Source organism: Triplophysa dalaica, chromosome 6 (genome assembly GCF_015846415.1).
Source record: "Triplophysa dalaica isolate WHDGS20190420 chromosome 6, ASM1584641v1, whole genome shotgun sequence".
In the NCBI taxonomy this organism is placed as follows: domain Eukaryota; kingdom Metazoa; phylum Chordata; class Actinopteri; order Cypriniformes; family Nemacheilidae; genus Triplophysa; species Triplophysa dalaica.
In genome coordinates, this window is record NC_079547.1 from 3887237 (window position 1) to 3990164 (window position 102928).

Consider the following 102928-nt stretch of genomic DNA (forward strand, 5'->3'; position numbering starts at 1 on the left):
GGCCCAGATGTTTTCTCATTATCAGAAATGAATCTGAATTCATAAAAAGGTAAAATAACTGTCAAGACCATCAGGTTATGCACACACATTTTGTTATGTAGAATAATAAATAGATCTCGCTTCATGCTTTGCGGACGGGTGAGTGACAGCTTAAACTCTTACAGTATTGGTGGTACATCCAAGTGCTTATCACAAAATTTCCGGAGCACGTCAGACTGAAGCCTTGAAATCCTAATAGACATTTATAAGTAATAGAAAGTTCAATTGGTATAACAGTAAAAAAAAGGTTTTGTATTATAATCAAATTTTATTCACTTGTTATGTAAGTAGTTTCTTTAAATTAGTAGTAATATTTCATGATTCTCTCTGTGACCCAAAAACCTAATGATGTTTCATTTTTATTCATATTATTCTTATTTCTACAGGTTCAAAAAACATTCTGAGCTGAAAAGTTGTGAACATTTTACCCTGAAATGACTTGGACCTTGTTGAAAGCAACTCATTCTCTTATTTATAACACTGGAATTCTCGGACAGCTCGAATTGTAGCACTCCTCTGGTGTTGAGGACAATGTGATTTGGGTCAAAATCAATCCCTGTCAGTCACAGTCATAAGCATGAGACCTCATTAGACACAGAGGAAAGAAAAAACTATTTATTTCTACTGATATACTCATAAACTCTGTTCAGTTCCATAGCTTTAACCTTTGATGGATGTGTGGGCATGAGCTTATGTACGGGTTATGAATCTGTCATCTGTTATAATAATTATTATACATAAGTGTCTCTGTATAGATATATTAACCTTTTTGCTCTTTAACTGTCTTTGATATTACATTTACATGCGGAACAGGTATGTTTTAAGCAGTTTTTTGAGTGTGGTGAAGGATCCTGTAGTTCGGGTGGAGGCTGGCAGTTCATTCCACCAAAGGGGAACTGAATGTGTAAAGGTTTTTTGCAAGCGATCTGGTGCATTTGGTGCCTTCGAGTGGTTGCTGCAGTGTGAGAGGTGAATTTCAGGTAGTCGTCGAACACCACCCCCAGGTTCCTCGCAGACTTGATGGGTGTTGTAGTTGAGGATCCAAGCTGAACGGTAAGTTGGTGTTCAATTGATGTGTTGGCCGGTATTACCTGGAGTTCTGTCTAGGACAGGTTGAGTTGTAGTGGATGCTCTTTCATCCAAGATGAGATGTCCAAAAGGCAGGCAGAGACATGGGCAGAAATGGTGGGGTCATCTGGCTGAAAGAGAAATAAAGCTGCGTATTATCTGCATAAAATCGTATGAGAATCCATGTGCCTTAAAATTGGACCCAGAAAAAGAAAGATATTTGACGCAGAGAAAGATATTTGGAAGAATGCTTGTATTCAGTTCTTGGCCACCATTGACTACCATAGTAGGAAAAGTTGCTTTATAAATTTCTTTGTTCTTAGTTGAACACAGATAAGATATTTTGAACAGTATTAGAAAGAAAACAGTTCTGGGGCACTATTGACTACTATTGTAATTTTCCTACCATGTTAGTCAATGGTGGCCAACTCCTGTTTGGTTACATGCATTTTTCCAAATATATATCTCTGTGTTCATCAAAACAAAGAGATTTACACCGATTTGGAACAACCTGAGGGTGAGTAAATGATGACAGAATTTTTATTTTAAGGTGAACTGCCCCTTAAGGTCAGAGGTTTGTTTACAAGTATGAGCAACAGTAACATTGCCTTAGAAAATACCACTAACAATCACCTTTCCTTAAACTGTTTACAAGGCAGGATATGTTTAAAAAAAGCAATTCACTCCAGTCTGACGACACTGTGAAATCCTCGTCATTGCCCATGGCGGAGTTTTTATCGCCTTCCAAAAGAGCCAGAAAATACAAACAACTGTCTTACGATGTGCAAGGCCGCGGGGAGCCATCAAGCCTTCTCAGACACAGCGTGCGGCAGCCGCGTGGATCCTGGAAGTGTGTGTGTGATAGAAATGACACTAACAGAATCATTTCACAGTTGGTTGCACTCGCTCCCAAACACAGATGCACACGCATTCACTCAGACTGGCTCTGTTCCAAAGCCTAGTGTGCAGCCTTCTAAGAAATCATGAAAAACATTTATCTCGCTTTGTCTCACATTTTGGATTTACTATTTTACTGAGCTCATCGCAATGTCCATGGCTTTTCTGGAAAGGACACATGCGTTGTTGAGTTTTGGCCGAAGGGAAGATTTACTAGGTTTTGGAACACATTGTCCCTTCTGTACACAAAAACATATTCCACTTCTGCAGTCTCATCTCAAGCACACACAAGGATTTATACTGATGCATACATTTTTTTAACCATTCCATGTCTTTCACTGTCTATCACGGACGAAAAAACAGAGAGCCATGAAAGCCGAGCAAAATTTCACACCCATCTCAAACAACTCCACAACCATAAGAGAGTTAGAAAGTCAAAAAAGTGTAAATATCCAAGACCATCTAACATAATCTATGTTTAATGACTTCTTGTTTTCCAATTATGGGCAACACAATAAAACACACACACACCAACAGTCTGCTAATGTGAAGACGTGAAAACTTCATGAATGGAGTTAATTGCTTGTGAAAATTACCATCAGGCACCATCTGTTATATGAACGCATGGAGATGGTTTTCCTCAGCGCATGCCAAACATTTATACCTCTAATGTCATGCTGAACGCATCACATGCATTTATAACCGAGAGGTCAGTTTCATTGAGATTTCATCATTTGCCATTAGTTTCTGCTTCAGTGAACGGACAGAGATAAGATTAGTATGCTTATTTCTAGTGTGCAGTGCATTTTCATTTCCCCACAATATGTACAATCTCAAAAATAAAGGTATGCCATAAAACCATTTTTGCCCCCCCCCCAAAATACATTTGAGTCATAAAGACTCACTTTTTCTTCTTGTTGATAATCCATTAAAGCACAATTTCAACTACAAGTAACCTTTTATACAACACAATGAGCTTTTGAAAGCCATTTAAACCCTAAAGAGAACTATTTTAGGAGCATAATGTCTTTACTTATGCAAAGAAAATATATTTTCTTATATATTATGTCAAAATATTAAATCATTTAATATATATTTAAAATATATTAAATTATACATTGTTAATATATTAAAATATATTGAATAATAAAGAATTGGCAATTTTCATAGTAAGATATGGACTTGGTCCCAATGTATAACAAATATTATTTAACATATTTATTATATTTTTCAATATAGGATTTGTCCATATATTTAGTTTCATAAGGTTTATTAATATACTGAATGGGAGAATATACTGAAATTTAACACAGTTTTAACCTTTTTTCAACTAAGCAGACCTACTGTGTTAAAATAGTAAGTCTATCATTTCATTTTATTAATTTTATTTCAAAGTCTATTCTTTCATACAGTATTAAGAATAAAGGTTCCCAAATGGGTATTTCTTAGAATATAACAGACTGAATGAACTAACAGACTGTGAATTTTACCACAGCACGTTTACTTTAATTTTATTACATCTATCAATTACGCTATTTTTCATACCCTGTTGTTAATTCAACACTGTTAAACAGCCAGTCTGCTTGTGCTTTGGTTCCCAACTGCACCCCTGTCGAATCCCTCTCATTATTTCTCTTTTATAAGCTAGACCCTGATGTATCCTATACGTTCCGTGTGTGAGCAGCACACGCCACCCTGTGGTCACTAACAGACACTTTGTAAAAACACTTGAAGCATGAGTACTGAAAGAGAGCTGTCAATCACAGCTGAGTCCCTAAATAACCCTTACATAACTCTCACCAGAGAAGATCCCAAACATCACCACAGGACTAGAAAACATCATTGGACGAGCTCTTCCAGGAGAATGTAATTAGAGGCATGAAACCCTAATGAGTGTGTGTTTATGTGTGTCTTATCTCTGACCACAGAACTGTTAAACAGAAGCATTCCCTCTTTTCTATTATTCTCCACGAGACAAAACAACCGGCTGCTGTCTCTTTAATTGCCTTACCGCGGGCTGTCTATTATCATATAAATGGATATCAGTTAGCGTAAGACATTTCCTTCCCCCAAGTCACATGTGGAAGTTCTTTGTTGCAGTGTTAAAGTAAATGCACGTGTGTGTGTGATGCATCATGTAGCTTGTAGCCAAAAGGCAAAAGGTCGGGTCGAACATGCATGTGAGAGTGGAACCATGTGTGAAGTGTTTGGCCGAAGAGCTTGTGTGAGTGCATGTATGAAGAGAGAGAAAGGCATAACGGACAGAGAATGTGTGCACAAAGACTGAGACGCCCACTTATTAACCTTGAGCTGACCTCTTCTTATGATTATGTGTAGAGAAGAATACTAAATGATCAGGAGGAAGTTTTATAATTCTTGGATAAGCAAATATAGGGTTATTGGTAAAACTTTCAATTGTCTTCAAAATTCAAACCCAGAGGAAATTTCAGACGTAATTTTTAAAGGTCAAGTGTATGAAATTTAGCAGCATCTAGCGGTGAGATTGTGAATTGCAATCAACGGCTCACTCCACCCCACCCTTTCTGAGCACTGGCTGACGCAGGACTAAGATGTCGTCACATTTGCACTTCTTTGCCAAAGGAGACAACATATTTACGAAATGCGCTCTTTACAGTAGTTTGGGATATTGTACAAAAAAACACGGCGAATTCTATTTAAGGGGATACAACAGAAGCTAAGATGAATCCGGTGTACGCTTTCAGGGTAAAGCATTGTGACATTTAGTTTGTTAAGCGGGGCTTCGATTTTCCCTGCGCGGTCTAAAATTTAAGCTTGCCCTGAGCCACTCGAAGCCATTTAGACAATCAACACTTTACTTATTATGCAAAAATGGCACAAAGAGGAAATCAGAGGAGGAGTGATGAATGAACTGGAACATGGATTTTCAAATCTTTTTTGACATGATGATTTGATCAGACATTTTTCCATAAAATTAGGTAAATACGCAAAATATACATTGTTATTTCGAAAATGAAAACTGAGCTCCATCGGATGAACATGAACAAAATGTAGCATACTGTTTAAAATCATTGCATACACATCACTCACATCTTTTAAACAGAATGCATTGTATATACTGTGTCGTTTGCATCAGTATTTCATTCTGAACGTAGCGTCTGAGTCACCACAGTGGGAGTTTATCACATGCAGACGCGGACACGCACATTTTGGCACAGAGCGGCTTTAATCAGCATGTGAGAGAGAATCCCAATGTGCATGAAGATGCCAGCTGGGAAAGCGAGAGAAGGTTAAAGATATACAGCCCTGGGGAAGAGAGAAATGGTATTCAGTCACTTCTCATTACCTTATTATTTTCCCAGCATGATTACAGCAATCACTATCTGTCCCCCTCCAACCTTGCACCGAAACACCCCTCGCTCTGACGCCCCTGCAACTGCAATTTTGTTGTCATGGAAACAAAACTATTTTACCCCCATCAGCCAGTGGCTTCCGCCTCTCAAGTATGCGACTCATGTGCTCTGAAACAAAACGTTTCGGCAGTCAGCTAGGGGCTCTTTGACGCCATTCACTTTTTGATTTGTGCAGCAGCTTAAGAACAGGACTACAGTTTTGTAGATCTTAGCAGCCTGATCTAATGGGAAATCTTAACTTTTTCATGAGGTGGCCATAATTTGTAGAAATGCATGCAATCCAACAAAAATTAATGATTTTAAGAACAACAATAAGGAAGCCCCACCCATAACCACACCCCTAAACCTAATTGTCAATTGCATGCAAAGCAGATCGTATTAAACTATGCAGATGACATATGAATTCATACGAATTAGCCACCACTTAAAATATTTACAAATGGCCATTTTGTTGTGTCGCTTGACATTATGGCACTTATTCGTTACCAAAATTACTTTTTAGTGACCCCAGGACACCACAGCACCATCGTGTAATGATCACATGCGCATTCACCCGCTGCTTTCCTCCTCTTTTCTATAGCTGTGCATTTTCTCCATCCTCACTTGCACATAGCTTGACACACAATGTGCTCTCTGAGTGTCACGATTTTACAACTGAAAGCTTCATACTGCTGACTCCACACAGTTCAAGAGTTTAAAACCTCAATCTGAAAGTATAACCAGAGAGAAACAAGCCATGCTATAGAAATGATCAGTTCTTCATGAAAGGGGGAGGTTAGAGATCTCAGAGCTGGAACATTTAACACAGATTTCTATCTCATTGATCGGCACTTGAAAAGGTGATTAAAGGCTGTGAATTGTCTCTTTGCTACTCAATACTATACAACTATTACACATACAACATCTATCTATTGGTAGTTGGGAAAGGGACATGGACGATAGTGATTTAATGATGGTGCTGCGTGCAATGTTTGGGGGATCTATAGAAATAAATGCAATATAATATACATAACCATGTCTTCAGAGGTGTATAAGACCTTATATAATGAAACGTTATGCTTTTATTACCTTAGAATGAGCTATTTCTGTCTACATACACCACGGGTCCCCTTGCATGGAATTCGCCATGTTGTTTCTACAGTAGCCTTAAAAGAACTAACTGCTCTATAGAATGCCTTTTGTAAAAACGATATCTCCTCGGCAGAGAAACAAAATCGTGACGAAATCTTAGTCCTGTGTCAGCCTCCGTAGTGCTTCGAAAGGGAGGGATGGAGTGAGCCATTGGTTGCAATTCGCAACCTAACTGCTAGATGCAGTTAAAATCCATACATGGATGTTAGGGTTAGTCAATAAGTTGATTTGCTAAAATTGTCTTGAATTCAGGAATGTGGACATAAATATATATTTTCCAATTATCATATTTTTATTGTGCATTTCAATTAATATCAATCATACTTCTTATAAAAAAATAATTAAAATTAATAACTAAAACAAATACAGCTAACCACCACAATAAACACAATAAAAACATGACAACACAAAAAACAGGAGTAATCTCTACATATGTAAAAGAGTTCTTTACAGTGATGACAGAAAAGCCATTTGTTCCTCTCCAATGGACCTTTCAAGTTCTTTTATATTCTGCGCAACTGGTTATTTTGAAGAACATTGCTGAGAGTTTGGACCCCATTGACTTTCAGAGCATGGCACAAAAAATCAGGATGAATAAATGCTGATAGAATCTCTTTAAGGCATTTAAAATTATTAAACTATTTTCAAGAACGCTTGCATGGACCCTACAAGTATTTTAACGGTTTAAAATTGTTTAACAGGTAATAAAATTGTGATAAAACCACAGGGCGTGTTATGCTGTGAACACACACATTTCGTTGTTGGTATAATTAAAAGCAGCATCTCCCCCAGGACAACCAGTTAATGATCTTTAATGCCGTTGAACCAGTGTGTGTGTGTGTGTGTGAGAGAGAGAGAGAGAGAGAGAGAGAGAGAAAGAGAGAGAGAGGGCAACAAATGCTACTCAAGACAGAAAAGGTCGATTAAGTTTTGTTTGAACACTTGACTCTAATGACACTATTGTTCACACTTAGGCTGGAGATTTCATTATAGCTTTAACTGTATTACACTTTGGTGAGAAACTCATCATGCAGCGCACATGTTATGATCATAAATGCTACCTCAAATCGCACAATTTATTACGAAGAGAGATAATAAGCAATTCTTGCTTAACTGGCAATAAAACAGACTAAGACAATCTTACATTAAAGCAGGGACATGGGACTTATCATGGAGACTTGTGTGTGGGCTCTTTTGTCATGATAATCAAACATCAAGCAACTAGGAATGTGCAGCAATGCACCATATATCCTTCAGATCTGCAAAGAAACTTCCTAGCAACGACCCACAACATCCCCAATATAAATTTGTTGTGTCTCCAGCTCTCCGTCTGAGTACAAAATTGCAAAACCTGCTGTATCCACAAACAGTTGTATTCCTTCTCACTCTCTGAGCCCCAGGTGCGATTGGACTATTTCATCATTCCTCAGGCTGAGCGAAGGGAGATTATTTGTCATCTTTGTGTTTTTCCTCGCATGAAGAACACATCCTTTATCTGGACACGAATGATTTAATGTTAAAATCTCAAAAGCACACAAATACAGAAGCTTTCTTCACTGTCCATCTTCACTTTAACACTCACATTTTTATATACCATACAGATACCACATGAAAGACAAAAACTCTCCTTATATTTCTAAACAGCGTAACAGAGATATCATATAAAAATATATCATATATCATTCTGACAAAGAGAGAATACATCATTACCTCTCCCCTGAGCTTTGTTATTTCAAACATACACATAACCTTTCCTCTTAAAAGTCATCCTTTATATAGCAACTTGACATACGTTGTTAAAAAAATGATATTTTAAAATATATAAATAAATAAAACTGTTACACATAAAGATTCATCTAACTTTATTAAAATAATATTACATTTACTTTAAATATGATAAAATAATATAAAAATGAATACATTTAAAACTTTTTAGATATTATGTCTCAGTTTTCATATGTATTTTGTCAAGGCATTCAACTATTTGTTGAATAAAAACTACAACACAGTTTATACTGTTTTTATCACTATATATATAAATTTAAATAACAATAGAAACAGATCAATTGTTGTAAAAACAACAGTTACCACTTTAAACAAAGCCTGAAGTTTTAAACAAGCTTTTTGTCACATGATATACATTTCAGTCAAACTATTCAGACAAACTTACTTCTGCCTATTTTATCCTTATTTCCTTTCTTTTGTTATTGCAGAAAAGCTCCAAAGACTCTGGCACTATGAATGTACAGATTATTTCATGTAGTGGTGGGCGTAAGGAAGACCCCAGATGAAAGCGCACTCAAGGGACTCTGATAGAAATGCGTTGAGTCATAGTGGTTATTGGTCCATTTGTTTCCCCCACACTCTCTTTTAACTCTTAGGGCGTAATGTTCTTTTAATAGAGTTCTGATAAACTAATCCGCTGCTCCCTTTTCATCCCTCATAGTAAATGCCATGGCAACCTAATGATGATGGATACCGGTGCAGACTCCGCTCGTTTAAACCCGCGCATAAATTCAGCTGGGACGGGGCTCTAATGGTTGCCTTTACACGTTGCTGTTGAAGATAAGAAGGTTAGTTACAGCAAGTTTGTTTAGAACACGGTCCGATTTAATGGAAAGCTATATGATGCTTTTACAAACCCTGAAAACATGGAGATTGTGTAGAACCCTAACTGATTTGCTTAAAACTCAGAAAGAGTTTTGTTCCGACTTTTACAGCCTTTAGGAAACAGTGGGAATAAAATAACCCCTCATTTCCACTGGAGGAAAGGAACACTGGGGTGAAGAAGTGAGAGAGAGACTGAGAGAGAGCGAGAGAGAGAGAGAGAGAGAGAGAGAGAAATGCACTCTGATCGTCACTCTCCTCCTCTTTAAATTCAGAAAGTCAGTGGGCAGCACACCATCCTAAATCTTTCACTTGCTTTGAGTAATTCATTTCTTGCTGACTTATCTCATTCATTTAAAACTGTGTGTGTGATGCTTATCTTGTTTAAACAAAGCATTTTTCTCTCTCCTGTCTCTCGAGAAGAGAAACCCTCAATCTTGTCTCTATCTTTAGGACAAAAAAATCTCTGATTAGAAACAGAGGAAGGTTTCAACTCTATCCAGCAGTCCCATCTCATCAAGCTGAAGCTTATTTAATCCCTCAAGCTTTAAAAACACAAGTGTGGACGGAGGATGGACATCAGTAGACAACAGTATATCAATGAATAGACCCCTGACCCAACATCTACAAAAACACACGCAAATGTACAAAATCTTCTATACTAGTCTTGTCTAGTCTAGTCTTGTCTTTATGTAACGTAAAATATGATTAAACAACACAAAATACCCGTCACCACATTCTATTCTAGTCTAGTCTAGTATAGTCTAGATGTAATGAAACACACACTACCCGTTACACATTCTATAAAACAAATGTACACATCACCACATTCTACTCAATTCCATTCTATACTATTCTCTAAAAATACTCTTGTTATTATGCATATACAAACCAGCATGTTCTATTCTTTTAGTACCATTGAAATGTATTTAATCAATACAGGCATCCAGCATATTCCTTTCTGCGTACGTCTCTATCATATCCTGTCTATATGTTGTCTGAAAATGTTCTTTAAAAGTAAATAAATTAAAATATTCTATATTATAAAATGGCACCCACAGCCAGATGCCAAAAAGAAATGCATGCTGACACACGTGCAGCTTGAAAAAACTTGACCTTTTCATTTTTACATTATCATTACAAGTCATATTCTGACAGTGCTGACATCAGGGCTTCAATGGATATTTTTGTCCTATTCCTGCATTTGAACAGAAAGTCACATGTCAGGTCTGTAGGACGGGAAGAGACGAGAAAACACGCTGAATTAACCGCTTTAAAGAGCCCTGCAATTTGCCAGGTGCAGCAATTACTTGTTTCTATGGCAACCAGGCAGGGCAGTTTTCTCTTTTTTGGAGCAGAATGACTAGAGCAGGGGAACCTGCTCGGAAGACCGCCTGCATCCTTTCTTTTCTTGTTTTTGTGACATCTGCGTAATCAAATACTTACCAGAACATCCAAACTCTCACCAGCCAAAACCCTATAAAAACAAATCTTTTCCAGAATAAACATCCTGTAACCGGTAAATGTAGTTGAGTTTAATTTGTTTTTAATCAAACCAGATTAGATTTTGTTTCCAGGGTCGGAACCCGATTCATAACCCATCTGTAAATCTGCCTGACCACAATTACCTATAAGTAATCAATTTAAGTTATACAAGAATGTACTGTAGCTTTCTGCCGAATGCAATGTACTCATTGTAAACATAATGTAATTTTGCGATCTACTTCTTGAAACTTTCAGCATTGCTCATACTACTAACAGTAATCAAATGCTGTTTAAATAAACATATAAAGGCCAAGAATAAACCAAATTTCAAACTGTAAGCCTCACAATTTTCATAAATGTTGTTCAATATCTCTGTATTTCTTTGATAAAAAAAATTGTCAAGCCTTTATAATCTAGTTGTAATGTTCTGAGCTGTGTTTAAATGGTGAAACACTGTGCAGACCATACAGTATACAAATATTTAAATGTATTTTAGAGATCTCGAGTTATTAGATATATAATTTGAAGACCATATAGACCCCAACACGCTACTCTTTCACACCTGCTGCCCAGCACTTTCTGTGCCACAAAAAAGCTAAACTCTACTGCCACCTACAGACAAAAGTGTTGACATTGCCTGTTACATGTTGTGTATCTGAAGTTTTGTGTGTGTGAGTGCGTGGGAGTGTGTTTTATAACAGGCTTTCCTAACCAGCTAGCGCTATGACACGTTTTAACGTCATCATCAATGATGCCATCCTCCTGTCTGAAACGTGCCTGACATGTTAGGCTACTCTTGAATATTTTGTGTGTGTCCAGAGTGTCTCCCTGTCTTCGGCGGGAGATGTGCAGACGAGGACCAGCACTTCTCTCAAAAATTAATGGATGTCTACGTCAACCAAAATGAAAGCAATAGATGAAGAGCTAAAGTGACAGATAAACACACACAAACGCAGGCGAACACACACACACACTAGCACAGCAGGAACAGGAGCATTTACAGCTAAAGTGACAGCTCTGCTGATAAAGACGGGGCTTTTCAATGAATCATGACAATCCCCGCTTATTTATAGGAGACAGGAGAAAATTGCATAAGCACTTCAAACCACTCGGTTTCTCACTCGTAAAACATGGTCAACTTTAAATCAAGAGATACGACTGTGTGACAAAAGGAGGTCATGTTTCTGTGTTTTTATCTTTCTACCAAGTCTGGCGTGAATCGTACAGGCAAATAGAGAAAATTTACAGGCCATCAATAGTCTATGTTCAGTAAAATTTATAACACTTATGGTATAAAACAAATCCACCAAGTGCCATATCAATTCCAAGCAGTTCTTACTCTGTTTGTGTATCACCACAGGTGGAATGCTGCATTGATCACCATTATCAACAATTGTTCTTTTTATAAATATCTTTTTTGTCCCGGATGATGTATTTGTATTTGTTAAATTGACTATACTAATATTCTTACATTTCAATGACACTACATCTTTTACAATTACATTACATTACATTAACTACATCATGCATAGACCTTATGTTGCAATTCCTCATGAAGTTCAACTCAACTTTTAAAGGGAAAGTTCACCCAAAACTTTTAAATTCTATCATCATTTACTCACCCTCATGTAATTTCATATATGTATAAATTGAGATATTTGCAAGAATGTTAGCAATTTTCAGTTCTGGGACATCACTGTCTACAATGGTAAGACAAATAAAATGATAGCCAAAGCTGAACTGTTTGTTTTCCTAAATTCATCAAAATATCCCTTTTTGGGTTCAACAGATCAAAAAACACATTGTATTTTTTTATACTAGGCTAGTGGATGATGTCCCAAAACTGATAATTGCTAACATTCTTCCAAATATCTTTTCAATGTATAGAGATTTGATACAACCTGGGGGTGAGTAAATGATGACAGAATTTTGGGGCGAACTGTCCATTTAACTCATCAGAACTAATTTTAACAAGCACTTGATGCTTGGAGGGTTGCTTTTTTATTCTTTGTTTCAAGCGTAAAAACGTGACCTTGCACATATATGCAAATTTGCCAGTAATCTTCTTTGGTCACTCTTCACGTCAAATCAGAGAGCTAAGGCCTTTCATTCTGTTTAGTACAGCGAGTTTTCACCGTTTCCAAAAATAAACGGAAAATGGGTCGGCGGTTATTCCAGAGGCTAATTTTGCTGAGCGAGGGAGGAGAAGATAATCCTGCGCTATCCTGCTGAGAGAAAAAGGCAATTTTACAGTGAAATGTGAGCGGCACAAGACTAGCGTCTGTGGAGAGCTGATAAGAGCAGCACACACTCACACAGGCAGGGATAAGAGACGATGAAGGGGGGTAAAGTTCAGAGGTCGCCGGTAATGGTGTGTTAACATTGAAGAGATTTTATTGCTCAGAGAAGAGACTTCACAGAATGATCAATTGTGTTATCAATTTTGTATCAAATTCCTATAAAATTACTGAAAAATAATAATAGACATAAATGTGACATTTGCAGACAAACAGTAAGAACACAAGAGTCTTGACGTGGACAGTAAATTCAAATCATCAATTTGGATAAAAAAAGTGTCCATGGAAATCTTTTATTGTTAAAGGAATATTTAGTAATCTAAGCAAATCTTGGCACAGTTTGAAAAAATAATCTCTCTTCTGAAACGCCAAAGACAATCTAATTCTCAGACAAATACTACATAAGTCAAAGTCGTATATGCAATTCAATACAGAAAGAACGCTTGTTTTTAATGTGGTGCATTTTTTTTAAAATAAATGCTACATCATTTGCAATCTATATAATGCGATGAAATTCACACATTTTATTTGTAATTTAAATCAAAATCATATAAGGATGAGAAAATGGGAGTATTTTATTTGGCTGGTTGTTGAATGAGCGGCTTACTACATTCTGATTCAGTTCATTTCCTTAAATAATAAATTCAGGAATCACAGAAGTGGAACATGTGGAACACTTCATCTCTTAAAGCACTCAAAATACTGTCAAGAGGCCCTTCATCACATTGATAACTAAAAAATGTTCCTCAAAAAAAGCAACTGAAAGGATTGAAAACTACAGGAATGTGACGTGTGACAAGAACCCGTGTGACGTCTAAAAGATACAAAGAAATGACAGATTGTGACTGGTTGGGTAAAAGTGGCATATCTAAGTTGTGTGCGTCACACGCTCACGGGCATAGCTTGCGCAAAAGGGTACGTCTATGACAGCACAAGCCTCAAAGACTTCCTCGCATTTTATTGGCTGAAACTTACGCAACCTTATGCCACACTTCTATTGGTTCAAAGGAGAACCATTCCACTGACTCACTGCCAAATGTACATTACATATTTATGCTAATTGCCCATACTTTTATCACACCAACAACACAGCTTGTATTTACATTTCATTTGCAATTCATGCATATGAAATCATTTTTTGAAGGAGGTGTCCAGATAGCGTTTCATTCAATATTTGGTCATTTATTAATAGCTGGTAAAATGACAACATTCTATGTACCAAAGGGACAGAAATGAAATTGGATTTATAGGCTACACATGGAATATATTTGATGTTTAAACCTACAAGCCAAATGTCTTTAAAATACAATAATTCAAATTCGTTTTCTTCTGTAACTATGAATAGCAATTATCAATCATGAGTGCAAACTGCAAAATCAGGGCTGTGACCATTCATGGTTGCCATGCCAACACTAATTGTGCATGCTAGAATGAAGCTCATTGTAAATAGCTAGAGAGGATGTTAGTGTGAGGAGCAGATAATCGCTGTGGACAGCTATCATGGCACATTAGAGCTACCTAAAGGGGACCACCGATCCCTGCATGTGTGCACAAATAAACTTAATTTACATTTTAGGTCAAGGACATATATTCTACAGAGGGCGACTATGAGACCTGATAGAAATGTGCAAATCTTTTATGCCTTCTTAAACATTCACCCTTTCTTTTAAAGGGGTCATATGACAAGGCTAAAATTAATATAATCGTTTGTCTTATGTGTAATGCAATGTGTATATGGTTAAAAGGTTAAGGTTGAAAAATGCTGTATGTTCAACATACCGTTCATACCGTGTATCTCCTATTTGCCCCGCCTCTCTGAAACGCATGGATTTTTTACTTAGCTCATCACTCTGAAAAGCAAGGTGTGCTATGATTGGCAAGTTAACCAGTGCGTAGTTATTGGTCGAATACTGAACACTTATGGTGGAAATGTAATGCTTCTTTCCATATTTGGAACATCAGGTTCCAAAGCAATTATATTGACAGGTATGCCCTCCTTACTTGTGTATACATTTGTACTGTCTTAGTCAAATTGTCAAACTGACATAGATTTGTGGGGGTTTGGTTACACAAGGCGTTTCAGGCAGGTCTGGATGAGCATTCGCTTTTAGATAGAATACATATTTTGTTACGACAATTACATTTTTGCTATTTTAAGTGTCTTACTTTTCAGAAATGTAGTGTATACTGTTTTTCACTCAGAGAATTTTAACATAAGTACAGTATTACATTTAATGGAACCGTTCACGAAAATTTTTTAATTTCGTCATCATTTACTCACCCTCCAGTTGTTCCAAACTTGTAGAAATTTCTTTGTTCTGCTGAACACAAAGGAAGATATTCGGAAGCATGTTGGCAATTTTCAGTTCTGGGACATCATTGACAACCATAGAAGGTACATTTTCAATCGTGTCAAAGGTGCCCCAGAACTGCTTGTTTCCCTAAATTCTTCAAAATATCTTATTTTGTGTTCAACAGAACAAAAAAATATGGTAGTCAATGATGTCCCAGAACTGAAAATGGCTAATATTCTTTCAAAAATCTTTCCTTGTGTTAAACAGAACAAATACATTTATACAGGTCTAGAACAACTTGAGGGTGAGTGAATGGTGACAGAATTTTCATTTTTGGGTGAACCGTCCCTTAGCTGTGTGATATCAATAGGCTTTTATGGTAAATGGAATGATAGACATATGGACACCACAAGCCCCAATTGAAACAAGACAACTTTCCTATGTTTATCATAAAAGGAGTCACAAAGGTTGCAGTGAAAAATCATGGAAATTAATTGTGAGTTGTTACACATGGTATATACTGACATTTCTGTCCTGCTACTTTAATGACCACAAAAGAAGTCTCAGACAGAAAACAGTGGCCCAAATCATACCGCTTGTTGTGCACCCGTCCTTAGACTTGCAGAGTCAAAAAACATGTTCCATGATTCTTGCTCTCACAAACAATACAAAGACAGAAATTATCTCTTTTTCTGCTCAGCGGGAGAACCCACTTATTCATTACCACGGCAACCGCAAGAATGGAATAAGATGCCCATGATGTCTGAAAGAGAAATGACCTGTCAAAAATCAGCCATTTTGTAACACCGTAAAAGGCTCAGAACTGCAGTGTTACTTTGTCTTGTCCAGACAGGTTAATCTTTGCCTACATGCGTGAACACAATACATTTGTGCATGTATCAGTGATTATACACACATGGCTTTGCCGACAATCCACAGTTTTCACAAAAGGCTGATTACAAATTTAAAGTTCCTTAATTTTATATTTCCAAATGAAACTGGATATTTAATGAGAAATTTAGAGTTTTATGCATTTGGCAGCAGAGTGTAAGATAAAATAGGCTGTAAAAAATTTACTTTTGGTTCATGGAGCCTGGGGCTTGAAGCTGGAATTGGTTATTATAAATTGATAAAAAACGTGGTTGTCCAACGGCTTCAAAGTATTATGTCCAAATGTGCATATACAAATTTGAGTTAATTGCTATAAAGACAGACCACTTTCCCACATGACAAAACAAATATTTTAATTTAAATAGATGTTTTGCATTATTTATTAATTCTCATGTCATTCAAAACCTGTATATGATTCTTATAATAAGAGAAATGTCTTATTATTAAAGTGGTTCCATACAATGGAAGTCAATGGGGGCCGATGTTGTTTTGTTACCAAGATTCTTCTTTTGTATTCAGCAGAAGAAAGAAAGCCATACAGGTTTTGTATGACAAGAGGTTGAGAAAATGAGGAAAGAATTTCCATTTTCAGGTGAGCTATCTCTATAACACAGTATTTGGAGATCTTACGGGGAAAAAAGACATCTAGCACACAATTCTGATTTCATGTAGACTTTAAACACGCCCTAGGACTGTGCCACATTACTCGAAGAAAACGTGGGCGACCCCTTGACGCACAACATTATGACAACTATCTCTCTCTCGCACCACCTCTCGCCGGATTAGTCTTTTTCTGTCAAAGTCTCCCACCTCTTTTTCTGGGTGGTGATGGGGCAGAACCGTATTGACAGCTCCTTCATGGTCCACCAGTCCAGACAGAGTGCTCTCCTCCCCTCATCTCCCACTTCCACAGGCCAGAGGAGGGTTGTCATAGAAACAACCCTTCTGAGGTGGTGGATCCAAACAGGCTATGTATGCGACTCTTCCTTTGTGTCACTCTGCCGGTTGCCCCACTGAAAAATGACCACCGATCAGCCCTTATTCTTACATGGACATTGGTCTTTAAAGGGAGACAGGGCACGAGGGGGAAACAGAGAAAGAGTGGCATGCAAGGATGTATACTGATCAACACAGGGCACACTAAATGATTTGGTTAAAAGATTTGGTCAGTAGTATTTGCCTGCCTAAAATATGTTGTTATGATGCTAGTGTTGTGATAAGTTGTTAGGGTGTTCCAGGTGGTTACCAAAACACCACTATGTATTTTCTAAAACGTTCCAAGGAGGATACCCTATTTCTGTATGGTTGCAAGAATGCTTTGGGTGATTGCCTGGGCATTGCCATGTATTGGCTACAATGTTCTAAGGCACTTGTTAGCCCATTTATGTGTGGTTGCTAGGGTATTCTGGGTGGTCACAAGGGCATTGCAATCTTCTCCATAATGTTCTAAGGAGGTTACTAGACCTATTTCTGTTTGGTTGCTAGGGTGTTCTGTGTGGTTGCTAGGGTGTTCTGTGTGGTTGCCGGGGCATCGCTGTGTATTTGGTATAATGTTCTAAGGCGCTTGTTAGCCCATTTATATGTCGTTGCTAGGGTGCTCTGGGTGGCTGCTGGGGCATTGTAATAATGCTCTAAGAAGACTGTCAGCCCATTTCTCCATGGTTGGTAGGGTGTTCTAGGTGGTTGCAAGGGCATTTCTTTGAATTTGTTATAATGTTCTAAGGAGGTTGTTACCCCATTTCTGCATGGCTGCTAGGGTGTTCTGGATGGTTGCTTACTTGCATAAGTCAACAACCCAACCCCTAAGCTTTCAATGGTATTCTTGTTCCTACAATGCATGAACATTTTGATTAAAATTCCACATATAATAATGAAAAAGGAGGGATGATTCAACATTAAATTAGAATTGAATGTACTTTTTGAATCCATTTCTTGCCCTCCCATAAAATCGCTGTCAAATGTTAGTCACGCAAAAACACACACAGTCTAAAACCACCACCTACACGATTGCAGCGTCTGGCGAGTCTCGCCATCCAGACGCTCTATTTCCAGATGATAAATGCCTTTCCTGTTAAACATCTCTCTATTGTCTTTATGATTATGGCTGCGCAGATAACAGCAATATTTCTGTTCATTGGCTTCCCTCTGCTTACTGTTAGTGTGGTCATTAATATTGTCGGGAAGGCTGATAGTGACCCCGGTGCCATTTATCAAAGCAAAAACACAGTAATCATATGCACATTCGACCGGAGCATTAATATCACTATAGCTATATTAACTGACAGCAGTGGAAAGGCGGCGCAGAGAGATCTTGAGCTGACCTTGAGACTGTTTATCTCTGTTAGACTGGAGAAGAGCGTGCATGAGAAAGACTAGAATGAGACCACACATCCTGCTTTATGTCTTGTTTATTGTACACAAAACAAATCCATAAAAGTCTGGCATTCAGTCTATTTACCAGAATTTTACGATCCATCAATCAATCCATCCGGTGTGACAGGTGAGAAAACAATGTTTGCATAATTTGTTAAAATTAATCATCTACTTAATTAATATCAGAACAGAGGACAAGCAACCAGATACTAATTAGCTGCATGCAGATACACAGTTATGTGGGTTGTAATTCAGAAAATAACAATCCGACTTGATCTGTGAAATGGTAGAAGTGTGAACAGAAAATTCCTCTTTTATTTATTGAGTAAACACTGTGTAAAATAAAGGTTGTTATAATTAATTTATTTGGCATATATTGGACATTACCCAGCCTAGTATTAGAATCAGTCCTGGTTATTGGAAAATATCAGTCAACAACTAAACATCATTTGGAGATAAGAATAAGGATTTTTTTAAAGATTTCTCTATAACCAAATGAACCCACTTACATCATAAAACTATGGTTTTAGTATGGTTTGAATATTATCCATTCCAATTATTATACTTAAGACTTGCAGCAAGGTTGTGTGTTTGTTGTGAAGGGGTTACACAATCTAATAAAATATGAAAAATGTAATCAAACTATCAGCTAAAAAAAAAACGATGGGTTACATAAGGTAACCTAGTTCTGTGAATGAAGTCAACACGCCACAGTATGGGTCAGCCTCACTAAAGATGAGCTGTCAGGAGATGGTATATCAAATTAGCCACGCCCCGCTTGCAATCACAGGCTATAAATACAGATGTGAAGCCCCCGGTCCTTTCTCTTTTGCCGACTAGTGAAAATGACTGTTGATGTTATTCACAGAACTAGGTAACCTAGTGTAACCTATAGTTCTATTTAATTTCAGTCAACATGCCACAGTATGGGTCAGCTGTGTACCAGATAAGGTCAGGAGGGGAGAAAACCCAAGCGGGTCTATAAACTGAAGGAAACATTTTCATGCTTAACAGAACAAAATTAGTTGTCCCAGTCATTTACCCAGTTAAATCAGAGGATGTTCAGTACCTTGATATTATTTAAGTTTACACAGTTAAATCAGAGGGTGTTCAGCACACCTTCATATTATTTACATAGATCACTCAGTTCTGCTGTTTGCAGGACAGTCGAAAAGACCGTTGTAGCAACATCAAGAAGATAGAATTTAGAAAATGTCATAGATGATGACCAGCCAGCTGCTGCACACACATCTTTCAGAGAAGCCCCTCTAAACAATGCCCATGAGGCAGCCACTCCTCTTGTAGAGGGGCCCACTCCTCCCTGTGGAGGAGGCATCCCTGTGCTGTAATAGGCTAGCTCTATCACCCTGACCACCCATTTCGACAGCCTCTGCTTGGACACTGCCTGGCCTTGTACAGAGTCTCTATAACACACAAATAGCTGATCGGTATGTATCTTCTCAGTGCCCTAACAGGACAGATTAGATGCAGTCCGGCTGATTCCGCTGAATTCTGAGGAGGTTGATGGAATGGTTCAGCACCAAAGGCCTGGAAACAAGGGAACGGGGCAGAACTTTTGGCAGAAATGAGGGGTTTGAAGAAGTGATATAGATCAGCCTTCTCCTCCTAATCTTAAACATGCAGGATGCACAGAGAAGGCATTAATTTTGCTAACCCTCTTAACTGAAGAGACAGACAAGAGAAATGCAGTCTTCAGAAATTCCATCCCTTTTCGTAAGAGCCTTGAAGACAATACCAAAATCCCATAAGGGAATTAGCCAAGCTTGAGATGGGCACAGTCTGCGAGCCCCCTTCAGATAACGCCTGATCAGAGGTTGAGATCAAACTGTGTAACCTCCATAACCCTCATGACGGTCAGATATAGCTGCCACATAGCATTTCAAAGTTGATTCCATTACTCCAGTCTCCAGCATAAACTAGAGAATTGACAGGATTGAATCCACTTCACATGAAAATGGGTCTGTCTCCATTGATTGACACCATCTAGAATGCCTTTCCCATCTAGGAGGCATAAAGCTGCCTTGTTGACGAGGCTTTGGCTGCGTGCAAGGTGGTCAGAACTGCTTTTCCAAGATTTCTGGCTGACTCCCGTCTAGTAGCCAGACATGTAATCTGAATTTCTCTGTATTCGGATGGGAGAACTGACCATGGGACTGAGACAGCATATACTTTCTGACTGGGAGACACCATGGTGACCCCCTCAGCAAAGTGATTAAATCCGGCATCCATGGCTGTTGAGGCCAATCTGGTGCCACCAGCAGCAGTTTGGCCTACAGAATTTGGCCTTTTCACCTTGGCAAGGACTGCAGGCAGTAGTGGGAAAGGAGGAAATGCATAGAGGAGCACTGGGGGCCAATCGTTTGCCAGAGCATCCACCCCTAAGGGCCATCTGCGGCCCACCATTGAATACCACAGGAGACAGTGTGTGTTTTCCTGTGTGGCAAAAAGGTCAACTTTGGCCTTTCCGAAACAAAGCCAAATGGCCTTTATCACCACTGTGTGAAGTCGCCATTCTCCTGGCTTGGGACCCCCTCTTGACAAGAGGTCGGCTGCTACGTTGTCCTCTTCCAGCAAGTGTACAGCCTTCAAGGACGCACCTCAAGCATGTGCCCATAACAGGAGATCCATGGCTTTCTTGTGTAGGGATATTGAACATACTCGACCCTGGTTGGTTTATGTACAACACCTGTCTCTCCTGAAGCTGAGGGAAAAAATGGATAAGAGGCCGAAATACTGCCTTTTAAGAGGTTTATGTGTACTCCTATCCACAAGGTATCCCATTTCTCTTGTACTGGATTGCCTCGCCCGACAGCACCCCAGCCAGCCTGTGAGGCATCTGTCGTCATGGTCTCCCTTGAACATAACGGGCCCAGCTTGACTCTCTCCCTCAGGCCTTGAGTCGAGAGCTACCATTTGACTGCTGGAAGACAATCCAGGTCTCCTCGAATCAGTCGCTGTCCATTCTCGTATGGACTCTCTTTGTACCTTGCTAACCATCGTTGTAATGGGTGCATATGGAGCAACCCCAACAGCAACACCTGACTGGCTGCTGCCATTAGGCCAAGCAGTCTCTGACCCTACCTCACTGCAAATTGTTCAATTTTTATGAATTCGGACAGGCGCTTCTTCAACACCAACTGTCTCTGTAGGGTCCGAGATGCTCTCATCATAATCAAATTCAAACTCAAGCCTAGGTATATCACTACCTTCTGGGACTGAGACAACTCTTTTTGGTGTTCAGAGCTCCTGGCCTGGAGTAGACGCTGCACTGCTGCGCATGACACATTTTCCATTGTGTAACTTTGTAGCCTAACTTGTGCAACTTTGTACATATTTGTAACTGAGGCCTACTTTGCAAAAAAATATATATAATAGGCTAATAAAGTAATAATGAAAAAAATACGCAAATGCTAGATCAAGGACCCGGCTCGACCCGAGGATAGTGGCAGGAAATATCAGCTCGACCCGGCCCGCGGGTCAAGTTCGGGCTCGGGCAGAGAATCGAAGCTCTATTTGGCGATAAATTGAAATGAGTGCCACGTCCATACATTTGGTGAAGGTGCGGGGAGCCAAAGACAGACCAAAGGGAAGAACATTGTACTCGTAAGAGTTGCCCTGAAAGTGAAACCTCATGTTTTCTTGTGGTCTTTGTGAATTGGGATATGGAAGTAGGCATCTTGGAGATCCACTGTTGTGAACCAGTCCCCTTCTTTGATGAAAGTTAAAAGGTTTGAAAGACGAAGCATACAGAAACGTAGTCACTTCAAATTATTGAACTTCTTGAGATTCAAGACTTGATAGCTGTCACTGACAGTTTCTTATTCCACACGTGTTGGAGGATTCTGCCTGTTGTGTCCTACGAAAGGACTTCCCGACTCCTTGGCCTGGTCTTAAGGGTGCGCTTAGGGCAGCAAACCGGCAGTGACATGTGAGGGCCTGGCTTAATGATTCTACCGGAGTCCAACTGCTGCTCCCAGCTGATGTACGTGGCCTACGAGTAGCTAATGCCCTGACCACTGATCGGGTAATTTCTCTTGTTCTACGAGACTTGTTCCAGAGCTACTTCTGCAGTGGGTCCAAAGACCTCCCCAGGCACTTGTGTGGCTGCAATGACTGCATATCAGGATCAGCATATCAACCACTCATAATGTTTCCAGGATGCTTTCCTCCTCTGTCAAAGTGGAGGACAAATCCTGCAGCAGACTTTCTAAATATACCAAGAGGAGAGAGTTTATGCATTCCAGTCTTGCTGACAAGGCAGAGGCCTGATAGGCTTTCCACAGCTGACAATAATTCTACCATGCTTGTTAGGGTGTGTAGCATCCCTTCCAGTCCTGGCCATAGCCCCAGTCAACATAGCAAATGTTGGTCCTATCTGAGGAGCTGTAGCAAGCCCCGGAGTTGCTGCCCCTGTCAGGTTGCCCAGCTCTGTCCTAGGGAGTGCCGTGGAACTAGGGGCCTTCCATGAAGACTGCAGCTCTGTTATAAAATCATGAAGTATTGGCAACTATCAAACACTGAGGTTGAAGTTGAAGCAGCCTGGGAAGGCAGCTTTGCCCGCTCGGCTGCTCTGGCAATCACTGCTTTGTCTGAAGGGTAGAGTGCAATAGCGTCTGAGGACTGAGAAGCACAATCCCCCATTTCTGACTCAGAGATGTACTACGTTTCTGAAGGCCCAGAATATCTGTCCCTTTCAAACACACACAGAGGCTACCACTGAAAGCTCATCAGGGTGACGGCATCGACTTTTTGACGAAGGTGCACCCAAGACTTGATGTTCTGCAGCCCCTTGCTAAACCTGACCAATGTCCACTTGTATATGCTTACGTTTACAAGCTTGTTTAAGTCTGACCCCTTCCTCCTGAGGGTCATGTTCCAACCGAAGTGGCAACATGTCTGGGGGCATTTCAGGGGGTAAATCCGACTTCTCTTGAATCATAACAAGGAAACTTGAATCAATCAGATGGCTTTCATTTCCAGAAACGAAGAGGCCTGTTTGGCTAATTTGCTGTATAAGAGTGTCACACTGTAATCCCTAACAGCTCTCCTCTACCCTTACAGGTGAAAAGGCCCTTCTTTGGCAGTTATTAATAAAATGACTATGAAAGCACAAACATAATATATATATATATATATACTGTATGTATAAATACAGTACACTCACCTTACATTCCAAATGTGAACACACACAAACTAGCGGTATCATTCACCATTGCAGGTGAAGAGGCTCCTTTAACCTCACCTGTTTACCAAACAAAAACGTGTCCAAGTGCGACCGTTTAAATCTTCCCATATCAAGAGATTCCGGTGTGTTGAAAACAACAAAAGAACATGCAGCAAACTCTTACCGCAAAACAGTTTTTATCAATACCTAGGAGGCAAAAAAGAGAAAGGGCCGGCAGCTTCACGCCTGTTTTTATTAGCTCTTTATTTTTTTAACTTTTTTCAGAGAACAAGATCCTTTTGCTTCCACAAAATCGTTGTGGGTTATAGTATCTAGATGTACATTTTTTGATTGAAAAGTACTGCAAAACAAGACCAAATCTTTTTTGCAGTGAAGCTTGAATGCACAGTGCTTCATATAAGCAGCTATACCAAATGCATAAGAGCCTTACAGCAAGAAAAAATGTGCAGAAGGCAGTCCATTTGCCTCTCAAGTCATTTGAGGTTTCATGATGTTTCTGGACAAGCCTTAAAATAGAAATTAATCATCTTGTCATTGTAGTGTCAAGACAACCTCAGGGAGAAGGTATCGCACTAATATGATTCGTTGCCCATGTCAAAGTATATCTCAGTCAAAATATATACATCCAGTGTTCAACAATTCCCTATCTGTCCAATGACCTTCGCTAGAGGACATACCATAAACACATAAGGATGAACATAGTTCTGTTATTCTAACCTCCACAACACTTCATCAATTAAAAATACTTCTACCAGCTGTTATCCCATAATGCACCGGGGCTGGAATTAAATCTATGTTATCAAAGTGATCTCGCCACCCACTGATTCTCTCCCAATACCCTGAACTGATTGCTCCGGTATTGACCATGCCTGACACAGCGTGAATCAGAGTGAGGTAGGTGCCCGTCACTTCTACACGTGCACTTCTCAAGGGCAAGCAACAATAGCTGTCCATCAGCGACCAGCAACCTGGGACATACTGACGAGACAGTTTCCATCAGTGTGAAGCAGGGCTGGTTACATGTAGTGGGTTAATTACAAAACCCAGACCCCCGAGACCCCGACACACAATACATGATATCCAGGCACTTAATGGCTTGAAGCAGATATCTGCCACACTTTAACAAGTGCAGTAAAATTCCAATTGATGTGTTGAACATATTGGAATGTGTACTGTGTGACAAACACCAACAAGCAATTTGTTGACAAACGGTTCTGTTGTATTCACGTCACGTTACCGGGCAAGATGGTATCTGCGTAGATCGTAAACTCATTCACATTCACAGATGTCACGTAATGTGTTTTGTACGTGCATTGAATAGCATGGGTTTTGATGACCCTGGCATTGCATTGGTTTGACTTTGATGTGAATGACATCAGGGATATGTGTCGATAAACGTGTGCGCAATGCAAAACATCATTGACAAGACGACACTCAACTGCACGCATTTGCGTGATGTCAGTCCGCATTAACTTTCATATTTAGGAAAAATGAGCAGCGTGTCCTTCTTAAAATGTCTTTCTTGTGTGTTCAGATGAAAAAATCCATTCAAATATGTCTAATGAGGGTGAATAAATAAGGCAGTGACTTAAAGAAAAAGTACTGCTAGAAAAATACCCATCACTTCATGACTTTGACAGCTTATGGAAAAAGGCAAAACTAGATAACTGGGCCTCAAAAACAATGTCAATTGAAATCTCAGTCCAGTGATGCAGTAACCCGAGGATCAACACCAATTTACTGGAAATATTGTTTGGCTCCACACGTTGACAACATTGTGCCAGAGAGACAGAAGTCAATGACAATAAGGCATAAAAAACAAACAAAGTTAAAAGACAAAGCCCTCTCTACTTTAATTATTGATAATCGTTTTGCAGATCAGAATTTAGAAATAAGCTGCATTGAAAATCATGAGGTTTGTGTCCAAAATGGAGTTATTACGCCCCCTGCTGTTCGTACCTCAGCTAAAAACTTACTTTTAAAAGTTCTTCAGGAATTATCCTATTTTCCAACACAGTTTAAGTCAAAACAATGAATATTAACTTTCCATGTCCTCTGTTCATTCCATTTTCACAACAAATAAAACCCCAGAAAAGATAAAAAACTCTCACCAAATGAAAAAAATAAGACGGTTTATAAAGATTTTAATAATTTGTTTAGTTACCTTCACTTTTCTACTGTGTTTTGTTCAAATTGGTACAAAGATATCTTAAAAACCTTTAATCTATTTAAAACAAAGTAGCTCGTTTTCTGATAAACATATTCAAAGTGGCCACCAGAATAGAATGATAAAATGTTGAATATTTAATAGACTTTCACACTAAAAACAAACTACTGAATAATAAAAAAACTGCCAGACATATATCAATTGATATGATCATATCGACACGTGAACAGCTGGCTAGTCATTATAGGTCAAGAAATTGTTGGATAACATAAAACAAACACGCAATAAGCATCATGATGCTCACAAATATATTTGTGTCGTTTTCATGTTAAGGCTTAACAAATACAGATTTGACCATGTTTTATTAAAATAATAAGTCAGTTACCATTTGTAATCAATTGACAGTCCTAACTAAATCATTATAGTGTGTTTAAAAGACAACAGCATTTGCTGACCTATTTTCTCATTGATGACAGAAAGACCGGAATACCATTCTAAAACTCTGAGATTCTCAGATGAACCATGTTTCTTCATATGTAAATCCATTTAAACTTACTTAAACTGCTTAAGGGCTTCAAGAAGTTAGATTTTTCTGCCAGTTTTGAAGTTTGTCCTCGCATCTTAACCTCTGAAAAACATCCATCTGCAAATATTTCTCCATCCAATTCAAAGACAGTTTGGCCAAAGCACATCGATTTGCCAACAGAGCTTGGTTTATCATCTGGGGAGAATGTGTCACAAAAGGAAAACATGCTGATGAATTCGTTAATGTGAAATTAAATAACTACATGTAAAATACAGTATACTACCATGGCTGTATTATCCAGTAGTCTGTGAACATCGTACGGCATCAAGTAACTGATTTTCTCCAGTTTTGTACTGTACTTTCTCAGTACTGCAGAAATCTAGACGAACAAAGATGTGATATAAATAAATTACCATTGTGCTAATACACTATAGGACTATATGCTTTAATCTTGGTTACCACATACTTTGATTTTTCTCTCAGATTCAAATCTGGCATAAATCTCATCTTGCTCTTTAATCCACTGTCTCATCAAGAAGGATGTGTGGCACGCTTTATTCCATATATCGCTGGTATCCTTATTAATTAAACAGATAAATCACACTTGACTTTTCAAATAAAGTACTGACATATTGTAAGTGTTGTATTTGTAAGGGCTGGGCTAAACTACGCTAATCCTTACCTGATAGCTGTGTGCTGTTAAATCAGAGACATTTTCAAAACTGTCTTTATTTTTTGACCATTTTTGCAAGAAATCCTTTGCCGTCTCCCTAAACAATGCTTCAAAATCCTAAATGCCCAAAAAGTGCAAGTTACAATATCGACAATATACAGACACTTTTGAGAAAGTGATAACATGACTATTACATATGACTGAGGGATTTCTGTACAGATGTAATAATTATTATCTAGTAATATATTGACCACTACATAAAGCATCTAAGAGGTGTGTGTACCACAGAAATGCTGGAGAGATCCATCTGCATCATGGAAACAGCTTCATTGTGGTCCTTTCGCCTTTTCTCAACAAGGTGGTGAATAATGTCTGAGTTTTTTTTCTCTGCTATTATGGACAAAACAGGGAACTATTAAAATTATGGCAACGGCTATTCGCACTTAATGTAAATAGCAATAAATGCTTTTTACACTAAGTGAAAATAGCGACAGATGTTATTTACACAAAGTTTAAATAGGTTCTGTTTAAGTGAAAACTAAGGGAACCGAAAATGGCTGTATTTTCTTTGGATTAAGTAGAAATAGTAGTAAGATGCTATTGGTAGGTATTTATGTGGCAGATAATGTTACTATTTGCACCTCAGTTTTGTTGTGCATTAAACATTTTGCGATTATAATAGAGTGTAAATCATTATATTTATAAAAAATATTAAAATGCTGACAATTTATTGAGATATTAAACCCCAACGCCTACCCCTCACCTTACCCTAAACCTAAACTTTATGAATAAAAATGAACAGGATGTGGAGCCTCAGAGTTTCATGCGTTTACTTTAAGTTTCAAGTAATAGAAACGGGTTGGGTTCCCGTGGTAAAACTAGTTGAATATCGCATGGCTTTCAGATTCGAGAACGAGAAAAACAGTGTATACTATCAAGTTTCCAATTGGCTTGTTACACAAGACGGCGCCGGTAAATTTTTGGGACGCCAATGTGGACAGACTTATTTCTGGTCGTTTTACACCGTATGGAAAAATGAGGATTTTTGGACTGCAAATAAGGAAGAAAGCGGTGTTAAGTTACATTGCTGAGTACCCCGTTAAGCATCACAACTCGAAATAATGGCAAATTATATCGTATTTTGGTTATACAAGCGGAAATAATTCTGCCCACATTGGCGTCCCAAAAGTTCATCTGCGCCATCTTGTGCATCCAAACCATTGTATACCATTTAGTAAGCCATTTAGTAACCATTAAGTAAACGCTTGGCTTTTAGCCTTTAGTTTCTATTTGTAAATCCTTAATTGTCAATAAACTTCGGTGTTCTTTGTACCTCTTCACATATCCGGCCTGTGGTTTTCATTTGAAAACACACCTTTCTCATTCTGTTTTGGCCTTCCGTCCACCCTGAGATGGCAGTTTTGTCAACGAAAACTGAGCTATCCGAAAACACTCCAAACTAGATTGAAAATACAATTTTCGTGCTGTAGGTGGTAAAATGAAAGTGATAACAGGTTTTCCGTCATGAGCCAATGACAGATCTCCATAAGTCAATGGCAAAAAATAGAAATATGTTAACAATTGCCTAAGTACTACCCACTGTAATAAGTACTGCTGGTATTCAATAAATAAGTGCTGGTCTTTAATCAATACGAATTAGATCTCACATATAAGTAGTATGTAATGAATCATCTTTTCAACTTAAAGTTTATAATAGAAAGTGTGCTAGAAACTGCCATTAAACAGGTTAAACTTCTAAATGGCAAAAAAACATTTAGAGGCAATCATCGTTTAGTTTTGCATCAAATATTAAAAGGCCCAAAATGGTGTTCAGCATTCCCACATTCAAGCTACATCTTACATCAGTTTCTCCACAACTGACAAATGACCTTTCTTACCAATAGTGTCTGGTAGACCCCAAATATCCGCTTCATCGCACTGATCCGTACTTCTCTTTGCATGTCTTATTTGTGAAAATAACCGGTTCCTATTGTACAGAGTAACGTTTGATTGAGGTAAAAACATTGTGAATTAAATCAATGTCTATATCGCGATCATCATACCGTGTGCTGAAATTGATGTTGCCACTCATTCGCTGTGTTCCATACCCCGCAGCATCTCCGCCCACATCTAACGTGCGCCTTCGCCGGGAGTCATAGTGCGCCATTGAAAATTGATCCTGAATGCACACATTGAAAATGTTTATGCTTAAAGACATAAGATATGCAACAATATGTTTAAAAGACAAAGTTGTCGTTCAGATGGCAACTGTATAACAATCTACCAAGGAAGCATACATTTGCTAGTACAAATTCTCACTGGGAACCACGCGCGTATTTGTCATTGTAGCTGTATGAAGTTGTATGCTTAAATAAAACACATATCAAACCTTTTCGTGTTGTCCGTCCATTGTAGCCTTTGTGTCTCCAACATTTGTTTATGAAACCGTCGTGCTGTGGCTATGACAACCAACCAGGACACACAACTTCAACTCTGTACCAGCCTCCACGTTTTGTTGTGCGCTTTATTTCAAACATTATACATACATATAACAACAGGGAAGGACGTGTTCACATATGTGAACAATAAAAATGAGTGACGTGCCGTTCGCGACCGAGCCCTTGTGTTGACTGTTTACCCAAAATTAAAGAAAACAATTTTAAGATTGGATATGATATTAACCCATCTGGAGAGTTTCTAAGGATTACATTTTATTTTGAAACGATACAATGTATATTTTTAATTTATTTCCATTTCTTAGAGCATATTTTTAAATATTCTATTGCCTTCTGGGAAAAATTGCAATTATGGATAATAGAGGAAAAGATGGTTGAATTGAGTCTGTCCTTTATAGATACTAAGTATGGAAACTATGAAGAAGGTTGTTAGAATATTTTTATAATTAATAATTTCCTTTTGATATCTAAAAATTTTATTCACAGATGTAGTTTTGTAGATGGCAACTATATGTCTGCTTTATTTTCAGGTGTGGGTTAGTGGTTTCATAAACCTATGTTTTAAAGAGGCATGGACATTCAACATGTTCAAAATGTTATTTGGCCTTGAATATTGTGGGGAAGCATCTGACCGGTGTCAATCATTACCAGTGTAAGTATGGTTGTGGTTAGGATTAGGTTTACGGGCATACTTTACAGATAGTAGTCAATCAGATCCAGTGTATACATTTGCAAATAAATTTGTCAAATGAAACTCCTACTTTTTAATTTCACAACCTTTATTGAAATTCCAAATGTAATATTCTTTCATCTCCACACACACACACACATGAGACAGTAAAAAAAATTGAGTGCTTGTTGAAACCCTGAAAGGGTTATTTATGAAGCACAGCCCCTAAAACAACACATGGATTAAGATACATTTTTGTGTTGCTTAACTGCTGCTTTGAAATTCAACAAAAAGTCATATTTCACTTAAAACAAAAAAGTCAAAGAAAGCACAGATCTACATGCATCTAACCAGTCGACACAGATTTTAAAGCAACATATAGAGAAACATGGTTACCAAAACTTACTATCTCATGTTTATGGAATTGTTTAGTAGCTCAACTACAAAGCAAATCAGAAAAACAAGTATTCATTAATGGAAAAAGCTGCATCTTTCAGGACTATTTAAAAGAATGACAATAGACATTGCCAAACCCCTAATGATCTCATGCAGACCTCGTGGCCTTAAACAATGACACAGGATTGCATTGAGCAAATGTGACCAACAAAAATCTCAGTCAGAACCAACAATCTGCTCACTTCCAGACTAAACAAAATAGACTTGAAATCCAGACCTTGAAAACCGTGTAAGTGTAAAGGCATCAGAGATCTTAAAGGTTTGACAACCATATACGTTATACGCGTGTAGAGCAAATAAATAAAACCTTATACACAAGAAAATAAAAATCTCCATGTGTGTACTTTATGAAGCTTAAACAGAGCTTTTTTTTCCAGAAATTTACGCATGTGGCACTTGCGCAGTGGTTACGCGTTGATGCAGGAGATAGTCTGAGAATCTTCATGACTTGATGTAAGGGCAAATCTACAGTAAAAAAGTAAGGCCATTGAGTCTTCGCCCTTAAGCACTGGTCTCACTTTTTGATTGTTTGGAGACCGGCTCGCCATTGTCTTGACCGTTAGACTCGAGCGGCCTCTTCTTTGGACTGGCTTCTTCTATTCAAGGAGAAAAACAATTTCCATTTTTCTGTCAATAAAGTTTTAAGATCACAGAAATTCTAGAGTGTAAAAATAGAATTAAACACTTGTATTTTTATAGGACTTAACCCTTGTATTTGAAACTGATCACAAAAAAATTCCCCCTTACCTTCATCTGCCTCCTCATCACTCTCAAACTTGGTCTTCTTTCCCTGGAACTTGGCTTGCTCTCTTCCTCCCCTGTCTCTGCGGCCTCCTCTCCCTCTCCCTCTCCCACTCCCACGACCTCTTTGACCTCCTTAAATCAAAGATTTTACTATGATGCGCAAACATTGTTTTAACAGATTAAAGGCTCTTTCATATCATGTTTGGATTCAGTCTGGTACCTCTGCCTCCTTTGCGTTTGTTCAGGGATTCCTGCTGATCTTCGATAATCTTCTTTAATGTCTCCATTTCTGTTTCTCCCTCAAGCACTTCCCAATGAACAACTTGGTCTTTAACCTTGAGATCCTCGCCTCCCTGAGCCTCAAGGGCTTTCTGCAATGCCTCCTGGGCTTTTGAGTGGAATAGGATGGTGCCCTGAGTGAAAATAGTCTCAAAAGATTAAAATGGTGTTCTACAAACTTACATCCATTGATCATGTTTGAGATCTTACCTCTTTAGCTCCTCGGATAAAATCAATCCATTTAATGCGGGCATGATCGGCGAAGACCTTGTGGAAATCTTCCCTTGATGTTTGACCCAATTCTCCAGAAAACTTCAGCAGACAGCCTCTCTGGTCATTCAGGGATTTCTGTGAAAATACGAGAATGATATTTTTGGGACACCATCACAACTGCCTGATTTCTAATAATGTTGTTTTTGCATGACAACTTACCAGCTCTTCCTCCTCAGCTTGCTTTTGCTTGTCCTCCTTATCACTGAAATGTACATTTTGATCAGTAATTTCAACTAATTTTAGACTCTTTTTATGGGTGTAATACAAATATTCTTGCAAAGTCTCACCATTTCGCTTTGGCCTTTGCTTCTGCACGGTTGTGTTTTCTTTCAGCTATCTTTTTAGAGAAGTATTCCTCTCTACAGATAGAGATACAAGGTTAACATCTCTTACACCGGTTTACTTACAACCATTCAGTTACAGAGTGAAGTCCTTGAACACATTTTCCTTAAAGGGATAGTTTAGCCCAAAACTCAAATTTGCCGTTTATTTACTCACCCTCAGGCCATCCGAGATGTAGGTGACTTTGTTCTTGAGTAGAACTATAAAGAAGATTGTTTGGTAAATTCGCACGCCTCTCTGCTTCATATAATGGGAGTCTATGGGGTCCACATGTCCAAGAGTTCCTAAAGCACATAATTCCAAAAAGCAGCTCCTGGCAACATGTTGATATCGCGTGAAGCAAATTGTTTGATATTTTCACAGAACTAAATGTCTTTTTTAACAATATTCGCCATAATGTGCAGCATCTGCACACAATCTTCTTCTTGTAGTATTTGGTGGCATACCAGAGTCTGGTACGTTTAGCGCCACCTGCAGAACGGGAGTGTTGAGGCTCTAGAGTATGGATAATATGATTAAAAATGATGTTCAAATTTATGAAAATATCAAGCGAGTCACTTCACAAAACATCAACATGTTGCCAGGAGCCGCTTTTTGGAATTATGTGCTTTAGGAACCGTGGACCCCATAGACTACCATTATATGAATTTACCAAACAATATTCTTTATAGTTCTACTCAAGAAAAAATGTCACCTACATCTCAGATGGCCTGAGGGCGAGTAAATAAACGGCAAATTTGAGTCTTTGGCTGAATTATACCTTAACAAGAACAAAATAAAAACTATAACAAATTTTTTTTCCTGGAGCTCAGTGGTTAGAGCATTGTGCGAGCAACGCCAAGGTCATGGATTCGATCCCAGGGACTGCACATACTCTGATACATATGTATAGTGTAATGCAAGTCGCTTTGAATAAAAGAGTCTGCCTAATGCGTAAATGTTAATGTTATAACAGAACAATTTTTTCAAAGACATCTATTAGTAAGAATCAATTGAAAAATTAAAACACCTTTACAGAAACATGCAATGTTCTTGACCTGCTATTTAATTTGAAAGAACCTTTTTTATTTGGTTAAGTACGTACTTCGTCATAACAATCATCTCATTTCCTTTGTACTCTTTCACATCATCACGCACAACAAATGCCTTGGCGGCTTCATCAGATTCTAGAACTGCAAAGATTGAGCCCTGGAGACAATAAAAAATGTAAGTATAATTTGATATAGTGATACATCACAAACATTGTGTATTCTATAGTCAATAAATTATTATCAAAGTGAAGAGTATGTCCCTTTCAAACAAATAAATTTAATTAGTGAAAATTCATATTTAGCTTTATATTGTTAAGGATCACTTAAAATTTTTATTTTGTTCTGCTTTTTTAGCATAATATTGTTGCGTTTAAAAAAGAAAACTTCCTCCAATTTTGGTCCAAAGAATAAGAGTTTTGTAACATCAGAAGCCAACAGTGTATTCACAAAATATTTCTGTAACCCTACATTAAACCATTGTATTAACAGAGGCAAAAACGCCTCAGTGGACACAGGCCCTAAAGCGTAAGTTATGAACGTGCGTAGGACCTAGTACACCGTCACCTCAAGCAGAGCGGCCTACCCTATGGGTACCCTACACCGTAGCCTGACACGCACCCTTCCAAATAAGGTAACAATGCGTCAACTAAACGGAATCCCTACGTGGACCGCAAGCACTGTGATTGGTCTGTTTGAACCCCTCCCTCAGGTCAAAAACTCTGCGATAGCATCATATTTACTCAAACGCATTTCTAAAAGAATTATCCAAGTAAATTATTTGTTCAGCTGTATTTAAGATCTCAAGGTGCTACAAAAGTGACCGTTTACTTGCCACTATCGCAGCTAATGATTCTCAAGCGAGCTCATTCTTCTTCGGCTCTTGTCTTGGTTGCACAAGTAACACACACATGGGCACTGACGCCTAGTGGTCATTGCCTGTCGATCCAGACAATGTTGCAGAAGTGTAAATTAAAACCTATGGCGTAGGTCCTTCGCACGACTACAACTTGCGCTTAAGAGCTCTTGCAGACACATAGTAAAATCTCTTACTTTGAAAGTCTTCAGGGGTCCTTTTCTCATGTAGATGTTCTCAATTGTTCCTTTATCAGACAGCCACTCTTTTACCTCATCCAGCGTAGTGTCGAGAGGAAAACCTTTCTGTTGTGTAAAAACATTATATGCTGCAGTCAACATACACAATAATATCATAGAAAAAGAGACAATAAATAGTAGAAATAATACTTTTAAGTTGTTTTTCATTCTCCTTGTTCCCATTCACTCACCATGTATATGGATTTGTGTTTGAGAATGTCTCTGTATTCCTCGTTGTCTTCTGGAAGAGGTTTGTTAGGATTTCGCCTTATTTTGGTTTTGTCCTCACTGACCTCAAGGAGACCAGTTTGAGACTTCAGTAGAGCCTCAACAATGATGGAAACGTCTGACGTGATATTTTTTAGTCTGTAAAGATGGACGTCATACAAAAGCAACAGCAGTAAGGAATTTGGCATGCAAAAAAAGTTGACAGTTTTTTGATTGAAAAATACAATTAATAAGGGTTAACCCAAAATTAAACATACTGTCAACACTTATAGAGGCCCTGCGATGATGTGTCATGCATTCTGATTTCTTAACAATGTTAAACGTGCTTTCTTTTCATACTTAACATGGTCAACTTGTAAAAAAAACGAGTTTATATGCTTGCGATGATGTGTCATGCATTCTGACTTCTTAACAATGTTAAACGTGCTTTCTTTTCATACTTAACATGGTCAACACGAGTTTAGCGTATTACGTATTATTTCTGTTCTCAATACACTACCCCAGCGATCGTACTTGTTTCGAAAAGTTTTTTTCGAACATATAAAACTTTTAATTAGTCCCTTTTTGGACAATTTTCACAGACAAGCATGCGGCACAGCCACGGTAGAGCAGGAGAAGGAGCATGCACAGACGTCACTTTCACTTATGCAAGAGAGAGAGAGAGAGCATACGATCGCGAAGTTCAGGTGTTTGTTTGTTCAATGCATTTGGGTGATGAATGTTATATAAACTGTGGATATAACACTGGATTTGGAGATCGTTCGAAACTGATATATGGACCCGTCCCAGCGCTAAAAGATGTCGGACATGAACCGAATGCGGTGAGTGAAACTGATGTCTGCGTTTTGTTGACAATGGGTGCGCACGTGCTTTGGTTCAGCCTACCACCTCCCCCCCATGCGGCACATGCTTTCGGAAACAATCGTAAAGCTGTATCTATCTTTTATAAATGTGATCAAACTAAAGATACGAAGTATGCAATACTACTCTATAGTTACTCAAGATTATTGAGATTGGCAGAAACCCTGTGTGTTACGCCCGCTTTAAATGTTGAACTACTTTATTTCTGTAATTACCTATTAAATTTAAGCATGGTCTCCAGTGTGACCCATCCATCATCTACCTGCAGCTGCTCCTTTAGAAACTTGTCTCGGGGTAGATTGTGGTCACCAAAATAGTACTGCCAACACAGACACACAGAAACATTGACATTTATGTCATTATTGTGAATTAAGGAAGTGAAGGAGGCGGATCACATTTATATCCTCACCTCAACCTGGTCTGACACCTTCTTCTCCAGAGAAGACATTTCCGGAGCGTCTGCCATTCTTAAAATCACCAACAACAAAATATTAGTAAAGTAGGCTTAATATTCAAGAATGCAACAGTTTCTATTCTGAATGTCAGGGACTGGTGTCAAGTCCATTTCAATAAACATGTTTTCTTTGGGCAGTTTTGGCAGGTTGGTTTGAAACACATCGACTTGATTATTAAATTAATATAGATTTATTTTGGTCAAGCTTTCATTTGCATTATACATTACATTTGGAAAATGTATGTTAGTCAGAAGCAGTCATAATAGTTTTATATGCTGAATGATTAAAGTCAGCAAATTAAATCTGACTGGTCAGGATCCAGCCATTACAACCCATCAGAAGTGACAACATGCCCCAATAGTACTACACTCAGAATTGAATGTACATGAACTTCTGATCTTCTACATATGCTTTTTTAATCTTATAACAGAAAATGCAATAAGACTTTGCCCCTTTGGAATAGAAAATCGGTGTTGTTCCTTATTTGTGCATAGCAACGTTTTGATCACACCACGTGCGTGTGCCACAGTGCTAATCCACGCTGATTTATTTAAACGTAATAGTTACTCCTGCAGTCATATCAGTGTTGAAGAAAACTAAACACTACTTAGTAAAATTGCATATGTCTGCCCTACAAAGAGTCTTTCTAAGGTAATGCTACAGTAACTTACACTAAACAAACATTAAACGGGATTAGCATGGTCATCTATGCTTTTCCCTCAGGTTTAAACGGAAACCATCGCAAAACTGTAAACCCCATAATAACTAGCAACACACAAAAATGCCATACTTACTTCTGCTATTCTCTGATCGGAATAAAATGAGTCTGATATCTCCAGTCCACACTGAACGCACCTTTCCCGTTGCGAAAATCAACGTGTGGCCGCGCGTTGCTATGACGTCACTTCGAGACCCGGCGCAGATAACTATGGGAGGTGTAGTTCTTAAATCATCAGTTTGCTCAGTTTGTGACTCAGCAAATTACTGTAGCTTCGTGTGCGCCAAGTTTAACTTCTCACCGACAGATAGAGCCCAGCTATTTTAGTAAATGAAGGACACGAAAAAACTTCGAACAGAATGGTAAAGCCTTATTTTAAAGTTTTGTTTGATTTAATCACATGGTCATGAAACATACAGAAAGACAGAACAGTAAAAGCTCCAATCCCACATCATTAAAACACTGTTTTCCTGTCACTTAAAATCCAAACACCTTTTGAGGGCCTTGGTGGTGTCCATGCGGTATAGAAAAAGAAGAGAAATTTTGGGTCTCTCTTGCATATAGTCAGGTCTTTCTGTACATGCATGTTATGTAGGCGAATGGAGAATATCATAAATATCTTTGTCTTTTATACACTGCAAGTCATCTAAATCACAACTGGCACCATGTGTCAGTTAAACACATAAGTTACAATCTTACTTTTTTTAAATTTGACAAGTTAGTGGTGCGGTGATGGTCTCTCTGTGTTTTGTGTTCTGCATGCAAACCACACAGGACAAGATTCGATTACAGGCAGGTTACATTACAACAATTTAGATTTATTAAGAGGTGCTCATCCACCTGCATATTTTGACAGACAAACATATAACCAACATGCGGAAACATTCACGTTATTATGTTTGTTTTAATGCTCTAGGACAAACCTGAATGGGTTACATATTAAATTACCTTTTTTTTAACATCACTCAAAATCAAAGTTACTTTAAATCCCTGAGACAACTTACCTGTGTAAACTTAAAAGTAAATCAATAGGTAAAATGTTACATATTGTTAAGCGACCAAGTCATGCCATTTTATTTGCTGCATGGAGGTGCTTTTATAATACATGGTTGAGTCAACCTGAAGTTTGTCACTGTATGGCTTATAATACTGTATTACTAAATCAAAGCTCTTAATTCTTCTAGGATTTCATTGCCATTGGACCAGGGTATAACTTTGGCTCTCGGTTTTGCTGAACCGGCCTTGCACAACATCTTTTCTAGTGTATATCCTTTCCTAGGCATTGCAATGTCCCCTTCATTTAAATCATTACTGGGACAAAGATCATTCCCTCCGTCTCCTATGTAGCAAATCCTCTCATAGTAAACACCAGCTTTAGCTTGATTTTCTTTGTAATCGTTGAGCACTTTCCTCTTGCACAGGTTTACAGGACACTGCTGGCAGTCGTGTGCGTGGAAGCACCGCACGCTCATATATCCCCGTGCGTCAATGCTTGCGGGGTTGGTGAAGACATCGTCTACAGCGGACTGCATCCCTGATGCATGCAAAATCCAGTCTATGAAGAGAGTGTTTGAATCAGAGACTATGATACAGTCTAAATCTTTCTTATTATCGGATATGAAGGTCAACAGCTCGATCATGCCCTCCGTGAACGGGATGCTCTCCATGACCGCGCGCATATGATCCGGATGGACCGACTGGTCTCCGATGTAGGTCAAGACCCGACACATATATTCGGTCCAGCGGCCTTTTTGATACGACTGTTTCAGCCAGTCGGGTAAACACTGGTCGGGAGTTGATCGGATCACCCATGTGTCGCTGTTGTCATCCACTATCGTGTGATCAAAGTCGAACGCGATCAAGGTCTTCATCCTGGTAAAAAAACATTGGAGAAATCCGATGAGATGCACGGTATGACTTCACAAAATGGAATGTCACAAAACCGGCAAACGAGCACCATTAAAACTCGCGTTACACTGTGTAGCATTTGAAATACTAGATATTAAGGAAACATACAAATACGTACTGACCTCAAAACGACAGCCCGGTTGAATAATTCGATTATATATTACCGATTCCGCAACAGACGCTTGCTGACTATACGAAGAACGATTAGTCACAACCCCAGAAGTGAAATCGTGTCTCCGATAGGCTCTGGCTCACGTCAGTCATAATCCTAATGTTATTTCGACGCTCTGATTGGCCACTCAAATACATATGCGTTTTCCTTTTTTTCATTGACACTCGTTCAAATTGAGCAAGACAGATGTTATCTAAATTCAAATTACGAAAAATATAGTTTTCAGAAAATATATTCTGTATATTTATAAATTAATGTTTATATTTCAAAGTACTTACTTTGATGCTTTAAGATCATGCTTGTTTTATAAATACAATCCTGTCATAATTGGTCTATTATCAACTATTTATTTTACCGTACACATTTTTAAACCACAGTCACAAAAAGTAACAACAATTTATGCAGTTAAGAAATTAGTATTTTAACTTCTAGCAATCTTTCATTTAAATTAGTTGTATGAACTGTGCATTCAAAGTACTGCATGAGGGCATGCCCATTTTCCTACTTAACCCAATTCATTTATTAAAGTTAATCTTACATTTATAAAGAAATTAATATGCATTCACAATACTTTTTTCAATCACTTAAGACTTCGGCTACATTTAGAAAGTCAACTTTTGACTTCTGTGCATATTTAACATACATACAGATCTAACTTAAATAATGTTAGCTAAGGACACAAGTTAGGTTCAGTGTCAATTTTATTTCTCAAATTGAACAGAACCTACATTTTCATGTTCTCTTTACAAACATAAAACCCTAACAAAACTCAAAGGTATGCGAACATATCCCCAACAAACCCCCTTAAAAAAACAGCCAAGACAGAAACTTAAGAGAAATAAAAATGTAAGCAACCATTTTAATTAATTAACCATTATCTTCAGTAATCATTTAAGTTGGAAACTGGGGGAAAATAAAAGTATGCAGTACAGATAAAAGCAGGACAAATGTGAAATGAGATTTTGACGATTGTGTCAAGTCAAGAAAAATATCCAAAGCATGTCCAGTTTACACGGTCAGTCAAATGTGTCAGCAGTCTCTTTGTATTGATTGTTCACACTGGAGATCAGAACACATGCAGACTCTTAATCGCTCTCGCTGGAACTAGAGTCCTTTTTCTTCACATCTTTTCTCGGGCTTTTAGATTTGTCCTTCGCTCTCTCTTTCGATTTTGGGCTCTCGCTCCGTTTTCGTCTCTTCCCTTTGTCTTCATCACTCTCAGAATCGCTGCTTCTACTGTGGCTCTTCTCCTTTCTCTTTCTGTTACTGCTCTGTCGATCGTCTCGGTCTCTGCTCCGTTGTTTCTGAGAGGAACGTTCTTTGGAGCTCCTGTCTCGGCTTCTGTTATCTTTGCTCTTCGATTCGCCAGTGCTCTTCCTCTGGTTTCTGTCTTCAGCATCCCTTCCTCGGTCCCGAGCCCTATCTCGATCCCTGCTCCGCGACCTACGTGATGACCTCCCATCCCGACTGCTGCTGTGATGTTGGTCACGGCCTCTGTCGCGAGACTGCCCTCTCTGACCTCGCCCCCTCGACCGAGATCTCCGAGACGCATTGCGAGCCTTTTCTTTGCTTCTCGATCTGTCACGATGCTGCTCGCCATTTTTCTTCTTTTCAACCTCTCTCGTTTTCTCCTTTTCACTACCTTCAGGGTGTTGTTTGGTTCTTTCCTTGCTTCGGTCTTCTCTTTCTCGGTCCCCCTCCTTCTCTCGTTCTTTGGTGTCCTTCTCTTTCCTGTCTCTGCTGCTAGAATGCCCTCGTTTGTCATCCTTTTCTCTCCTCTTGTCTTTACTTTTGCTTCGACTGCGAGCTTTCTTATCAGCGTCTGCCTTTTTCCGTGAGTCCTGGTCCCTGCTCTTTGAGCGATGTCTGTCCCTCTTCCTATCCTTTCCTCTTGAAGCACTGCGTGATTTATTGCGCTTTCCTTCCTTCTCTCTATCAGAATTCTTTTTAGCTTCTTCCTTTCCAGCAGCTTTGTTCTCATTAGATGGCTCAGTGGCTTCCTTCTTTTCCTCTGACATGTCTCCTCTGAAAAGTCAAACAATCAAAATTCAGTTTCTAAAACTAAAGTATAAAGCTGAAACCATAAAGAGGTGGGTAAACCTATTTTTTTAACATTTATAAATTCTGTATTGTATAAATCATGGACGCAATATTTGCAGGCCCCTTTAAATCTCCCATACTTGTCCCCTTTGATCCATCGTTCCTGGGAGGCGGCAGTGTTTGGTTTTGCTTTTTGTGTCCTTTGCATTTCCTGTCTCCAGTGTGGAGGGGTCTCACTGCGTCGAAACCGATCCCATGAGCGTGAACGAGACCGTGATGGTGTCCGATAACGCTACAGAAGAGATTGATTACAATGTTAAAAACACAAGAAACATGTATAAACAGAACTTTGTTTCAACCACAAAATATTGGGTAATTTCTCACCCTAGGTCCTCGTCCCTTAATTCTACGCCCTGACCTGGTCATCACCAGTCTTGTGCGGTTAGGGCGCGAATTCGCCGTAGGTCTGAAATATAGTTTACAAAGTTAAAAGCTGGAGAAACTCACATATATAGCATTTCATACAAGAGTGTTGATAAAACAATCACCACCTACCGGTCTCTCTCTCGCTCTCTCTCTCTTTGCCTCTCTCTACCAGAGTCCTCCTTGCGTGGTTCTTTTTCCTGCTCCTCCTCTTTGGTTTTCTGGGGGCTACGCCTCATCAGAAAGCGGTTTTCAGGAACGGGTGGGACCTCCTCTGGGCGAATGGTAGACATAGGTTGGGCATCAATCTCTTCCTCATCAGACCTGCACAAAAACAAATATTTAAAGCATTTACACAATTACATCTTTTACTATTGCATGCGTACAAAATCATTTAATTTTAGATTAACATATGATAAATGTGTAAAAGAAATGTGACATGTACCCCTTCTTTTCTTTCTTCTTGTGCTTCGGCTCTTTCTTTTTCTTGTGGTCCTTCTTATGTTTCTTCCGCTTTTTCTTTTCCTCCTTCTCAGAGTCCGCAGAGTCTGATGAGCTTTCTGAGGAATCTTCACTCTCACTGGAAGACTGATGCTTCTTTTCCTTCTTTGCTGGAAGAAAAAAGTTAAGGCATGATTCCACTTGTATGCTTGCAAAAAAAAAAAAAAACCACTGACTGGTTTTAGATCATAGATATTAACTGGTTATTACTTTGCTATTGGAGCATGCACAATGAAAAAATACACTTTAATTCAAATATCAAGGAAAAGCGAAATCAGTCTAAATAAGAGGCCATTTATACCTGGTATTAAGATGCATTTTGGTCGATCAGATCACAAGTGGACCACGATAAATACAGGTGTTAACAGGTGTGAAATATCTTGAGTTTGCCTAATTCTGACCTCATCCAGATAGGGTTGGGTACCGGACTCTGTATTTTTAAGGGCACCGATCGCACAACATCGGTACTACAAAACTCAGGCCATCAAGGTGCAGTTTGAAGCTGTGAAAAGCGCAGCAGGAGACTGATGCACATTTACATGTTGTATTGTTGTATGATCAACATTATATTTATATGTAATCCTTACCGTATCTCTGTTAAAAATTTATATAAACTTTTCAAGTTTCGTTTTTCTATATTTTCTAATGGCCTGTTAATGGTGGAGGCCTCATGGTTTCGGTAAACGATGATACCGCAAAAATAAATGATTATGTGTGTGATGAGGAATTAATTCAACTCCGTTTATCTACAACTTTCAAGAAAATTGGAAATAGAGTGACTATGAAGCATTCACATGACACAAAAATGACATATTACCTTTAGATTTAGGAATTAGTTCCCCACAATTGAGCACTTTGACCTCAGCGTAGGGTCGGCTGTTGGCATCAGTCTTCTCACCCTCGATCATTCGGATTATCTCCTGGCCGGAGATCACCTGACCAAACACCACATGAATTCTGGTGCAAAGAAAAAAAAATGCTTACAATTAAACCATCAGGGACAAACACAAAAATTAGCCTGTTAATTTTTATAACAAACATCTACATTCTACTGCACTTACCCATCCAAGTGAGGAGTTGGTTTTGTAGTTCTATGGTCAGGGACACAAAACAGTGAGGTAGAATGTCAATACAAATCTAACAAACACAAAAACAGTGATTAATGCCCACCACAAATTGATTTGGCCAGACCAACGACGAGGACATATACATCTAATCTAAATCATAGCTGCAAGACAAAAGAGCGCATTGCAGATCATCATCCGGATGCTTAACAGACGCTTAAGAAACCATTGTGCCGAACTCACATAAAGAACTGTGAGCCATTGGTGTCTTTCCCTCTGTTTGCCATTGAGAGCATATACTCCTTGGTGTGTTTCATTGCAAAACTTTCATCTAAAGAATGAAAAAAATCAAAAAAAAAATCAAGCATATTACTAACAAACTGCAGAATTTATTAACTTGGTGGACTGCAATTCAATGAAACTCGTAATTCCTTCAAACTTTCAAGGACCATAAGAAACCGTAGAAAAGAGGGAGGAAGACATTAAAAAAACTCACCTTCAAAGAAACCTCCATATATGGATTCACCACCTCTGCCATTACCTGTAACAGCAAACACATCATCAAACACACACACACACACAATAGTGAAAAGGAATGAAACTACAGACTGACATACATACCTTCAGTGAAATCTCCTCCTTGTATCATAAAGTCTTTTACTATCCTGTGGAACAGACATCCTTTGTAATGCAAGGGTTTCTGGGTAGTCTTGCCAATTCCCTTCTCACCTGGAGACACGGAGATCAGTTTATTGTAAAAAAAATATTACTTTATATTAACCTATTTTAAATTAACACTATATAATAGGGCATGTCTGAAACCCCCAGCTGTTATACACAGTCTTTTACCTGTGCACAAGCAGCGGAAATTCTCACATGTCTTGGGACATGCATCTGAAAAAAGCTCGATGACAACTCTCCCAGCTGCAGAAAAAAAATACAAGAAAGAGTCAAAGAAGGAATTAAATGTCACGTTTTGTTACATTTCAGATATGGAACATGTATATATAAAGTCTTACCCGGCACATTACTGATGCCAATGTCGAAGAAGCAGCGAGGACGCTGCGTCTTCACCCCCATTATACTGGAAATACAAAACACGTGACACATGAGTACAGCTCTGCGATTATAACAGAGCATCATAAAACTGAACATGTCGTTGAATAATTAAAAATATGAAGACGAAAACAATTTCACAAGCGCTAATAAATAGGCATTTGCTGCTTAAATGAATCGTGTAATGTAACGATAGTACAGGTACTTTCACTTTCCTCTGAATAAAACGTATTAGACCCACGCTAGGCCTTCAATCATAACTTAGATCATCCACAAAAGTCAATAAAGTAGGACGCTAAAACTTCTGTTTTTGCCATCTTGCTGCTAAAAAAAACATTTGTGTAACCTTCAAAATTGGTGAAGATTAACTTATGCGTGTTAAAACTAACGTTAGGTTCGACTGCATTCGGCTTAAACTGTAATTTACACGCGCGCGTAACACCCACCGTTCCAAATCTACAGATGCAGACTTAGCGTCCATCTCAGCGTGACAAAATAAAAATGACATAATATTAAAGAGTATTAATACTTTAGTTTTACTTGCTCGTAACAACAGCAAACCTACATTATTTAACCGCACAATGACTGAATGATTAGCATGCTAACGTGCTATATGTAATCAGAAGAGCGCCCTTCAATCCCTTAATAACGTCTTCCACTTATTCAATGCATATTTAAAGATCACCGGGTTATATATGTGACACAAAATAAAACTTACATGTTCGTTTTGAGTCAATCAAACGCAAGTGAAGTAATGGTAAAAGAAAATCAACATCAAAACGCCTTCTCGTGTCCTCAGCTCGCGGAGCAGCAAAGATGGCGCCGTGACAAGTAGCGGTGCATTGTGGGTAAAAAGAAAACCGCCTGAACTACAGACTACGGAAGCTTATGTAGTCAAATATCTTGTGGAATTTAAATGACATATAATTAACTTTAACTTGCTAGATTTTATTCTTGCATTGAATATAGGTTTTATACATGCCATAATACTTTTTTCTTATGTAACAAAATTACTGTTTTATTGAAGCAAGATAACATTGTTTCATTTTGGAACTTGTTTTAGTATGTTTTATCCCATGTTTTAACCAGTGTATTAATGCAAATTAAATAGCAAAAGTGGCTAAAGAAAGCAACACTGAATCTTTATTAATATAACAAAGAGGGTTGCCAAGTCTGCGGTTTTCGCATGGAACTGGGCGTCTTTTAAACTGCTACCAAAGGTTGTTTTTTATTCTGTGTGTTAAAGAAAGAAAGATTTTGTTAGTCATTGGTCATTTTAAAGGTAGGATTAGGGTATTTATGTAAATACACGCATGCGCCTGGCCAAAGTTAACTTCCGGTGTAATGTATTATGTTTTTTTTCCATGTAGCATTACTACAAGCATCTAATCACCGGTCAAAACTTGATTTAGGAAAAAAACTGATTGAACCTTTTGAAAATAAATGAAAATGAAAGTCTCTACTCCGTTTCTTCTGTAACATGCTTTTATAGTACACATCTTTTTTTTCAGTTTGGCAATATTAGGTGATCGTCTGCTCAAACAAAAACACAAGTAAGCCACAGGTTAGTATGTATGGTTTAAACATTTTTATTTTACAAAAAATAGCACATACATAACAGTGTTGTCTGAGCAGAGAACTAGAATTCTTACTACGATATATTAACAATGCAGAAATGTACCTGAACTTGTTTACACCTTGTCTTATTGGAGTTAAATGGAGAAATGAATTATGTTCACAAAGATACGTTAAATAACAACTGTGTTGGATCTAATACAAACATCAATTAACTAGAGGAACCCATAATCTTTATTTGCCCTTTTCTCACCCACCCTTTAGGAAAATAACCATGGTTTTATTATAATAAAAATGAAGTAACCATGCTTTGTTTTACAATTTGCCTACTATTTGTAATACTACGTTGAACTACAAATATCAAAGTTAAACTGGTGTTACTATAGTTAGAACATGTTAAATTTGTGGTTACTCTGGTTTTACTGTAAATAAAACCAAAAACCTATAATTTATCAAGTTAATCCATGGTTAATTTTAATAAGGGCGTAAAAAGTTTAAGTTTCCTTAGCTCTTTATGTTAGACTATACTAAACTGAAACAGACAGCTGTGTGTTGAGGTCAAATGGCCAAAGAGGGTCACACTTGGGGAAAGAGTAGTTTTCTTTAGAGTTTGGGCATCCTTGCAGCATTTAAACGCATGCCAACGCAGGAGGAACCAGAGGCGTAGCGCATTTCTCTCAACATTCCACTCCATGCCTTTTTGTCCTCTTCATACCTTGTAAAAAGGAAAAGCAAATGGAAACAAAGGGTTCGATTTACTGCGTAATGTAGTTTAAGGGTCAGACTATTACTGATTTCTGTATTACCAAATTACAATGTTTTTGTACATTGGTTGTATCACACAAATGCGTTCAAGATTAGGTGAAATTGTTGAATGCTAATGGTGTCATTTTTTAGAAGCCACACCAATGACTAACAACAATAGTGACGTCTGTGGAACTTACTGCCAGATGTCTGTGATCTCAGAGGGTCCAATGCTTTTGTCTTCCAGTTCCACAATCGCGAATCCTCCAACGGCATACAGGCTTCCCCCTGTGCTCAACAGATTCACAGAGCTGCGCTCCTGAGGGAATTCTGTAAACGTGTCCCACCTGAACACAAGAAACAGTAAAGAAAACATTAATAACTAAAACCTGTATTAATTCGGCCTGCTGGCTTATTATGCATTCATTAGGTAGCTTATAGAAAAACTTGATTCCTATTGGTTTAGCTAAAATGACTGTACTCTATAATACAATATGTAGCACACCACATGGATGAATAGAGGATAGACACAACTTAATATGCCTTTGTACAACATGCTGTATTCTTTTTTCCAGTGTTTAAGGAATTAATTGTACATAGTCTAGTGTAGTATCCTTATGGGTAGATCTTCAAGGCATTAATGTTTGATACATACTTGTTTGTTCCAAAATCGTAGGCTTCGGCCGAAGCTGTGAGACCTTCCTCATTCACTCCTCCAGATACGATAATCTTTCCCTTATGAACTACAGCTCCAAACATCGCTCTGGCTGTCTTCATAGCCGCTAGTTCCCTCCATTCTGACTGCTTGTGGTTGTACACAAACATTTTATTGATAGCTTTGCTGAGAGAGAGGGAAGAAAGATAACATTGTTTCATTTTGGAACTTGTTTTAGTATGTTTTATCCCATGTTTTAACCAGTGTATTAATGCAAATTAAATAGCAAAAGTGGCTAAAGAAAGCAACACTGAATCTTTATTAATATAACAAAGAGGGTTGCCAAGTCTGCGGTTTTCGCATGGAACTGGGCGTCTTTTAAACTGCTACCAAAGGTTGTTTTTTATTCTGTGTGTTAAAGAAAGAAAGATTTTGTCAGTCATTGGTCATTTTAAAGGTAGGATTAGGGTATTTATGTAAATACATGCATGCGCCTGGCCAAAGTTAACTTCCGGTCTGTGTTTGGTTGTAATATAATATATATTTTTTATATTAATTTACATATATTTGTTATTGTATTTAATTAAATTAAAACTACCCAACAGTTACTGATTCTTTTCAGAGGTCTACCTGAAGTCGTGGGCCATCTAACGTTTGTTTTTATGTTGTTGCCGCTGAAACGGTCAGTGTAACAGAAATTGTGTTTAATGCATAAAAAGGTCTGTTAAATATGCATTTTAGATATAACAGAGACATTTCAAAATTTTCGTATTTTGGGGTGGAGTCATTGGCCATTTGGTTAGTTTTGCCACACAGATCTGGCAACCTGGTAACACACAAAAGCATATGTGAAAAGTACCGCCCTGTAGAGATGATCATTAAAACACAACAGTACCTTTGACAAAGCAGACAGCTGCGAACTACACCATATGTTCTCCAACACCACTGATCACTCACACACATGCTGAGTTTACATGTTTTGTGGGGACTTTCCAGAGATGTAAGGATTTTTATAATTTACAAACTATATATTCTACCATCTAAACCTAGCCATTACACAAATCTTTCTGCTTTTCATGTTTTCAAGTAAACATAAAGTTTGATTTAAACTGTATTATGATTTACCAGAACTGCAAACTTACTTCTCATCTGTCTTTCCTCCAATGCAGTACACCAGTTTGTTGTGTGAGACAACGGCATGGCCGTGAATACGCAGAGGAAGTTTCTTGGTCTCGCTCCATTTCATCTTACTGCAATGACATGAAATATTAGCCACAAGTCGACCATATCCTGCTTATAAATACCCAACACATTGCTAGACAGCTGAACAGTTAAGAATAGTTCGACAGATATAGATCCAAAACGAACTGACTATTTAATGATCAGATAAATTGACATCATACTCAGTGTCGTAACACATAACCGAGTCCAGGGACTCGTTGGTCTGCAGGTCTTTGCCAGCGATGGCAAACAACAGGTTTTCATATTCGCCCAGATTGAATAAGCATCTGGGACTGGGCATGGGTGGCATGGCTCTCCATTCGGCACCAAGAGTGTCCAGCTACAATAAGAAACCAAATTGAATAAAGAAGATAAAAATAAGCTTAAAAAAAGGTAGAATTATCAAACGAATGAAACGTTGAATGAATTGGTATTAGAGGTAATTCAGTTGGTAAGCTGGTGGGGACATTGACTACTATTCAACTATTGAGTGAAGGTTAAGATGGTTTTTGAAAGTATTTTAAAATACATACCTGGAAGAAGTAGCACTGCAGTGGAGACTCCTTGTTCTCTTCATCAACAAACAGTCCTCCAACAATATAGAGATCATTCTTCTTGGTGCAGAGACTCACATGGTTCTTTGGAATCTGTTCCGCCATGGCAGCCAGGAAGCATTCGTTCTCACCCACGTCGTACGCCACAGCAGCTGTGTCATTGATCATGACGATCAGGTCTCTTCCATACATTCCCAATCGCCGATTATCATTTAGGTAACCCGGCAACAACTCCTCCTCTCCCTCCTCCTCTCCTTCCTTCTTCTCCTTCTTCTTCAACTCTGGGAGTTTCCCTCCAAATGCATCTTTGATGACCTGCAACTTCTTTGCGAGTTCTGGATCAGCCTTGATGATGTCATCGGTCTCTACCTTCTCCCGGAAGTACTTCTCTGGCAGCAGACGGAAGCGGATGCATTCGATTACCTCCCCGAGACTCTTGGCACGCTTCGCCTTGTCGCTGCGCACCCACTTCATCACTGACTCGTACACGATTTCCTCCTTTTCCACATTGAGCGTGTCTCCACCAATCAGGGCCAGGAGTTCGTGGGTAGCCAGTTGAAGGAACTCCTCCTCGGCAGCCACGGTTTCAAAGTGGTCTGCGATGTAATCACGTGCCGATACAGCAAGCCTGGGCACGCTGAGGACCAGGCCGAGCCGGAAGACGGCGAGACAGTTGGCCAATGATAGTTTCTTCTGGAGATAATTCACACATACTGTAAACACTGAGGGTATCTGGAAACGGTTGGCCACAGCAAATATCTCCTGAACGTTGTCATCCGTCAAGTCGATCTCGGCAGAGTACAAATACTGGAGGATCATATCCATGATGTTGGGATCTACATCGTCTACAACCACTTCCTTTCCGATGTCTTTCTCCTTGCCGTCTTCGGAAAAGAAGAGCTCTCTGAAGTAGGGGCTACAGGCGGCCATGATCAGACGGTGACAGGGAAAAGAGCGGTCACCGATTTTCAAAGTGCAGTCCACAAACTTGTTTTCATTCAGAAGTTCTTTCAGTCCATCTTGAAGCAAGGTACTCTGGAACAGCCGTAGTTCCTCCTTTAAGGCTTTGGGATCCATGCTGGTGTTGAGATGGAACTTGGGAAACAAGAAAAGAAAGAGGTGGAGAAGGTGGCTGCAGGTCTGCTTGCCACACGGTCCGGGCTTGAAAAGGACAGAGTGGTAGAAAGATTGCCAGACTGAAGGGGCTGTTATTTAATACTGCCATTCTAAATTTAACCACACCAGTCTTCTGCACCCCCACTGCCTCTGTCATCCCTCAATCCTGGTTGTGAACAAGGGGATCCGGGTGTGTAGATCAACCCAGATGAAAACTGTCATAGTGGGACAGTCACGGGACATACAATGATTTAAATCATATAATGTTTAATAAATTAAAACAAAATAGTAAAGGAAATAACCATGTTTGTATTTTTTTGTGCGAGTGTCCAAGTAAGTTCACCATATTAAGCACCAGCAGTTTGGAGACAGCTGTAACTACAACAGGTGAAAAGACAGTTTCAGCTGCCGAAAGAACCCACAGCCTTCAGAGTCAAAGTACTCCACCATTAAGAACAGATAAACTCAGTTTAAATCAAACTATGACTGAGCAAGCACAGAGTACATTCAATTCAAGTACACTTTTTTGACCAGTATTTCCCACAAAAATGTCAAAACAAACTTAAAATGTGCTTGACAAACAACAAGATACATTTACTTCCAAAGTAACCTTGTATAAGAGAAAAATTCTTTGAAAGTTTTATCATGTAAAGTTAAGTTTCTGATTATTATCTTTTTTTTCTTATTATTTATGTCTTTCTTTCCAGGAAAAATATAAAAATATATAATATAAATTAAGATACTTACTTTTGATTTGAGATATTATGATTTTTGAAGTGCGTACCATGGGATAAGAGAAGTCGAAACAAGTACTTAATAAAGAGGTGACCTAATTTGTATTAAATTTTTCCGTTGACAGATATTTTTACTTTTTTACATTTTTAACTCTGTTAATTTAGATTTTGGTTAATTTTCTTTCTCAAGGAATGTATACTGATTTTACGAATTTTCTTATATTTGTCCTGGAAGAAGACAACAACAAAAGACGTAAGAAATATAATTTTCTGAATCGCTCTGAATTCTGAATATTCTCAGTGAATGAGTGTGTAAAAGTTTGACACACTATGACATCACAACACCTTGAGCAATTGCACCTTCATTCTAGCCCAGGAGATGTCAGTGTGCAACCTCAAAGCTACCCCAAGAAATCTACTAAAAACCAACCCCATTGCAAATCGTCTTTCTGTCAAAACCAAAATAATCCCATTTTTTTGCTAAATCTTTGCAGACTATTATTAAAAAATCATGGAAAGATGTTCATACAGTAGGTAAACATCAGACATATTGACTGTTTACAAAACACTGTTCTTAATTCTGATCAGTTTACCATGGAAAAGCCAAGCTTTTAATCCACATAAACACATTTATTAAAAAGTACAAACTAGGTACAAAATGACAAACATTTGCCATTGATGTAAACCACATTAACAACCAAAATCCCAGACCACGTTTTATTCATTACATAAGTATAAAACTCAAATTAACTTTGACAATGTATAATATTAATTGCTCACAGCGTGGAATGATGCATAATTCATTCACAAATATGTAGAATATGTGTATGCGTTTACATACTCTGAATTACATGCTGTCTTTTCTTGCATGTGTTGTGAACGGCAACTAATTTCCTATCCAAAGATAACTTGGCTCAAGCAATCCCTGTGATATCAATAATGGTAAAGAGATATAGAGAATGTATGGTTGTTTTGTGACTGATCTTGGAGCAGATTGGTTTATTAAAGAATTGAATAATTAAGAATTATTAAAAAAATATAAAACGCATGAAAAATATGTTGCCCTCTGTTGTTTTGTGATGTCTGCTGTATTGCATCATTCATATACTGTACAGACATACATACATACATATACTTTGTGTATTTCAGTGCAGGTCCATCAGTTGCATTGGCAGGTGAAGATCAAAAGACATTAATGGACTAAAGATCTGCACTGGACTTCAGCCTCCTAAAATCCAAGAGTATGAGCACATGTCAGGATGCAGTTTGAATTTGATCAGAGATAATCTTCATCAGATGGATCATTTACCTGCTCTCACACACGTCCTCTTGCACTCTTCTTCTGTGTCAAAGCGATTGCTGTTCCCATCGCACCCACCATACCAGAACTGCGCACAGGCGTTGGCCTGCCGATCGTAGTACCAGCGGATGTTATAGTCTCGACAGGGACCCTGATCCAGGAGCAGCTCACAGCGTGGGTTCAGTGGCACAATCTCTGAACATCATGATATTAACATAAGCCTTATAAAAAATACATATTATCATTGTCGGATTGAAACCTTGTGTGTCCATTTTCCATGATTTTTTTTATAAATCATTACTATTGGTCACCCTTCATGTTTGTCTGTGGGTTTTGCTTATATTTAACCACTGAAAAGTATTAAAAAGAGCTTGTCAGCTTTTTTTAATTTCCTGTAAAGTGGCAGTTTTGGACATTCAAGGTTTCTGTCCGACTGGACAGTATATCTTTAGCACAAACTTCAACTGGTGCCTTTTCATACTTAGTTCATGATATTGTTCGTTTATGATGCCATTCATGGGAGTTTTGCATCCTGCTTTGTACTTCAATTCTAAAGAAATTCAGGTAAAGCTTTACATTAAGGTTCTATTTGTTAACAATCAGTTAATGCATTTGCTAACATGATCTAACAATGATCAAGTCTTCTACAGCATTTACTAATCTTAGTTCATGTTAATTTCAGCATTTACTAAAACATTATTAAAATCCAATATTGTGTCTGAGCTAACCTGGATAATTGTAATGATAGTAACTAACATTATCAAGGATTAATAAATGCTGAAAAACTAAATTGTTCATTTGTATCTAATGTTAGCTAATGCCTTTACTACTGTTAACAAAATAGCACCTTATTGTAAAGTGATCCCAAAATGTAACTAGCAAAGACGTTTAAAAAGCATTTTCAGCTCAGTTTTGAATTATGTGTTTGTACCCTTAGGTAAAGGTTGTCGAGGGGCTGGTATGTACTGCACAGAGGTTGATGATGTAATCACAGTCGATGATGATGATGAAGATTTTCCTGATGAATGCTTGCCGTGTGTGGACGCCCCAGTAAATGTTGGGGTATCTCCTCTACCGTTGCTCTGCTCTGAAGTCTGTACGTCTGGTTTCTTAGGCAAACTCTGAACCTCCTGAGGAAAGTTTACAAACTCAAAACAGCATTAAAAAAAACTGCTAAACAGCTTTATCTTAGCGTTAGTTCACTAACCTCGGTAATGTCTGAAATATCAGTGGGTGGGGCGAAGGTGTCACCCCTCCCACTTTCATGAGTGACAGGGTTTATTCCAGAATGTGTGCCTGTACCCTCTCTGTTGCCTTTATATGTGTTGGTTTCGTAATTGTACCTGCCGTTCCCATCAATATTGTCTCCGTTTTGGAAACCATTAATGAGATTGATCAGCGCTCCATTTTCATCCTCACAGAGCTGATTGACAAGTTTAGACTCGAGGGCTGGATGTTAAGAAAATATAAGACTGTAAGGATTCTTTACTAGCAAAAAGATAGAAAGCAGATGCTTGTGTGAACAGTAGATTACCTGGCAAGGTGTTGAAGTCATCGATGTAATACAGGTGTTCACTGTCAGGGTCCGAGGCAATCAGATTAAGCTCCTGGAGGAACTCGTTCTGTGTCGGATCGCTGGCGTTAACAATTCCCAGAGCGTACATCTCGATGTTGGTCGCACGCGCCTCCCTAACAGCGAAGTCCAGCTTCACGGGTTCCCTTTTATCCGTTTGCCCGTCTGTGATGACGATGGCGACCTTTCTGACCCCTGTCCTCGCACTGTAGAACGCTTCCTGAGTAGCTTTGCGGATGGCGGTGCCCGTGTACGTGCCTTCGCCGATGTAAAGAATTCTGTGTATGGCCTGTTTCACGTCCTGTTTAGTGTTGTAGCGAGCGAGGTTAAACACAAGCTGTATCTCAAGGCTGTACAAAATCAGACCGACCCGAGTGGCGTTTCGGCCCACGGTGAGTCTGTCGACTAGCGCAGCCACAAAGTCCTTTATGATCTCAAAGTTTTCAGGACCAACGCTCTCCGAGCTGTCAATCACAAACACGAGCTCCATAGGGCGTTCTTTACATTTGACCCCACAGCCTAAAAGACAATACATTGCAAAATGTCAATCTAACGGGAATAGACTGACCTCCAGCATCATATGTCGAAAAAAATGCATGCATAGGTCATACCACAAATCTCCCGGATTATCTTGATGATCTCAGACCTCTGAAAACACAACAGTGTCTTTATAAAATATGAATTTAATATTTAAGTATTTTTACTGTACTATTCTTGTAGTTTTTCAAGAATCTGTACTCTATCAGAACTTTTTACTAAAATATAAAGCATATGTGACCCAGTCATTAAAAACCTAGCTGATATCATTTTTTGTGATATACTGTTTCTTAGATAAAATCATCCTACATAACGTAAAGATCTGTAAAATACAACCTTAATATCTTTAATTTTGGCAGAGTAAGGCCATGTCAAAGCTTGAATTCATAGTGAAGATAATGGTGGAAATCAAACTTTGATTCCCATTATGTCATAATTAGATTTGAACTGAACTTGAAAAGATTTCACAGATTGTTTTATATACACTGGTTCATACTTTTTACTCAGTTACATTTCATGAACAAATTTTTACCCTTAACCCTAAAGTACAGTACTTTAATATAGTAAAAAAGAATTTCAAAAAAAAAATGAAGTTTGTTTGATGTATAATTAAATCAACTCAAAACAACCCAAGTGCTTTTTGATATTGATATTAATTGGAAAGCACAATTAAAAACATGATTTTTGAAAACAATTACAAATGGAGTGCAAATGAACTCTATTAATGTAGAAAAGTGTTTTCATTAAATGTAGTTAAGTACAATACACTACAAAAAAATACAAAAGTACTGTCCAACTGTGATTTAACGTTTTAATAGTTTTAATATGACATGAAATATAAAACAACATACCGTTAGTCCCGGCTCCCCTTTCATTCCTATTCTGCCCTGAAAAATGTGTATAAAGTCAAACATTAAAATATCTCCAACCTCTCTGGAAGTCCTTGTGGAAGGTCCAATTAGGTGAAAATATTTCATCTCTTTGTGAGTGACATGGAGAACATCGTTTTAATAATGAAAGGTTAACTGTGTCTGATATGAAATTATTCTAGTCATATTTCCATGAAATTATAAATGAGACACATTTTTGTGTGTGATTGAATGATGTGCATAGTGTAAGTAGGTTCAGGCAGGTTAGGGACTTTGTGGATTGTCACTTTACAGACTCTCCATAACAGTTTCACAGCTGACATCAAATTTGTTTGAAAACTGACGGTAATGTTTATTTTACTAACCGATTGTCCAGGAACACCAGGATCTCCCATGTCACCTTTGATCCCCTTCAGCCCTCTCTCACCCTGTGCTCCACGATCACCCTGAGAAACAGAGATGGGTCTTTCATTAACAGGGTATATATTTTCATAAACCACAGCATACATTACAAAATCACAGACCTTTGATCCAGGGATTCCTTCTCCGGAAAGTCCCCTCGGCCCTGCCACACCCTGTGACCCCTGATCACCCTGTTAAAATGATTAGGTCCGAAAACAGGAGGAAAAACTCACTGAAAGTCTATTCCACCTTCCAGCTTAATTTTGCAAACTGATGATATTCAGTAGAATTCCTACCAGAGATTCCCAAATGTAAAAGACTTTATTCTACACGTGTGTCAGGGTCTCACCTTTGGACCCTGTAAGCCTTGTCCTGGTGGCCCAGTAGGCCCAGAAAGGCCTGGCCTTCCCATTGTGCCCTGATTTGTTCAGAAACAGATTTTTAACCACAAATCAGGTAGGAAAACATATTGAGACTCTTGTACACGCACGTTGATATAAAAGCAGCTGGATATCTGAATTGATGTTTAGGGATTACTGGGTTACATTATGAGGATTTGTTAGACAGATGTAAGAGATTTGGAGCAGATGGGTGTATGGTGGTGAATTCTGTATTATATTCATGTGATATATGCTAATGAATACAGTAAAATGCTAAATATGAGGTAAAAACAATAACTTAATCATTTAAACATATAAGAAATGATAATTTCTCAAGGAATGTTCTGGGGTATAAAAACACTGCGAGTGTAAAATTAAGGTGGGCACAAAACCTTCACTTGCTCTACGCTGACATACACATCATGCGATCATATACAAAATCTGACTTTGTGTGTTTGTAACTCCGGACTGACGTACAGGTGGTCCCTGCAGTCCTTCCCCTGGAGGTCCTTGTGGACCGGGCAATCCTCTAAAGCCAATATCACCCTGAGAACACAGTTACAGAGAAACATCTGAGTTCACACCGCTTATCTTTATCTGATACATGTGATCTGCTGTAGGTGGGACATGAGAAAGCTCATACCTTTGGTCCTGGTAAACCTATCCCCTCTTGACCAAGCTCCCCCTGAAGGCCGGGAACGCCAGGAAGACCCTGGTGTCCGAAGAACGGATGTCAACGCACAAATGCAGTACATGACCACAATAAGAAAAACGGTGGTAAGGCTTGTGGGATTAAACTATCAAGCTTTACTACTTTAAGTCCAAGTCTTCAAACAGAACATGAACTAAACAAAGTATTCTCAAGCGGAATTTTGAATTACTCAAAAATATCTGTTTAATAGAAACAGATTTTATAAAGAGCATGTGGATGTACTCACTGCAGGACCAGGATAGCCGTCTCCTTTTGTACCAGGCGGACCAGAAGGACCTGGGTCACCACGCTCACCCTTGGAAACCAAAAAATTACATTGATCGTTTTAACGTTAAAGTTTTACTTTGATACTCAAGCATATTGGAGAGCAATGGATAACCTTTGGCCCAGGAAGTCCATATCCTGTCTCTCCAACTGTACCAGCTGGACCTGATGGACCTACGTCACCCTGTCAATAACATGACGCATGTTTTTAAAAAGTGAATGATTGTAGATACTACTCAACGCTTTCTAAAAATTCTGACAAATAAAATATAATTCCCCTCATGTTTTAATAAATTAAGTTGTTGGAGGTTTCTTACCTTTGTTCCTGGTATTGCACGTCCCTGGAGTCCAGGTAAACCCTGTCTGCCAGGGATGCCCGGCTCACCCTAGAAAGAAAAGAAAATAGAAGGGAAGAAAGATGAGCTATTTCTTCCTGGTTATCTGTTTCAAACTGATTTTGAGAAAATCTAATGAGAACTATGGACCCACTTTTGATCCAGAGGGTCCAGCTATTCCCGGTGGTCCTGCTAACCCACGGATTCCCCGCTGACCCTGGTCACCCTGAAAAACAGACATTACATAGTTTGGCTCCATATTAGGTTAAAGGCTAATGAAACGGCTTCATGAGAGCAAGTTTTCTTTTCCAAAGAGCTTTTTAAAACAGGGTTTCTAATATTACAGTTGAGAAAAAACATGATTTCTATCGCTAGTCAGAGGCAAACGGTGTTAGGGGAATTCAAAACGTTCAAAACCTATATATTACTCTTTTTCTGTGGAACAAAAGCAAAACATTTTGAGAAATGTCTCTGTGGTTTTGTGTCCAAACAATGGAAATCAATGGGGTCAATGCTGTTCAGTTACCAACATTCTTCAAAATATCTTTTGTATTTTGCTGAAGAAAGAAAGTCAAATTTGGATTGACATGAGGGGGAACAAAATATTCTTATTATGGGTGAACTGTAAAACACTATATTTTAATGTGGTCGTGACAAATTTTAAACGCTAATAATTGTACAATAAAGTGAGGGAGATACTTTTTCACCCTGGATGCCCACTCCTGCCGCTCCTTCAGGACCTCTCGACCCAGCAGATCCTGGTTCTCCCTGAAATACATATAAAATTGTGTGTGCATTTGGGTAAAATTGTTTGAGATGAGAGTTATTGATTGATGTACGACTGATACCTTCTGTCCTGGAGCTCCGCCCTCTCCGGGTAAACCTGGTAATCCTGAAAATCCAGTAGCTCCAGGTTCTCCCTACAAATGCAGAAAATAACTTACAACATAATTTGTGGTCACAATGTCAGATATTACCTAGCAAGAACTCTTGTTGTGCTTTTGATAATCAATGATGCCAGTAACGCGTACCTAGTAATGCGTTACTTTAGTCTGACCACTTTTTTCAGTAGTCAAGTAATCTAACGCATTACTATTTCCAAACCAGTAATCAGATCAAAGTTACTTATCCGAGTCACTGTGCGGTACGGTTTTTGTCATTTTCCTTAGTAATAAAAATAGACTTGCGTCTCAGGGAGTGATGTCACGTACGCAACAATTCATGTTTTCACTCCACTGCCCCACTCCACTGTTTCACTCATAACATGCGAATACAACATAAGATTAGGCCAAAGAAGACATGATATCAGCCAACATGTGGTGTCATACACTTGTTTTGTTTTGTAAAATCACTCCTCGCTGCTCTAATGCTGTGAACAACAGGTTCAATGTTCATTAAACATGTTAAAAAGAATTTAATAGTTACATTTTTAAATAATGTAGATTATAAATAGTAAGTTTTGCCATTATCACAGTGTTAACAGGTAAATATGTCAGGTCAAGAAAGTCTTTATTTTATATTTTATAAAAACTATTACTTACGTTAAGTGAAGTCAAGAAACACTGTCTTTTTTCAGGAAATAGTATTTAAGTTCAACTTAAAATGTCAGGAGATACATTGTTGACATTACTGTTAAAAATAAACTTCCAATAAAGTGTTGACAAAACCGGTTGTCATTTTTATGTTGAGGCAGCTTTGGTGTTGTCGGTAGCTGCTGAATATAACTGATAAAGTAACTTGAAATCTAGTTTAGTTACTTTTAAAACCAAGTAATGTATAAGTAACGAAATTACTTTTTTAAAAGAGTAATCAGTAATCAGATTACTTCTTTAAAGTAACTGTGGCAACACTGTTGATAATATAGATGATGCCCACAGTGTTTTGAATGCTAATAATTTCTATAAACAGTTTGATAGAAAATTACAAAGCCAAACATGCTAACATAACCAAGCACAGATAGAATATTAAAAACAACAGAAATTAGGAAAAACTAAAAATTATGGCCAGTGAGTACTTTTATACAGGCCTGAAAGTGAAGTGAAGCAGACTTACTTTGGGACCCTGTTCTCCTTGTCCTCTATCTCCTGGTGTCCCAATCTCACCTGGTAAACCTTGATCCCCCTTAAGCAGCACATTTTCAAACATACACATGGTTTGGTCATCACACAGTGTCTATCTCTATTACTTTCTGATATTGTGACAGTGTTTAAAGCATGATGGGAAATTCTTGCCTTTGGTCCAGGGTAGCCCTCACCCTGTGGCCCTCTGCTTCCGGGGGGTCCACGTGGTCCTTCCACACCCTGGAAAAACAAACTACAGTTTAAGCAAACCCAACAATTCATCAATCATATTTGATGTCGATATACAATACAGTAGGTGTTACAGTGTATTATCATTTAAACATACTGTACAGTAAGGCACTATTGTAAATTCAAGTTTAACTATACCTTCTCTCCTGGGATGCCTGATCCAGGAAGCCCAACTTGTCCTGGGGGCCCATAAGGACCAACATCACCCTTAAGAGAACATAGACCAAAACAGTCTTATGTTTGCACACGCATACATATAACTGCTTTTCCACAATTCAGATTGTAAGTTAGAAAACTGAAAATAATGCCAAAAAAATGTGAGAAAGGCAAGAAAAATAACCAGAAACTAGTTAATATCTTAATAGTTTATTAGCTATCTGTCAAAACAAGACTTCAAGTCTGGTGATTTTGGTTCCTTGAAGTTATCGTAAAATAGTGTACCTTTTACAGTGTTTTAAGGTTGTCTACTTTTTGTAACAGATGAAAGACAACAACAGTAATAAAGAAAAAAATGAGTTTTTTTGTAAAATTTCTAATAAAACCATAGACACTAGGGTGTGTAATGATGTGACGTGTTACTCAAGCCAGGTCCCGGAAACCAAAAGAAAAGATTAAAGGCACAACATTAATATGAACAAACAAATCTGTCAGATCATGTTGAGTCTAGTTATTATTCAAAGAATAAACCATTGATACTCTGGTCTTTTTTCATAGCCACAGCCTGAGTACTCATTACGGGAAGCTGGGATACATTCATTCAAAACATCAGATAGGAAAAAAATGACATTAAAGGGTTACTTCACCCAAAAATAAAATTTCTGTTAACCTTTCCTCAACTTCGAGTTGTTCCAAATGTGTATTAATTTCTTTGTTCTGAAGAACACAGAGAAAGATATTTGGAATAATGCTTATAACCAAACAGATCTCAACACCCATTGACTACCATAGTAGGAAAAAAAACAATGGTAGTAAAAAATGCCCCAGAACTGTTTGCTGTCCTACATTTAAAATGTCTTCTTTTGTGTTCAACCAAACAAAAAACATAATAATAAGTATTTGTTCCTACTATGGAAGTCAATGTGTCTTGAGATCTGTTTGGTTATAAGTATTATTCCAAATATCTTTCTTTGTGTTTATCAAAACAGAAACATATATACAGATTTGGAACAACTAGAAGGTGATTAATGAAGACCGAATTTTCATTTTTGGGTGAAGTTTCACTTTAAGAGTTCAAGACAGCTCAAAAGCACTTCAACTCAAAAATCAGAAAACGCCACTGTTTGTTTGGAAGAAAACTCAAGCCAGCATGTTTGCTCTGCTAGTAAGTCGTATAACAATGTTCTTAATGTTTTACCTTTTCTCCTTTAATAGCTGGACCTATTGGCCCTCTGGGTCCCTTTGGCCCCTCCAGGCCCCTCTCTCCCTGTTAAACACAAAACACACTATATTGATAGCAAACATGGGAGAATAGACAGAAAATATTGATAGCAATCATGAGAGAATAGAGAAAAACATGAGCAGAAGTCAAACTTTGAGGAAGAGCCACATTACTGATTCCTTATACACTCAAACCAAAAATTATTCAGACACCAGATACTGTATCATTTTTTATATTTTTTTACCAGTGGGTGCAGAAAACTTTATGTAAAAGAGGAGAGCAAAATAAAGCGAACTGTGACATATTATACCCAAAACCCTTGACACAGTGGACTATCAGTCAAATTGACAAAGATCATTGGCATCCAAAATTATTCAGGCACTTTGACCAGATCCTAATACGACCATTTTTACAACACAGATTGAACAAAACTAAACATTGCTTCGTAATTGTGTACACAAATGCAACATACCTTTCTATCAAAGTTATCCGAAATTATCAAGATAATTTTGTTCTGACACAGTTCTTGTCATGATTTATTTCCATTTTCCAAACTATAGCAAATACCTGTGATAATGTGAGAAATGTTGAAGGTATCTGACTAAAATTTGGTTTGACTGTAGTTTGTACCTTTGACCCTGGAAACCCTTCTCCTGGCGGTCCCTTCTCCCCTGGTATACCCTGAGGTCCCTGTGGTCCCTTTAAAGCAAACAGAAACAGGACAGATCATTGAATGGTGAGTAATGTACATCATGCAATAATAGATGAAAATGAAAAATCACGCAGTCTTTCTTGATGCTATTTTGTTACCGGTAGGCCTGGCCCCCCAAGCCCGGGAGGCCCGGGAGGACCCAGTCTGCCTTGTAACCCCACATCACCCTACAGAACAAGAAAACACATGTGCATGAGTTCATAAACACAGTATCTGAGCATCTGATTTCATGACAATTCAAGTCTACCTTTGGTCCAGGAAGGCCAATCCCAGTCTCACCCTGGATTCCTGGTGGTCCGGGAAAGCCTCTCTCCCCCTGAACAACCAGAAACATTCAAAATGAAAACGGTTGCAATATTTATGTATGAAGATGCTGCTGAAGAGACTGAATTCCTATTTATTCCTTTTCTAAACATAAAGGATATAATTTCGTTTGCGTGAGCCATTGGTTCAAGCAAGAAAATTAACTCCTAAGGTAGATGCAAAGTCATCTGTGAAATACCAAAATAATTAAAGCATATACATTATTAAAATCATTTCATGATTGAAATCCATATCATGCCGTTAGGCACTAATGTCTGTCCGGGCACATGCACACAAGCGGTCTTTGAAAACAAATGGCTCATGTCAGTCATTTCGAATTAAAGTCTGCAATTACTGTGTTCAGAGCCATTAGGCGAAACACTTTCACGTGTCAAACACACATGTCCTACTGCAAGTTCAGACATTAATCTGTTGCTCGGCTAGAACATGACAGCCATCATTAAGTCTAAAGAAGAACATTCCAGAAAAAATAATTAGTGTTTAGAAGCGCAAATCTGCACTGACAGACAGCTAGAGGATTTATAGTTTTGAAAATCAATTTTTAAAATAACAAATAAAATAATGATGACTGTTTCTCCTACATGCCAACGTATAAATGGAATATTTCTATCAGACAAGAATTGGAAGCAAAGTTTATGATAATTGGTCCCAAATATTTCCCAATGTGGCCTCATATATTTGCATGTTGCAAAAGTCCTCTTTTACTCTTTTGAAAGACTAAGATTGCCAAATGAAACTCACTTTTTTGCCAGGTGGGCCCTCAGGGCCGGTGTCCCCACTGGGTCCAGATAAACCCTGCAAAAATACAAGAAAGCTTTACACAAGGGTAACGCGGGAAAGTGCTCATGACAAACAGTAAAATGCTTTTTTGTCACTAATGAATTCAGATCATGATGAAGACAAACCTGCAGTCCTCGACTTCCTCTGATACCAACGGGACCCTCAGGACCCTGTAAAGATATCAGATATTAGCAGACATTTGCAGAATATTGTAAAAGTGTACAGAAATCTCACTAACTCTGTCTCCTTTGATTCCTGGTGTTCCACATTCTCCTCGTTCACCCTTAAGAAAGGAAAAACAATAGACATCACACACAGACATATACGGATCATGGTGAAGAAGAAGACTATAATAAAGTTGATTACCTTCTCTGCTCTTTCCCCAGGTTTCCCCTGATGACAGATACAGAACATACGGTGAGAGACACACATTACACAAACAAGATTATAAAAAATATATAACAAAGGATCTGCAGCGATATGTTCAGGACTGATTCACCTCTGAACCATCTCGTCCGGGAGGACCGCTGAACCCACTCTCCCCCTGCAAGAAGCACATCGTGTTTAAAGATAACATGCACCCATAGTTTATAAAGATAAGAGTTTATTAAAAAACAAAACTGTGACCTTCTGTCCTTTGGGTCCTGGGCTTCCATTATCTCCAGGTCGACCCTTTTTACCCTGCGGTTGAAAGAAATTGCGAAAAGAAATGATGACATGCCATGATATACTGTAGCGTAAATATTCAAATGTTTCTCAAGAAACACATTTGTTGGAGTGACGCAGTCTACTGGGAGCAGAAATGTTTTAATATTTTTAGATTTAGGTCTAGACTAGATCACTTGATGCTATATACACCCAAAAATACATAATTTGTTATGATTGGCAGGAGTAGATGAACAAGCTCCCGGTCAACCACATCTCTCACAACTTTCAAAGGACTACTTAAAACCAATCTCAAACCAGTAACTTTATATTGGCACCTATTGTGTTATTGCTCCTGTATAACATTTTGCTTATTTCTCCTTAAACTCTTTAAGTCACTTTGGATAAAAGTGTCTGCTTAATGACTAAATGTAGATGTAAGTAAAGGTTGTGTATGTACATTATTTGTTTTTTTTTAGCTTTTTTTATAAAGATTGAGCACTTACAGCAGGTCCACCGGCCCCCTTTTCTCCTTTCTCACAAGTGCATTGTGGTGAAAGATGGCACTGTTGGAACATACACAAACAGACATGAGCTGTAGATGACAAATATTCTCACTTCTAAATAATTTTGCCTTTATGAATTTTGTTTAAAAAATACTTACCACATCATTGACCACTTCAGTCTAGGAGGGAAAAGAGTGAAAAAGGCAAAGTTACAATATGTACAAGAGCAAAAAAAATTCACACACATTTTTCAAATAACTGAACTGAGAATCCTTCAAGCTGCTGCATGCAATGATGAAAAAATTTATGTTCATTGAAATATAATTTAATATAATATTGGCCTAAAAAGTATTGGAAAAGATTCAACTTATGAAAAATAGAAATGTTGCCTCAGAAAGAAACTGAAATAAGTTTAAAGCAGTAAATTATAATAATAAAGAAAAACTAAAATAACAATGTATTAATCTTACATAGCGACATAAAAAATAAACTAATAAATAACAAAATGACAAAAGCATAAAGCAAACTTGCTAAAAATGAACATAAAACTAAAAATCTACAAATAAAAGCTAATTTAAAATATTAATAAAACTAAACAAAACCAGAAGCAAAACTATAATAATTTTGGATTGAACAAATATTTATGACAGAAAAGCTCAACACACATAGCCTAAATGTCACATATACAGTATACTATATTTATGTTAACAGTGAAATTTAGTTTTTTATAAGAAACAGAGAATTTAACAAGAAATTTGATGCGTTCATATCTAACTTCTGATTTCAGATTTTCTTCATTGGAAGCTGAGTCTCTACAGGAGACACAAAAACAATGTGTTTCTGAATGTGTCTAAAATAAACTTGTGCATACTCATGCAAACATTTATTTGATTCTTGACATGAGATGCTGTCATGTAAATTGATGGAAAGTATTAAATTTAACATATATTTATACAATAAAAACCAGGCCAAGATCATTTTTCATTTGAAGCTTACTGATGACAGACAGATGCATCACTCAAACAACAGATCACAGAGAACCATAACAACAAAGGAATTTCACTACAAGCTTGACTATTAACCACACACATCTGACATAAACACAATAGAAAAGTGTATTGCCCTTTTTGAAATGTAACATTTATATAACCACTTAATAAACAGAAAGTTGATGAGCTGAGAGGATTACAGTATTGCATGGGATTTATGTCTGGCCTGTGATTAAACATCTTGATTGTGTTTTTCTTGTCTCTGTATCAAGCACCTGCATCAACAGTTTCTTCAGAGCTGTAGCGTGCAGAAGCCCGCGTGACATATTCCTCCTGCATGCAGAATCATGCAACTCATAGCACCCTTAAGTCAACGAGCAACAGCTGTTTGCAAAAAAATATTCTGCTCAAATTCAAGCAAACCGACTGGAAAAAACTGGTAATACAAAAATTCCTGATCGTAATTTTTCTTTTCAAATACCGCAAAATGATCGAGCCAACAGAAATTCCCAAAGGTCTCCTGTCTGCTCCTTTGACAGCCCTCGATAAAAGTGATGTTTATTCAGAAAACTTATCACAACACTTAAGCCAAACTTTCTCCGCGATCTGCTTTCCATTATCAGAGATCATAAGGAACATCCAGAATGGCATGACGGGGCTGGCCAGCATTCAGTCATAAAGGTTTCTTGACCATATGCAGATGCTGTGAGACACAGAAAGGTTACATCACCAGACTGCCTCTCATTCTACTCCAGACCTGCTGAGAGTCAGCGGTTCTGTCTATTGTCTTCCAGCAGGATACAATGCTCAAAATGTTGTGTGAAGTTAAACGGAACTATCAGAGAATTTCTTTTAAAACTATATGAGGAACAGATGTGTAAAAATGTGGCAGACATCTGGTCAGGAACAAATGCACTACATAACGGGAACAATAGCCTCAGAAATAGACATAGACCTTGCTTTTGGGAAAACAAACACACACTATTAAAAGTCCAGTGTATGAAATTTAGTTGCATCCAGTGGTGAAGTTGCAAACTGAAACCAACTGCTTACTCCACCAGAGTCCTACATGTCGGGTGAACCGCTAATATTTGATGTAACGGTGGAATAATAATATTCACATGTCATTTGCGGTTCGGGTCGGGAATAAAACAGACGTGGCCGGAATGTGGGTCCAGTAGCTAAATATAAATTATTTAACATTCTGTCTGTCACAGACATGTAACGTTTTGAGCATATGAAATAATCAAATACGAAATTGTTCATTTTTAAAGTTTTGGTACATGCAAAATGTTTTTTAAGTCAAGCACCCTTTTATGCTTTTGTTATGTTTTTTTGTTTAATTCATTGAAAAATCTTTAAAGGCTTCATGATTATTAATGTAGGCCTACTTTTTTCTTAATTTATTAAAGACCCCTCCCTTTCATAGGACTACCGTGGCTGATACAGGATGTAGATGTTGTCACGTTTTTTGCTTCTTTGCTAACAAACGCTTAAGGTAACTTTACACCTATAAAGACATAGTATGTATATTGTATTCCATTTCAATGGATCCTCCAAAAAATGACACATTGGACCTTTAAATGATACATCTTGCACTCTTTGCTTACACAAATTTTTTCTTAAATGCAATCAAGCCAAGAAATATCATAGTTTCCTTAAGTAGTCCACCTACCATTTAAATCAGAGGGAATATGGCAGGTGATTACACTGTATTTTATTACAACAACATTTTTAAGTTCAGTCAAATTGGCTCGACAAGTCATTTCAATTTACTATTTTAATCTTGCATCAACAAAATAAGAAACTTTAATGTACAGTAACTCACCACTGGAAAAAAAACAGTAAATTAAAAGGATTGAAATAACCATTTGATTGTATGTAAAATAAAACATCTTCCTTTGTTATTTAAATTTTATAACAATCAAATACATTTTTACAGTATAGCATCACCTGTTTAATTTTGCAGGTTTACCAACTAGACCAGCACCAACATAAACCAGTCTGGACTTTTTCACCTGTGTATTTCAATGGATTTGAACTCGTATTTTTTATTGTGGCTTGACGACAGAAAAGAATGGGCCAAGGTTGGAGATACAGAAAAAGACATTCGCCAGACCTGAACCTGCTAACTTCATGAACTTATTCAACCTTACAGTAAGCATTTCAACCCCTAAGTTAGTGTGCCCTAACCTCATCCCACAATCAAGTTCATTCATAAGTTCAATAGGTTTTTCTATTACCTCAGGACAGATAAAAAGATAAGACATGTGCATAGTTACCTGATACTTAAGAGTGCATGTCCTCAGGTAGCACCAAAAATTCCTTGAATCCTCTATTTGTGCACAATCTGAACTTAACTTCAAATGAAGCATCACATATACATATCCAAGTTGTTTTCCAAAAATCAAAGGTTTTCACGGCTTGCAAACATTCCCATTGGGTTGAAACATAACTAAGCCACAGCTGTGTGCCATAAAATACTTATTTTTGGCCATAGAAAAAAGCAGTTAAACTATTTGCATGCAGTTTCTCTTCTAAATATTGCTTTTGGTTTGTTTTAGTTTTGTATTAGTTGTCCAATGTGATTTATAGTGCATTCAAGCTATTGTTAAGAGTATGTGCATTCATTCATCATGCTTGGTATTTAAGTACTTAAGTAGAAAATAAAAACACATTATTGAGATCTCTTCAGCTCCTCTTCTCTGGAGGTAAATTTAGTAGCAAAAGACTCATCTCATCACATTGCTATCTAGGAGAAACAATTGCTATGTTAAAGAGAGCTTAATTGTGTTTCAGAAAAATAGAAAGACTCACAATTTCTTTGACTATCTTGTCCACAACTGCCTTGTCCTGTAGGTTGTGTACGAAGCGGACGGCTGGAGAACTGGCCAGTTGACGCAACTGTTCCACATTGGCAGAGGGTGTGAAACTTACTGTGAAGAATTTAATCCCCTGGTTCTTAGCATCAGCCAAAGCAGAGAATATGTCAGGATTTTTTGGGTGAGAGACGCCGTCGTACATCAGGATGGCTATCTTCACTGTACCAGGGCCAGATTCCTCCAGGTATATACGTGTGAGGTTGGTGATGGCATAGGTGGTGTAGGTGCCATGCCCTATGTATGGAATGGGTGCGATGCGGTCGTGAAAAGTGGGCACACCCTTCCAATCCTTAAAGGATTGCTCAGTGATCACGTGACTGCTGTACTGCAGGAGGGCAGTTCTGAAGTTCAGGCTCTGCTCGGTTTGAAGGCGAATGTTCTGGATCTGGTCCACAAGATCAGTAACGAAGCGCTTCTCCTGAGCGTGGTTGTCTTTGGCGCTCTCCGAGCTGTCCACTAAGAACGCCAGCTCCAAATTACAATCCCCGTCTGAAATTAGAGACCGCGACAAAGAAATTTAGATGGTCAGTATTTACTCACCCTGGTGTGGTCCAAGCAAAACAAAATGTTGTCCCTTTGTTGCAAAATTCCAATCGAATTGTCTTGAGACGCATCAGGTTGGAACCTAAACCTATCAAGTGTCACAGATTCTCATCTGCAAATTTGCAAATTGCCACCAAATTTGATTTAGAGCTATTGTTGGAGGATTTCTTTTGTGAATAATGACTAAATCTTTGTCTTAACTTTGGCTAGTTTGTCATACAGAGCAAAGTGAATGTTTGACTTTTTATTTTTTGATCTTGACGAATCACTAACTGTTGTTATTGTATAAACAAAACACTGCTTTACATAAAAGGCTATTGGTTTGTAATGACAAGTCTCATTTTTGGGGGTGAGACTTCGGCAAGAATACAAAAGTAACCATAACCTTACCAAAATAGTACAATGGATAGTTTTGGGATGTTGTGACTAAACTGTGACCTTCTAGTACACCTTCAGTGTGAAATGTTCAGATATAAAAGGACAGCCAGGTATTCAATTCATATCCTTTGAGCTGTTTAAGAAAGACATGGTAAATACCAAGTGTCTGCCAAACACAAATGTAAAGTTAAGAGATCCATATATACAGGAGCCCAGTCTCCAGTAATTCACCTTTATGAGGAAGAAGAAACTGTCAGAAAGGAAACTTGCCCCGGCACAATGAGAGACATTTATATCAAACCCAGAAGCTTGTAGGGTGACAGGGGGTTGAGCAACCTGATCAAAATATTTATAAAGATGGTATAGAAAAATGTGTTGTAAGCAAGCTGGCTACTGTGATTATTTACCGTTGTTTTTTGGGATGACATTAGAAGTTATAGGTTTATTTTTGCTTCTTCTGTTCCCCTTTCTTTCTGGATCTTCATCAAGACCATCCAGCTGCGACAAAACAAACTGCAGTCCAAACAGCAGAACCAGCCAATGCAAACACAACTGCACCATCACTAAACAACAAACACACACTAGATTAATGAATAATGACTTACATATGAATTATGTGCATTGCTACTTTTAAACCATTAAGCATCAATTCTCAAAATAACCTTTTTTAATAGTAGATTGGTGGTTTGTCTTAAATCATGCCTAAAGTGTGATTCTTGTATTACCAACTGATTTATTATTCTCATCAAAAACATAATTTAACATCAATGAATCAACTAAATCAATTAGGTTATCCTAGAATACAAATACTTTTAAGACCACTATCTACTTTTACATTAGCCGTCATCTCATGTAGAAACAAAGTGACTCCTCCTGAGATATTAATAATGACATATTCATCTATTAACTGTGCTTAAACATCCCTTAATAAAACAAGCACCTGATTAAACTTGTACTTACTGTATGTGACAGCATTAATCCAACAGCAGAACAAGAGAGATCAAATACTCCTGGCACGCTTTTACACCCTCTTCTTTGATTCTATGCTCTTCATGCAAAAAAAAACATGCCATGAACATGTGTGCAAATGTGAGTCCGCGAGTAGAGTCCTATATTTAACATGTGTGAAATACATCTGCTGGATGCTGCCATCCAGAGGGAAATAAAGTTTAACAAATTATCCAGAGCTCCACCTTCACTCAACCAACTCACCTCCCCAATATTTGTTATTATTTAATGTATATAAATGCAAATACGTTTTTATTTGGTTCACCGCCTTTCATTTAAATAGTTATTAGATATTAATTTTATATATTAAACCGCGAGATCACGTCAAAAGCATAATAAGCAGTCTACTCTCGCGGTATTTTGATGTCACGCACTGATGATGGGTCAGCGGCAGCGCTGCGTTTTTTATGATTCACATGTTGTTTATCTTGCGTACTTACCTCAAAAATCCACAAATGAACGAAAATATACTAAAATACATCAATTTGAAAAGGTTCAGTGTTACGCCCGAGCAAAGGAAACACATTGCTGTTGGGACTGTGGATAAATGTTGTGTTAGTTTGTTGTAGTGTCTCCGCTTTCAAGCCAAACATGAGAAACAACCGTCTTTTCTATTCACGTTTATTTTAAGAGCGTATTTCAAACCTAGTAAACCCTACATTGAAGAGTTTAATACAATTTTGTGGAGGGTTAAACAAGTGAATGTAACGTAAATTTTGAGTACGCACAGTTTCATCAGAGGCACGTGTTTGTTTGAGCATGCGCAATTGCGCATATTCATGGCTGGCTCGACAGATGAGTTAAATGTTAGAGCTTGTTGCAGTATGGGTTCAACCGCTTCTTGATAGAACACAGGCACTATAACAATAATAGTTTCGAAACTGTTATAAATAACATATTTTTTAAATAATATTTTATTTATTGTCGTATTGTACAATTAATAACTGAATGAAAACATCTGCTGTTGCTATTTAAAGAATTCTGGAAATCTGGTGCAATAGGTTTTACACTAAAAACTTTTCAACAGTAGGTTGAAACCTTACGCAAGGTAGAAAACTGGCTGTGTCTCAAAATTGCTGAAATGATGCATGTGAGATTTCCAGAATAGATGGTCATAACTCTTGTGTGATGTGTTGCTATTATGCACAGAAACATCTCACCAGTGGATCATGGTGAAAAGCACAATAAAGAAATTAGACGAAGACAGAACATGAACTGTTCACAGAACACCTGGGTGAAATTAAACAAGTGAATCTGAGAATAAACATGAATTCCGTTTCATGCCAGTGGTGACGACAGGGCTCAAATGTGGAAAGAATCCTCCATAAACTATTCTTAGATATTTTTTTGTGTGAAACGTCACAGACATCACGCACAGCTGAATACATGTGTTAACTCTCAGTACAGGTCGTAAAGTCCTTTGTTTTATGGTCAATTAATTTCATTTCAGTTTCATTTATACTTATGTGCCATGAGAGGGCAGCGCAACATTGTGTTTTTATGTTTTTAGTTCTAAGATACAGCCATTAGAGGGCGTATGAAACTGAACTGTGCTTCTATTGACTGTGTTGAAAACAAATTTAACAGTTTCAGCTAAATCAAAATCTCTCCAAACTTTAACTTTGAATAAAAGGAAAAAATAATTCCTTTTTCAGTGCATAAAGATTGCACTGAAAAGTAATAAACTGCAATCAGCGCAGATTTTAAAAACAATATAATTTACAATAATAAAAGCCTTAGACATCATTTAGGCAATAAATAGGTATAAATTAAATCTAATCTTAATAAAGTACAGTATGTCACTTCGTGCTAAGGTATGCAATGCATATAATACAGTGAATTTAGTTATTAGCAGCTTTGAAATTTGAAGCCATTGTTGTGTTGCATTAATATGATTGTTCTCATTCTGTTTTGTAGTGAAGTGTATACAGAGTTAAAATCAAGAAATCATATTTGAAAGAAAAATGTTTTCCTAAACTTTTCTGCTTGGCCTCATCTTGGTGTCAACACATCTCTCTATAGACCCGCTCCCGGCACAGGTAGACTGTCTGTACAACCGAAAAATAATGAAGTAATAACGTTTCAGAATGAAGTCAGTTTGAAGCTCTGTGTAATATATTATCCAGTCCATTCTGACTAAGCATTCATTTCAGAGTGATATGTGACACAAAAATAGCCTATAACTTAGTTTAAACTTTCTATAAATTTCAGTTTAAACTGTAATTTATTATTATTTTGTTTAAATATTTTAATATACGAAGTAGCAACCTGTTTATTAGAGTTTAATTTATAGGCTGCTGCAATACATATTTGCAAAGAGAAAATAGCATTGTAGAAAGTGGACCAATTTAATGTAAATTTCCTCCTGCATTTCTGCTATAATCCTTTTTAAGACTGAATTTTAACAAAGAAAAAGAGTTAAATCCATTTTCTACTAGGTTCTGTGATGTGCGTAGAATTCAATGCGTCAAGAAACAATAGTGTCTGACATGCCTATTGTCATAACATTTAATGTCTTTTCCTTTTATTATAATGATAATCTCATTTCTTAAAAGGGGAATATTAAAGACTTTGGGAGGAACTGGGAGTTTTTGATATTTGTATTAAACCAAAAATGACATAATCTGATTGGACTAACATTCCTCCCATTTTCCTATCATCTCCTCTTAACAAGCAATTTATAGAATATGTAATGAAACTGGCACAGGAGCTGATCGAGATATTTTGTGCTTGTAATTCATTCATAAAGCTTGTTTATTTCTCTTGTAGCGTCTCCCTCACTCCTCAAGGGGGGTGGTGTAAAAGGGGCCAAAGGCTCTATTGCTGTCGTGTTAGTTGACATGCAAGCTATGAATTATCAAGGAAAAAGAGTCAATTATCCAGGTCTGAGAAAGACCCGGTTCACTGTGGCCCCAAGGCCTTACGAATTTACAAAATCATTTCATGGGAAGGAACGCAGAGGTGCCATGGGAGACCTGAGATGGGGGTTACAATCAGGACAGGAAAAACATATTGACCTCCTAGATAATAATCCATAATTATAAATAGCACATGAAGTGATTTTGTTTAGATGGAAAGCTTTACAGTGGCAGGCAACATTTTAAAAAGTCTAATTTCTTATTCTTCCTATATATTTATTTTGAAAATTGGTTCTGATTGATGGTTATTCATCAAATATAATAGATGGATGGAATAGACATTACAATCTTACAACATTCGCAACCGAGCAATGCTACGCATATTTGCTTGGTTGAATATTTCCAGTCTAGTACCCTGATGAGCTAATAAAAATTGACATGAAAATAGAAATAAAATCTATTTCTATTTCTTAAGGATGCAAATTGGGATATGTTTAGGTTAGGGAAATAATGGCAATGACAGTTTATGAATGATTTTAGGCTGTAAAGTATCTGTAAAGTTTTGAAGCCATGTTTTTTTGTGAAATATTTGAATATATTTATGCCATATGGCCAGAATTGCCCTTTTATCAGCACTATATCACTTTGGCTCCCCAAGGGGCTTTAGACGCATGCTGGGGATTGATTTTGCCAAGTGCAGGTCAAAAGCAACTCCTTGCAAATTGGATTGTACATTTACTTGTTCACAAACACATAACACCACATCGCCGTGCTGATCATTACAATAGCACATTCGGAAAAAGTATAATGTAGCTGTCAAGAACTAGAACCTTTGATGGAGTGTAAAGTTTTATTCACCAGCCTCACAAGTCTGTTTAATTTTGCTGCTTTATTCACGGCCGATTGGATTTGATTCTTCTGATCTCTCTATCTCCTATACAGTTGCTTGAGAAAAGAGAAGAAACGCTTGAACCTCTTCCGAAGAGGTGAGCTCCATCTCCACTCAGGGCTTAAGTGACAGGTAAATTGCAAGTTAAGTGGGGAACACAGCCTTCTAACAAGAGGCTTCAAGCTGCCGCAAATCCTCCTTAGTCTCTAATCTGAATACAAAAGCTCGAGGCGGGGTGGATTAAATTTGACCCCTGAATGAGGTGTTTGTTCCAGCCAAGGAGCCACTTTAGCGGAGAGGAGAGAGCCAGGTTTACGTTTCCTTTTGTGCGTCGCGGCCGCATTTAAAAACAACAGGACCGCAATGAATTCTACACAAAGGCTCATTTTCCACAGGACAAAAGAATATGTTGAGCCACTGGCTTCACCCGCAAGCTCGACTATTTACAGGAGTCTTTGCTGTGGTGGATTCTAAAAGACTGTTTATTTAATTGGGGATAAAACGGGCGCTGCTATTCGCGGTGTAGGAAAGCAAATCCTGCTTTTTCTTTCGTGACAGGCTGAAAGGGGAGATGGGCCGCGGTGAGGCAGATGCAGAGAGCAGGAACGGGGAAAGCGCTTTTGGGTTGTCAAGTTTGTAAAAGCTTAGAGTCAAACCTATCCGGGTTCAGGGAAGAGAAGTCGGGCGTTAGGGAGGCAAAATGACTCCTGATAGAAGGTGTTTGCGGCTCAAGTCAGAGGGAATCGTCTTCGCTCGCAGGATGAGGGTTGGACTAATTGATTCTCTGAAGTGTCTTGTCGTAGATTATGAACGCAGGTACGACTGGATCCTAAAAACGCACACACAGGCAAGCGTTGTCAGGAAAGCCTTACGGAATCAAAGGGGAAGATGTGACCTGCCAAACATACCGTGAAAATGCTGGGATAAGAGGATGGATGTGGGGGTGTTTGAGCTGATTTAGTTTATAGCAGGTGTAAGGAGTCATCTTTTAACAGTTTGGTTTTTTTTCTTGCTAAAAAAGAATTTTCTTTGACACATTTTAGCTGCTGTGACGTTAAAGTCCTAAAAAAATCTTAATTAAAGTTTGTGACTTTTAATAAAAGTCAGCATTAAGGTTATTTATAGGCTAAAGTTTGCCTTTGGATGTTATAAGCATTCACTTACAGGCTCTCAAAAAACAATCTACGAATTTGATGACATCATTCTGCACTTCAGCTTGTCACAAAATTTCATCCAATCAAATTCTCTTTAGAATTGTAAGCGGCTGCCCTCTACATTATAGACCCTTCTTCAAGATGTAAACACTGGTCAAGAAGCACTTCTGGTTTCATTGCTTATATAATTATATTTACATTTAGTCATTTAGCAGACACTTTTATCCAAAGAGTTTAGGGAGCAATAAGCGATATGTCATACAGGAGCAATAATACAGTAGGTGCCAATACAAAGTTACTGGTTTCAACAAAAGCTAGACCACTGCTTGTTGAGAGAGAGTTTTTTTTATCTTAAAGATATTTTGTTAGCACTTTATTTTACAGTCCTGTTTCCCATGTACATACTGTATACTTATTACAGTAAATATAATAAGTGGGTAATAACTAGGTAATAACCCTGAACCCACCCCTAAACCTAAAGTAAGCCTCAGGTAAGTGCAGTGTAAGTATACTATAGGAACACGTACTGTAAAATAATGTGCAAACAATATTTTTTTTATTTTTATTATAAAATTTCCGGATAGTCTAGTATTAAGTTTTCTTCTGGACCAGCGCTGTTCACGTTTTCCAAAGTGGTCTATAAAGCACCTTAAAGAAGATCAAACATCACAGACGTGATGTCAATAAAATGTTACTGGCTAATCGCTATTGGTCCTTCACTGTCTTCCCTTATTCAGTATAAAATTAGTCCAAGTTAGACAAAGAAATGAAAAGACATCTTTTTCAGAAGAATATTTAAGCATTAGATGCTTCATAACCAAAAACAGCACAAGATTTGATGAATCTACCAAAATGTTACGTTTATCATTAGTTTGTCAGGCTGCTCTAAAATGTTTGCTGGTCTCTTTGGAAGGAAGATGTTTGAAATCCTCAGTGTCACAGTATGTGTTCATAGTACAATTATCTAAAAGAAATACAGGAATAAATGAGAATTTCTCGTGATATGGCCTGTTCAGAGATAGAACAGAGGCCGAAGTTGCATTAGGCCCTGCTTTTCTCGACTTTCAAGTCTCAGGCCCGATATCCTGCTGTAAGCTGTCAAATAACTTTGTTTAATGGCTTAACTTAGGTACTACAGCCCGTGTGGGCCCTTAGAGAGCTATAACTCAAGCTCCCAGCAAACCCCTGCAGCCTGTGATCCTGTACAGTAATAATTGTACTCATGTCACGCTGGTAATTATCATTGATCTACAGAGAGCGGGTCAGCCACGCTGGCAAATGATTCATGCCTGACACGAGTCAGCCTCACCGAGTAACAGCCTTGATGAAGAGCTCTTATGGGGGACGTCGCTCTACCTGTAGCTCCAGTGTGATAAGGCAGTTCTAAGTCGCCTAATAAAGCATAGTCCATGTTTCTCAATCTGAGAGTTTTTACCTGTCCCAGATTCACTGTTTACCCCACAGACATTTGGTGCTCAGGGCTACTAGATATTATTACCGCAAACGCTCTTTCCAACTATAAGATCATAAAACCCCAACTTTTCTAATCAGAGACGTCAATGGAGGTGAGTAGGTAATTTTTAACATGCGGTTATAGCGCTCTGAAGACTAGAGAAAAAACGCTCGCAAGCTATAACGCAAGATATTACAAAGTTTGGTAAAATGCATTAAGGGTGGAATTTTACATACGGAGCTAATTTGTCTGTAAGCATCCCTTCAATTGTTCAATTCAAAAATGTTAAATACCGGTTTGTGTTTGGTTGTCTGGCTGTGGTTAATAATATAACAAATTTAATATATATATATATAATATAACAAATAACAATTTTATTAAATTACTCTACAGAGAGGAAAGTTAAGTTTGGGCCACACAATGATTGTTTATGTTGTTGCCGCTGAAACCGTCTGTAGTTATGTACTGCAACTTGCTTTGCATAAGAGCATCTGCCAAATGCCAACGTATATAATGAGGGTCTTGATTTCTGTTTAATGAATCCAATGAGTATTGTTCCTTTCAAAAACCAATTGTGTGTGTTTTGGGGAAAGTAGGAGGCTGGGAGGTTGAAAGAGGTGAGATCGAGTGAGCGTGCAAGACAATCAGTTTTTTTTCTGCAGCCGTTAGAGCGATGGGGTGGGGGGGCTGCATGTCACCTTCAGATAGAACCCCATTTCCTGCGATTAAGCCCTCCAAAAATATTCCATTTGTCAGTGTCACGGCCCCGACATGCTGCAGCCACTCAGCCGTGTCTGTTGACGGTGTCGCCTTGCAATTTACATCAGCCACTGACAATATTATCTTCCTGATAATGTCCTACGGCCTTCTGCCTCCATCACACGCATGTTCCAGCCCTCTCGGCCCATTCGCATACTCACTTGCTTCAAGTCTGCCTGCAAGGTTGATGGTGGTGTGCCTTCCAAATTAGCATGGTAAATACCATAGCTTCTGATTAGAAATTGATATGATTTTGTTCGAAATTGTTTTTTTCTGGAACATATAGATGTTGGACTGATGACTTTTGTACCTGTGTGTTTGTGAACCGTGTAAGATGTAAAATAGGTTCTTGAATATTAAAATGTTAGAAAAATGTTCTTCACAATATATTAGTAATGTGACAAGTTTACGGTTATTTTGTTGACTAAAAATTTCCAGCACAACCAAATGATGATGTCAAATAAACCATTACATTTGGTTAAGCAATTCTGTGATGGTTGTTGGAAAAAAATATATCTTATGGTTATATATCTTACAGTCCTATATATAAAACATTTTCAGCTAGCATTGAAAACGTTCATTTATTATTATTCCACTTTTCCATGTATTTTATAAACCGTTAAATCTTTTTTAAATTCTTTTTTGTGGTATAGGGTACAACTGTCCATCCAAATGAGTAAGGGGCGGTTTTCCTGTCGGGGCTTCAGCCTAGTCCCAGACTAATGTAAATGTAAATGACACGTCTTTAAATATATCAGTATCGGTAATGTTTTTTTGTTTGGTCCATTTTTCTAAATAACTTAAGCATCCTAATTCAGGAGGCTTTGTCCTGGTTTAACCTAATCTCTTTCTGGGAAACCGGCCCTAATGTCTTATGGTGTCGAAACAAGTTTCTACAACACACTGTAAAAAATGGATTAACTAAAATATCCCTATTTCGATATTAAACAGAATCCTCATGTTAATGCAACTAAATGTTGTCACTATCAAACTTGTCTTTACTCTCAAAAACTCTTTTGTCAGGGCTGTACTTAAAAGGCCCCACAAAGTTTGGGAAACAAGGAAAGGCACTAGAGGGATATATTTCCATCTATATCGCAAGAAAATGTTTTGAAGAAAAAAGTGTTTCTGTATAAATAGGAGTCTATTACAATCTCATATGGCAAACCCTGGCGGTCCTCTGTCTTGTGCTCTCTCTCCTGACTGGTAGCGTCGCTCGCCCCGACTTGATGACTAGACTCAATCACCTGTGACAGGGTTGATTTGATGTCACTTGCCTGGTCTCCCTATTTGTTTGAGCACTTAAGAGGTAATTGTGTGACATCGTGGAAATGACGGCTTGTTCCGGGAGAGCACGGCCGAGCTGATGAACCACACATGAGGTGCAAGTGTGAAGCTGTTATTAATGACACCTATTTTCTCTCATATCCACTGGGAGTGGGAGACTATTGGAGAAGTGGTATTGGAAGAAGAAATTGGTTGTGTCTTCAGACACGTTAGTGTTCTTCGTAACGATCAAGATACATTAAAATTATAGTTGGAAAATAAATATTCTGTCATTATTTACTCATCCTTATGTCGTTCCCATTGTGTACACTTTTTCAGTGAGACATTTTTATGAAAATCTTCTTAATGATTTTCTTTTTCTGTAGAATGACATTTGTACTGACTGCTGCTGTCAAGAAGGAATAAATTATTTTTATGACTTATTTTTTCATGCAATAGCTTTGTGCTTTTTTGTAGGTTATAAACACTCAAATCTATATTTTCATTTATTTCAAAGAGAAAGAGCATACAGGTTCATCCAATTTAAGGGTAAATAATGAAATCATTGGAGTTTTTAGGGTCATTTTTTTTTTTAAATCTTTATGAGGGTTAGACTTTTGTGTTTTCCTGAAAAAATGTATTTGCATGCTTCTAGGTTTACAGACATATGATATTGCAGGATTAAACCTGTATTCAGATCTGCTCACCTCGATTGTTCTGCTGTTTTGCTTCAGGCTTCAAAGAAACAAAACTGTCAGAAAGGTCTCTTCACAAAGATGGTCCAGTCATTGTATGCAACCTATCAGGTTCTTGCGATGGAAATGAGAATCTCTAATCCTCCTTCTTAACCTTTGTACTTAAAAATAAAGTTATCCACAACAGAGCTATCATGTACCTCCGTTCAACCCCTATGAACCATGTGGTGCTTAACAGGTTCCTCTTTTTTCTTTTAGAACCAAATAAGGTTTTATATAAAAACAAAAAACATTTTGGTACAAACGGTACACACAGATCTCAATTGCAGTTTTACAATGGCCACCAGGAACCCACTGAAAGTACGTGACATGGACCATACCCGCCCATCTTGGACCAAGTTGTCCAGATTTTGAAGGACATGATAGAACCTTACAGGGTTAAATATGGACAGATTTTTCCAAACATGTTTATTGTTAGTAATTAAAACAACTGATTTAGTAGAATTGTACGTTTCAAAGTAAAAAAACATCAATGTTTTAGCATTGTTTATTTTCCCATGCCTTTTACCCCAACACACTGACTTGATATATTTGTTTGTTATCTCACTGAGAGATTTCGAGAGATTCAAAGCTGATCAAGACACAAAAGCATCTAGTGGATAAAAGACACTTAGGTAATTGGTTTAGAGCGCTGCTAAAACTCATCCACTGTTTCTCTGTTTAGTTTTCTTTTTATCCCGGTGACTCTGGAGAAGAGAGAGGGGGTTAGAAAGCAGAGAAGACAAAGCAGGACTGGAAGAGGCTTTTAGGCTGAGCGGGTGGTGAGAAGGCATGCGAGCTGCTACAGAAGATGCCAGTTGGGTTTTATATGAATCAGCTACGTGTACAATTGCTGTGTCTTATGTTAAGGAAATGGCAAAAGCTAAAATCTACAATGTCTTTTGGAAGATACACAACTGATTTGAATTAAGAATTAATGAAACATGATTTATTGCAGTGTGATATCATGTGTGTACTTTTTATGATGCCATATTTAATTAGATACTATTAATCTTATTACTTTTAAAATGTATTGATGAAAAATAGTCACAATAGTAATTGAGTCACTATCAGTAAAAATCTTTTTGACAAGAATTTACCCAACACACTGAATGAATGTTTTTTGTATTATAAAAACTTAATGACATTCTTCTAAAATTGGGAAAATAGTAATAAAAAAGAATGAGTCGTTCTGGCAAAACCTTTTACAGGTAGTGTTTACAAATGTGAAATATAGACACTTTAAGATATTACAATGAAAATGTGGTGAAATTTTCATCAACAAAAAATGGTGTATGAGGTCAGTGCATGAAACATAACAAACTCAGAACCAGCATTTCCATATGGAAATAACCCATGAGAAGGTGCTTACACGGGACAGATAAGGAAAAAGATGAGCAGCTATGGATTAGAGACTGGAGACGATTATGGCCAAAAAAGGAGGAGTGTGTTTGTGTGCGTGTGTACAGGGTGCGTTCAGAGGGGGGACAGAATCCACCCCGGGTGTGTAAGTGTGTGTCTGGGCTGCTGGATATAAAGGAATATTAATCTGGGTTTAGTATGAGCAGGACCTCACAAACAGCTCCTGCAAACAGCTTAGAGGAGGCCAAACCTCACAGAAAGTCCTAAATCTTCACATTAGCTCCCCACGTTTCTTCTCCTGAACCCATAAGCTCTTTTTCTAAGGGACATCACAAACAACCCACAACCCCCCCACGTCACCCCGCACCCTTGCAGACCCGCAAAATCAAGACGGATTTCAGAATCCAAGATTGCTGGGAAGTTATAAACTGAAGATGCAAATGTGTATCGGTAAAGATTAGACGAACCTCCTCCTGCCCCAGACACAAGGAGGTAGGACGACTCCAAACGGTTTTCTTCTCCCACTGGTATATCCTATTTTTGCATCTGTCAGTCCCCAGGGAGGCAGGAGACACTTTATGAGGTGAGAATGAGCGGCAGGTACATTTAGATTAACTTACAAAATTCACATGTCCTGTGTAGCACTATGTTATGTTGGACAGAACTGCTGAATGCTTTCATAGAGGTGATTGGGGGAACGTCATATAAAAATAATGACCTCTTATCCATCATGAGCCTGGAATTTTATAATCAAAACTTTTTTCAGTGTAATATTTGTATATTGTTATGAGAATCAACATTATTAGTTACCCTTATGTTTTTCCCTGGGTTTTGCAAATTAAAAGTAGTAACAAAGTGCTTGTCAGTTTTGACGGGACAGTATATAATGATTTAAAAAATACAGTATTTTTCCATTTCCTGAATTTGCACGTCTGAGGTTTCAGAGGGCCAACAATGACGCAATTGTGCATTTACAGGTTTTCTTTAGTAACCTTGATCTATGAAAACTTGCATCACTTTCTGTTTCTGAATGATGGAGTTTGTTGAGGAGAGAGCTGAGTTTATGTGATTTTATGCTTTTGTGGATGGTAAACTTGGTAAAAAATTGCACAATGCGAAATTACTTTGGAGGAGGAATCCATCTACGATCATATCCATATCATATATTGTATATGATCATAAAGATGATATACGAGAGACTTTATGCATTGTTTTTTATGAGCCCTCAACCACCACAAAATGTCTTATATGCAGAACAATGCACAGCAATCTACAGTACTCCAGATAAACCTCATAGCAATGCTCCAGCAAATCTATCGTCTTGGCAAGGTAAGCAGAACTCGAAATGGGGAAAAAATCTTGTTTATTATATATATCTGTAATTTTGGACTTGTGTTCAGATATTGCACTGTAGTGACAGGTTTGATGTAAACAGGGCACACAATGTTGTTTGGAATAGGATGCAGGGGTTGGGTGTGTCCCAGCAGGTAGACTGAGGTGAGGGGGAGGCTGGGAAGGATCCAGGGATTTATCCAGAGATGAACCTTATTCTGTCACCTGCAGTTTTCCAGCAGGGTGTAAACCAGAAGCTTCTGCCCTGTGGAGTTTCATTAACCTACCTGTGTGTTTCTAAATCCCTGCTTTACGCTTAATCAAACTGCAACCAGTGCAACATCACTACAGTACATGCACAGCCCACATCCACTTTTCCAATATCCCCAACAGGCCGAAGAGGAGACTGACCCAATATCATATTATCATTAGGTTAGTTTGCAATATGAAAGAAATAAGTATGCAATGGGTGAGAGATGTTTAATTATGTTAACTCTGTTTATTAAGAAATTTTAACTGTAAATTCAGACGTCTAATGAATATCTGCAGGCAGAGAATTATTGGCGAAACAATAATTGAGATAAGTAAAATCATAAAATAGATAACAATAATAGGCTTTTTAGTGAGGGGAACATCATTCATACTGCAGCAAACCTTTCTGCATCAATAGATAAAATATCACCAGAAGATGTTTGGTATACAAAATAAGTGTCAATTGTTTTAGATCTTTGATTTCAATGTTAAACTCATATATATGGGTTTTAACATGTACCAAATATATAACCAAAACTTTATATAAAATCAAAACTTAATATATATATATTATATAGTATACTTCAAGTTCAGTAGGCTATACAAAACTAAGTGTACTTCAATTTCAGTTAAGCAAAATTCAATATATTTGAAGTATACTTGTAGTAATAACAATGTAATTACTTCTAAGTGTACTATTTAAATGCTGCTGTATTTTTTGTTTATATTTGTATTATATATAATAGAAAAATAAGAAAATAAGAAAAATATACTGAAAGTGTAGTTTAAAATATTGCAATGCAGTATAGCACACTTGATTGAACAGATCATTTCTAAAGGTAGACCTGTACTGTAGCCTTATAAATGTTTGTACAATTTAAAAATCAAATTTAGGTTCCATTGATAATGGAGCAGTTTATACATCCTTCATAAGATTGTGTATTATTCATGAAAGTTTAAAAAAACATTTAAGAAAACAAATAGTTTTTTATAAAGTCTCTTTAACAATATATATATTGCCTTGTTTCTTTTCCAAAATCAGTCACTGTATACTGCATATTATCAAATAATATTTCATTAACAACAGCCTCCTGTCCAAATTAAACCTGTGCCCTTGTTAACAAACTATAGCAGTGTTTTTTTCCCACAGCCCCTTCATGATGTGCGTGTGGCTGCACTCAGCTGTGTGATACACACATTCCCTCAGTGATGCTGGTCAGGCAGTTGATGGTTTGGACCCCGAGGCATTTCTGCCCGGAGGGCATCTGCTCAGACAGCGACTTGCACAAATCAATCTTCTTTGACACTTCATTTGGACTGCATTAATGTGGAATTAGAAGCCATTATGTCCATTGGCAGGCCCGACAGTCCTGAAATGTGAGCAGTTATCCAGTCTCCTGAGAACCGGCGTGATTTTGAATGGGGAAGATAAAGCTTATCCAACCCATGCTACAAAGCTGAATAAGTGATTTGATTTCTTTTGCCCCACATTTTCATTCAGCACCATCATCAGTATTTTTCAATCAGCTGAAGGAATGTGCTAGGAATTTTTTCAGCTTAATTTCTCTCTTGGTTTTAAAGAAAATGATGGAATGTTGACACCAGACAAACAGCTAATGATTTAACAAGACATACAACAATCTCAATACCAATGCTAATGTCAATGCATTATGAAGATTAGACTTTCTATGTTAAATAAGTCTTAACGTTTATAAAAAGCTGAATCAAATTAGGCTTCACAATGTTTTTAGGACCATTTACTGTAAACACTTTACTGCAATAATTCGCTCTCATTTTTGGGTCATTTTTAAGTCGTTCATTTGTTTTAATTTTGTTTAAGTATCTTCTGCATAGATACACAAATATTTCAGCGGTCTGTTTTAGTTGTCTGACAAAATAAACTTTTTTAAGTACACTTCCTTAATGTACTTAAAGTGCTCTATTGCCACACATTAATTGTGTACTTAATATACTAATATATATATATATTATACCTCTCCTCATGGTTTCTCAAAATAGCACAGTTGAGTGTATTTTTCGAAGTACTAAAACTCTAACAATTCTTTGCATTTTAAGTACAAAAAATTGAGCACTCTAAGTAAATTTAAGTGTATTACAGTTTACCTGGGAATCCCTGCATTTCAGAATGAGTGCTTAGCTTAATTTTATTTTTTAATTCTATAGTTTGTTTAATGAAAGTTGAGCAGTGTCAATAAATTATGGTTATAATTATAACCTTACGGTAACCTATAATCCAAGATTAACATGCGCTCTTATGAAGGTCACGGACACAGTCAGACATTTGACACCTTTCATTCAGTTTCACGCTGTTTGCACATCTCAGCACGACAAATTTTGATTCAGTTGCTGTGGCATCTTCAATCACATAGTAATTAGGATTAAATAAGCAAAACCTACATCACAGCAGAGCACAAGCACATTATATATCAGTGCTGTGAAGTGCCCTGTGTTAAAATATCCCGCCATCCCCATATGAAGGGGTGACTCGATAATCACATCACGGCTAGCTTTTCAAACGTAAATGTACGAGATGACCTGGTCACCTTTGCATTGGGCGTACTGGTGTGTGTGTGTGTTTGAGAGTGTGTATATAAATGAAGCCTGGCAGCCCCCCCAACCTTTCTTCTCACTGTTAGTGACCAGGACACTGAGAGGCACTCCGATACTCCTTAAGGAGCTTTACTCTTAGGAGGAAACCTAATCTTCTTTTTTAACGCTACCCCAAAGCTCCTCGCAGACTCTGAAAAGAAGGGGGCGGAGTACTGCGCTGAGTATCTCTGTCCCCACAAGACAGCGTCGCCCTGGCAATCATACTCTGGGGAATTAAGCGTTCAATAGACTGGGCTAAATCCCTCCACCCCGTCCCATACAGCGCCCCCTACAGCATGGGCTATTTATCAAGCTTTCACAGTTTTCTATAAACAGCTTGAGTTAGGCAAGCAGACATGCATCCTGCAGCGCCATTTGCATATTGGCCCATCCTTTATATTAAAGGACCCAGTCTTTGGGTGTTTTGGAAGCTTTGATTATGTTTTTTGGCTGTTTAATAGTGGATGTTCATGTTTATAATGAAAAAAAACGCTTTATATTTCACATATTTCAAGTCTATTGTTCATCGCCGTCCCACTTCTCACAAAACAACTGAATTTCTTCCGGTCTATATAAAGTCCCTCCTTCTGAAATTTTCTGATTGGTAAAGCTGACCAGGTCTTTCGTGATTGGTCGGTGCCCCTCTCTTGTGTATTCATAAACTTTGGCTTTTAGCAATAATTATAAACATAATGGCATCAACTTTATCAGTTAAAAACATGCGGATCGATCGAAGTGTAACGGAGGTCTATAAGTGCATGAGCATGTTAGAGATCGCAAATTATTTTCCTACTATGGCGAGGGGAATGACACCGGACCGAATGGCGTCAGACCGGTTATATTAAATGACACTAATAACAGAAGAGTTAGTTTTGCTTTTTTATATTGGACCCGAGTTGGATAATAAAACAAGCAGATTGACCATGAGACATTCGCAAGCAGGACTTCAAAGGTTTTTTCATAGAAGTGTTTAAATGGGTCATATGCCGGAAATACGTGTTTTCTTTGTCTTTAGTGTGTTATAAGTTGCATATTCATGTATTAGACACGTAAAATTGCAAAAATGTAAGTGTCGGAACAAAAGATGGGTTCTATCTACCCACATTGAATTATTTGAATTTATTGAATTAATATACAATAAAATATTACAATAAATATATATTAATAGAATTTATATTATAACCAAACACAGACCGGAAGTAAACTTCCGACCACTGTGTGGGTCCTATGAAACCATCTATAAACTTACCATTGCAAACTGGGAAAAGCATTTTTTTTTATTTTAAACCATAATTTTACGAATTGCAACTTTAAAAAACTTCTGGGTGGTCTTCTATATTTTGGATATATTCATGCATGTCTGTTGGCCTACTGGCAGAAAACGTTTCCATTTGAACAAACAGTAGTTGGTGGTTTTCTTTTGATTAAAAATGTCAAAGTAATTTTTTTAATGCATGAATCTAAAGTTAAATTGGAAATGTTGGAACCATTTTGCATTGCGTCGGAATATTCTGTCTATATGACAGCTCTGGAACTAACTGACTTTTGGGGAAGCGTACTCTCTACTGCACGAGAAAGCAGTTTGAGGTGGCCAGTATTGGACAACCATTCCCAAATTTGAAAGTCATGCCCCTTTTAGATACATTTAAAACACAACGGAGTGCTCAGTCATGGATCCTTAAACATACAGTATGCAGTACTGCACATTTTCAGTCAGACACATGCATGAAGCAATACATTAAAAACCATTTTGGTGTCTAAAAATATTTATTTTATAAATAAAATGTAATATTTGTAAAGAGAACAGCAAAAAAATGCACTGGTGAACGGAGAAATTTTTGAGGCACGTGTGGATAGTGCTGAAAGATACAGAGAAAGTGCACGAGCCTCTTGCTTTGTACCTGAGGTCAGTGTAAATATTAACTCTGACAGACTGGTGTGAAATCTCAGGCGGTTTTATGGGGAGAAGAGAGAGTGAGAGAGGTGTGAGAGATTACAGATCCAGAGATTCCTGTGAGGGTAAAGAATTGACAGAACTATTATCTCACAACCTCCTAAAGTGACACTGTGACCTTCTGCATGAGATTCACGCCAGTACGCTGAAAACAAACATGCATACGTCTCTGCCCTCCTTACAAAGACCCGTGTGTACTTTATCCTTTCCAAGTAAGTTTATTCTTGTAGGGCGTCTGTAAAACATGCTGTGGTTGGTCTAAACATTGAGCACTGAGCTTTGGAGCAGAGGTCTTCTGAGTGAACATTGAAGTGGAGATGTTAAAATTCTTCAAGTTGTGTGTTTGAGAAAGAGAACGTGTCTCTGGTGTAGATGATGCCAGAGTAGGTCAAAGCGAAGGAAAACGGTCGGTATTTTTAGTGAGGGTGTGAAATTCTCGTAGCACCCTGATAATACAGTCCTCATACTAGCTTAAGACTGACTAGAAGTATATAAGGAATTTTAAGCAGCAGCTCTGACAGCTCTTGTCGGGTTATTGCGAGACAGGGAAAGAAAACCAAAGTTCAAATCAATAACACTGATATAACTTTATTTGGATCAGCAATATTCAATAACATCATGTTTACAGTCAAAGAAATAGAGAAAGATGAGTGTCCTCTGATCAATGTTTCCAGAGTTGATTAGTTTATAAGGTGGCTAATTCATGCAAATCTGAAACTGTGTATACATTTTTAGATGTAAACAGTTGAAAAGCGCACTGTTTTTAGAAAAAAGCCACTTGGTAAAATATTTAACCCCACCCCTGGATGTGACATTTCTAGTCAAAACTTGAAATTCAAATATTCACAGTATGTATTTATTCCCAATAAAATAAACCATGTTTATATTATTGAACCCCTTTTAAATCCAGACGTTAGAAACATTTCAGTCTAAGCAGATTTGGGGGTTTAATAAAAAATAGGGGTTTGTGGATGAGACAAAAACACATACTTGGTAGGTTTTCTGTGAAGTAAAATGTGAAAACCAGAAGCAATCATACCCAACGAATGGAGAAGGGATGGCTCTTCGTAGAACAAAAAATGCGTTTTTCATGTGTTTTTTATGAGGAATATGGACCGTTGTGGATGTGAAAAACTTTATTTTAAAAGCCCAAGGGCTTAAAAACTTTGAGACTTTACATGGTTATTTAAACAAACATACATCAGTATGGTGAAACCTTTGGTAATTTTGGTACCCCCAATTTTTTTTATCTTAAGGTTGACATTTGCATGGAATTAGCCAACGTCACTGGCACAGAAGCAGAATGTACACAGATGTAAACTAAGATTGCAGTAATAAATATAAATTAGCCTTTAAATGTCTTTTTAATAAATAACAAATGATGTACTATTTTTATATGCACTAAAGACAGTCAAAAGGCCCAAATTACCTCAGTATAACGTTAATAAATCCAACTGTAGTGATTTTCGTTTCTTTTACTCTTCTTGCAGGTCTAAGGTTTGGTTCCGTTTCAATTAACTATCACCACCAAGTTCTCCTTGGCTTCAGTGCTTCCCGCTGAGACTTAACTGAAAGAGAAAAGATCACCATGAATGGCTTTATTAATGAGACCAAGGCTAAGCAGTCCCTAAATTAATTACTCCACATTAAGAATAGAAAATCGAGTTCATCATCTGTCATCATTTAAAGGCAATTCATCAAGCAACACTAATAATAGCTTTCTTAGCATTAGCATGTCATTATTCATGGCAGTTAAAACGTTTTTTACCCTTTGCCTGGTGTTTATATCAAAAGAGATGTGGTGGGGTTTGGAGGGGTTCTAATATACATAATTCCTGAGAAGTCTTAGACACACTTTTCACCAAAGTAACAGTAAATACACACCCTGTACAGTAAAAGGGCCCTAGAATTCTATTTTGGCGGAATAATAGTGTTTTTTAACTGCTGGAGTCTTTCATGTCATTTAGGGAGGTGTTTAATAAGGATGGGCACTAAGAAGATTATGATCCCATTTGGCCACAGCCCGCTGCAACGGGGGTGGCGGGGGGCATCCGACTCACTGTCAAAACTCATTTCCCTCAGAAATTATCAGCACAATGACAATCCCATTTTCTGAATGTGTGTCCCGGTCTCCGGTTTTCTCTCTGCAGAGGGTTAATGAAGACCCAGAGTGACCTGACGGGCTAAACTCGGCACTGAACGGGTATGGATGGAGAGAGAGAGCAAGAGAGAGAGAGACCTTAACCCTTATTCTATCTTTTTATTCAATTTTCAAAGATGTTTTTTGGATTTCATTTTTATTTGATCACTTGATCAAATTAGTGCAGTTGAGTGTTGCTGGATTATATATAATCTGGATTACATTATAATTATTCTAAATCCACACAGTCTGCTTAGTTTTTCTTCTTTGTGATATTTTAGTCTTTTCATAGAAAAGAAAAAAGGTCGTGATGGTCTGAGTTTCATTTCTTACAGCATCCGGGGTCCCTGTTCCATCTCTCTCTGTCTCTCTGTCTCTCTCTCTCTCTCTCTCTCTCTCTCTCTTTCTCCTCTCTGGCTTTTTTTTTTCGCCCGCTCTGGCTATTAAATGCATCTTCAATTCGGCAACTTTGAAGTGGCACTCCAAGAAATGCACTCAATCAATTATAAATGAAATAATCTCCTTATAATATTAGAGATTTTTAAAGTGTAAGAAATACCGCCAGATTAAGGAACCCAAATCAGTTTAAAGTGACAGCAGGAGAATCATGGGAAGGAATAGGGAGAAAGTTAAAATGATTATGTAGATCTGTGTCACGGGCGAATGTTTCTTCAAATCCCGGCAGGATCTTGCAGCACAGTGGAAACAGATTATTCCCTGGCATATTTTAAAAGCTCTGGCTTTTTCAGATGATATCTTTTTATATAAATTTACACATTTACTGTTCTAAATGCACATTTTCTATTTGTCGTTTTTGGCAGAATTTCCTCTCTCTGTGTTTATTTGCAGATATACAGTTAAATGAATTTGTCAATACAAAAAATTACAGTAGATTTGTGTAAATTGGGGGAAATTTGAATAATGTATTGTTAATCTGAAATTTGACTTTGCATAATCCAGTACAAAGAAATCACTGTAAATTGTACAGTTATTCCTTCATGTCTGTTCAGATTTTCATGAAACACAAATTTTGTTTTCTGTGCGCTAATATGAGCACAAAACAGTGACTAATCAGTGATGTTATTTCCAATCCGCCATCATCCAATCCATATTTATAATGTTTTTATATTGCAAATCCAAGGTTTTGTTTTATATCTTTATGTATAATAATCACAAAAAGTCATATCCAGCTATAGTTGAACAAAAATATTTTTTTGTGAAATGGTCTTCATTCCCGCTGTGCTTGTCTGACCGAGTGCTTCCATCAAAAATCATTTAGAAACATATTGATAGATGAAAAATAACAGGCCTTGAAAGGACCACATGTGGAAGTAATTAACACTGACCTCAGCTGGGTTTCATTCATTAGCAAAAACAATGTTAGCACCACGGCATTGGTCAAATGCTGAACTGTGTAGGGAATCAATGGATCATCAGGGGAAGATAAGTGTACAAACACATCCATCACTGTTCTTTTCACTAGCACCCTGCTGCTACAGTGAGCAACAGGGATTATCTGTGTTTAGGCAAGAGTCTGTGTGTGTGTGTGTGTGTGTGTGCGTGCGTTCCTTGCCGGTCACGTCTAACAGGCTGCTTTCACTCGTTACATGGTTAGTTGAACTCAGTGAGAGCTCTTTCAACTAAGTGAGAGGCAAGCTGGAGGTTCAATCCTTGTTTGCATCTGTGAAGGAGACACACTCGGTCGAATGTTTGACAGCCTGGATGACTGTGGGTAGTCGCACACAATCTCACACGCAACATATTGTAGTATTTTATCAAAGCCAGCAGGTAAAGATTGTGTTTGAAATGTATACTTCTCAAAGTGGAATTATTCATTGGGCTAAATCAGAGAAAATCTCTTTATAAAATTCATTATGGGAATATTGGACATATGGATTTGGTACATGATATGGATATGGATTTATTATGTTTTTGGAGCTCAACATCATCTGGAACATTTGCTACAGGTTTTAAGATCTGTGAATATATCGGCTTAGTCCCGAATAAACTATTGCAAAATTGGATTTTCTTCTTGGTTCGGTTCACTTTTACATGGTAACTTTTAACTGAACATTTATTCCACATGTGGTTAAAGTGGTGACCTATTCATGTTGTGCGATTTTTGCAACCTGAAATATGTTTTTAAATCCGACATTTCACTTTATTTTTGCTCTGGGTTAACCCATGGCTCATCTTGAATGCCATTTGCAAAACATTGTACATGACATTTACATTATATTTACATATAGGCATTTGGCAGACGCTTTTATCCAAAGCAACACTTTGCTTTATCCTATACATTATACATAGTTATTTGCAATCCCCTGGTTTTAAACCCACAACCTTGCATTGTTAACGCAATGCCCTTTCCACTGAGCTACAGGAAAGCTTGAGTGGCTGAGCGGATAACTTTTCATCACAAGCGAACCACTCGTTTTTCCAAGCGGCCCGAGACCACCTCATTCAGGTAATTTCAGACCAATTTTTTGCTGTTGATCGAACGCAATTCCTGTGTTTATATATATGCCTAAACTCTTTAGATTCTGGTACAAAACCTCTGAACATCCTAGGTGTGAAAACATTTTTGGGTGAAATATTCATTGTTCAATAATTCATATTTCATGATTATTACTTTTTTGCCATAAATCATTATTATAACCAATAAAAAGTATAAAGAAGTATTTATCAACTTTGACAATCATTTAAAAAGAACATTTTTTTCCATTTCCTGAAAAACAGTTGAGTATGTTAGGCCTTATCAGACTTGTTGAGATACTAACAGAAAACAGAGAGGTCAGTAAAAGCTGTTTGCTCGAGGCCTTGGTGTATATATGTGACTGTGTTTAGACTCCAGAGAGTCATTGCATGGCTTGAGTCCGACTCCATCAACTCATTCTTTACCTTAATATCCTTCTGAAAGAAAGAATCAGGAACACAACGGCTCTCTTGTGGAATGTTAAGTGTGAGGAAGAAAATGAAAGCCTTCATTGCAACATACATAAAGTGGCCACTGAGGGTGAGATTTAGAAGGAAATCGTATTTAAGATTTATACCTGTCAGGGAAATCTGTTACTGAAATGAAACAGGTGCAGAACTCAAAAGCCTTAACTTAGACCTTCTATTAGTCCTCAAATGCATCAGATACATCACGGAGCAGTTGTTTTCGACACGGCACCAAACTCATAAATGTATTTAATGCTTTCTTGTTGTATTTTCTTTTTACGTCGTCTTTACCAACCAATAATCTAGCACAGAAATCATTTCCCAAATCATTTTTATAGCTATACATGTTCAAGGCCTCTGTGTAACACACTGGACTTGTACAAAAATATGTTAAGTATGTTAAGATGCTTTCTAAAGGCGAACATTAACATATTTCTTGATCATCCTTAAACTCGAATTCTTTGAAACTTTCGTTTCTTTGTCATTTAACTACTCAAATATCTGGTGTCTAGAACCTTCTCTGACTCTTTTGGTACTTTGTGTAATTTGTGAACCTGTCAGAAATGTTTAGCCTCTCCAGAAAAATGATTTGTATGGATCTGTGCTCCGGGTCCTGCCCTGTTTCTGCTCAATTTCCCTCCAACCTCTTGTTTTTTCCCTCCTTTTGTTTAGGTAAAGCTGGGATTAGGGAAGATTTTGCCCCTAAAGTACTGGTTTGACGGTGCTTTTATCCCCCAGAGTTGGGAAGACTGTGGAACCCAAGGATTAGACCAACACAAAAGGTGTTGTTGTGTCCGGCCACAGGCTAGAGGGAAGAAACTCAACTGCCAGTTTCAATATGTCAATGTTCTCAGGATGGGAAGTTAGCCAAACCAATTGAAGAGAGCTCTGGTGTCCAAGACACACATGCTAAAGGATGTGGGGTGCAACAATATAGAGTTTTGAGGTACCTGACACACAACGTTTTCAGGAAAAAATCTGCATGTTTCTTTCGGTATACCCAAAAGCAAGAACATAAACAAATGCCCAAACTTAACTTCCGGTACACATTTGCCATGAACAGAAGAAATAACAAGTAATTTACATTAGCTAGCAAGTTAAAAGTATGTCTTAAGTATTATGTTAAGTATTATTTTGGGTTAACAGTAGAAAAAACGTTAAATGTGACAAAGTTACACAACACTTTCAACAAATTGTTAAATTACCAAAATTGATATGCAAAAAATACTATTGTATATTATTTAATACAATTATTATACAATTATTGTAAAAAATATTTATTTAAATTAATATGAATATACATACAATATAAATAGTTATAATATCAGCCACTAGCCAAACTGATCAACAAACACAGACTGAAAGTTAACTTCCGGCCAAGCACGTGTGTCTGATGAAACTGTCTATATTTACAATAAAACTTCTAAATGAAGCATTTTTCACAACTCATTTTAATTTTGTAATATAAAATAAAACGAAGGACAGACTTAATAAACACAATATAAACTGCAGTTCGTCACTATTCTTTGAGGTGGCTTATTAATACGAATTTGTGCATTTGGTACGATTTTCTTTCACACCATTAATGGTTTGGGGTGGGGATTCCATTTTGCCTTTCTTTTTACTAATCATATATTTATTTCAGCATGATTTGATTTGGAACTATTTTATTCACACCATATAAAATTCATACGAATTAGCCACCTTTTAAAATAGTTACGAGTCAAATCAGGCTGAGCATTGACATCATCAAGACAGGAAAGCTGTTTTAGAGAGAGAAGCGAGCTGTCATATTTAAGCAAAAAACTAAATATGAAGACAAAATATTTTTGGATTAATCATTGAAATGAATTAAACAATTATGAGTAAACAGAGTAGATTTTGATTTCAGGTTGACTGTAGGATGAGTGCATGCAATTTAATGCTCAGTGTTGCATTTGATGTCAGATGATGCAATAAAAAAATACTTCCAACAAGTCTTTCTCTGACAGGCAGAAGCATGCACCAGGCCTTTTTCACAGCAGAAAAAAATTGCCATGCAATCCTTGCATCAGCAGTAACTCCATGCTGTGTGTTAACCATCCCAAAAACGCAAATACCCCTTCAAGCCCCAAGTGCTGACCAACAACATTGTAACTCCCTATTGTGCATATGTATATGTTATGAGGAAAATATGTGTCCTGTTTAGTAGCCTATTATTGAGGAAGAATAGTGTTATTTTGGCCTCTTTACATCACATTCAGCAGAAGTTGAAAAATAATTGCTTCGAAGAATTGCTTCTGGCATATTGTTTTGTTATTCCTGACACAAAAGTCCCCAGGCAACATTCAACTGAAAACCATTCATCAAAATTATTAACATCAGCACATACTGGAATACCCTTGACCAGAAAATAGTGGTTTAACCTTCTATGAATGGCAAAGTAGGTTGTTTAGATTCATAATACAGTAAGAGATAATTTTGCAAGAGTTCTCTCAGAGGAGGACTTGATCATTTTCAGACCAAAAAATCTTGGATGCGCTCGAATCGTAAACATGAAATTCAAGTAGGCTAAGTAAAACGTACCATATTTCATTTGGCTCATTGGTATCAAGTTGGTTTTACACCTCATTGAGTAAGCTTGCACATTTTGGCTGCTTGAGTTTTAAAGCAGGGAGGATAAAGTTTTGTTCTGAAGATTTGGCATGCAAGAGCATCATCTCCAAGAGGAAAGACGTTAAATCATCTAAAGAGGCTTTCTATGATGGAGGCTGTTCAGAGTAAAATACTGAGATTGATGACATAGAACTAGAGCTATATCTATGGAAACTAAATTTGTGCATATAGACATGTGTGTAAACAATGGCCAGAGAAGTGAAAGCGGTTGGAAATGATGGTCGGTATGAAGCATTCTGAAGCGGTGGTACTCGATCAAAGCTAGTTCAAGAGCCAAATGGACTAATTTCATATTTTTTTTAGCAACAGCCACGTTTTAAAAAGTCATTCCCCATCCTTTGTACATGTTGGAATATGTCTAAACGTAGGTAGGCCCATGGAACAGAAGAAATGAGCATCAACTGTATTTTATTAAATATTTTAATATAGGCTACTTCTGTCTTTAACCTCAACCATATCTGACACCTTAGCAACACCCTGGCAACCTCCGACAACAGATTTACTAATATCTTAATTCTGATTACGTAGCACAAAGTGTACGGACCATTTAGTGACGTCATTTGCATGATGCTGAATGCGATTCGAAAACTTGGTAATGAACTAATTCTGGCGGGAAAAGTGAGTAAATCTACATGAATCCTTTTGGACACATGGTCACAGACTGTGCAGACACGGAGGAATTCCTTCTCGCTTTAATTGCTTTAAGAAATGTCCTCACAAGGAACCACTAGCCAGATTTATCTCCTATGAACTTCTAATTTCCATCGGTTCAAAAGTTAATCGGATTTTTTTCTTTTTTACACAGATGTACAAAACGAGGAATAGATCCTTTTCATGGTTCGGAAGAATTTAAATTTTCACAGACTACCTTTTAACAGTTTTATTGCCTTCATTAAACAACTTTTTTCTAATACATCGATATAGGCCTGGTAATAAAACATGTATCTATTATACATGTAAAATATATATATTTAAAAAAAGAAACGAATGTGCCACTTTTAAACTAAAGCTGCAAACAGAGCTTAAAATTCTTGACTAAGTTTCACAAAAGTGGCAAAAAATTGGACTATTTTACATTTCAAGCCTGAAAATATATCACATTGAACCGCAATTTTCCCCAGCATTTTAGCGAAATAGCCTATGCAAGATTTACATTAAAAGTCCACTTCTTAAATCCAGCCTTGACGGTTTTTCTTTGGGAGAAGAAATCTTAAAAAAAAAACTTGAAGAAGAGAAGGGCATTATTGTTTTAATCCTCTTACCATCCGTCATTTTAAGACTTTTTAAAAGGCTGAGACGGCGTCTTGTCTCGCTAAATCCTCCAGGCCGGGAGAGATTCCTCCATCTCTTAGAGATCTCTTTCTCTCTCCAACTTCTTTGCTTTGGTCCCTCTTTAAAAAAGCTTGTCAGGGGTGTAACGCAAATATTACATTGAACTCCTTTACTTATTTTATACGTATAATTTATTTATAAGTCAATAAAATACGACATTTAGTTTAAAGGCAGACATCTTAAGTCTAACTTCTAACGTCTAATTAAAAAAAATCTAACCACAATGTTAACGATTTTACAAGAGCTTTTTATTTGTTTTATAATGTCAACGCTATTTTTTTTCTTTCTCTTTTCTTTATTTCTTAAATGATTTCGTCAACCATATTTCTGAAAACTTGAGACTTTTTTCCATTAGAAACATTACATTACGAAGGTTGGCACAAACCACTTAAAACTGCACTGGTGAATTTAAGGTCTGATTGACAGTGGAATTAGCCTCTGAGATTCAGTTGTGATCTGAAAGTCTTCCTCATTGGCTCGATGGGCGGGAGCTATTGGCTGTCCCACACGGGGGAGGCTGTGATATTCTTTGGGCACTATAACAATTCTTCAGAACACAGCAGCATTAAACCGGCCAGGATACTTTTGTCAACAGGATTCAAAATCAGAGACTGGAAATCACTTCGGCTGAAGAAATTATCACTTGCACTGTTTTAACTGTTTTGGAGGAAACAAACTTCTTACAGAGGTGAGTAACACTGATTCATATCAGCCTGTGAAAAAATGTACCTCAATTTGAAGTGTTTTATTTTTTTCTGGTAAAATATATATAATAAGCAAATAAACTGTTGTAATTCTGATCATGTCTCAAACATACATTCAAGTGCTGTTGCTTTACAATGAGATTTCTGTCCCTTTCTGGGTTTTAATTTAAACTTAAAGGCTACTGCTTTCTTTAGGACTGAAAACTCTGAAAATTATTTATCTCAAATTATTGTTTTACCTGCTCTGTAACCTTTTAAAACAGGGCAATGCATTACTTTTACGCTCTTTTAAATATAACCATAATATGTTCCGATAATTTGGGTTTTAAAAATGACAATTCAGAAATGGTTTAATAACTTTATTAGCTTTCACAACAATGATTGAATCCTAGACACTAATAAAGTGTCAATGTAGCCCACAAATTGTATTGCCTTTAATAATATTATATTTTTATAGTTCGATTAAGTCATATAATAATAGCTTTTTTGGATTTAATTAAAACCAATTTAAATTTTCAAAACCTTTTAAAGTGTAGCTTTTACAAATTAGTTAATTGTGAAGAAATTTCATAACTCTTCATACGTTATTATGTATTATAAATAGATATAGATGAATATAGATAAAAAGATAGGCCTAAATTTTAAGAAATTAACCATAGAAATATTTAACTGTTATCTTTGTGTGTCAACACGCATAGTCACTAAAAATCACTTTTCTTTCTCTTTGTCCAATCCCTAAAAATAATGTCTAACCAAAAAAGTTGGACAAAATTAAGGCTAGTTATGATTTCGTTCCAAGTGCTATGAAACTGAGGAAGCGCCTCTCATTACATACGGCCATGAACACAAACTATACATGTCGAACTGGTAATGAAAGCTATTTGCACCAACATTAAAAGCGACCCAACTGGGAGCAGCATGCATATGTGAATGCATAGATCTCCGCCAACCCCAGCCCGGGGCCATAGAGAAAATCGCCACCGGGAAGACCGGAGCGAGAGTGCGCCAATTGAGCTTCACGCTGGGAGGGCAAAGTACATGTTTAGCAAAGCACTTTTTGTTCAGCCGAATTAAAGTATCCCCATGCGGATAGAATATATCCGCATACAATATAGTGTCAGTGACACAAATGCCACCGGGGTCTTTAGTGAAGACTAAATCCTAAACCCACAGGCTACTTAAAATCGTTCTTGCTTCAAATAATAGTAATGACTAATAAAGAGATTAATCCCACTTTAGCCAATTATCACTGATTAAGCGGGGATCAAACCGCAGGCTAACATATGTCTTTGGCCTGGAGTCTATTATCACGATGTAATTTATTATAAAACAGCTGTATAACAAACAAACATATACATTCAATTGTTATTAGTCTGATATCAATCATGTTTTTATTAATATTATTAGTACGCCTAAATTGTTGTTTATCGTAACGTTTCTTTATAATAGAGTCGTTTCCCTTTATTTGACAGATGGACATTAGTTTAAACATATGCCCTCGAGTCCAGATCTTGTTCATGCGCAAAAAATGAATCTTTAGCATGCTTTCCTACAGCGAATTAATCATAGCTGTATACATTTAATTTGATGGATGACCTAAACAAACCCATGTTCTGTCACAGCTGCTAAATTATGTATTTGAAATGTAGCCTATCAAATCAGCTTTTTAATCATTAAAACAAAAACATATTAATGAATTATTATTATTCGGTTAAATTGACAGAAGATAAAGAGTTGCTTGGTTTTTAGCGCATGATTAAAATCTATTTAATTGGCACAAATAAAACATGTGCAATTTTTTTATAAATTGTGTACTGGCAAAATAATACAAGACAAATCGTAAAATAAACGTTATTTTAAACACATTTGTGCATCTATTGTGTCGTTTACGATTACAGCTTTTTTGTGCAATCGAGTTTGAGCAATCCATATATACTGTAGTTTAGATTAGTTTTTGTCCAAAAATCAGGATTACATTTGATAATACAAATTTCAAAGGTAAATGATTCTGTGTTTACACAAATAAATTAATTATATGTATATAGCTTATATGTTTTACCTCTATATTGTTTAATCAGATGGGATTTATTTCCATCCAGCGAATTTAACATATGGGTTATGACCATCATCAAAGTGATGGGGATGCTGATATATAAAACAACTGATGTGAGCTTACATGAAATCCACGTGGCAAGAGAGGTTAAATAATCATATTTTGGGCATGTCTTTAACAGTGGGACGCCATGCAGCACTACGGGGTGAACGGCTACTCTCTGCACGCTATGAACTCTCTGAGCGCCATGTACAACCTGCATCAACAGGCCGCACAACACGCGCAGCACGCACCAGACTACAGGCCTTCAGTGCACGCGCTCACGCTTGCGGAAAGACTGGCAGGTGAGGCTTCCATCAATTTAATGACCCTTTGTTAACTATTAAGCTATTCCACGTCTTAAATAGCTACAAAATAATGCTAGTAAATTAGTTAAGACAATTGATTCTATTTTTCAGTTATTTAAGAAAGTGGATATAAAAGGGTAGCCTTACATTTACTTGAATTTAGCGTTAAGCATGTATTATTATAAAGAAAGAAAGAAAAAATTTGATGGGTGGATGATTTTAAAATAATGTTTTGTCATATTCAATGGGTACACATTTGTAGACATCATCCTGGAGGCTCGCTATGGCTCTCAGCACAGAAAACAGCGACGCAGCCGCACTGCCTTCACCGCCCAACAGCTTGAAGCGCTGGAGAAAACCTTCCAAAAAACTCACTACCCAGATGTGGTTATGCGTGAACGACTGGCCATGTGCACCAACTTACCTGAAGCTCGTGTCCAGGTGAGGTCACAACTAGAATTGTATACCTGAGTTAGACAACAAGACTTGAGCACCTCAGCGATGACGTATTTCTGTATGCAAACCCCGGAAGTGAGTTGGCATTTTAGGACTTCCGGTTCCATCGCCCCAAAGTCAAAAGTTATATTCTAACCGGCATGCACTGCTTCAAGTCAGATTTCGGTCGATCTTCGCAGCGCCGTGTAAAGTCGAACAAACCTACTGTTTTTAATGGGTTTTTGGTAAATCGCCTGAAATAAAGTCTGGGGTTATCGAATCCTCTAAAAATATTCACGTCTTATTCTTTGACAAAAAAACACACAAATTATAACCCGCTTGTGATTTTTAAAACTTTTGTGTGTCTTAAAAACTGTGGTTGCTAACAAGTTGCTCAAAGCAACTATTTCCTTTGGCGGGGACGTTAGACGTCATCGCGCATGTAAAGCTCATAAATAGTGCAAAATGGCCACAAATCTCTTAAAACGTAGATGCGAATTCATTCACAGAGTAATTACTCACCAGGGAACACATTTGTGAAACAATTTGAATGAGTTGTCGGAGGCTAAATTGGTGGTGGTAAAGTTGATATCTACCGATTTTTAAGTGTAGTGTGTGTATAGCATCGTGTTATCTTATTTCTGCCGAGTGTATTTTGGCATCAAAAGTAACAAAGTTACTTGTGTTCATTTGTAAATATTATCTTTATATACAAAACGTGTGAACGCCATAAACCTTTGTTAATCACAGAGCTTATTTTTGCGATCTTCCAGCGCAGCACGCACTTCCGGTTTAGCCCACAAAAATGCGTCACCTCTGAGGTATTGCCCAAACTTTTAAAACGTCTCAAGTGAATTTTTTACTAAATTATATGTGTTTTAAAAGTATCACAAATGTGTTCTTTTTCACAGGTATGGTTTAAAAACCGACGTGCAAAGTTCCGCAAGAAGCAACGTAGCCTGCAGAAAGAGCAGCTTCAGAAGCTAAAGGAAGTTGGGCAGGAAGGCTCTCTGGAGGAAGGAAAAGAGGAAGCCCCGCCTGCTGAGTCTCAAGCCACGCCTTCTCCATCAGTAGGGGGTAACCCCACATGTCAACCTCCTTGTGATCTGAGTGAAGAGGTGAATGTCACTTCACCGGAACAGTCAGGGGCGGAGTCTGGGACTGAGGACTTGACTGACAGAGAGGATGAATCTCTGTCTTTCCACAATGAAACTAAAACGAAAGAGGAGGGGCCAACCATGATGACAGATTCACCCAATAGTTGCAAGCCAGTGAGCCCCAAATCAGGTACATAATTAAACATTACCTTTCTTTCACAAGACTGGAAAGGTTAAAATTGACATGATGGTGAATAAATGATGCTAGAATAAAAAGAATTCGGTACAGCCTACAACGTAATTTTAGAGAATTTTACTGTTATTTTTCCACGTAAAATGTATAAAAAACGATTTTACAGATTTTTCAAATGTTTTTGCAATTCGTTCGAAAATAGTCAAATGACACAAAAGATGACACATTTACAACAAAAAACAGGTGAATCATGTAATGTTTATTAAAAAAGACATACCTGTTTTTTACAGGATTTTTTTACCGTGTATTTCTGGAATATGGTCAAAACCTGACACAATTCCGGATAAATTGGCAATACTGATCTCAGAACTGGCATTAGCACAGTTCCTGCTCACTGGTAACATAACACATGTCACAGGTCAAATGTAGCTTCACAGAGCCTAAGCGCAATGCACCATTCTTCTAACCAATGGTTACCACAAAATGAAAAATATGTCAAACTCTTCTACATATCTAAGAGAAGTTAACATTAAAAACTAACAAGTCTTTAACTTTACCAAAAACATGTAAATAAATCATTTTTATCATTTACTCTCCTAATGCAGTCTGACGCAAAGCATGCTGGGAATTGGAAATCCTTCTTGACTAATTTTTTTAATTAACTTGATTAAATTAAGTAAATTGAACAAGGAGTAAATCAATTTTTTGAATTTTAGTAAAAACTTCAAGTTAATCAAAAATAATCATTATACTTTACTCAAAGTAAAAAAGTGTTTCATGATCTTTAAAAAAAATATTTAAGTAGAACTTTTTTAAATAAAATTAAGTTTACATAACTTAATCTGTTTGATTATTTTGAACATTTGGGTTCACAGTGGGGAAAAATACTTTTTTTTACAGTTTGCATTTAAAAAAAAGTCCATACAAAAACATACTATTCTTCCTTTCTCTCCAGACATGCCACTCAGCTCTCCAGCTATGCCGTCATCCAGCGGCGTCGGAACGGCTCACTCCAATTCCTATGCATCGTCCCCTCTCAGCCTGTTTCGCTTGCAGGAACAGTTTCGCCAGCACATGGCCGCCACCAACAATCTCATGCACTATCCCGCCTTCGACATGACCACGCCTTCCACCTTACCCTACCTGAACATGACCTCGCCGCTGGGATCGCTCCCCTGTCAGTCCTACTATCAGTCCCTGTCTCAAGCCCAGCAGATGTGGAGCAGTCCTCTGCTGCAGGCCTCCGGGGGTTTGCCAGCCCTAAACAGCAAAACTACAAGCATTGAGAATCTGCGTCTGAGGGCGAAGCAGCATGCTGCTTCACTCGGCTTGGACACGCTACCAAACTGACCGCAGACCTGTGGAAATGCACGGATTTGTGCAATCGCTGTGGCAGAAAAACATTGTGTATGTGAACGTCTTGTATTTGGGATCTACATCATATTGGCGTGGATGAACTGGAGCATTATTATACTGTAGCATGGCCGATTGGAGGTGTTTGGACTACGGGTTGTGATTGTTGCTATAAGAAAAAAACATTAGAGAACAATATTGGTCTGCATGGCAGGGGTATTGGACCCTTTTAAACACTCTTGGCTTTGCACTTCGAAACATATAAAAAAAGCACATGAGTGTCTCCAGTTCATTTAAATCTATAAATAATCTCATTCAGGTCCACCGCCCCATTAAGAAGTTTAAATCTGCAGTTTGTCTGTTTGAAGAGATGTTTATATGGAAAGTGAAGCACATGAATGCAAAAGACTGCAGATTCAGAACTACTTGGATCCAATCTCTTTGAATCCTGCCATGAGTTTTGTTGTTTGAGTCTGTTGGATATCTCAGAATTGTTTAAATAAATGTGAATAATTTATCTGCTAAAATAAAAGGGAATAAATCATGTTGAATGTGTAGTGATAAACAAATATTTTTGTATTTCAATCTTGAGTGTTTATTAGAATTATTATAATTCTTAACACGTATACATACACATACCCCTAACTGTTACTTTTTTAAGTTTAATTTTAGAGATGCACCGATATATCGGCCAATAATTGCTATTGGTCGATAAAAGCAGTTTTATGCCGGTAGGATGATCAGAGCCGATAAATCCTGTCAATCAAAAGAAAATGCAATGAATTTGTGCTCTGTATATAGAAAATGTTAAGGAACATCACCGGTTTTATGTTCAATATTAATATATGCATTTATAACATTTAGAAATCTAAGAAATATTAATTTAATCTTTATCGGCATCAGGCTATGAAAAATCTGCTAGTGGTATCAGTGGAAAATTGTTGTATTGGTGCATCTCTACATTTTGAAAACAACACAATTAAAACATGACGAGTTTGCAACACACAATGAAATGTTTCCAGCACATGCTTCCAGCACATGCAAATGTTTTTTTCGAAATGCGCCTCTTCATAACTGATCCAAAGAAGAGCTTTAAACAAAATGGCAGAAAACAGGTCCATCATCCACATCACTCTCAATGAGACGGTCACCACCCACCTGTCAGAGGTTTGACAGGTCTCAGACAGAATTCTGCTGTAAGGAGATTACTGCAGGTCAGGATACCAGTGGATTAAATCGAGGAAGAACAGAGGAACGGAGTGAAAACACATCAAATTCAGTCTTGCATTAACAAGCCATACTTTATATTCCTACACTCAAGTGCTTTTAAAAAGATGGATGGTTCAACATTCCAGACAGAAATGTGAGGAAAGAAGACATATGATGACAAGTACTTGTTTGTCTTTGTGGTGACTATGAGTCAAGTTTCAAAATATGGGTTGCAGGTCTGTTATAACAGACAGCAGTGAATAAACAATTAGCTAATTGACCAAATAACAGAATGCATAACTATGATCATAACTAGGTACTTGTCACCTTTTATAAGGACATCAAAAGCCATACTTTTTGGTTCTGTCAGTATTTTAAATAAAGGACACTTCTTAGATTTTATTTGCTACAAGCATAGCTAGGGTTTTTACCAACTAAAATATGTGCTGAAATATAACAGAAAATTCAGTTCAAACATTTAGAAGATAAACACAAACTATAAAGATGATAAATAACTTTCAGCCTTACCAATGCATTTCAATAATACATTTCAGTGTCTCATTTTAATGGTGCAATGAGTGATGAATGCAATATAACATGCATG

At 37.6% G+C, this 102928-nt stretch overlaps 7 protein-coding genes across 10 annotated transcripts; 1 reads left to right on the forward strand and 6 right to left on the reverse strand.

Annotated features, from left to right (window-relative positions):
- Positions 1-380: 380 nt before the first annotated feature.
- On the reverse strand, positions 381-29606 carry ccdc180 (coiled-coil domain containing 180). Of its 3 annotated transcripts, none has more exons than XM_056750929.1 (9): positions 29436-29606; positions 29110-29225; positions 28945-29033; positions 27330-27436; positions 27056-27163; positions 26840-26950; positions 26657-26752; positions 26404-26568; positions 381-1238 (listed from the first exon to the last, which is right to left on the reverse strand). In XM_056750929.1, exons 1-8 carry the CDS (start codon positions 29454-29456, stop codon positions 26422-26424), a joined length of 795 nt encoding a protein of 264 aa, XP_056606907.1. In that variant the 5' UTR covers positions 29457-29606; the 3' UTR covers positions 381-1238; positions 26404-26421. The 3 variants fall into 3 exon arrangements, with proteins under 3 accessions (XP_056606907.1, XP_056606908.1, XP_056606906.1); XM_056750930.1 differs by lacking the exon at positions 381-1238 and adding an exon at positions 8765-9083; XM_056750928.1 differs by lacking the exon at positions 381-1238 and having other exon boundaries at positions 25958-26568.
- A 656-nt stretch (positions 29607-30262) lies between these two features.
- Positions 30263-36844, reverse strand: ssb (small RNA binding exonuclease protection factor La). 2 transcript variants are annotated; one of them, XM_056749656.1, is made up of 12 exons: positions 36728-36844; positions 35888-35945; positions 35694-35797; positions 34581-34755; positions 34348-34455; positions 33351-33454; positions 32212-32283; positions 32084-32126; positions 31862-31999; positions 31593-31785; positions 31376-31504; positions 30263-31221 (listed from the first exon to the last, which is right to left on the reverse strand). In XM_056749656.1, the coding sequence occupies exons 2-12, from the start codon at positions 35942-35944 to the stop codon at positions 31130-31132; spliced, it is 1215 nt and encodes a 404-aa protein (XP_056605634.1). In that variant the 5' UTR covers position 35945; positions 36728-36844; the 3' UTR covers positions 30263-31129. The 2 variants fall into 2 exon arrangements, with proteins under 2 accessions (XP_056605634.1, XP_056605633.1); XM_056749655.1 differs by having other exon boundaries at positions 30263-31224.
- Positions 36845-37448: 604 nt separating this feature from the next.
- Positions 37449-38792, reverse strand: phospho2 (phosphatase, orphan 2). Its single transcript, XM_056750777.1, has 2 exons — positions 38682-38792; positions 37449-38523 (listed from the first exon to the last, which is right to left on the reverse strand). The coding sequence occupies exon 2, from the start codon at positions 38520-38522 to the stop codon at positions 37809-37811; it is 714 nt and encodes a 237-aa protein (XP_056606755.1). The 5' UTR covers position 38523; positions 38682-38792; the 3' UTR covers positions 37449-37808.
- Positions 38793-39414: 622 nt separating this feature from the next.
- Positions 39415-44653, reverse strand: ppig (peptidylprolyl isomerase G (cyclophilin G)). Its single transcript, XM_056750011.1, has 13 exons — positions 44534-44653; positions 43779-43843; positions 43609-43683; positions 43381-43488; positions 43256-43300; positions 43003-43090; positions 42757-42786; positions 42513-42652; positions 41640-41805; positions 41327-41518; positions 41156-41237; positions 40912-41063; positions 39415-40756 (listed from the first exon to the last, which is right to left on the reverse strand). Exons 2-13 carry the CDS (start codon positions 43837-43839, stop codon positions 39817-39819), a joined length of 2079 nt encoding a protein of 692 aa, XP_056605989.1. The 5' UTR covers positions 43840-43843; positions 44534-44653; the 3' UTR covers positions 39415-39816.
- A 727-nt stretch (positions 44654-45380) lies between these two features.
- On the reverse strand, positions 45381-50156 carry klhl41b (kelch-like family member 41b). The gene is made up of 6 exons (XM_056750012.1): positions 48544-50156; positions 48193-48350; positions 47932-48039; positions 46790-46975; positions 46335-46481; positions 45381-46105 (listed from the first exon to the last, which is right to left on the reverse strand). Exons 1-6 carry the CDS (start codon positions 49639-49641, stop codon positions 45994-45996), a joined length of 1809 nt encoding a protein of 602 aa, XP_056605990.1. The 5' UTR covers positions 49642-50156; the 3' UTR covers positions 45381-45993.
- Positions 50157-50460: 304 nt separating this feature from the next.
- On the reverse strand, positions 50461-69370 carry col28a2b (collagen, type XXVIII, alpha 2b). Its single transcript, XM_056750013.1, has 36 exons — positions 69193-69370; positions 68640-68795; positions 67247-67800; positions 63599-63619; positions 63441-63500; positions 62917-62970; positions 62789-62833; positions 62656-62682; positions 62528-62572; positions 62415-62459; positions 62251-62304; positions 61433-61501; positions 61284-61352; positions 61104-61172; positions 60450-60518; positions 59234-59302; positions 59018-59086; positions 58839-58907; positions 57635-57706; positions 57486-57554; positions 56941-57012; positions 56769-56837; positions 56567-56635; positions 56414-56482; positions 56119-56187; positions 55953-56021; positions 55445-55513; positions 55218-55286; positions 55059-55139; positions 54676-54711; positions 53899-53935; positions 53249-53806; positions 52922-53163; positions 52646-52844; positions 51724-51909; positions 50461-51642 (listed from the first exon to the last, which is right to left on the reverse strand). Coding segments are annotated over exons 1-36 (3588 nt in total). The 5' UTR covers positions 69194-69370; the 3' UTR covers positions 50461-51634.
- Positions 69371-95493: 26123 nt separating this feature from the next.
- On the forward strand, positions 95494-101541 carry dmbx1b (diencephalon/mesencephalon homeobox 1b). Its single transcript, XM_056750983.1, has 5 exons — positions 95494-95621; positions 97872-98034; positions 98300-98478; positions 99384-99759; positions 100718-101541. Exons 2-5 carry the CDS (start codon positions 97881-97883, stop codon positions 101110-101112), a joined length of 1104 nt encoding a protein of 367 aa, XP_056606961.1. The 5' UTR covers positions 95494-95621; positions 97872-97880; the 3' UTR covers positions 101113-101541.
- The last annotated feature ends 1387 nt before the right edge of the window (positions 101542-102928 follow it).

Excerpts from the sequence above, each read along its gene's own strand:
- ccdc180 (XM_056750929.1), bottom strand. The coding sequence starts at position 29,456 with ATGGACGGACAACACGAAAAG. Across the intron at positions 29,226-29,435 it reads TGGACGGACAACACGAAAAG|GATCAATTTTCAATGGCGCA; the intron begins GTTTGATATGTG and ends GTGTGCATTCAG. Across the intron at positions 27,437-28,944 it reads GGGTCTACCAGACACTATTG|CAGAGAAAAAAAACTCAGAC; the intron begins GTAAGAAAGGTC and ends TGTCCATAATAG.
- ssb (XM_056749655.1), bottom strand. The coding sequence starts at position 35,944 with ATGGCAGACGCTCCGGAAATGTCTTCTCTGGAGAAGAAGGTGTCAGAC. Across the intron at positions 35,798-35,887 it reads AGGTGTCAGACCAGGTTGAG|TACTATTTTGGTGACCACAA; the intron begins GTGAGGATATAA and ends CTGTGTTGGCAG. Across the intron at positions 34,456-34,580 it reads AACACAAATCCATATACATG|AAAGGTTTTCCTCTCGACAC; the intron begins GTGAGTGAATGG and ends TTTACACAACAG.
- phospho2 (XM_056750777.1), bottom strand. The coding sequence starts at position 38,522 with ATGAAGACCTTGATCGCGTTCGACTTTGATCACACGATAGTGGATGAC.
- ppig (XM_056750011.1), bottom strand. The coding sequence starts at position 43,839 with ATGGGGGTGAAGACGCAGCGTCCTCGCTGCTTCTTCGACATTGGCATC. Across the intron at positions 43,489-43,608 it reads TTTCCGCTGCTTGTGCACAG|GTGAGAAGGGAATTGGCAAG; the intron begins GTAAAAGACTGT and ends CCGTGTCTCCAG. Across the intron at positions 41,064-41,155 it reads TTAAGGGACGAGGACCTAGG|CGTTATCGGACACCATCACG; the intron begins GTGAGAAATTAC and ends TCTCTTCTGTAG.
- klhl41b (XM_056750012.1), bottom strand. The coding sequence starts at position 49,641 with ATGGATCCCAAAGCCTTAAAGGAGGAACTACGGCTGTTCCAGAGTACC. Across the intron at positions 48,351-48,543 it reads TGCAGTGCTACTTCTTCCAG|CTGGACACTCTTGGTGCCGA; the intron begins GTATGTATTTTA and ends TTCTTATTGTAG. Across the intron at positions 46,482-46,789 it reads TACGATTTTGGAACAAACAA|GTGGGACACGTTTACAGAAT; the intron begins GTATGTATCAAA and ends TCTTGTGTTCAG.
- col28a2b (XM_056750013.1), bottom strand. Across the intron at positions 54,712-55,058 it reads CTGGTGTTCCTGGACAATCG|GGCAGAATAGGAATGAAAGG; the intron begins GTTAGTAAAATA and ends CACATTTTTCAG. Across the intron at positions 53,164-53,248 it reads TGACTTCAACACCTTGCCAG|CCCTCGAGTCTAAACTTGTC; the intron begins GTAATCTACTGT and ends CTTAACATCCAG.
- dmbx1b (XM_056750983.1), top strand. The coding sequence starts at position 97,881 with ATGCAGCACTACGGGGTGAACGGCTACTCTCTGCACGCTATGAACTCT. Across the intron at positions 98,035-98,299 it reads GCTTGCGGAAAGACTGGCAG|ACATCATCCTGGAGGCTCGC; the intron begins GTGAGGCTTCCA and ends ACACATTTGTAG. Across the intron at positions 98,479-99,383 it reads TACCTGAAGCTCGTGTCCAG|GTATGGTTTAAAAACCGACG; the intron begins GTGAGGTCACAA and ends TCTTTTTCACAG.